Genomic DNA, 128,801 nt, shown 5'->3' with positions numbered 1-128,801 from the left:
CTTGGAACTCCGTCGCCTTCGACAAGACCTAAGTTTAACTCACAGAATCATCTATTGTAATGTCCTTCCTGTCAAAGACTACTTCAGCTTTAATTGCAATAATACAAGGGCAACCAATAGATTTAAACTTAATGTAAACCGCTTTAATCTAGATTGCAGAAAATATGACTTCTGCAACAGAATCATCAGTGCTTGGAATACTTTACCTGACTCTGTGGTCTCTTCCCATAATCCTAATAGCTTTAACCAAAAACTTTCTACTATTGACCTCACCCCATTCCTAAGAGGACCATAAGGGGCGTGCATAAGCGCACAAACGTGCCTACCGTTCCTGTCCTATTGTTCTTCTTTTCTTCTTCCTATATATGTTTATATGTGTATATACTATATAATCTTTTTGTATGATGTTGTGACAAAATAAATAAATAAATAAAAATAAATATATGGTATCAAAAAGAGCAGCAAAACAAAGTTTTCTGCTCTTACATCTGCCAATCACACCAGCAGAACTCTTTAAGTTGGGTCCATTTCTTGGTGGGGAAGGACAAGCACAGGATCATTTGTAGGGCTGCTGGAAAGAATATCCTAGGCTTCTGGAGGGTAAAGTTCCTTAGATTTTGCTCACAACTGGGCTAGGTTGGAAGCATGTCTCCGTCCCTCCTTCTTAAAAACATATCTTTTGTACAGACTTTTGATTAGCAAACAGATCCTAGCTGATTACATTGAGTGCTGCTTCCTATGTTGTCCTAAGATTCCATTTTTTCTGTCACAATCTGACAGAATTCAGATCCAAGATCCAAGGCCATTCAGGGTTACCAAAATGTAAAAAGACTCGAGTCTCGTGGCGTAATAAGAATAAAATGTTTTTCCCGCTGAGGAAGACCTAGCCTCAGTGGAAGGGATCATCTACTAAGCTGCCAAACAGATGCTGAAACATGCAGTTCAGTGGTTTACTGCCTGGGGCAGCTGCAAACAACTCCAGTTGGTGCATCTGTTGATCAGGCAGAAAGCAAGACTGGTTGCTAGCGTTTATACCAGCTTTTGGATAGATGAGGTTCTATCTTTTTCCTCATCTGTGCTTATTAGGGACTTGGAAATCTGAGCATAGCTCATCTCACCAAACTGAACACAATTTATTTATTTATTTATTTATAATTACATTTCTATACCGCACCATCTCCCGGAGGACTCAGGGCGGTTTACAGCCAATGTTAAAATACCCACACCAACACAATATAAATATAATAAATAACAATATTTAAAACAATTTAAAAACAAATATCTACTGGCCGAATCACTAAAACGGTCAAAGACCGATTAAAACCCATTAAAATTTCGCTAAAATATGTCTTAGGCTAGTCCCGCTCGATGAAATAATAAAGTCTTCAGTTCACGTTTGAAGGCCCGGAGGTCGGGGAGTTGGCGTAAACCCGGAGGTAGCTCGTTCCATAGGGCTGGTGCCACCACAGAGAAGGGCCTCCCCCTGGGGGCCGCCAACCTACATTGTTTGGTCGACGGCACCCTGAGGAGGCCCGCTCTGTGGGAGCGCACAGTTCGTTGGGAGGCAATCGGTGGCAGAAGGCGGTCTCACAATCTCAGAACTCATGCCCAGTTAAGAAATAATAGCAGAGATTCCATTATAGGGGGGGGGGGGGAGAAACATTCTCTTCCCTTCCAGACAGAGAGACAGTGGTTCAATGGTACCATGAATGGAGCTATCTGATCTTCTGTCTGGATAAGAGGGTGCCGGTTAGAGCACCACTCCATGCTGCATTTGCAGTGGAGTGTGCAGCATGCACTCAAAGAATGAGAACATCAGAACCTCTCAGGCAATGGATGTGTATCTCAATCTCTGAAGGATACATATACCCCTCCCCACAGTGATGTAAAATTTGTTACTACAGGTTCTGTGGGCGTGGCTTGGTGGGGGGGATAATGTGACTGGATGGGCATGGCCAACTTTTTTTTTTTTACTTGTAAAAGCATTCGGCCGAAGAGGTTGTAAAAAAATGCTTTTAAAAGGCTCCGATGATCCCAGCTGAGCTGCGCGATCATCAGAGGCTTTTTTTTACTTTTAAAAGCACTTTTTCGGCTGAAGAAAAAATGCTTTTAACGGTTAAAATAAACATGGGGCATGGGGGCGGGGGGCAGGGATTTTTGCTACCGGTTCTCCAAACCACTGCCACCATCACTACCGGATCAGGTGATCCGATCCGAACCAGGTGCATTTCACCCCTATTCCCACACTATCCTCATAGTTTCCCCAATACATGCTAAGCTCTGTGCCATTCCCATTCCCACCCCTTATCCTCTTACAGGATATTTCACAGCTATGTTATCGAATAGCAGAATAACAGAGTTGGAAGGGACCTTGGAGGTCTTCTAGTCCAACCCTCTGCTCGAGCAGGAAATCCTTTACCATTTCAGACAAATGGTTGTCCAGTCTCTTTTTAAAAACCTCCACTGTTGGAGCAACCACAACTTCTGGAGGCAATTCATTCCACTGATTAATCATTTTAACTGTCAGGAGCTTTCTCCTTAGTCCTAGATTGGTTTTCTCCTTGATTAGTTGTGGACTCAGCTAACTGATCTCACCCACAAACACACATTGGGGTATTGCTTGGGAGTTGGAGGTTATTTTGTGACCTTTTGGAGAAAGCAGGGAACCTAAGTCATTGTCAGAATGGTTGCAATTCACCAATTTTTCCTGTGTGTGGAAAAGAATGCAGCTTAGAAGTTGGGCTGGTTGGCATCGCAATGCCTCTGGCATTTTTAGCTGCCCCAGAGGCATGGGAAATACAAGCACCTGATTCTTCCATTGGGAGAAGGGCCAGCTTTCTTGTCTGCTTCCAAAGTGCCAGGAACAAATGGATGACATCATCTAAATGTGCAGGTAGAAAGTGGTAGTAAGATTGGGTACTTAGGCTAAGTAAAATGTTAGGTATCTAACTGTTGTCAAAAATAATAATAATAATAGAGAAGACATTGTCCATTAACCCTTGCTACAAAGTATACTTTTAGAGTGGCTTTATGTCGGGTGAAATGCTCCCGGCTCTTATCGGATCTCGTGATCTGGTAGCGATCATGACCGGTGGTTTGGCAATCCGGTAGCGATCGCCGAACCACCGGCGACACTCATCGCCCGGGTGTCATTACTTCCTGATTTTAACCAGGAAATAATGTGTTTTTTACCTTCTGCGCATGTGCAGAAAGTCTGCACGTGGGGCGTGTGGACTTCCAAGCTGCTAAGGAAGGTAAGTAGATTTCACCCATGCTTTGTGTGATAATCCCAATATCTGATCATTTTGGAAGGCAATCCAATGCACAACATGTAGCAGTAATCCAAGCTAGAGGTTATGAAGCATGGACAACTGCACCTAGAGATCTGCATATAGAGTTCTACATACCTGTAACAATAAAGAAAGTACTCCAAGATCATGAAGCCTTCTGGGACTTCAACTAAATGCCTGGGCAGATGAGTGAAGATGCAGGAATAGATAACAAAGCCAAGTATCTAGCCCTGTATTTTCCTTGATTTCCAGACATTCTCTAAAGATTTGAAGGGGAGGCCTAATGGGTTGGAGCACTTACTGTACATTCAAGCAAACGAGAGATCAGTCCCTGCAGAGACGTATTTGAGAATTGTCAAAAGTGTTAAGCCAGCACCTTCTTTTTTACCAGTCCATTTGAATTTCCAGCACAGCTGCCAACCTATTGTAGGAAGTTAGCACCCACCCCCCTCCTAGAAGAATGAAATATTTTAGAAAATATTTAAAAAGGCAGAATATATTTCCCTGGATGAGAAATGGAGAAACATGTTTTAAAGACAAAGCAGCTTCCTGACTCCCCCCACCCTTGTCAATGGGTCAGAGACAGAAACTCATTCTCCCCACCTTTGCCAATGGGCCATCATCTGCAATGCAATAGGACCCATCTAGCAACTGAAACTCACCACATGACACCTGGGAAGATTACATCAGCCAGCAAGGCTAGCTAAGACCCCCACCCCCTGGGAATCTGACAACCAATCAGGATACTCTTCCTGTGCCCCACAAAGTTCAAAGCTCAGAGAAAGCATAAAGCCAGGGAGCGCACAGGATCTTATCCCTTTTCTGTTCAGGAACTCAAGCTATGTGATCCTGGCCACCATTAAACCATCTTTCCAAGCAGCCTCCATGTTTCCAGTGTCTTTGTCCCCACTTGGAACTGAACCCAGATGGACATTTCTTCCAACACTATGATCCAGGTTATAGTCAACTTCATTGACTGCTGAAGGAGCTCTGGCCAGATTTTGCAACCACAAATTTCTGAGGATGGAAGGATAGAGCTCTCCTGGAAGAGAATGGAGAAGGATCTAAACATGGGACTTACCGACCTCCAGGACAATCTTCATCAGCATCTCCTGCCGTATGTTGCAAAATCCAAGGGCTGGAATTCATGACGTTGCTTCTGAGAATTTTCAGTTCCCAAAAATGGGATTCTCTGCCATACAGAGGAATGACTGCCATCAACCTGGCCTTGGAATACGCCATCTTGTCTGAGTCAGCGTGTGATTAAACTGAACTGGTGTCTTTGAAATTCTTTTCTGTCCTGTCTCATCAGAATCTTGCTTTGCTGATCTTCATCAAACTGACTTTTTGTATCTGGAATAAGCTGTTATGTAAAGCTTGAATGCCTGTAGATTTTAATGTAACCCTGGGGCTTCATTCCCTTTCCGCTCCTTACTGAGCTTGTGTTAATAATTTATTTTGCCTTTTTATTATGCATATGGGCACAGAAACCTTTGGCTATTGTGTCTTTTTCTTTGTTGAATTATGCGCTGAAGTTTAAGTGGCTATTCTTTCTTAATAGCCAATCATGAAAAAAATTAAGTTTTCCCCTGGCAAAGTATTAAGGTTTTTTGGTTCCCGTGGTGTGCTAAACTGGAATGCTTCAATGGAGAAAAAAATTCAGTTAACTGCTCTTGAGAAACAAAATTTTCAACATCTTGTGGCAAAAATATGGCAAGTATTGTCTCACCATGGATATCGGCTATTTCCATGGTACAATTTCCTTGCCTACAAATACTTCTTTCCATGATTATTTACCCTGCTTTTCGGCAAAAAAAGGGAGGGAGAGTTTGATTTCACATATATTGAGTCAGAAAGAATGTGTTTATATCAGTAAAAGCTTTATTTCTCATCTATTTGTCAAGTTGTTACAATTTATTTTGACAAAACTGGATAAATGAGTTTTATCACCCTCCTTCGGTTACAAGGCAACATCAAGATTTATCTGCACTAAATAACAAAAAATCTCTACATTGAGAATCAATATCATATTAAATGTGACATAACTTCGGAACTGGTTCCAATAACAGCGGTAAACATTTAGAAACCATTGTGCTCACAAATAAGAACAGACTTGTGAGGTTTTGATTGTTTGGAGTGCTTCTTACTCTTACATAATTTCAAAAGGTACTATAAAAATCTGAGTGTTTATCCTTTAAAAATGAAATGTTGTGGGGAGCGGGGCGGGGGTGGGGAAGGAGAACACTGTTAAAAGGGAAAAATGAAAAACGGGAAGTAATAGGTCACCCTCAATGAACACAGAGAGAAAGATAATAAAATGATAAAGCTGGATGCTGAAATACGAGCATAAAATATATTAAAGTCAAATATCAATATAGGAAGACTGTCTATCTCTCTAATGCTGGAAACTGGGAATCAGTTAAATAGAGCATGGATTATGCTATCTTAAGTTCTTGATTTTCAGGATCTTCCCACATTTGTGTGTCTGCCAAATAAATTAATTGCTCAGTATACCTTAAAAAAGTTATCATTGGCTTTGTAGTCTTTGAAACCAACAGAATAGAATAGAATAGAATAGAATTTTATTGGCCAAGTGTGATTGGACACACAAGGAATTTGTCTTGGTGCATATGCTCTCAGTGTACATAAAAGAAAAGATACGTTCATCAAGGTACAACATTTACAACACAATTGATGGTCAATATATCAATATAAATCATAAGGATTGCCAGCAACAAGTTATAGTCATACAATCATAAGTGGAAAGAGATTGGTGATGGGAACTATGAAACGATTAATAGTAGTGCAGATTCAGTAAATAGTCTGACAGTGTTGAGGGAATTATTTGTTTAGCAGAGTGATGGCCTTTGGGAAAAAACTGTTCTTGTGTCTAGTTGTTCTGGTGTGCAGTGCTCTATAGCGTCGTTTTGAGGGTAGGAGTTGAAGCTAAGCTTCAACTATTTATACGCCATATATCATGGAAATTAGGTGGGTGTGGGAATGCCTTATTCTTTTCGACTTGTGAACCTCTTTGGCCACAAGATCATGGTAAGAGAGATATGAGGGCAGGATCTTCACAGGCTGTTCTTGCATCTGTATGTCATGTAGCCCATTAGTTAAATGAATCTCCAAGTTGTCTGTTGGATGTGATCAACAACATCAAGATGATGGCCATGAAAGTGTGATTGAAGCCCTACCTGTTTATGTGCTTCAACCAGGGGTGCTATTCAGAAGATTCTGACAGGTTCTGGAGAACCGGTAGCGGAAATTTTGAGTAGTTCGGAGAACTGGCAAATACCACTGCTGGCTGGCCCCAGAGTGGGGTGGGAATGGAGATTTTGCAGTATCCTTCTCCTGCCACGCCCACCAAGCCACAAACCATGCCCACCAAGCCACGCCCACAGAACCAGGAGTAAAAAAAATTGAATTCCACCACGGGCTTTTCAACCACACTGTCGGCCACCATCTGGATTTTTTTTCACTACACCTAGAAGGCATGCCTGGGAGTCTCTTGTTTAAATGAGAAGCTATCCTTCTTTCTCTTTCTTCCCCATGTTTCAAGCTTCATCACGACATTCCCTTTCTTCAGGACGTAGTTTAGACAGGCTTCTCTAACTTCATGTATTTCTTAATAAATTTAGTCATTCCCTCAAGTACAAAATGAAGTAGTCTGCTAGCAATCATAAATATCTGACCTCTGAACCCCAGACAGCTGTATTCTTTTGGTTATATGCATTTTTCCCAATGCAATATTCTGGTGGTTAATTACTTAATATTCTTCCAGCACTCCAGAGTTCATCACTTCTACCTAGGACTCCTGCTGAATTCTAATCTACTGTAGCATGTATATGCTGTAGACTAGTGATTCTCAACTTTTTCTTCATCCTTTAAATCAGAGGTGAAATGTAACATTTGTTACTACCGGTTCTGTGGGCATGGCTTGGTGGTGGTGGGGTTAATGGGACTGGGTGGGTGTGGCCAACTTTTTTTTTTAACTTTTAAAAGCATTTTTTCAACAACCTCTTCAGCTGAAAAATGCTTTTAAAAGGCTCTGACGATCCCAGCTGAGTTGTCTGATCGTCAAAGGCTTTTCTTTTCTTTTAAAAGTATTTTTTTTTGCCTTTAAAAGAAAAGCCTCTGACGATCAGGCAACTCAGCTGGGATTGACAGAGCCTTTTAAAAGCATTTTTTTCTACAACCTCTTCAGTCGAAGAGGTTGTAGAAAAATTGGTTTTAAAAGGCTCTGATGATCCCAGTTGAGCCGCACGATCATCAGAGGTTTTTTTTTACTTTTAAAAGCATTTTTCAACAACCTCTTCAGCTGAAAATGCTTTTAAAAACTCTAACGATCCCAGCTGAGTTGTCTGATCGTCAAAGGCTTTTCTTTTCTTTTAAAAGTATTTTTTTTTGCCTTTAAAAGAAAAGCCTCTGACGATCAGGCAACTCAGCTGGGATTGACAGAGCCTTTTAAAAGCATTTTTTTCTACAACCTCTTCAGTCGAAGAGGTTGTAGAAAAATTGGTTTTAAAAGGCTCTGATGATCCCAGTTGAGCCGCACGATCATCAGAGGTTTTTTTTTACTTTTAAAAGCATTTTTTCGGCTGAATAAAAAATGCTTTTAAAAGTAAAAAAAAAACCTCTGATGATCGCGCGGCTCAGCTGGGCATGGGGGGGGGGGAGCAGGGATTTTTGCTACCGGTTCTCCAAACCACCCGCCGCCATCACTACCAGATCGGGCGATCCTGTCCAAACCGGGAGCATTTCACCCCTGCTTTAAATACCTTTTGTGGCCACAAACCACCAAGGCTTAACTCAAGTTTTAAATCATTAACATTTCTTCAAGCCCTATGGATCCCGTGATGACTTGGCAGCCTCCAAGGCGTCTGCAGACTACAGGTTGCGAACCACTGCTGAAGATCGAGGGTGCTGTAGTATGCTTGCATTAGGGATGGGTAACCTATTGCATATAGAATCTATAAACCTTCAGATGTTGCTGAACTGCAATGCCCCATTGTCTCAATTATTTGGCCACTGGTAAGGGCCATCTGGACAATTGCTGATTTAACACATGTTAAATATACTGAATTAGCCATTTTGAACTTCATTGTTATCCCTCATACACTGGAGTGCTTCACAGAATATATCTGATTATCAGGAGCATGACTACAGCAGAAAAGGAACATTGGTAGGTAAATTAAACTTTCTTTTAGACTTTACGAAATTGCAAATTATCTATTAAACTGTGATATTACTGATCTATTTATTGGGTAGTCATAATGAGGTGGGTGCATATGAAGTATAAACCTGGATCATTTAAAGTCCCCATAGACCTTCAAAGTGTGCATTCCAGCATTGGGATAATCAGCAAGGAGAAATGCTTACACAGTCTGTATAAAAGCCATAAACAAAATCTGTCTCGTAATTTCTCAGTAGTTTTCTTCTGTAAAAAGAAAGAAAGGAAAACTAAAGGAAAGAAAACAAAAAACTCACTTTCACAATGCTTGAGAATTTATTCTGAATTTCTCTTGGTGGTTTTGTGGGTTACTTGATAGTTGGAACAGGAAGGACCTGTGGTTGATCATTATATCTTCTGTTACACATCTTCCTATCATTTTGAAATATTGCCTGGCTGTTTATATTTCACTATCTAAAAGAATCCAGAGAAAGGGTTTCCCATTATGTGTTGTGGTCTACCAGCAGCCTGCAGAGCTGGCAATGGATTTGAACAGCGATGAGGCTGAGGAAGAGTGTGGGCCAGTCCTGGAAGCTGGTGAAGGCCCGGATGAGGTCTCTGTGTTGGAGGCTGAGGTGGGACCAAGGCCATCGGGAGTGAGGTGTGGACCCCAGAGCCTCCAGAGACTGATAGTAGTGTGGCAGAGGAACAGGAGGAGCCTGTTCCTAATGCACACATGAGAAGAGCTGCCAGAAGGCAAGAGCAGCTCAAGCAAAGAGGATGACTTGGGAGTAGGGCCAAGATATGATTGGCCCCTCCCATAAGGCTTAAAACAGACCAGCAACGGCGTTTGGGCTTTTCCGGAAAACAACATTGGTAGTTTCGTCTTCTTGCATTTATTTTTTTATCTGTGACTTCTGAACATTTGCCAAGAAAGGCCTTTGGCTGTTTGCCTAATTGGACCAAGGTTTGTGATAGGACTGAGGAATTTGTGTTGGGAGGAATGTGCTTTAATTTAGTTGAACTACGCTAGGAATGAAGTAATTCTCAGCTGTTCAAAGTTTGTCTTTTCACTGACTGAGTTTCCTACTACCTACTTGGGCCTGGGTCACAACATTATGCTTCCCTCGAGATTTAATGGAAGTCAAGGAGGCTACAGATTGAGGAAGAGGTACCATGAAAGATGCAACATTCATGCATCCACTGGCCACCTTATAATCATGTTATTGCAAGAACTCCACATCCCATCCTTGAGAATTTCATCAAAGTTTTTCCTCTCCTTTGATGCTAATTTTGAAAGCAAATTATTATTCGTTAAGTTGAATGAGAACTGAAAGCGGGGGAAAAAACAACCCGGCAGGATAATTTTTGTACATGGCAGTAGTCTCTATAATCAACTTTGTAATTGGAAATGGGGGAACTATTGTATCTCATTCTCAGTACTCCCCTGCCAGTCAGTTTTGCAGTCTGGCCAAGTTTTCTGCTTTGTGTGGAATTTAAAAACTAGCAAAGCAAAACTCTGTTCTGCTGATTTTTTTTTAAAAATCTAGAACAAATAACATTGAACTGGGAATTGAGAAAAAAATACTTCAAATTAATAGATGGAAGGAAGTTGGTTTTGTACTTAATGCCAAAAACAACATAAAGTGGGGGGGGAAGTTAAATTTGTTCATAGTTTTACTGAAAACCATTGTCTGAATTACAAAGATTTAGGGTGGCCCTCTAAAACTATAAGAAAGCAGGCAGTGATGGGTTGCCCCCGGTTCGGACCGGTTCTATAGAACCAGTAGTAAAACCGCTGGGAGGCTGGCACGATGTGAACCAGTAGTAAAGGTAACTAGAACCCACCCCTGAAAGCAGGTTGAAACAAGGCACCAGCAGTATCTTTCTGACTATATGAGCTCCCAGCCTTTGGGACAGGCTGCTACTGAATTCTGTGCTAGAAATCTTTAAGCAGCAGCTGAATGTTCATCTGTCAAAGATTCTCTAATGGAACTTGTGCTGAGCATGGAGTTGGAGTAATGGAATAGATGTCTTCTAAGCCAGGGGTCTCCAACCTTGGCAACTTTAAGACTTGTGGACTTCAACTCCCAGAACTCCTCAGCCGACAAAGCTGGCTGAGGAATTCTGAGTGTTGAAGTCCACAAGCCAAGATTGGAGACCCCTGTTCTTCTGTGATTCTCTTCGGCCTGGTGCCCTTGGCTTCCTTCAGCTTGCGAAACCCCATCTCAACCTCTAGTTGTGGTAATTTGAAATACAAACAGCTGAATTCTTCCCCTTGTATGGAATTCATTGAAATTATACTTCGCGGTTACAAATCCTTCAACTACAATCTTACGTTCGGATAACTCCTTAAACACAGTGGCAGGGAACCTCAATTCATTCCGACTTGCGAAGAGTGAAAAAGCTTACATCTATAGAAAGAGGGAGACAGTTTCTATTGGTTGATCCCTACCTGTATTTTCTAAAATACCAAGACATTTCTAGAACGAGAGGGAGAGGGAAAGGAGAGAAAAATCATCAGTATTTCCTCCATCTCTTGCAACAGCAACGTCCTCTGTTCAACTATCATCTTGCTCATGTCAAAAGGTTTTCTAACTGAGGAAGCCTACTTAGCAGCCAAGAAACTACAATTCAATTCAATTCCAAGTATACATTGAATAGAGTTGTTGTTTTACAAGCCTTCCTTTTTTTTCCTTCTGTTTCAAGTTTTTTTTCCATTAGTTTATCAAAATATAAAATACAAAGGAAAATAAAAATAACGGGAAACTAGGGAAAGAAAAAAGGGAAGGAACCAGTGGTGGGTTGCCTCTGGTTCGGACTGGTTCTTGCAAACCAGTAGTAAAACTGGCAGGGGGCTCCATCCATTGACCTGGACGTTATCAAGAAGCTTCTGCGCATGTGCACGCACGGTCCCGTTGTGAACCGGTAGTAAAGGTAAGTAGAACCCACCCTTGGAAGGGACAAGAAAATGTAAGGTAAAAGGGGAAAAAGAAAAAAAAAGGAATTGATCTTCGATTCTTTTTTAGCCATGTAGAAAATAACATTACAGCCTCTACTTTTACACATTAATCTATACCAGCCATTTCTATGACGACAAATCTATCTAATCAGCAAAACCAAAAACATTTTTTCCCAAGCACAGAATCCAGAAACGATTTCCAAATAAAAAACCTAATTAAATATATTCTTTTCTTTGAATAAAACAATAAATTTAACCATCTCTGCTTTTTCTTCCTTGCTGTGGAGATAATACATATTTCTGTTTGCACTTAATAGCTTTTATAAACTATCACCATTTATATTAACAACATTCGCTATATTCTTTAAACGTACTGGGAAAAAGACTTCTTTTCATCCACTTCAAAACACTAAACTTTTCTTTTAAAAAACTGTAAAATCAGTAAGTTCTTTTACAAGAGTTCTAATGAATTCGTTTTGTACAAGGTCAATTCAGTCATACATATTTTGGTACCATACCATCTCAATTCTAATCTGCCAAGGGTTCATCTGGAAACACTTCAAACCAGAGGAGGGTTTCAGCAGGTTCTGACCAGTTCTGGAGAACTGGTAGTGGAAATTTTGAATTGTTTAGAGAACCGGTAGTAAAAATTCTGACTGTCTCCCTCCCCCATCTATTCTCTGCCTCCCAAGTCCCAGCTGATTGTGTGGAAATGGGGATTTTGCAGTATCCTTCCCCTGGATTGAGGAGGGAATGGAGATTTTACAATATCCTTCTCCTGCTGTGTCCACCAAACCACACCCACCAAGCCATGCCACGCCTACCAAGCCACGCCCACAGAACCAGCGGTAAATTTTTTTTTAAATCCACCACTGCTTCAAACTTAAATAAATTTAACCTTAAATTGATAGAATTGAAAAATTCAGATATTTGAGTATTGTTTTATTCTTTGGTTTAATTATTCATTATCCCTTCCATTTCCAAAGAGACATCGTCCAGATAAGGAGGACATGTCTCTTTCCATTTTCTCTGCCACATTCGGTTGCTTGTAGAGATAATTTCTGCTGCTTCATGAGAACTGCCTCGGTGAAGATAAAAAAAGAAACATATAGTAAGTCCAAGCTTACTCCCAAGCACTTAATTCCAGTCTGTCTATAGTGATTATGCTTTGTAGAAAGTATGTGGGAAAGAACAGGAGATGGTAGATATTTTCACTCCTGGGAGCTACATTTGGCACGAGAAAGAGATTAGCACATTAGACTGTGAAGGATAATCTCTTCTCCAGCATTGTAAAGTGCAGTTAGTTGTGTTTATATGCTAAGAGCCATCATTTGAGAAGCATTTAATAAACTTGTAATATTAATTAACAAATTATTGTTTTTAAAGCCTTGCAAAACTTGAAGCTTGCCATGCTAGGGTTACACATTTTTGAAAACACAGTGGGAAGGGGGATTAATTGTTAAGAAGGTAGCGAAGGGGATTTAAAAAAATAAATTGTGGGTATTTAACTTTTACATGGCATCTTCAAGACAAGGCCAAGAAATCACTATCTGGAGATGCTCTCTAGTTCTGAATATTTTCCATCAATCAGGAAGTTGGATTAGATAGCCCATAAGACTCTGCTTCTTTTGTGCCCGGGACACCTAGTGTGGTAACTATATATGCTTAATCATGTTAATTTAATGAGGCATAATTGTTGGGTTCATACAACATACTAAACCAGGAATTAGCAATGTTGTATCTGTGGTTATAATAGTACCCAAAAACACTGAGTAAATACTTAGGTAGATCCAACCCTAGCTTATTTTTTAAATGACCAAAATCTGATGAATACTAAAATCCCATAAGATTTCAGCGATTTACTTGATAGTAGTGATAATGGTGATGATGCCTACAGGATAGTAGAAAACTATGCAACAGAATCATCTTGAAAAGTGTGCCAAGCCCTGTGTCAAACCATTAACTATGCCGTGCAAATCACAATGGATGGGTTCATACAATATATCCAATACCAACAAGCCATAGTCTGATATATTTCAACTCAGCATCTGTAACTGTATGGTTTATGGAAAGTTATTAAGTTTTCCTTTGTGCAAAAATGACTCATGGTCTCTGAATGCCAGCTTTGGGGGAATAAAGGTGTAGCTTAAGCATTTTCAAAGAGAGAGACGAAGTTTTTGGTCTGGCTAGAAAACATACAGAAAGCCTCCAGCTTAAATGTTCTGGGTTTCGAGTTAGTGACTAATGAATGCTCTTTTGTACCAAAGGATGCCTGCCTCCATCTTCCTTCCTTCCTCATCTGTGCCACCTATATAGTTCTATAGAAACAGAAAAGCATGACTTTTAGAAAATTGGTTCAGCCTTATATTACAAGCCTTATATTACAAGCAAGGGGCTCAGGGGCTAGGACGTTGAGCTTGTCGATCGAAAGGTCAGCAGCTCAGCGGTTCGAATCCCTAGTGCTGCCATGTAACGGGGTGAGCTCCCGTTACTTCTCCCAGCTTCTGCCAACCTAGCAGTTTCGAAAGCACGTAAAAATGCAAGTAGAAAAAATAGGGACCACCTTGGTGGGAAGGTAACAGTGTTCCGTGTGCCTTTGGTGTTGAGTCATGCCGGCCACATGACCACAGAGACGTCTTCGGACAGCGCTGGCTCTTCGGCTTTGAAACGGAGATGAGCACTGCCCCCTAGAGTCGGCAACGACTAGCACGTATGTGCGAGGGGAACCTTTACCGTTACCTTTTATATTACAAGGAGTCAAGCTGTGGATGGCCAAAATCAGATTAGTTATTTCTTGTATTATTGTTCCATTTTGATTCCTGGAATCAGGATCCAAATCAAAGCACCAGTCCAAAGAAGAGAGATCACTGCTGCCCCTTGTTATAGAATTTTGGATTTCAGATACTAATTTGACTAGCTTTGGGAACTGTACACTTGTTTAATGGGAGAAAATTTATATTAAATTAGGAAACACAGACTCCTACTTTGTATACATGTTTTGGAACAGTAACTCCCAGAATTAGTCATGCATCCGTAAAGCACCTGAAAGGAGCCAAACTGAGGAGAAAAAGCACGTTAGCCAGAATGTATATATTCCTCTTTTTATTTGGGCATTTGACTTAATGCTCCATCCCTAAGCTCTCCTGATTATATTGAGATTGTCAGCCTGAGGGTCTGGCTCACGGCACGGCAGAGGAACTAGCTGCAGCCTGGGAACGGGCTGCGGCTGGGGCTTTAGACCGTGTCGTGCCTTTGCGGCCTCTGACCCGGCGCAGATCCCAACCGGCTCCTTGGTTCTCCGAGGAGCTGAGGGGATGAAGCGCGGAGAAGGCGCCTAGAGAGTTCCTGGAGGTCCAGCCGTTCAGAGGCTGATCGGACACTAGTTAGATCCTATACCAGGACCTACCTAGTGGCACTGAGGCGGCGTTCTCGCCTCCTCCCTCATTGCGTCGACAGATAACCGCCCAGCTGCCCTGTTTGGTGACCCGCTCCCTCCTTCACCAGGGGGCGGGATGACCCGATGCGAGGCGTGCTGAGAGTTTAACGGTTATCTATCGATAAAATCGTTCAGCTTAGGGACGGTCTGCACCAAATGACATGTTGATCTTTGGTTTGGTTATTTTCGGCCACTGATGGATATTTGGAATGGGTTATTTTATATCAACCAACACTTTTTGCTTCGGACACAAATAGAAGGGAAAGAAACTAATGGGATGCATAAATCAACTCTTTAGGACAACCCATGCAGAATAAATGAAGCATGCAGCCTTCAACAGTAAGTCAAACCCATTAGCCAACACTGTTAATAAGAGGATAAGAAATCTGCAGGGCTTATCTGCATTCCAACCTAGTGCAGCTCACTAGGATGGAAAGCAATCTCTGTATGATGTAGTGGTGGGAGAGTTAAGGGCTATTTTGTCATTTCCTGTCTTTCTTCCAGGACTTTAGACCAGGGGTCTCCAACCTTGGCAACCTTGGCAACTTTAAGACTTGTGGACTTAAACTCCCAGAGTTCCTCAGCCAGCTTTGCTGGGAGTTAAAGTCTACAAGTCTTAAAGTTGCCAAGGTTGGAGACCCGTGCTTTAGACAATGGAGAATTTTTTGAAAGGCCCAGAAAAAAATGAAGGTGGATTTGAGAAGGAAGCCCTTTCCTTCAAATTCAAACTAAATGTAATTATTATTATTATTATTAATAATAATAATAATATCAGAGTTGGAAGGGACCTTGGAGGTCTCCTACTCCAACCCCCTGCCCAGGCAGGAAACCCTACACCATTTCAGACAAATGGCTATCCAACATTTTCTTATAAATTTCCAGTGTTGGAGCATTTACAACTTCTGCAGGCAAGTTGTTCCACTGATTAATTGTTCTGTCAGGAAATTTCTCCTTAGTTCTAGGTTGCTTCTCTCCTTGATTAGTTTCCACCCATTGCTTCTTGTTCTATCCTCAGGTGCTTTGGAGAATAGTTTGACTCCCTCTTCTTTGTGGCAACCCCTGAGATATTGGAACACTGCTATCATGTCTCCACTAGTCCTTCTTGTCATTAAACTAGGCATACCGAGTTCCTGCAACCGTTCTTCATATGTTTTAGCCTCCAGTCCCCTAATCATCTTTTTTGCTCTTCTCTGCACTCTTTCTAGAGTCTCAACATCTTTTTTACATCGACCAATACTGAATGCAATATTCCAAGTGTGGCCTTACCAAGGCATTATAAAGTGGTATTAACACTTCACGTGATCTTGATTCTATGCCTGTGTTTATGCAGCCCAGAACTGTGTTGGCTTTTTTGGCAGCTGCTGCACACTGCTGGCTCATATCTAAATGGTTGTCCACAAGGACTCCAAGATCCCTCTCACAGGTACTACTATTGAGCAAGGTACCACATATCCGGTACCTGTGCATTTTGTGTTTTTGGCCTAAATGTAGAACCTTACTTTTTTCACTGTTGAATTTCATTTTGTTAGATAGTGCCCAATGTTCAAGTCTGTCAAGATCTTTCTGTATCTTGAGCCTATCTTCTGGAGTGTTGGCTATTCCTGCCAGCTTGGTGTCATCTGCAAATTTGATGAGTTCCCCATCTATCCCCTCGTCCAAGTCATTGATGAAGATGTTGAAGAGTACTGGGCCTAAAACAGAGCCTTGGGGTACTCCACTGCATACTTCCCTCCATGTGGATGTAGTTCCATTGAGGACTACACGTTGAGTGCGGTTGGTCAGCCAGTTATGAATCCATCTGGTGGTGGTGCTGTCTAACCCACATTTTTCTACTTTATCTAGTAGTAGGTTATGGTCTACTTTATCAAATGCTTTACTGAAGTCCAAGTAAATTATATCGACAGCATTCCTCTGGTCCACTAATTTTGTCACTTTGTCAAAGAATGCAATAAGATTAGTCTGGCATGATCTGTTTTTGACAAACCCATGTTGGCTTTTGGTTATTATTTTGTTTGCTTCTAGGTGTTCGGTGATTCGTTGCTTGATTATCTTTTCCAGAATCTTCTCCGGTATTGAGGTCAGGCTGATAGGTCTGTAGTTTCCTGGATCTGTTTTTTTTCTTTTTTGAAGATGGGAACTACATCATCTCTTTTCCAGTCCTCTGGCAGTTCCCCTGTGCTCCAGGATCTTTGAAAGATATAGTTCAGTGGTTCTGAGATTTCGTCTGCCAGTTCCTTCAGAACCTTGGGGTATAATCCATCCGGTCCTGGTGATTTGAATTCGTCTAGGGTAGACAGATGTTCACTTACCATTTCCCCCCCTATTTTAACTTGTGTTCCTAATCTGATTTTTGTGGTGCTGTTTTTGATAGGTTGGATTGTTTTTTCCTTTTGTGTAAAAACAGATGCAAAAAATGAGTTAAGTAGATCTGCTTTCTCCCTGTTGCTTGTCACCTTCTTGCCACTTTCTCCCAGCAATGGGGCAATCGTTTCCTTGACTTTTTGTTATTTTTTTTACTTTTGTTGCTAACCTTTGTTCATTGTGAGCCTTAGTTTTCCTCACTTCATCTTTACAGACTCGGTGTTCTGTTTCCCCCTCCCACCATCCCAACAAAAAGTCAGTCAAAGGCCTTTTCCAAGTTTATTTACACTTGGCTGGATTCCTTCTGGCACAGAGATGTTCTCCCCACACACCTGCCAAAATCCTTGGAGATAACCAGAAAATTATACATAAAGCACGATTCATTCACGAACATCTTCTTCTATCCATGAAACAGTTTGCCCGCGCAAATTCATTGCTTTGTTCAAGACAAAAAGCCAGGAAGCTCCGCCTCCTGCTTTATATCCTCTGTGGGTGTTGCTCCGTGACTCATCATTCTCTGACCCTGTCCCAACGCTTCCTCTGCTGCGCACACCGGTCACGTCTGCGCAGTCTCGCATCAAGCCAAGATTGTTCTTGGGGTGTTGCCAAATCAGAAGAAGGTCTGGGAGAATCAGGCCTTGCCAGCCCCTCCTCCTCCTCCTGGGTCGGTGCCAGGGAGAGAGAGGGCCCAGGGGAAGCAGGCCTTGCCAGCTTCTCCTCCTCACTCTCTGAATCATCCTCCTCCAGGAGTCCGAGGTCCAGGAACCTGGGTCACAACACTCGAGCTATTTGCTGATATTTGGCCTTAGTTATTTGCCCCTCTTTCCACTTTTTATATGTGTCCTTTTTGTCTTTCAATTTGTCAGATAGTTCTTTATGCATCCATGCTGGTTTCTTTTGAGATGTATTATTTTTCTTCCTCATTGGTATTGTGCTAGACTGGGTTTTTATAATCTCACTTTTCAAAATTTCCCAAGCTTCTTGAGTTGTTTTCCCCTTGAAGATTCTCATCCATGGAATCCTTCTCAAGCTGTCTCTGAGTTTATTGAAATTAGCTCTCTTGAAGTCCAAGACTCTAGTTTGACTTTGTTCTACTACTTGTGTTTGCATAATGTTGAATTCCAATATTGCGTGATCACTTGCCCCCAAGATTCCTATAGCTTCAACACCTTCTATCATTTCATCTCTGTTAGTGAAAATTAAGTCCAATATGGCTGATCCCCTTATTCCCTTTTCTACTTTTTGGGAAACAAAGTTGTCTGCTAGGTTTGTTAGGAACCTGTTGGATTTTCCACTTGGTGCAGAGTTTGTCTCCCAGTTGATGTCAGGGTAGTTAAAATCCCCCATTACTACTGTAATGTGCTTCCTACATACCTTAGTTAGCTGACTAGAAAAAGGTTCATAATATGGTCAATGACCACCAAAGTGAAAAAGAAAAAGAAACAGTGACCAAATCCTCTGTGGAACAGTCATATAAAATCTAAAAAACACACCCACCCTAAAAATACTCACTTCTAGCTCGGCTAAAAGGAAATATGGAAAGATGTTTTGTGTCTAAAAATGCTCTTCCAGACCATCCAGAAGAATTTTTCTTACAATGGACTTGCCCCATCTCCAGAATGCCCCCCCCCCTTTATGGCCTCAAATCACCAGTTTTTGGTCTTTTTCCTCCAGTTAGTACTGTCGTAGCATTTTTTAAAATTCTTCACTCTATAGATTCTGATGTTGACACATATCAGTAAATCACATTCTGATGTAAAAGAGGTGCAATAATATTGTCACAATTTCTTGTCACTTCATTTTATGACAATACGTTAAGATAATTAAGTCCTGGTCACCTCCGTGCTCCAAGGCACTTGGTACGGTGAAGAATATACCATCTAACCAGTGGTGGGATTCAGCCAGTTCGCACCACTTCGGGAGAACCGGTTGTTAACTTTCTGAGCAGTTTGGCAAACTGGTTGTTGGAAGAAATCATTAGGGCAGAGAACCGGTTGTTAAATTACTTGAATCCCACCACTGCATCTAACCTACCAACCTTTAAAGAGCTGAATTACACATGACACTTTATCTACACCAGTGAGTTTAAGACAGGGGGACTTCAACTCCAGAAGTCTGGGGAATTCCGGGAACTGCATCCTAAAGTTGTTGGGGCTGAGAAACACTGAACTACACTCAATGAAGTATCTATATTAGATGGTGCAACCATCTGATCCCACACGGGGCACCATTTGTTTAATAGAACTGGATTATGTTCTGATGAAACTGCTTGGTTTTCAAGAAGCACAGATCCTGGTTAAAGAATTTGATGGGATTAGGTAAGGGTATGATGGTGGCATAAGCATTTCCATTAACCATTCAGAATGGCTTGACAAAACCCATCTACAAAAGCAGGGGTGTCTGTAAGGGGCAGTCAAAACAGGCAAGATGGCTGCTACAACCCTGCAATTGGCCCATTTTAAAGTGCATCGCATATGCTCAAAAGGGTGGACTTCAATCACACGGTGTTCGCCATCTTAACTTTTTAGTCCCCCTCCCCCTCAGACACTACTACAGGCAACTATTAAGAACTTAAAATAAGGGCTGCTCTTGAGGCAATTTGAAAATATATTCCAGAAACCTTCTGTGCATCTGATGGAATATCTTTTAACAAAGCTTTAACACAGCTAATCTTAAATTGTGGACCTATGACTGAGAAAACCCCCAAATGTTAAAATGAAATGAAATGAAATGAAATCAGGCAGCCCTATTGCTAATCCAATTTTCTGGACCTAACAAGCAAATCCTGCAGGGAACATAGAAGTCACACATTCCAATTTCAATCTCTTTTGGCCTAATCTTTGGAACTCTTTCGTTAACTTCTCTTCCTGCTGATCTCTTGATTTAAACTCTGTAATCAGTAGATGGAAGTGAAGGTTTTTCTTCAGAGATTTGGAGTCCTCCCAGATCAGGCTTTTACTGTGTAATCACTGGCTTACTTTATTTTTCCATTAATTGTGTGTGGGGTTTTTTTTTTGTGATGAAATAGATAAAAACACTGCACAATGTCTTTCATGTGACAGCAGTTGGGTTCTCTTCCTATGAATAGTCACATCCATTGGATTTCTGCTTGCTATGGAACCGAAATCTGTGTGCAGTGTGTGTGCATGAATGGCAGGCTATATTGTGGTTAGCTACCACTGTGTCTATACACATCAGCATTATGGTGATATAGAGCTGTGGTGGTACAGTGGTTGGAATGCAGTATAGCAGGCTAACTGCATTCCCACTGCCAGGAGTTTGTCCTGAGCAGCTCAAGGTTGACCCATCCTTCTGAGTTCGGTAAAATGAGGACCCAAATTCTTGGTAAAATGCTGACTCTGTAAACGGCTTAGAGAAGGCTATAAAGCACTATGAAGCGGCATAAAAGTCAAAGTGCTCTTGCTATATGCAATGGCCAGAGAGATGACTGGACAATGCAATGCATTGGTTGTGTGAATTGACTCCACTGTTCTGAAGTAGGCTTGGTTTGATCTTTCACTCATTCTCCATTAGATGTTGCATTCAACAATCCTTGAAACCTGAGCTTGTAAGGTTGACTTGCTTTTCATGAGGAAGAAAAAAATTGTTTCAGAGCAAAATTGTTTCAGAGCAGAGAAGGGCTCTGAAACAGCCCTCTGAAACTGTGGCTCAGGCTGTAAGAAGCCTGTTATTAAAACACAGCTACCTGCAATTACTGCAGGTTCTAGTCCCACCAGGTCCAAGGTTGACTCAGCCTTCCATCCTTTATAAGGTAGGTAAAATGAGGACCCAGATTGTTAGGGGGGCAATAAGTTGACTTTGTAAATATACAAATAGAATGAGACTATTGCCTTACACACTGTAAGCTGCCCTGAGTCTTCGGAGAAGGGTGGGATATAAATGTAAATTAAAAAAAAGTATTATCTGTGCGCACCTCAAATCTTAACAGGCACTCAGGTCAGATAATTTCCACACTATCAAATTTATATTAGCACCTGACCATTTTTAGGCTGATGATCAGTAATGCATCAAACTTTCACAGTCCAGTAAAAGCTGTGTGAGGGGTACATCTTCATAATAGCACACAAGCACTTTGTTGACTGTTTTGGAGGGCCCAATCCCATTGCAAAGCCAACCCAAAATTGTTTTTAGTTGTTCTGTTCTGTTTAGTGTTTTCCTTCTTTTGACATAATTCCTACTATACAATCTATAAGGCCTCATAGGTGTTGTCACTGACCAAGCTCTCTTTGGCTGCTTCGGAATGCTGTGGGATCCATGCCCGATCTCTAGGCATACATCCATTTTGATAGATACCTACCATGAATAGAATGGGCCTGTCAACCAGGATTTTTCATTTTTCCTAAAAGTCTGTAGAGATTCTCAGTCATCCAAGTCATGGTTGTTCCAAAGGTGCTTTTCAGGAGGCAACTGGACTTTCTTGTTTTTTCTTTGAAGACGTTTCACTTCTCATCTAAGAAGCTTCTTCAACTCTGATAGGATAGTGAGGAATGGAAGGATTTATATTCTTCGCAGACAGCTGGTCATTTGCATCCTTTTAGAGGGTCCTTGAAGCACTTGGAGGTTTATCTGTGTCCTCAGGGTCACCTGAGTAGTGCTAATGGTTCCTGCAGTCTGCAATTTTTCTCTCTCTGGAAATCCATTCCTACTCCTACCCCATTCCAAGGGTGTTCATCCCAAATTGTATAGCTAAAATTGTATAGTTTCATTTCCCCTATTTTTTAAAATTTAGGACTCTCCATCTCCCATGGCAACCCCTCCCCCACCCTAATTTTATCTGGTAAGTGGAGCATGGGAAGGAGAGCTGGTTGAAACAGAACTGGGCAAAGCAGGAAATGTGCAACAGAACTCCATCTGGACTGTGTATTTTTCACGAATGAAGGTGAATGTGAATTTTTCTCCCACTACCCTAGTTTTTTTAAAAAAAACATGGGTCTAGCTATCTCCTGAAGTATCAAGGTAGGGGTGTTTAATTATTATTTTAACCTTGGTCTGTTTTCTCCTAAATCAGTGGTTTCCAACCTTGGCAATTTTAAGCCTGGAGGACTCCAACTCCCAGAATTCTTTGCTGGCTGGGGAATTCTGGGAGTTGGAATCCTCCAGCTTAAAATTGCCAAGGTTGGAGACCTTTGTCCTAAATGATCAACCTTTTCTTTTTTTTAAAAAAAAAAATTTCAACCAGACTGCTTTTTTCCATATACTTCTTTCGTTATAAACTTTCTTTAAACAAAAAAAGCCCAGCATCTCTGCACTGCAGTGGCAGCTCCAGGAATAAGGGGAGACCCGGAGGAAGGGACTGGAAATCCCCAGTAGATCCATCGCTATTTAAAGAAACATATCCCAGCGGCCGCATCGGAGGGGAACAGGATGGGCTGGGAGAAAGCGGCCAAAGACGGCCAAATCCCGCCCCGCCTAAACGTTACGAACCACGGAGGTCCTTTCCCCACCCGCAAGTGCGGCTGGATGGGAAGAGAAACGAAGCCAGAGGGAAGCCACAAATCGCCGGCTTGAACTCCCGCATTCAAACTGCGAGACCGCCCCGCTCTTCTGCCGCCTGTGACACCACCCGAAAGCCCAGCCGCGCGGGGCGCAGTTAAACCGATTCAAGGAAGCTAAAGAAAAACCGGTATAAATCATAGGAACACCGCCCCCACCCCCGGGTTCCCGTAGGAGGCTGCAGAAACCCGCCCGACTAGCGGAGAGCAGCGAAGAAAGGGCAGCTTTCCAGGTCTGTTTGCAAGCAACCTCTCTACGCGGTGCTCCAGACTTTTTGAAGCGCACGCTCGAGGCGCTCAGGAACAGAACCGTCTGGAGGGGAGACGCGCCTCGGAGTAGCCTCCATCCGTGAGCGTTGTTTTTTCCCCCCCCTCCCTCCCCACGGCCTGCGCCGACGGGCTCCCCGCCAGAAGCGCTCCTGCGCTCCGCAAACTTCCCGCTCTCTGGCAAGACTTGGGATTTTGGCCATCGCCGTCGAACTGAAGGCGAGCGAGCGCCGCGAGGTCCCTGCGCTAGGAAGCGAGCCCGGTCCTGGGGCCGAGCAGCTGGGCTGACGCTGAGCTCGCACTGCCCCCTGTGGAGGCGGATCTCTTCGCTCTGCGTCCGCCGCGCCGCCGCCCGCCGGAGGGAGCCCCGCAGACTATGCCAGAGCCCTCGGCGGCGGGGAAGTGGTGCTTGGCCTCTGCGCGCGGCTCCGGCTCCAGGTGAAGCGGCCGGAGCGAATCGCAGCTTTGGGCGGCCGGAGCAAGCGGCTGGCTGCGTGGGCGGGAGCAGCCCGGGCACGCCGGAGCGCTGGGAACCGCCGCCGCCGCGTGGAGACGCGGGCATGCGGGCTGGCGGCAGTGGGCTTCGTGGGTAGCCCTCCTCAATATGGTCTTCGTCTGCCACGGCGCCAGCAGCTGCCCCGTCTTGGCTAGCAGCAGCAGCAGCAGCACCCTGGACTCCTTGGCGCCGGAGCCTCCCCGGCCGTTGGGCGACACCGGCGGGGCGAGGATGATTTCTGGCTCGCTGAATCCGCCCCGTTTAGGGATAGGCGGGAAACTTCTTCAAGGGGTCACCGCCGGCCCCGGAGGGGGAGGCGAAGGCGTCGGCAGCGGCGTCGGAGGCGGCGTCGGCGGGAGCGGCACCACCGGCGGTCCCAGCGCGCTCAGCCCGGGCTTCGGCGACGCCGGCAACGACACGCAGTGCGGCGAGCAGATCCTGAACTACGGCAACGTGGAGAAAGTGGTGATCGGAGCCGCCCTGACGCTCATCACCTTGCTGACCATCGCGGGCAACTGCCTGGTGGTCATCTCGGTCTGCTTCGTCAAAAAGCTCCGCCAGCCCTCCAATTATCTCATCGTCTCGCTGGCTTTGGCCGACCTGTCGGTGGCCGTGGCCGTCATGCCCTTTGTCAGCGTGACCGACCTCATCGGCGGCGAGTGGATCTTCGGCAGCGTCTTCTGCAACGTCTTCATCGCCATGGACGTGATGTGCTGCACCGCCTCCATCATGACTCTCTGCGTGATCAGCATTGACAGGTGAGAAGAGGGCGCGCAAGCGAAACCCCCCGACGGCGGGGCGGCTCGGCCCGGCCGAGCCCGGGGCCACGTGGGAAGCCTGGCTTGAGGGAAGGGAGCGCCGTCTTAGCCGGCGCTCGAGCTTTGTTGAAGCGGGTTGAAACCGCATCGGGTTTTCCCGCGCTACTCCGGATGTCTCTCTTTTCTTTTTAGTATAATCCGCTTGAAGGTTTGGGTTTCTCGGTGGGAAAGAAAAAGATCAGGCGAAGGTCGGAGAAGTTGGGTTAAAAGGGGTAAAGGATCGAGTCCCGACCCTTGGTCGGGCTGAGTTCAATGCAAAGGATTGCCCATTTAGGATTCCTTAACTGGATTACCTATAATCATCCCAGTTTGTCTCACTCGATAATTATGGGTGTGTTTATTAACCATGCAATGCTAAGGTTTATTTTTAAAAATCCATACACAGATGTATACTGATTGTAAGTCAGCTGAGATAAATTATCTGGAATTGTAACAATAAGCCAAAACCTCCCCTTCCTTTATTGGAAGCCTGAGGCCACCTATAAAATAGGTTTGGAACCTCTTTTAGGCTGTGTGAAGTGTTCAGGGGTTATCCTAAGGAGCGAGTGAAAAGAGAATAATTGTTCTGAACTCACTATCGTGAAATGATACCCTGGTTTTGAACACCTGTAGACACAAAACAAGTTTGTTCAGAAAATGTCTGAGTTGATAGAAACAACTCAGGAAGGCTACTCTGTTTGATGAGCTTCAAATCTTTCTAGAGGTTCCACCCTAAGGAACCATTCTTGGTATTGCCATTCCCAGAAAACTAAAGGTATACTTAATATTAAGTTTTTCCTGCCATCAAATAGGGGTTTTGTTCGTCCCCTTCTGGATTTTGAGTTGGGTTTTTTTTGCCACTGAAAAAACAATTATGTTTCTTTATCTGCCTATCTTGGAGAACATGAACTATTGATGAGGTTGGAGACTTTATCTGCAAAAGGTGTGAAAAGTTCGCTTGGAAGTGTAAATTGTTTGACTGGAGTTGAGAATCGATTTTGTAAGGAATCCAGCAGGGGTCTCTTTTGAGTTGCTATAGAGTAGAATAAAAGAATAGACAACTACAGTAAACTGTAAAAGTCGGGCAAAAGAATGGATATTTGATGTGAAGAAAAGAGGATGCAGGGAAACCCTCCGTAATATCTCTGCTCCTTCAACATCCTAATTATCAACGACAACCTGAATTGTCTTTATTCCTTTAACCCAGTTATGGTTGTATATGTCACTCAGAGTCTACCAGATGACAAGATGAAATTGTTTGGCTAATTTTGGTTCAGTCTGTCCTATAGGCATAGCCATGGCCTGGTGTAAACTATTCATAAGTATCAAGTTGTATTGTTAGAAACAAGATATCTACCCAGGGATATGCAATATTGTAAAACTGAATCCTTCTTCTTGAGTTGATTGGTCCATCAGCTTGGATCTGCACAGAAATGGACACCTCCAAGTTCTGGATGATCAACAGGTTTTATTCTGCCTTATTATCCAGTAGAGTACAACTTACTACTTCTTTTGATGTTTCCTTATGCGTATACTGCACCAAAACATAAAACCCCATTAAAATAACATTAAAATCTTTTGAATGCTTTTGGCATCCAGGCTTATTCAGAAGTATTTTTTTTTTGATCTTGGAGATTCATGTCAATCGAGGGAAGGGTGTTGTTGTCGTAGTTTTGAGAACTATGTGAAATGAAATATGTCTTTCTTTTTTATGAATTATTTTATTGTCCCACAATATTGTAAAATAGGCTTGTAATTCTTGCAGAAACCCTGAGTTTTGATAGCATAGTAAAATAGGATGTCGTGTACTACATATCATTACAACGTATTACATATTATTAAATGTAATTTACAATTTGTAATGTGTGATTCGATATACCAGTCTTCCTTAACCTGTTATTTTCCAGGATTGGAAAAAGTCATTGTAGCTGAGAATTAAGTTAGCTGTATCCATTGTATCAGGCTAGGGAAAATTCCCAGCAGGATTGGGATAGGAGTGGGGAGCGATGCTTTATTATTTTTAACAAAGCTTTATAGCTTCTTGATCAAATCAAAAGCAAATTCAATCAAATTCTTTAAAAGGTTCTTTAAATTTTAATCTAAGTTTTGACAGTGAGGAAAAAAGTAGATTCCTAATACCTTAAAAAAAAATAAAGGTACAAATGCTTTCCTATGTCTGCACCAGAGGTTTTCTCCGGGTACGGTTAAAAAAAAAAAGTCAGGCATGGCCATGAGTCTGCACATTCCTTTTTTCCAATATTAAACTTCCCAACTGAAGTAGATTCAGCTAATTTATTGTTAAAGACAGAAGACTTTAAATTCCTCTTGTATTCCTTTAGAGCTTCTTGCAGTTTTTCTACTCTTGTGGAGGAATTCCCTACAATCTCTCTTTGCAATCTCTCTTTGCAAAGTTCTCTTTTACTTTGAAACTGAACACCTAGCTGGTAGGGCCATATCTACTGGGCATCCTGGGAAGGGAGACATATGGCTCCCTTTTGACTTCCAGTAGTTAGTGAAAGTTGTAGGTTATAAGCCAGCAATGTCCAGCTTTGGCTACTTTAAGTTTTGTGGATTTCATTCTCCATGCTGGCTGGGGAATTCAGGAAGTTGAAGTCCACAAGTCTTAAAACTTGCCAAGGTTGGATACCCCCTGTTATAAACCCTCAGACATGTTGCATAAAGCTCACAAAGTCAGTACAATTTATAGCCTGACCTTTACAGTCAGACTGCAGCAATTCAGAATCCCTCACAGTGGATGGAAGTATAGAATATCCCCCACAGGGCAGAACCTTATTATCTAGAAAGATTGCTCAAAGTGAGAGGCTTCACAGATGGAAGCTAAGCAGAGTCAGACTTGATTAGAAATTGGATGGGAGGCTGTCAAAGAATCCCAAGTGTATAGCATGGAAAGCTGAAAAATCATTCTGAGAGAGGGTAGTATACTTTGGTATGGTTACTGAGAAAATTCTATGGATGGGTTCATGAAATCATTAGGGGTTAAGCTCAGTTTGAAACAGACTTTATTAGTGGATCTAGAAAGAATGTTAATGAACAAAATGATTAAGTATTCTGAAATAGAGTTTTAATATTGTAACTAGCCTTTGTATATTTTGATTGCAATGGTGACCTTTCATAAAATCTTTTAATTAAATGGAAAAGAATTAAAGGCTTATATTAAAATGGGCATTTTCACTTAACTTTGAAGTTACTCCCATTTCTGTAAATAAGAAATGGTGAGTTTTCATTCTTAGATGATAATAGGGGTTGCTTTAAAAGGTCACTTTTGGTTTATAGATAGTCAGTTTTTCTTCTATTTCTCCATGGATGGAGAAAAAGCTCTTAGATCTCAGTTCCACAGCCTGGGCAAATTCTGTTCTGGGACATGAAGCCAGTCTTGGACATGTTTGCTGGCCTTGAAAAATGATGACCCAGGGTTTCTCTATGCAAAATAAAGACACTTTAGCACTCTAGAATCCAGGTCAGCAGAATTTTGGAGGGCAAGAAGGACGAGAATAAATAGGGAGTGAATCAGGCAGAGGTGAGCTAGGAGATTTGAAAGCACCTTACTGCAGAGGTAAGTTAATTTCTCATATTGCAGATGTTCCATAATAAATCAGGTTGTGATTACTTAACAAGGAGCAACTTCAGCAGGCATTAAAACACAGGCCTAGAAAAATTCAATCCAGCCAAGGAATGTGGCTCCTTCAAACTTGTCTATTTTCCCATAACAGTTATTTCTGTAATTCCTGATTCCTACACAAACCACTTACCGTATATACTCGAATATAAGCCGATCCGAGTATAAGCCGAGGTCCCCAATTTTACCCCAAAAACTGGGGTAAACTGGGGACTCGAGTATAAGCCGAGGGTGGGAAATGAGGCACCTACCGGTTGAAACCCTCCTCCCTCAGCTGAGAAGGCTGGCGGCTCCCCGCCCGCCTCTCACTGCACCGGCAGGGCTTCAGTCCGGTAAAATGTGAAAAAAGAAACCTCAGTATAAGCCGTATATACTCAGTATAAGCGAGGGCTTAAAAAAAAACTTGAGTATAAGCCGTATATACTCGAATATAAGCCGATCCAGTATAAGCAGGGGCGTTTTTCAACACAAAAATGTGCTGAAAAACTCGCTTCTTTCGATATATCTGATACATTGCTTCTCTTCTGTCTCCTGAAAATATTAAAAATAAGGTTGTATTATATTAAAGGCCCATCTGGTTCACTCTTCCAGGGATAGAGTCGCCAAGCCAATGTATGCTGAAACCTTTCAAGTAGGAGACAAGGCACAGAGTACTTTTCTTCTGTTATCTCACAGCTGCTGTGGATTTAAGATAAATTCTCTTTCAAGATGAGGTTCACTTTCCAAACCATCTGAATGGGTGACCTTTGTTGGCACCTGCTGGCAATCAGTTCCATTGTTGGATCAGGCAGAGAAATATTTATTTTTAGAATAGAATAGAATTCTTTATTGGCCAAGTGTGATTGGACCCACAAGGAATTTGTCTTTGGTTCATAGGCTCTCAGTGCACATAAAAGAAAAGATATATTCGTCAAGAATCATAAGGTACAACACTTAATGATAGTCACAGGGTGCAAATAAGCAAACAAATCATATTAGGAGACAGTCAATATAAATCGTAAAGATACCAGCAACAAGGTTACAATTATACAGTCATAAGTGGGAGGAGATGGGTGATAGGAACGATGAGAAGATTAATAGTACCGTTTCCTCCCAAATAAGACATTCTCTGATAATAAGCCCGATTTGGCTTTTGAGCGCATGGCAATAAGGCCACGCACTTATTTCAGGGTCTTATTTTTGGGGAAACATGTTAGTGCAGACTTAGTAAATAGTTTGACAGTGTTGAGGGAATTATTTGTTTATTGGTCCTAAATTTCCTGGGCATTGAGATTTATCGGGATCTCAAGTCCTTAATGCTGGGAAAGAAAGAGGATGAGGAAATGTATTTTTCCTTCATATTTTCCCACACTGAGATATCATGCATCCTATTGGTTTTTCTTTCCAAACCACATAGTCTCAAATGCTGTTTAATATTCATGTATATGCAAGTTGCTCTAGCCCCCAAATAATTTTAATTGCCTGTTCCAATGCCTTTTTGGGCTTTACAATATCTTTTGCAGTGCACCGATTAGAACTATACATAGCGTACCTTTCTAGGAACCCTCCCCACCTCCAAATTTTTAATCTTCAAAGAGTTCTGTACATTCAAATATAGTAGATCATTTTAATAGCAGCTTCATCAATACTGCCATATAGCCAAGTCAAGAAAATGGCAGATTTAAGATTGTTGTTCTTAACCTGCTGATTTGCTGAATGTCCTTTTAGAAATTTGCCCTGGAATTATGAGCACTTTTTAGCCACAAATTAACCACTTTCAATCTCAGTACCCCACAAAGACCACTTACCATAACCTTCCTAGCTTCTCATTCTCTTAATTTTATGTGCCTTAATATAGTCTCAGAATAATGAGCTTCACATTCTCTGCTGCTATCATGATTACAAATACTGAAACATGCCTACAATTGGAGAATTTTGAAGATGATCAAACTTCAATTTGATATTAGACCTCTCAGTGGCTTTTGATACCATCGACCATGGTATCCTGCTGCGCCGGTTGGAGGGGTTGGGAGTGGGAGGCACTGTTTATCGGTGGTTCTCCTCCTATCTCTCTGACCGGACGCAGATGGTGTTGACAGGGGGGCAGAGATCGACTCTGAGGTGCCTCATGTGTGGGGTGCCGCAAGGATCGATTCTCTCACCCCTCCTGTTCAACATCTATATGAAGCCGCTGGGTGAGATCATCAGTGGCTTTGGGGTGAGATACCAACTGTACGCTGATGACACTCAGCTGTACTTTTCCACCCCGGGCCACCCCAGCGAAGCTGTCGAAGTTCTGTCCTGGTGTTTGGAAGCCGTACGGGTCTGGATGGGGAGGAACAGGCTCAAACTTAATCCCTCCAAGACGGAGTGGCTATGGATGCCGGCACCTCGGTACAGTCAGCTGCAGATGCAGCTGTCTATCGGGGATGAGTCGTTGGCCCCAATGGAGAAGGTACGCAACTTGGGCGTGCTCCTGGATGGTCAGTTGTCCTTTGAAGATCATTTGACGACCGTCTCCAGGAGAGCTTTTTATCAGGTTCGCCTGATCCTCCAGTTGCGTCCCTTCTTGGACCGGGATGCCCTATGCACGGTCACTCATGCTCTCGTTACCTCTCGTCTGGACTACTGCAATGCTCTCTACATGGGGCTCCCCTTGAAGAGCACCTGGAGACTTCAGCTAGTCCAGAATGCGGCTGCGCGGGTTATTGAGGGAGCGGTTCGGAGCTCCCACGTAACACCTCTCCTGCGCAGACTGCACTGGCTACCTGTTGTTTTCCAGGTGCGCTTCAAGGTATTGGTTACCACCTTTAAAGCGCTCCACGGCTTAGGACCGGGCTACTTACGGGACCATCTACTGCCGGCCTCTATCTCCCAGCGTCCGGTGCGTTCCCACAGAGAGGGACTCCTCAGGGTGCCGTCAGCCAAACAATGTCGACTGGCGGCCCCCAGGGGGAGGGCCTTCTCTGTGGGGGTTCCTACCTGTGGAACGAGCTTCCCCTCGGGCTTCAACAGCTACCTGACCTTAGGATCTTTCGCCGCGAACTTAAAACCTATTTATTTCGTATGGCTGGACTGGCCTGATTTAATTTTAAATTTTAATGGGTTTTAAATGTATGGGGTGTAATGTTATTTTAAATTTTCTGGCAAATTTGAGTCAGTTTTTTAAGGGTTGTTTTAATTATGGTGTATGTTTCTGTTTGTATTTTATTTGCCTGTTCACCGCCCTGAGTCCTTCGGGAGAAGGGCGGTATACAAATTAAAACATCATTATTATTATTATTATTATTATTATTATTATTATTATTATTATTATTATTATTATTATTATTATTATTATTATTATTGTAATTTACAGCACTGTAAGTACAACAACAATCACCCTATTAGATGACCTGGACTGAGAGAGAATGACTGGCTCAAGTCACCAGGCTGGTGCCTAGAATTCTTGTTCAGCATCTTAACTACTACACAAGTAGTAGTTTTACTACACAAGATTGACCTGGACAGAATTTTTGTCAATTTAAATATTACCCTGTAGGACAATCCCTGTAAGACACTGGATTGTCCTACATCATTTCAGAATGTGAGATGTATGTTTGAGCAAATCTCATTCCAGGGGATCCATAAATATAAGAGCATGCTTCTTAGTTGACAGAGATTTTTCTAGTCTGTATTGGATTGGATCTGAAAAAAAAAATGCAGTGAAAGGAATAACCCATACTTTGTTTACAAAGTGAAAATTTGGGAGGAGGGAGTATTTTTCTTATCACAAAGGAGAGCATGGCACGTGTTTTATGCTGGGCTCTCAGATAATTCAGCAGAAAAAAGCTGGAACCCCGAGGAATATCATGTGTTGCTCAAATTAGAAAGCCTGTGAAGTATAATTGATGGCAAACATGATAGGGCTATCAGCAAAAGTAGTTGTTCTTGGAAGAATATCTGAAAACTACTGTCTTGATTTTTGTAGAAAGATGGGATTAGATTCTTAGATCCTGCCAATTTACCTCCAGATTGGAGGATAGACTGGTAGAGCAGGACTAATTTGGTGGGGGCTTTCTGGGGTTACTCAAACTATCTCATAGGAACTAACTTCCTTTTTAGAAATATTCCTGGACAATTATGTCATGCAATGTTTATTAGATTTATGCCATCCTACCTCTGTTTGTAAAGTCAAAAAGTATATGTAAAACTCCCACCTCTTTATTTTTTCCACAACAATCACCCTATTAGATGACCTGGACTGAGAGAGAGTGACTGGCCCAAAGTCACCAGCTGACTAAAATTCTTGTTCAGCATCTTAACCATTGCACAAAACTGGATTATTATTCAGAAATAGTTGATTATCTGAACCATAACCTTCAACATGTGATTGTTTTTCCTCCCCCCAACTTTGTCCAACATACAGACTATTCAGACGGCAAATCACGGAACTGATAATTGACTCCAGCTTTGCTCAGTGCAGAAATGCTAATTAAGATCTTCTTAAGAAAAGGATGTTCTACTTTTTTCGAATGTATCAAGCAATGTAGATCTCCTGCTTCCCTCAGAAATTGGTTTCACTGTTGAACAAATGTTAGGGTTTTTTTTTTTATTATTATTCATAGGATGTTCTTCCTGACCAAGGACAGTAGATACTGAGCCACACCTGTGTTTACGGAATAGCAATAGCAGTAGCTCTTAGACTTATATACCGCTTCACAGTGCTTTATAGACCTCTCTAAGCGGTTTACAGAGTCAGCCTATCACCCCCAACAATCTGGGTCCTCATTTTACCCATCTTGGAAGGATTGAAGGCTGAGTCAACCTTGAGCCTGGTGAAATTCGATCTGCCAAACTGCTGGCAGCCGGTGATCAGCAGAAATAGCCTGCAGTACTGCACTCTAACTTCTGCGCCACCGTGGCTCTTGTACATAGATATATACACAGAAACATCTGCAGATGTATGATAGAATAGATTTTTTTTTATTGGCCAAGTGTGATTGGACACACAAGGAATTTGTCTTGGTGCATATGCTCTCAGTGTACATAAAAGAAAAGATACCTTCATCAAGGTACAACTTTTACAACACATAATGATAGTCATAGGGTACAAATTTAACACTTAATGATACAACACTTAATGATAGTCATAGGCTACAAATAAGCAATCAGGAAACAATATCAGTATAAATCGTAAGGATACAAGCAGCAAAGTTACAGTCAGAAGTGGAAGGAGATGGGTGATGGGAATGATGAGAAGATTAATAGTAGGGCAGATTTAGTAAATAGTTTGACAGTGTTGAGGGAATTATTTGTTTAGCAGAGTGATGGCGTTCGGGGGAAAAATGTTCTTGTGTCTAGTTATTCTGGTGTGCAGTGCTCTATAGCATTGTTTTGAGGGAGATACACAAGCAATCAGAAAAAAATGCTGAATACTCTTATGCCTACTGCTGATGAAAGAGTTAGAAAGAATTAAGTCATGTCTCGCCTGATCTCTCCATGTTGTTGATCTTTCCAATCCAACAGAATGTTGAAAATAAATTATATAAAGAGGATTGGGTAACTTTCCAAAGACTGAACAGAATAGGGCCGAATTTAGTCCAGGGGGAGAAACTGTCAAATGAAAGATCAGGTTCAAAAGTAGGCCATATCCAGCTTGAAGCTGTGGATGGAAAAAAAATCCATAAATATTTTCCCGATACATTTTTGTGGCTTGGAATGTTGCCGACTTCTTCATTCTCAGTTCCCCTCCTGGTCAATAGATCTAGCAACGGACAAGTTTTAAGGAAGTTGGAAAAAAGAAGCCACATACTGCTCTTTTTCCTTTCTCGAAGAGTGTTCAAATCATCCTTGTCGATCACTTTGCTGATCTCTTTTGTTCTTTTTGTCTGAATTCTTTTTAAGTGTCATTATCTAGAACCAGACCTGGTACTCTGTCAGGGAGTTGTTTGGACAGCAAATGTCCAAATGAAGTCAGAGACATTGACACAAACTCATAGTTTTATATCAATAAATATAGTTTACATGTATGTTTACAGCGGACAAGATAGTCAGGAACATCGTGAGGTAAATCTAAACAGCACACAGACCACACAGAAAAAAGGCGGGAAAAAAGGAAACTCCCCCTTTACACCCACAGCAACCAATCACAGTGTAGATTTCCTCACGCAAGAGCCGGTGCTCTCCAACCAATCAACTACAACTGTGTGTTCTGGCCCATTGTACATTTTACTGTTCCAGCTACTAAATTTATTATTTTAACATACTCCAAGTGGGGACTGACCACTGTAGAATGGAATGGAGCCACTGCTTCTCATAATTTGGAAATTCTGGTTCTGTTGATGCATTTTAAAAATTAGGCTTGCCTTTTTTCAGCCATCTTATGCAGCTGATTCATTATGCAGTTGATTATTCATGTAGGAGGGTCCCAGTACTTTTCAGGCATTCACCTTAGCCATGAATTTCTTGTGTATGAATATATATTTTTTGCCTCTTACTTGAAAACATCGGTAAAGCACAGTTATCATCAAATTAGATGAACTTTTGGGAAAGGTTGACAGGAGGGAGCCATACCTAACCAGCCAACCATATATTTAGTTTCTTGCAATTATTCTTTCTAATTCAAGACTAAGCTACATCAAATAAAGATATTAATTCCACTAATTAGGTTTTTTAAAACTGTCTATGCTTGGATGGGTGAGGTGGGACTGAATTTGTTAAAAATGAAAAACCATCATGGAATTCATTCTAGTGTATAGAAAAAATCCCAAGGGCAGATGGATGCTCCCCCCTCAAAAGCTGCTTTCTTGAAAATTAGGAAAACGAAATACTCAGCTGTATGCAACACAAGAGTTTTAAACAGCTAGTTTCAATAGTTCCAATTTAGTTTCATTTTTGTATTTCAAACTAAGAGGTAAATAATGAAAAAAGGTAGCATATGTGAGAAATAGATTGCCCGGAATAAGTAAATACCAAGATATGATATGTGTGATGAAATTCTTAGTAAATTGCCACATAATTATACTGCTTAGAATTAGTTAAGGAATCCTAATATATGACTAGACATTTATTAGATTTGAGTGATGATTTCTGAACTGCAATACTGCTCTCCTCATAACAGAAATAGAAGCTGAAACTCCAGATCTTTCAAGATCTTTAAGAAGTCAGTTTGATCCAGTGGTTAAAACACCAGGCTAGAAAGCAAGGTGAGTTCAATTCCCGTCTTAGCCATGAAAGCCAACTGGCCAGTGACTCTCAGCCAAATCCATCTCACAGGGTGGTTGTTGTGGGGAAAATAAGAGGAAGAAGGAGCATTAGATATGTTCGCCGCCTTGAATTGTTTATAAAAATAACAAAAGGTGGGATATAAACAAACAAACACATGTAAAAAGCAAAAGGAGCTTTGATATGTTGGCAAGGTAGCTTTCCTTGGATTGGTGTTTAATCCCCTGAGTGTTGAGAGATTAGATGATGGCATGTTAGCATGGATTGGCACCATTTTTGTTTTTTGTTTTTAATGATTTATGTTTTAACTACAGGTAGTCCTTGATTTACGATCACAATCGAGCCCAAAATTTCTGTTGCTAAGTGAGACAGTTATTAAGTGAGATTTGTCCATTTTATGACCTTTCTTGCCACAGTTGTTAAGTGAATCGTTGTAGTTGTTAAATTAGTAACAGGGTCGTTAAGTGAATCTGGCTTCCCCATTGACTTTGCTTGTCAGAGTCACAAAAGGCGACCACATGACTCTGGGACACTGCAACTGTCATAAGTATGAGCCAAGTGTCTGAATTTTCATCACATGACTTTGGGGATGTTACAACAGTCATAGGTGTGAAAAGCGGTCGTAAGTCACTTCTTTCACTGCCGTTGTAACTTCGAATAGTCACTAAATGAACTGTTGTAAGTTGAGGACTATGTGTAGTTGATTTTATAGTTTTCAAAATGATTTTATATGCTTTTTAAAAATCTTCGTGTGGTACATACCCAGAATTGATTGAAAGATGGGCGGCAATATAAAAATGTTTTAAATAAATCAGTCAATCACTTTAAGCCCATCAGTATGGAGTTGTTTGAAATAAAATGAAACCCAAGCCAGTCTTTTGAAGTTTTTCATGTGTGAAAAAGAGATACTGGGTCTGCATTTCATTTCCAAGTACTGGAATTAGGGACAATTGAAGATAATGTATTAAAACATAGAATCTAAAAGGTTAACATGGGTCACACATCTCATTTGGTTTGAAGACTAGCACCACTGCAATTGTCAATTACAGCCGTTGCCAATTCTGCCTTTAAATCCACAGTCAGTAAAAAATAGCTTTTCTTTTGTTTGAAAGAAAATCCTATATCAAATATTATACTTCAATTCTCTATATGTTTCATTTAAGATTTTTTTTTTTTTAGAAAAGAAAGCCATCCATATTGTGACCCTTGAGAGCATTAGTTGTGTATATCTTTGGAGATTTGTGATTATAATCCCAATATTTAGGGTTGCAAACCTATTTCCTTGAATCTATATTCTTTAATGCATTACAAAGAATAAGTAAAGCTTAAAGTAAAAATAAAGTAAAATAATAATTTAAATATGTTTAATTTTAGGGCTTGTTAATTTTTATTTTACTTTTCATATTTTTAAATATTCAATTTAAGCAATTGCTGTAGGCCTCAGGGATTAAGATGTGTATTTTATTGATTGGGGATTACTACTCTTTTTCCTTGTTTTAGTATTTGATGGATTTGCTAATCAATTTCACAACCAGATTTCATGAATTGAGACTAGTCAATTTTTTAATCCTTTAGTCCATTTTACAGTGCAAATAGAAATAGACATTTAAAAGGAGACAAGTGACAAAGCAACGTTGCAATACAAATATCATAATGCACAGTCATTTTTGGGGTTCTTATGGCAAGCTGTAAATGTCCATGCTGAGTGTGTGTGTGTGTTTTTGTATCTCCATCCATCCAAGCATCCATCCATCCACCCACCCACCCATCCATCCATCTATATTTGGCTTTTTTTTCTTATGTAAATAGTGTGTCCTTTTCTATAGCAGGGATTCACAAGTGCTAAATATTGTATTTTGCACTACATTGGCACAGAACTGGCCAATTCAGGGCACAGATAGATTCCTGGGGGAAAGTAGCACAAGGAAGATAGGCTAGAACAGGGAAGTCAAAACTTGATTTCATTGAGGGCTGCATTGGGTCTCTGTTTGACCTTGGGGGGCCAGGGTTGGTGTGGCCAGGATGGGCGTGGCCAGCTTGACGTCTCTTGTATCAGGGGCGCCTGTGGAGGCCCAAGTGCTCTGCCAGTGAAAGAGGGCCACATGCAGCCCTCCCAATTTCCGTTTCACTGGCAGAGGCACCGCAAGCCAGTACTTTCCTGTTTCCAGGATGGCCCTGTGGGCCAGATCTAAGCACTCCACTGGACAGATCTGGCTTCTGGGCCTTGAGTTAGACAGCCCTAGGCTAGAATATGGGCTGACTAATCCACACATATGAGGCATGTTATTTCTAAAGATTCTTTGAAAATGATCTTCCAGTTAAATGTTTGATTTGAGTGAGGCTTACTTTTATAGCAGATATGCAAAGGATTACCAACGTGGTGTATTAATAGTGTAACCCTATTGCCTTCTCAGAAATACATCTGCAGGTGAACTGATATCTCCAGCGCTAAATCCTTACTGAATCTAGAACACTAGCCAAAATATAGATATATCAAGAAGAACACTCTAGAGACAATACAAACCGTGTTTCTATTGTTGTTATTTGCTGCATCACAGGGTACCCCAACACTGGAGCTGGTTTGAGTCTGGCATGCACAGATCTAAACACAGGACATGGAGACTATTGAGATCAGATTTTTTGCTTACGGAGTTGTTCCTGCTACACTGAGCTGATAATTACCTTTCACTCTGAACAAAGGCAGTAGAGCAAAAATTAAAAACAGCTGGAGTGCCTCTAAATTCCTTACAAACCTCGGACGATGCTCAGACGAAAAAGCTGGTTGAATAGCACTGAGTTATTCCAAACTCAATTCCCTCTTTTGAGCCCTAGCAGCACCCCAGGCTAGTATTTTCTTCTAGCTTGAGGAAGGATCTTTTTGGGGCTAGGAACAATTTCCTCCCATCTACATTATTATTTGTCACCTATGCCAACTTTCCTCTTTCAGCACTTTTATCTTAGCGATTCCAGGAAAATCAATCAATCTAACAAGTTCTGTTCTGTTGCAACTTTTATAAGGATCTTCGAAAAGACATCAGCTCTTCCCCTTGTATTAAATGCCCCCGACGATTTTTATATCCTCTTTTTACTTTCAGCTGAAATTATGAAGCCCACTATAGAATAGCCAAATTTATTGTGGCAGCAGCGGAGGCAAACAAACAAAACAACAAACAAAATCTTACCATTTTTTTTTAACGGCTTGATTTTATTTGACTGTTTTTATCTCTTGATTGTAAATGAAGAATAAGAAATAAGCTTCACTGAGGTCAATATAATTGCAGTTAGATAAATGAGTATTAAACAAATTTGCTCAGGAGAGACAAAATATGCACATTCTTTGTTTTTTAGATCAACATGGAATGCTTGCTATTTGCACGCTTACAACTACAATTATTAAAAAGTGTTTGATTTAAAATCTGATGCCCAGTTCTTCATCAAACATTTCAAAACAGCAAATCTGATTGAACATGCAGTTCTCTGCCTGCCTACACAGAAGCCAACTTCCTGAGGTCAGTGGAATTTACTCCAAGGATTTGGCCATAAGCAATTTAATTTAAATACAGTAGATGAATTTAAAATGCCTAGATTGCCTTTTATAGATTTCTGATTGTGTGCTGTGAAACCAAAAACAGTTTTGCATAAGCAATTCAAGGTGCTGGTCATCACCTATAAAGCCTCACATGGCATTGGGCCAAGCTTAATTAATGGACTGCTGATCTTCCATGCTTTCTGTGCCAGCAGAATAGGTATGTGTAGAGAGAAAGGAAGATGACCTTGATGGGGCTGTGCAAAAAGGATTGAAGCATTTTTAAAGTCCAGAATGTGCAGATACTATTCAGAAGAAGCTCAGACAGAAACCTCCTTCATTCACTGAATGATAAGGAGCGGGGAGGAGGTTCAGCAGAATCAAACTTGCAAAGATTCTGCTTTTAGAATCATTTACAATAAAAGCCATTTTAACCTTTCGGTGGACTTGATTTTCTACTTGGTTCTACCTAGAGGAGCTGACAATACACTCTGGGTCCCTTTGATTAAACAGTACCATCTATCAGGAAGCAGACTTCTATCTCCATGCCTTGGTCTCTGGAATCCCCTTGAAATCTATGTGGCTCCCATCTTGTTGGTGCTCCACAAGCCTTTGAAGACCTGGTTATTCTCCCAAACTGAGTTAGGATCAGAGGTGGGTTTCAGCAGGTTCTGACTAGTTCTAGAGAACTGGTAGCGGAAATTCTGAGTAGTTTGGAGAACCGGTAGTAAAAAGTCTGACTGGCCCCACCCCCATCTGTTCTCTGCCTCCTGAGTCCCAGCTGATCGGGAGAAAATAGGGATTTTGCAGTAACCTCCCCCTGGAGTGGGGTAGGAATGGAAATTTTACAGTCTCCTTCCCCTGGCATGCCCACCATGCCACGCCCACCAATCCATGCCATGCCCACCAAGCCACACCCTCAGAACCGGTAGTAAAATTTTTTGAAACCCACCACTGGCTAGGAGGGATGGAGTCCCTAGTTGAATGTGTTTTTGTCTTCCTTTTTATGCAGAGTGCCTGTATCCCATCATGTTTTGTATTTTTAATTGTCTATTATATTGTGAGCCACCCAGGTACATTTTGGTTGGTGCTTAAGTAAAATAAATTATAGTGAGTAGAAGTTATAGCAGTTATTCATTGAAGATTCTTGTCTGAGAAGAGATAAATATGTTCTTTCTTCTTTCCATGGAACTAGATCATTTCTTGTACAAATCTAATTCTCTCTTCCTATGTAATACAAGTTACTTGCATTACAAATACAAGAACAAGATATTTACATTATTCAGGAGTATTATAAGAAAGAGGCATATTTATTTATTTATTTATTTATTTATTTATTTATTTATTTATTTATTTATTTATTTATTTATTTATTTATTTATTTATTATTTTGATTTCTATACCGCCCTTCTCCCAAAGGACTCAGGGCGGTTTATAGCCAGATAAAACAACAAGCATAGGCGTCTTATTCCTTGTTATGTCTCATGGTATATCCAGTATATTCAGAAACACATTTAACACATTTAATAAGCTAAACATTGACTGTAATGTACTTCTGGAGCATTTAGTTTGTTTGAACTTGCTTTTAGGTAAACATGTATAAAATTAGTATATAATATATACAACCACAGAGAGATAAAATTACATAGTTATGGGTTCTTACTTTTCAAATTTTAGCTGTTCAGTTTTAAAATAAATATGTTACTGCTTATTTTATGCTGAATAATATGAAGGCGGGCTAACATATCTGGACAGCAGAAATGATTATTTACCTGTCTATCATCTTTAGATGTAAGGCTGAATTTGATTGCCACATGCATTATCTCATGGATCAGTAGGATTGATTCAACTGCTAGGTGGCACCAAAGAGTTTGTTGTATTTCTTAGCTTCCATCTAATTGTCATCTTCTGCTTTGCAGTTCAAATCCAGACATCCTTACAATAGTTTTGAGTATCATTAGTATCATTTAAGTGAATAACCAGACTCTAGCACTTGTTAGAACAAAAAAAAAACCCACCATCATATGCTTAGATCATTTAAACTTTGTGTGAGTACTTCATCTGCCAGACAGCAAGATACAACTTCAAGTAAGGCAGATGTAGGGTGATGAAGAACTTATGATGATAGTAATAAAAACTGACTATGAGCCATCAAGTTGTTTTAAACTCTAGTGACCATATAGAAAGATTTTCTTCATGACAATCTATCCCTAATTTGATCTTTTGAGTTTTCCAATGGTGCACCCCACCATCCATCTTGCTGCTGGCCATCCCTTTTTTCTTTTCTTCAACCCTTTCCAACATTAGAGCATTTTCTAGAAAGTAGATCTTCACATAAAATGACAGAAGTGGGATAATTTGAACTGATCATTTGTGCCTCGAGAGAATTTTGGCTGATGTGTTTAGTGATCCATTGGTTTGTTTTCTTGAGGGTCTATGGTATTCTTCTTTAACACAAAAGTTCAAAGGTGTCAATATTATTCATACCCTGCTTCTTCAAACTCCAGTTTTTGCTTTCATAGAGTGTTGCAGAGAACACAGCATTTTACTTAAATCTATTTTTGTTTGAAACTAGCTTAAAGTACAAAATACAGAACTCCCCTCCCCCCCCAAAAAAAAGAACTCAAAAGAAAAAAAAGGACAAAAGCCACAAAACAATCAAAACATTTAAAAAAGAAAAAAACTCCAACACATAATATCACCTCTGGCTGAATACTGAATAATAGATGACTCTGTTAGTTCCCATATATTACAAAGTTGCTCTCTCAAAATCTTTTAACTACTGAATCTATTTGCAAATTGTTGACCTATCTTCTGCAAGGTTTTTTTGTGACAAAGTAGTTAACAGGAAGAATAATAATACTAAAACAGAATTAAAATTTCAAAACTCTCCGTTAAGAAACTGTTATTGTAATCCCCTAGTAGAACGTTTACCACGGCGTCATATCTATCCTTTTTGTTGTTGTTAGTTGTAAAGTTGTGTCCGATCCATTGTGACCCCATGGACAACATTCCTCCAGGCCTTCCTATCCTCTACCATCCTCTGGAGTCCATTTAAGCTCATGCCTACTGCTTCAGTGACTCTATCCAGCCACCTCATTCTCTGTCGTCCCGTTCTTTTTTGCCCGCAATCTTTCCCAGCATTAGGCTCTTCTCCAGTGGGTCCTTCCTTCTCATTGGCCAAAGTATTTCAGTTTCATCTTCAGGATCTGATATCTATCCTCAGTTATCCCAAAAGTTATAAATAGTTCGTCCTGGGTCAAATGTCCATGTTTGTTTCTTAGTATCATCTCTTATCAATTGTTGTTTAATCAAATATAATAGATTCATTTTCCAGAATAAATTGATCAAAGTTCAAATAGAAATAGTTACCAGTTAACTGTAATAAATCCATCCAGTCTCCCTAATTCTTTATAGAAAAGAGGAATTTGTCATTTCCCTTTTTAGTCAAAGTGCTGATAATGTAGGAATAGGTAAAGGTTCCCCTCGCACATATGTGTTAATTGTTCCCGACTCTAGGGGATGGTGCTCATCTCTGTTTTAAAGCCGAAGAGCCAGCGCTGTCCGAAGACGTCTCCATGGTCATGTGGCCGGCATGACTAAATGCCAAAGGCTCATGGAACGCTGTTACCTTTCCCCCAAAGGTGGTTCCTATTTTTCTACTTGCATTTTTTACGTGCTTTCGAACTGCTAGGTTGGCAGAAGCTGGGACAAGTAACGGGAGCTCATCCCGTTACGCGGCTCTAGGGATTCGAACCGCTGAACTGCTGACCTTTCGATCGACAAGCTCAGCATCTTAGCCACTGAGCCACCACGTCCCTATACACAGAACAGCCGATGACGTACCCGCTGTTACTCCTCCAGCCGTGGGAGTATCTCTTTGATTTGGAACTAGGTCAGAGTCCTTTCGTATATCTTCATCCAGAGTTTCTTTTTCAAAATCAGTATCACTTCATCAAGTTTTTTAAAGGGAAAAGGTACATATTTCCACATCCTCCTTTCTTAGGTTTCAGACATTGTTCAGTCATTTTAATCCATGAAACTTAACGGGGGAACAAAGAACAAAGAAGAGATGTTTTCTTCTATTATATCAATCCAAAGTTATAGGGGGAAAAAAATCAATAGAAATAAAGTCCAAATATTTTGCAAATTCAAAAAGTACAGAAATTAAGTGGTAAGAATCTAGAAAAGCTCTTCACCCTCCACACCAGCTGTGCTTCCATGCGGAAAAGGCAGAGGTTACCCAGAACAACATATATCAAAAAGAAAAAAAAAAGTGGGGGGGAAGGTAATTAAAAATCTAGCAAGGGGTTGAAATAAATCAGCATTCAGCCATTAGTCAACTTTTAAAGCCAGAAGTAAAATGAAACAATACATTCAAAAGTAAAAGATAAAATTCAGGTGTGCTTAACATAACAAAACTTTGGACAGGAGGATTTATATGCCCAGTAACTGCGATATTTGGCTTTGAAACGGAGATGAGCACTGCCCCCTAGAGAGTCGGGAACATATGTTCGAGGGGAACCTTTACCTTATGGTCCATTTCTCTTTGCTTTCTTTTACCTTCTTTCCCTTCCCAAGGTAACAGAATGCAAATACTTCACTGTCCAATTTTAGATAAAAGTTGAAACAACAATAAAAAAAACTCAGTTATGAAATGGAAATTCCCAACTGGAAAGGAGAAATTAAATTATTTTCCTTAACCAGAGAGAGAGAGGGAGGAGTGGGGAGATTGGTTGTACTTTTCAGCAATATATAATAATATTTGTCCATAGCATGTGTTTGGCACAAAAAAGCAGAAATCCAGCTGTTGCCATAAAACTTACACGACACTGACTACTTGGTATTAATGCAGATTTTTATAGGTGATACTCTTGCGCCATTGATGATGAAGTTGTTGAAGTTGATGGGGCCACTTTCTATATAACAGTGAACAAGATCAAGCCACTTTTAGAGCCAAGACTTCATTGTCTGCAAAGCCATGTCATGTTTTTCCACTTCAAAGGCCTAGAATGCTCATGCAGCGATACAATTTGCAACCCATAAAATATTAGGAAGCATTTATGAGAGAGAGAAAGGAAAAATGGCTTGGAATATATTTGCATAATACACACTTGTAGTTTATTGAAGAAGAGTTTCAGACCATTTAGCAAATAAAAAGCTAATCCAAGGGGGGCCTGAAGGTGGCTGAAGTAAAAGGCAGACATGCAACGTGGCCATATATTTTATTAAAGCAATGATAGGGCTCTTTTTTGCTGTCTTTCTAGAGGCATACAAGTCATGTATCAATTGCAAGAGGCCTACAATTTGTCTTCTCCATCTCTGGGGTCTAATTGTCTCAGTTCAGACCTCTGAATAGATCTATGGCTGCTTGCTTAGATCCTTTGTGTATTTGGTTTATCATTTAGATGAGGAATATAACATTCCAGTATTTTGAATTCTATCACCTGGTGCCTACCAAAATTTTGAAAAGAAGCCCATTCTTTCATAAAATAGCTCACTTCCAGAGCCTGGGGAATGGTTTTAACCCTGGTACAGTTTGCCCTCCAGGTAGCTGGAGTGGAAGCATTAATCATAATACAGCTATTTAGATTATTTATTTATAGGCTAGCAGCGATATTCTTAAAGTGCTTCCTTCTTGTCTCAGGGCTAATTTATACACAGCTGAAATGTATCTGGCATGCTTGCTGTTGCTTGGAGATTTTCACTGCTTTCCAGAGGACCCATTTAATGTTTTCAGAGCACGTCAGCAGATACGGTTACTTTGTTTTGTAGTTTGGCAGCTTTTCTTTAAAGTTTCTTCAAAAGTAAAGGAAACTTTTACAAGTTAAAAAAAACGAGAAGGGCAGGTGGTTTGTTGGGCATTAAGGGTGGTGAATGCCAAGAGGTTTACCAGAGGTCCCCAGATGTTCCAGGATGTAGGAGAGAATTTTAAGTGTTGATAAAAAGGTAAAGGTAAAGGTTCCCCTCGCACATATGTGCTAGTTGTGCCCGACTCTAGGGGGCGATGCTCATCTCCATTTCAAAGCTAAAGAGCCAGCTCTGTCCGAAGACATCTCCGTGGTCATGTGGCCAGCATGACTAAACGCTAAAGGCTCACGGAACGCTGTTACCTTCCCACCAAAGATGGTCCTTATTTTTCTACTTGCGTTTTTTATGGTGCTTTTGAACTGCTAGGTTGATAGAAGTTGGGACAAGTAACAGGAGCTCACCCCGTTATGTGGCACTAGGGATTCGAACCACTGAACTGCCAACCTTTCGATTAATGAGCTCAGTGTCTTAGCCATTGAGCCACCGCGTCACCCCTAAAGTGTTGATGCATCCTCTTAAAAGCATATTGGTTGGCTTCATATAATCTAGTTGTATGTCGCAGTTGACAATACATATTACGCTTTAAATACAATTTTATAACCAGTTAAAGACGAGTTAAAGTGTCAGATTGGAACCAGGGTAATCTTATTTCATCCATTCTTAGTCATGGGAATTCCTCGAGTTACTAAACCACCCACTTTTTCTCAGCCCAATTTCTTTGCAGGTGATAAAAAAAAATAAGGATTTTGTTATGAAACATAGTAACAAAACATTTGTAATGGAAGAGATCTGCCGATTTTGCCTTTCTTCCATTACAAATGTTTTGTGCATAAGAGCACAAATGTGCCTACTGTTCCTGTCCTATTGTTTCCTTTCGTTATATCCAATTAATATAGTTATTACATACTCATATATATGCTTATATATTGTATAATTATTTCATGCTTATGCTTATATATACTCTGTGACAAAATAAATAAATAAATAAATAAATAAATAAATAAATAAATAAAGGATTTATAATCTGTTAGCTAACTTAACTTCACTAGGGTGGAGAGCGATTATATTACTATTTACACAAAAATAGCCCTGCTAATATGTTTTGGACTTTTTAAACAAGGAATGGACATTTCTTCTCCAACTAGGTTCACATCTTTAGTAGGCAAAAAGAGCTGATTCAATTACTTTTTGTCCTTCTCCTTGCCCTATTTACAAGTGAAATATAATATACAGAGTAGATATCTACTTCGTCCTGCTGGATAATAACCTAGGAATCTTCTCTTCCACTCGTGCAAATGAGGCTACTGTTCATGAAACAAAGTAGCTTCAACTTCTGCTTTGATGGAAGTTCTCACCTGGATTTATGGGTTGGGAGTCTTCTTCTACAGTCTTTACTCATGCAGTGAAATACAGGTAGTCCTTGACTTACAACAGTTCATTTAGTGACCATTCAAAGTTACAACAGCACTGGAAAAAGTGACTTACGACAGTTTTTCACACTTCCGACCCTTGCAGCATCCCATGATCAACACATGATCAAAATTCAGACACTTGGTAACTGACTCATATTTATCATGGCTGCTGTGTCCTCGGGTCATGTATTCACCTTTTGTGACCTTCTGACAAGCAAAGTCGATGGGAAAGCCAGATTCACTTAACAACCATGCTACTACCTTAACATCTGCAGTGATTCACTTAACGACTGTGGCAAGAAAGATGGTAAAACGGGGCAAAATTAACTTAACAGCTCTCTCACTTAGCAAGAGAAATTTTGGGCTCAATTGTGGTCATAAATCAAGGACTACATGTAGATAGCAGGGGCTTCTTCTTCTTCTTCTCTTCTGCATTATAGATGATCAATTCCCTACCCATGGAAGGCAAGATGATTCCCTTCCATATTCCATCTGTTTTTTTAAACTGTTTTTATATGCTGTTTTTGGACGGTGCATTGTTTTATCATGCATATGGTGGAGAATGGCAGAACGAAAATGTAGAAAATAAATAAAAAAGCACATTATTGCTACAATCCAGTGTTTGAATTTTCAGTCATCCCTGTACGTGGAGGTGTCTGATCTTTAAAGGATTGTTTCTAGTCCAAGTTTGGTTTTTCTCTAAAATAAAAAATACAATATTTGAAGTTGTCCTTCAGTTAGACAGTTAGCACTTGGACTACCAACTGAGCAGTTCTGCCAGGTTACCTAATCTTATTCTTCTTGAGTTCCAGATGTGTTACAAGACATGCATTGGCTTCTAAATGATTGTAATTATTTCTAGATGGACCATCAGTGTGTGGAAGGTTTATGCAAATCAGTATCCTTTTTTGGGGGAAAAATTGTTTTGGGTGATAGATTTCTTTTTCAGCCACAGACGTCTATCCAGCCCAATGGATTGCTAATGGTCTGTTGCTGTGTTTGAGGAACTTTGGTTGGGCTGGAGAATGTTTACCTGAGGGGGTTTGGTGAGTTCTGAACTTGTATTTTTGCTCCTGCTTACTCAGAGAAATGAGAGAAATAGCAGGAGGTAATCTGTGTGCTTTGGTGCCTGCATAAACTGGTACCTTTAAAAGGAAGAAGCTATCAGACTCTGGATTATGCAAATTACTCATCATAGCCTGTGCTCAGTTACCTGGGAATAATTCTAACTAATCTTCATTTGACTTAATTCTGAGCAAATATACACAGGACTGCTGCCTAAAGCTTTGGAAATGGTTTTAATGTAGGTGCATTAATAAAACATAGGCATCATTTATATTGAGGTTTTTTTTTTTGTATATACATCTGTTCATTGTTTACAGCAAGTCGCCTTAGGAAATGGTTGTTTTTTGAAAAAAAGGGTGATGTAAAGAATTTATACAGAGCTATAAGTTTAAAATGTGTATCTCTGAGTATGTACAGCAGCAGAAGGTACTATATGCCTAGCTTTATATTAATATATGCAGTACACAGATAAAATCTGTGGCTGAATTCAGGGTACATTTAGTTTAATACAGTTATGTTAAATATGATTAATGGTATTACCACAGCACTCATGTGTGAAATTGAAAATGGACCCAGTGCCTTTATGCATTTTTATATGTGATTTGGCTATTTGTTTTAAATGCCTAGCTCATTTGAAATTGAGATTGAAGCCCTATTTAAATGTTTGGCAAATGTGATTTTTTAAAACATGAAACCACCTATATTAATGGGGAACATCTGCATGGAATCTATCAATCCCAAAAATGCTTACAGGTTTTTTTGAAGACTTTCTCCATCAGCTCAGGACAAAAGAAATGAAATGCAACCCATTCTCCATGGCTCTGTTCATGGAGATTTGCTAAATGCTTAAATAATAACACTGTTTAAATAAGAGAGTTGTGTTTCTGCCCCAAAAAGTGGGAATACATCTAGATCAGGTCTTTCTTGTGTTGTTTGATTTTATTTAAAAATTAACTAATACCAGATAGATAAAATTAAGATTTTAGTTAGGACAGGGCAGTGGTGGGATTCAGCCAGTTCACACCACTTCGGGAGAACCGGTTGTTAACTTTCTGAGCAGTTTGGCAAACTGGTTGTTTGAAGAAATCATTAGGGCAGAGAACCTGTTGTTAAATTACTTGAATCCCACCACTGGGACAGGGTATACTGTAGAGAAATCTAACTCTCATCTTAGCAATGCAAGAGTTGTATCAGGTAATTGCAATATTTGTAAGGAAAAGTTAGAAGAGGAACTCAGAAGGTTTCATCCAGGAAGATGAATAAATAATGGATAAAGTTCATTAAAGAAGTAAGAAAAACCTTCAGGGAAACCATAGTGAATGGAAGCACATGATGAAGACTGAACAAAACCAACAGCTGGTGAACATATCATAAAAGATATGTGTGCTTGGACAGAAGAGGGATGAAAAACCCATGGACTATGGGCCAGATCCGTACCCACCATCTAAAGTAGACATCAGCCAGTTTTGACAATAATCGTATTAGATCTTCAAAATGAAAAAATAATCAAGGTAGTTAATAATCAAGACATACCAACATGCTATTTTAAAAAAGATTTTTTTAAAGGTTTTAGCTTTTAGCTTTTCAGCAACACTGCAGTGACTCTACCTTGCTCATCTCCTTGGTACTAGAAATTCAGGAAGCTGCTTTAAATAACACAATTTAAATCAGGTTTAATTGAATTGGTGAGAAATATACTAGGTTTGGAATATAAGACAATGTATTGCAGGTAAAGAATTTTTGCTGAGATGGGTGGCATTTCTTGATAATAAAAGTTTGGGAAACTTGGTCCCTAGAAAACCTGCAGGTTGCTTAACTGTAGAACTGAAGACCTACAAAGGCCGGATAGCTCAAGCTGGTAATAGCCTGTTATTAAGAACACCGAAGCCTGCAATTATTGCAGGTTCGAGCCCGGCCCAAGGTTGACTCAGCCTTCCATCCTTTATAAGGTAGGTAAAATGAGGACCCAGATTGTTGGGGGGGCAATAAGTTGACTTTGTAAAAATATACAAATAGAATGAGACTATTGCCTTACACACTGTAAGCCGCCCTGAGTCTTCGGAGAAGGGCGGGGTATAAATGTAAACAAAAAAAAAAAAAAAAGAAATAGTTTGGTATTTCTTGTGTGTTGGCATTGAAAGTATCTGTCCTTGCAGATATGTTTTTGTTTCTTTATTTAACTTATCTTCTCTCCCCCCCATCATTTTAACATTGGTGATATAAAAATACATGGTTAGATAATTAGAACAATTCTAAAGCTTTACACGTTCAGAGGCATCAACTGCAGCCCGAAATTCTCTTGCCACTTTAAACCTTGGTTGATAATATAATACATTTCTATGCCCCAGTGAACCAAATAGATATGGGGCCACATTAAAATTTGAGAGAGTTTTTCATCCATAAGCTATAATTATTCATATCAAGTTCTGTTAAAAAGGAATTCATACATTAAATGCTTTGGAACGCACTGAAGTGTCATATTTTCAGCAAATAATTAGAGCAAAGAGATATCACTTTCTTTCCTGTCCACCCAAAGCCTAATTCCAATCACTAAAATAGATGAACTTTGGCAGCAGAATGCAAATAAGACTGAGAGCCCCTTAGGAACCAATGTGCTTCCATCTCCATCTTTTAAGCTCACCTTTCCAAATCCCCACAAATCCCCATAATTGGTCCCAATGAGCTCCAGAAACCTCAAACTCCCAGTCTTGTTCTTTAACCCACCCATCCCCCCAAAACATGGAATTAAGGATTGAAAAACACCAAGCCCAGCAAATCAGCACCCTTTCAGTCCTTAGATGATAGTTCAAGGGACTTTATTGCACCTTGCAAAACCTTGTAAGTCCTCCTCCCCTCCTCCCTAAATATCACTACTGTAGTGAAAGCCTGGATGAACTGAAGCTCCCAGTAGACCCTTCTGTATCAAAAAAGAGGTCCTTAATTGCTATAGTGTCTCAGCTGTGCGGAGCAGAGATTCTTGCTTAGTGCAACATATTTCATAAGCTACCGTAAGCAAGAAGATCAGCAGTCACCCCTTAACAAATTGAAGTACCTCTCCTGTTTAGATCTGTTATCTGTTGCAGCTGCTTCTAATAAGGCAGTCAGCCATCCAGATGCAAGTTGGTTCAGATGCTGGAATTATCTCTCTCAGTCAAATATATTCAGCGTCATTTTTCAGGCCTGCTTAAGTCTATCTTCTTGCTCCTACTTGCTGATATCTGTTAGCTATGGTAATAGTGGCCATGTCTGATTCCCAATAATATTGACAGATTCAACATTGATTATTTCTGCTGCTCTTGTTCCCAGACAAAAAAACCTTCAGAATTTCAAAAGAAAAGGGACAAATAATTGTCCTCTTTCTGTAATTGGCCAGTCTGGCTGATCTTCTCTTGAATCCTGGAAATCCTGTCAGAACCCAGTCCAGTGTGTAATCTAATCAATTTGTTTTGAAGCTGAAAGGATGATAACTGAATCAAATTATGTAAACCCTTAAATTATGCTAGTTGGGTGGTTTGGTTTCTACCCATTCAGCTGGATGCAGACTGCTTGTTTGGCATACAGATGTTGCTTCTGTCCAGAACATTGTGTTTCTTTAGTCAAGACAAAAGATGAAAAACATTCTAGAATTTCTATAAAAGGCATTGCTTCATGGCCTTAATGCCTCATGTATTAAAATGGACATTAGCATGTCTGTTGTTTTTCAAGCCTTTCTGTGGCCAACTGGGGTTTGCATACTTGGCATTTGTAATTTGTGATTGGGTCCCCTATAGCAGAATCACCAACCTTTCGGACCTCAGGGACCATTAAATTCATAATTTTAAATCCCACGGACCACTAATATGATCTACCTAATGACCTGCTGGGTGGGCGTGGCTAGGTGGTCATGTGACTGGGCGGGTGTGGTCAACTTAATGTCACTCATGTCGAGGGGCACCTCACCGGCCTCTATTCGCCCCTCCCTTCCCAGGCATTCCTCACCTCCCCGCCCGGGCTCCTTAGGGCCCCAGCAGGAAGCTAAGCAGCCACCACAAGAAAGAGTTGGCAAAACAGCTCAGTTCAAATTGGATCTGACCGAGAAGGAGGCAGAAGCAACTCACTGAGGACTATGAGCATAGGCTTCCAAGCAGAGGGAAGACCTGCGGGAGTGCAAGGCCAGGTACCAACTTGGATGCTCAGTGGGCTGAGATGGTCAGTCAGTTTCAGGCCATGATGCAGTCCCACTGCAATGAGGCCCTCCGGCTCTTCACCACCAGCGATGCTTCCTCCAGCCTTCCCCCAAAGCCCCACACCAGGAGCCTGAAACAGACCCCAAGTTGGAATTTCTTCCCCCCTCTGACACACACAAGAAGACCCCAAAGGAAAAGACTCTGCAGCAACACAAACATTCATTGCATATATCCAGGCCAGGGGCCATAGTTTGAGGACCTATGATTTAGTGCAGTATTAACAAAATGAAAATAATTGTTCTGCGGACCACCAAAATTTTCTTGCGGACCACCAGTGGTCCACAGACCATCAGTTGGTGATCGCTGCCCTATAGTCTTTGCTTCTCTTCCCAACCCCTTTCAGGCTTTTAAAACTGGAGTCCACCTCAGATAAGCCCTGGGATCATTGATCAAATGAGGTGAGCTCCTGTAGATGTTCAACATGTACTTTGTATGTCACATGATGCAGAATCCTATGTTTTCAGGACCATTTGCTCTTTGGAAGCCAGCAATGCCATGCATTCTGAATCAGCTTCTATCTCACAAGACAACCTTGCTAGTATCTATAAAATAAACAAGAATGGCCCTTGACAATGTTACATGATTTATCAGTTTGGAATGAAATCCAAGGTTAACATTTTCTTTTCTTTTTCTATGAATTGAAACATTCATGACAGGTTTCCTTTTGTGGCAAGAGATCTTCAGGGCAAAAAGTGCATTGTGTAAATATGCAGCTATTGTATCACTAACAACTAAGCATGAGAAATGGAAGGCAGGAAATTTGTTCACAGGGAGGGAAATGCTGGGGGAAAAAAGAGTACAAGATTTAAATTGGAAGGAAATGTGACTTTTGAATCAAAATTTTGTCACTCGGTGGTTGTCAGCTAGTCAGAACATTTAAATTGCCAATTATATTATTTGAAGTCTCTGGGAATTTCACCAAGCCTGTTTTCGGGGCTCTCATCATCTTCTTTTAGTCTAGTCTGACTTGCACTGAGGAGAAAATACAGCTTTTTCTTGATTTGGGGTCTTTTTATTACCAAAATTTCATTGCTTTTTTAGTCTTATTTCTTCTGTTATCTTGCAGTAACTGTGATAAGATGACCTGGAAAGATTTGTATGCCCAACGCTTACAAAATAGTTGGGTTTATGCTTACTCATTTATTTCTTTATTTAGATTTTGTTGGAAGAAATGCCCATCTGGGTTCAATTCCAAGTGGGGAGAAAGACACTGGAAACATGGAGACTGCTTGGAAGGATGAAGAAAAAATGCTTTTAAAAGTAAAAAACAAAAACAAAAAAAAAACCCTCTGATGATCGCGCGGCTCAGCTAGGCATCGAGGGGCCCAGGGATTTTTGCTACCGGTTCTCCGAACCACCCACCGCCATCGCTACTGGATCGGGCGATCTGATCCAAACCGAGAGCATTTTACCCCTGTAGTGGAAGGATCCTTACTACATCTTTATTTATGAATTTACCCCTTTTTGGATATCTTCATTACTGTTACATCCCTCCCAGTGGTGGGATTCACTACCGGTTCTATGGGTGTGGCTTGGTGGGCGTGACAGGGGAAGGATACTGTAAAATCTCCATTCCGTCCCCACTCCAGGGGAAGGATACTCCAAAATCCCCATTTCCTCCTGATCAGTGGGACTCGGGAGAAAATAGATGGGGGCGGAGCCAGTCAGAGGTGGTATTTACCGGTTCTCCGAACTACTCAAAATTTTCACTACCGGTTCTCCAGAACTGGTCAGAACCTGCTGAATATCACTTCTGATCCCTCCTCAATTTGAAAAGAAAGACTCTTTTTTTTGAAGTAAGCCAATTCATATAGTAATTTGGAGTTTTAGCTGTAAGTTTTGTCTTTTCATTTCAATTGAGCCATAAATGGATTGCAGAGGAGACATAATATTGAGAAGTGAGCCAGCCTAGAATGATATTAGGGGTGATGCAAAGAAGTTAAGTAATCAGTTGGCCTTTGGGGAATGAGGAATGTCCTCAAAATGGCCTTGATGCAGGGCTGATTTTATAATCAGCTTGGCTAATGGGAAGTTGTCAAAGAAAATATGCATGAGCTTGTACAGTCCTTTTTGTTAGCCGCTAACTAAGCAGAAGCAGATTATTAAAAGGTTAATTGTATTTTCTTCTAATATCACAAGAGGTGTGAATATGTGAATGAGAGACAAAATGAAAATTGTTGCTCCAGGCATGCATATGCAAAATAAGTACCAGAGTTCAAAGACATGAGGATACATAGGTTTCAAAGCTTAACATTACTCTATGGTAGAACAAGACTCTGGTGTGTGACGTACAGGTAGTCCTCGAATTACAACGATTGAGCCCAACATTTCTGTTGCTAAGTGAGACAGTTGTTAAGTGAGTTGTGCCCTATTTTATGACCTTGCTTGCTACAGTTGTTTAAGTAAATTACTGCAGTTGTTAAGTTAGTAACACGGTTATGAAGTGAATCTGGCTTCCCCAATGACTTTGTTTGTCAGAAGGTGGCCAAAGGTGATCCCATGACCCTGGGACACTGCAATGGTCATAAATATAAGCCAATTGCCAAGCATCTGAACTTTGGTCATGTGACCATGGGGATGCTACAGTGGGTGTCAAAACCGGTCATAAGTCACTATTTTCAGTGCTGCTATAACTTTGAACTGTCACTAAATGAACTGTTGTATGTCAAGGACTAGCTGTGATCTTAACCTTACCCTAGCCCAGGGGTCTGCAAACTTGGCTCTTTTAAGACTTGTGGACTTCAACTCCCAGAGTTCCTTAGCTTTGCTGGCTGAGGAACTCTGGGAGTTGAAGTCCACAAGTCTTAAAAGAGCCAGGTTTGTAGACCCCTGCCCTAGCCTGCTTATTTTATCATAGTTTTTCTTTATCAAACTCAGTAGTAGAAATCAGGAAATAATTTCCATGCCTTGTCGTGGTTTCCATTTTAAATCATTATATGAATGGTTTTAGTGAACTTCATGTTGGCTAGAAAGAAAAATGCTGTATTGAATATTCTCTCCTAAAAAAGGGTAGAATTGACAAACAGCCAAGTGTGGCTGTTTGCAGTCATTCAGTTCAACTTTCCATATCATTCTTTCAGAAGTTGGCATTTCCCTCCACAGTTACCAACCTGTGTTAGGTGTCTTTCGGGTGTACTCAGTTCTCATTGAACTATCTCTAGATTCTCACCGACTTAAGAGTTCTTTTCTTCTGAACACTTTTTCATACATAACTCATTGGTAGCCTAACGTTGCAATGAACAACAACATTATACATTCAATTTCACAGCTACTAAGATTGTTGGCCGTGCAGGTACAAAGATATCCAGGGAAATGACTGAAGTGACCCTCCTACCCGCTGATTGGACACTATAAAAGTATAAAATTATTGTGTTATGTAATGTTAGGTTAGGTTACGTTATATATTTTATATTATATTTATTATATTATAGTATTAAGTACAAATATATTTTATAATATGTACAAATATAACTACAAATTAACATTATAAGTACAAATATATTTTACATCTCTCTCCAAACTTACGTCATATTCCTCTCCTTTCTATAATCTGTCTTGTCTATTCATCAAAGCCATAGATCACAAGTTCATTCCCCCCCCCCCATTTTTATACAAAAAGTCCATAAGAGGCTTCTACTCACCAATAAATGTAGATAATTTCTTCTCTCTGACCAAATATGTCAATTTCTCTATTTCAGCAAAATCTATCAGCTTCACCAATCACTCCTACTTAGTGGGTAGTGTTGAATCTTTCCATCTCAATGCATTTAATAATCTTGCCACAAAATAATCTTCCATGGCTTTTTTTCTAACTATTCATTAATCCTAAAAGGAAAATTCCCAACTTCAATTGAATATTGACCTTTAAAATCCTCTGTATCAAAGAATGTATCTGAGTCCATTTTTAAAGCTTTTTTTAATATGTCTACCAAACATGATAAAAATGTTCCTTCATAGTTTCACTTATCGCTCTGAAAGGTCGTGGTATTTTTCAATCTTTGTCCTTTGTGGTAACCTTTGCTACGAAGCTATCCCAGTGATTGAAATTTTAGAATAGGGTGGAATGGGCTATAGAATCAATGTAAGTGAGCAAAATTCCCCTCTTTCTTATAAATGTTGTTTGTCCTCTTCCAAAATACTTCTGAGAAGGAAATAAATAAATTAAAAATGTCTTTCAATTCCCAATAGCTGGAGAAGGTCCTCAAATGAAAAGATTGATCATGGTCAAGTTTCAGTTACACTGATTTCATGGCTGCATCCTTTACAGAATATTCTGGAAACGATGAGTTAATATTGTTCCTGAATTCCAGGACTCAGCAGTAAATCTCAGTTCTCTTGATGCTCAGTTCTCCTGATGCTTACACAAATGCTTATTTAGGAATAGATGAACTCTGTAGAACTGTAGACTCTCAAACATGACTTGGCTGGAGTAGAATCTTTATGGCAGGCAAAAATAAATTCAATATCTTAATCTATTTATTATCTGAAGTTTATATTATTACAGTTTTTTTTCTTCTACTTTACAAGTTAGCAGATATTTACTGGTTCTGCTTGGTGGTCTTGGATGGCTTAGGCATATTTATATAATGGTTTCTTCTATCCTCATTCACCCCTTACAAGAATGATCTTTTATTGCATTCCTTATATCTGGACAAATAGGAGCCATAATTCAACACAGTTAAGCATGGTTAAGTTTCCCGAAAACAGTGATAACATGCTAAACTCTGTGATGAATGGAAAACATGATCTATTTTAGAAAAATAAATACAATTAATTTTGGGTTCAGTATATTGTGGATTATGCAGATCAGGGGAGTAAAATTATCTCCAGCTTCCTTCTACCTGAGATGTATTTGGAGTTGTAAGTCCAAGAAACCAGACTTCGTCACTCCCTGGTATAAACGAAAGTATCTAAGAAAGAATTGAGGCCATACGTTTTCTGGATGGTTCTGTGTTTCAGTTGTCCAGAATAATTGTTTAACTTGTCCAATTTTTATTTGGTGGCCTTATAACTTTGTATAAAGTTTATAAAGTATAACGTATATATAAAGTATAAAACCATAAGAAAAAGAGGGATAATAAAACAACACAACTTATAAAATAACAACAGGTACTTTAATGTAAGCAGCATATAATAAATCAAAAGTAAAGTCTGGAGGAAAAATAAAATGAGATCAAGATTTAAAATAATTTTTTTTTACACTAGTTAAGAGAATGAAAAGAGTTTCTATATTTGCCTTGATAAAATAACCCCAAGCTACTCCTGGGTTGATAGTTGATAAAGTAGATACCATCACTGAAAGCCTTCTCAGGTATCCTTTACCTTTTCTGAATTGATGGAAGTATCTCAAGAGGCATGGGCAATACCCTTAGCCTTCACTTAGTTGAATATTCCTGTAGGTAAGCCAATCCCAAGCTCTTTGGGGCTTTAAAAATTAAAACTACCTGTAGTACTTGGAAATTGGTGGAATTCAAATTTTTTTCCTACCAGTTGTGTGGGCGTGGCTTGGTGGGCGTGTAAAATCTCCATTCTGGGGCCAGCCCAGGTATTTGCCCGTTCTCCGAACTACTCAGAATTTCTGCTACCAGTTCTCCAGAACATGCTGAATTTCACCCCTGAAACAGTCTGAGACAAAGTACTGGGCTCAGAAGATTACACTGGCTGGTCCCAGGAAAAGCTATCAGGGTAGCCTTGGCCAAAATAATTTGTGAGAAGTACTCCATGATTCCTTGGCTAATTATCCATTTTTTCTTTCTTTCCCTGCCTTTATCTTGATCACTCTTCCCTATCAAGCTAAAGCACTTGGAGTAGACTAAAAAAAATTTTATCACGGTTTTTGGATTCTCTAGGAAATAATACATCTTGGACAGACCCATTGAACTCTGTAAGACATTTGAAGAAAAGAAAGGAATAGCAACCCATTTGAGAGCTTTCTCTTCATTATTTTCCTCCCAACTATTTCCAATCCTACACCAGACAATAACACTGTGAGTTTAAATGGGACTGCCACCAGTAGCAATTGACTCGTATTGGAGCCCATCTTCAGAGAACTTCTCTTTAGCAGACACTACTAAAGAGAAGTTCCCTGAAGATGGGCTCCAGCATGAGTCCAAAAGTTCGGAAGAAAAAACTTCTGATCCCGGTGACTGACTCAGATTGGATCCTGCATAAGTGGCTTCCTTGCACTCAGGTTATAACCCCCGGCATCCCAAGATTGATTCATGGATTCATTGACTCCATGCTGTCATGTCTGTATCAACTTTTGAAATTTAACAATAAAGCCAAGGAAACAAATAATTAAATGAAATAAATCTAAAGGGCTGTCCTTTATAATACATAGTCACTGGAATCTAGCCAATAGCGACTCAAGGCCCCAAAACCCTAAGGAGAATTCTGTTTTGAGTTGCTTATGGAAGACAGGGTGGGAGCTATCTACATAGTCATTGGGTGACCATTCCAAAGGATCAGTGCTGCTAAAAAGTAACCCCATTAAATCTCACATCCCTTCCCTCCCCTTCCTAAAATGGGAAGCTAAAAATCAGAAAAGGATCCAAGATACTGTAGAACAGTGTTTCTCAACCTTTTTTTTCCACCACGAACCTCCTTTAAATACCATATTTTTCGGAATATAAGACGCACCGGAGTATAAGATGTAGCTTAGTTTTTGGGGAGGAAAATAGGGAAAAAAAATCTATCAGGTATTCATCTGGCTAGCGTCCTTAGTCTGGTCAGCTTTAGCACATTAGTTTGGTGGTTTTGAGCGCAAGCACGATTTTATCCCCTGCTTGGGGATAAAAAACAGCTTCTAAAGCACAGCTGATCTTTGGAGAGAGAAGCAATGAGAAAAGCAGGTGCCTCATTAGGGCTGAAAAACTGCTTCTAAAGCACAGCTAAGAGTCGGAGGGAGTAGGCAAAGCTCAGAAAATCGCTTCACTTGCTAGCACCATGTTAGGGCTGAAAAAAGCTTCGAAAAAGCTACATTCGGAGTATAAGACGCAACCAAATTTTCAGCCTCTTTTAAAGGGGGAAAAAGTGTGTCTTATACTCTGAAAAATACAGTACCTTATGTGGCCACGGACCATGGCCACAGACCCCCCCCCAAGGCTTAATTCAAGATTTAAATCATAACATCTTTGTGGACCTCCAGGGCCTGCAGACCACAGGGTGAGAATCACTGCTGTAGAAGATAGAATCCACACAATGGAATGGGTCTCTCTCTCTTTTTTTTAAATTTGCATTTATATCCCGCCCTTCTCCGAAGACTCAGGGCGGCTTACACTATGTAAGCTATGTCTATGAAGCAATAGTCTTCATCCATTTGTATATTATATACAAAGTCAACTTATTGCCCCCAACAATCTGGGTCCTCATTTTACCTACCTTATAAAGGATGGAAGGCTGAGTCAACCTTGGGCCTGGTGGGACTTGAACCTGCAGTAATTGCAAGCAGCTGTGTTAATAACAGACTGTCTTAGCAGTCTGAGCCATCAGAGGCTTGCACTGGTAAAACAAACAGCAGCCAGTTGTTTGGTGATTCCAGACAAATAAATGGTTTTCTTGAAATGGCTTTGCTGGCTAATTTCTTACAAAACATAGATTTATAATTTTCATTAATCTAATTTTTTGTAGCCTAACATTTAGGATGGAAGATGGATTCTTTGTTGTGGTTGATACCCCCTGGAGTTAGAGATAGATGCAGGGGTTCACTGCTGGCGGTTCACAGGGGTTTGGGAGAACCTCTAGCTAAGATTCTGTGCAGTTTGGAGAACCCTCAAATCCCACTCCTGCCCTGCCCCTCCCAGGAGTCCCCATGTGGCCTGTTTTGGATGCAGGTAAGTGCAGGGCATGCACGGAGGCTCAGGCGAAAAAGGGCCTATTGGAAGTTTGGGAAGGCTGGAAAATGCACCCTCCAGAGGGCCTCCAGACCCTGGGGAGGCCGTTTTCGCCCACCTGGTGGTTCAAGGAAAGCCTCTGGAGTCCGGAGAGGGCAAAAACGCCTCCCCCCACTATGGTTCAGGAGGCTGACTAAGCCACGCCCACCATGGCCACACCCACCCAGCAAGCGGGCAGAGAAATCCTTGCTAAAATTTTTGAATCCCACCCCTGGATAGATGTGGCTCCCACTCTCTTAAAACTTCTTGAAGTTCCTCAAGATCTGGCTGTCTTGTGGAGCCCCTGGTGCTTGTGGAGACCCTGTCAAATATTTGGGACTATTATTGACACAATTTTGTTTAAGCAAATCGTGTTTTTTTCCCCTCAATTATATATTTTAAATATTTTAAGCTACCCACAGTCTTTTTAGAGTTTGGCAGCCTCATCATAAATCCATTAAATTAAATTAGCTTGAATGAAATTGTTTTACAGAAAATAAATACTTGTTACCAACATGTGATCATCACAAAATCTTATTTCTAATTAATCATTTGTTGCTCCCAAAAATACTGTTTAGAGATTTAGTGGAATTTTATAGAGTGTTCTGTCTTTAGTGTACAATATTTGAACAATTTGCTTTAAAAAGTCTATCTTGTCAAATATGTATGAATACATCTTTTTTTTTACATCTTTAACATACATGGTTATATTTGGATATGTTTTAATCATTCTAACTGGAAATCCTCTGTGAGAGAAATGGGCGATTCAAAAATGTGATAAATAATTACAAATAGTACTTTGCCAACTTTTCTTGAGAGTTAGTGTCAGCTAGATTATTTATCTATTTATATAATATGTCTAATCTCTCTAGGACAGTCTGACAATAAATCTCTCCCAATTTTACTTCTCTATACAAGTCTATATTTGCCTTCTGAAAATATATACATGACAAGAATTATTTCTGTTTTTCCCAGATCATAATTCTTTTAAATAATATTTACATTACTTAATAACCCTTTGTATGTTATTTCTGATTTGTGGGAAAACATCCTGAAAGAAGGTAATGGTTAACCAGATAATGTATTGCTGCCAAAAAAAAAACTACACTGAAATCACTAGGACTTATGCTCAGCATGGAGTTTGTAACGTCGTAGCCGAGTGCTAAATTTTTATGTTTCTTTTGCTTCTTCAAAGTCATGCTCAAAAAATATAGGCAGAACCATTTCTAGCCATTCCAGATAAAGATGGGGAATGCTGTGCGGTCCAGGGTCTATAACTAGGCTTTCTCTGATCCTAAATTTTTTTAAAAAAAAATCTCTAGACATCAATTTCTCTTTGATAGACAAGAAGAGGGTCTTTGTTTGATGCAAAGAAGACAGAGCAGGTCAGTCTGGTAAGCCATAAATGTTCAGCCCCTGATGACAAAATATTCTCTTGTTGAAGGTCCGAGCTTTAATAGCTTTATTCATTCAATTTATTCATTCTGTTAGGGAATACATGATATGGATTTGTGGTATGGGGCTGACTTAGGTGTAAGCTTTCACAACTTCAAAAGGGCTACACAATTACTTTCTTTAGACTATGCACTGTGATATGAAGATAGGGCAGTTTCCAGTTGGCTTTCTTAGGATGAAATATATTCAGTGTGTGTGAGACTTTAAGGAGAGCAAGGTATAAGCCAAGAATCATCTCATGTTGTCATCTAACATGTTGGGTACAGAAGTTGTGATTTGGGGCAAAGCTTAAACCAGGAGAAGAGTGTAGCAACTCAATGTAATTTAAATCCATTGAATCTAGCAAGTTGGTCATTTAACCAACCCTGTCTCAATTCCCAATATTCCATGAAAATCCACCTCTGGTAAGTTGGGAGCTCTGCTGTGCTGCAAATCATAATGCTATAGTAACAGGCACCAACATGTACATGAGCGTGCAGGCACATACACACACCTTGCAAAGGAGAGGGAATTAAACATCTTTTAATGTTTGTTTTCATAAGATACTGGGGATGGAAGAAAGGATTTCTGGATACTATCATCTTAGCTTTTCTTCAGATGAGGGGAGGTGGAAAGGAACATATACATTTTGATATTTATCGTGAGTGATTCTGTGTGACTGGACTCATGATCAATTAATTTTTCCCCATCCTCCTTTTTATGCCTGCGTTTTGCATGTTTGCATAATGTTAAGAATATATGGACTTTCCTGCTGAATTGGACCCCTAGTTCATCCACTCCAGCAGCCTCTTCTCACAGCGTCCAACCAACTGCCAGATTTCCTTGGTACCTTGTTTCTAAATTATTATTTTCTTTTTCAATTTTTCATTTCACAACACCCACATTTCAGTCTTTTATTATTCTTTAAAAACCACAATTTCTCAATTGTACTATTTTTTTAAACTCCATCTAACCCTAACACTAACCCTAACCCTCTCGTTCATGTATCCCTCTTGCAAATTGGTAATTAGCTGTTTCTTTTCCTTCAGTTAGTAAAATAACGGTAAACAATAAAATTGTGTGTGTGTGTGTATGTGTGTGTGTGTGTGTGTGTTTATCTTTGCCTTTTGCCATTTTCAGCCAAATAACGGGGGAAAGAAGAAAGAAGCATACCACCTGATTTTATTATTTTCTTTAGGATGTGTTAGTTTCTGTTTTTTTCCAGTGTGAGGGTTAAGACAGGCCACTACATAAATATGTAACAGCTACTCAGCCATAAATATATAATAATTCTCCAAGTGATTTATTGGAGAAGTCATAATCTCTCAGTTTACATATCCTTATTTGTTTTTCTAAAGGTAAAGGGAAAAAAATAATAGACTGTTATGCATTCCAATGAACCTCCCACTCATATTTGCAATGAAAGAGAGTTGATGCACACAATGCATAATGCTTATTCCCTTATCAGAAGTAGCCCATTTTGACTCATTCCCCATTTAAAACTGTGACACGAGGAAGAAGGGTGTGTGTGTGTGTGTGTAAAAATTAGCATTGTTTTCCACAAAATCTCTCACAATTAGCAGTTGTGACATTTTTTAATTCAGAAGGATGAGAAGAAGATTTTCTGACTTTAATCCCTGAGATATTGTACTGCTAACTAAGGCATACAAAACCTTTGCTAGATCAATTAAATTAAAAAAATTAATTAAAAAATTTAATTTAATTAAAAAATGTAATCTTTGAGATATTGTACTGCTAATTTAGGCATACAAAACCTTTGTTAGACCAATTCTCGAATACAGCTCATCTGCCTGGAACCCGCACTGCATATCGGACATTAATACAATTGAGCAAGTCCAGAGGTATTTCATGAGAAGAATACTCCACTCCTCTGTTCACAACAGAATACCTTATGCCACCATGCTTGAAATTTTGGGATTAGACAATTTAGAACTACGCCGCCTTCGATCTATTGGCTACAACGGCCTACCTGTCAATCACTACTTCAGCTTCAACCGCAATAATACACGAGCACACAATAGATACAAACTCAAGGTAAACTGTCCCAAACTCGATTGCAAAAAATACGACTTCAGCAACAGAGTGGTTAATGCCTGGAATGCACTACCTGACTCTGTGGTTACTTCCCCAAACCCCCATAACTTTAACCTTAGAACTGTGTACTGTAGACCTCATCCCATTCCTAAGAGGTTTGTAAGGGGCGCATAAGCGCACCAACATGCCTACCATCCCTGTCCTACTGTCCCCATTTATTCGTATCCTTATCCTGTATTCATAATCATGTTTATACTTATATCTGTTATCTTATATGTGTTTGACAAATAAATAAATTAAATAAATAAATCATTTAAAAAAAAATGTTTTCATTTTTTCGCCTGCATTGGCCGCTCTGCTGTTTTTAATGGCTTTGGCTTCATTTATAAAAATTCTAATCTTGTGAAGCTGCGCCTCTGTCAGTCCCACGATGTAAACCACATTTTTTAAAAATCCCTTCACAAGAACGCTAAAACCACTTTATACGCCGTATTGACTATAGTAACAAAATCTGGCAAGCCTGACTACTTTATTCCCCAGCCTAATAACTGCAGATTAGAGAGGTGTCTGCCTGAATCACTTGTACATACCTTGTTTTTGTTTTGGACTTCTTGTTTTTCCACTTGACACTTTTGAGAACAGATCTGGACTATCTGTCAAGGATATTTTCCTTACTTTCTACGGTCTGTGAATATACTGCCAGGCGTAACCAAGAGGTTTAAGCCATGAAGGGTGAGGAGATTGACTGCTGATTGGGGAAACCTGATGGAGAGTTTCATGCAAGTAGATACAAATGCAGGTAAGAGCCGAGAGGACCAAGTTTCTCCTTGAGCTGATAGTTAAGGAATTAGCAGTTTGATTACAACAATTAATCCATTTAATTCAAGTGGATTTGGATGCCATATGTTTCTCTGTAAACATGCTTATCCAAATTCAATTTCACTTACAGATGCAATTATGAAAAAAAGTTAAACCTAGGGGAAATGGAGGGAATAAAAATATTCACGCATTGTGTTGTGCTCCCATATGGTTTGATAGATGATAGATAGATAGATAGATAGATAGATAGATAGATAGATAGATACACACACACACACACACACACACACACACACACACACACACACACACACACACGATAGTTTGTAAATGATAGTTTAGTGAACAAACCAGTTTAATGGTCTGTACAGTGTATACATCCCCAGGGTATATAAATACATTTAAATTTCCTTGTAATTCAACTATATTCACAAAACACCCAGGGGGACAACAAGAATGAAAGAAGGCTCAGGAGCCCATTTAGTTCATGTGCCTTCTGATAGTTAGCCTTTCTCCACTTCTTAAAAAAATGATAGCATCCTTCTAAAGAAATATTGGAAGATTGATGCTCTCCTGCAGGTTGAGAAAATGTTCAGCTCCCTTGCATTTTTTAGCCCTGGCTTATGTGCATGGTTTCACATGGTTTCCACACAGTTTCGGAGGTTAGCCTCAGCATGAGATACAAAGTAGGTTTCAGGTTCTTTGGATTTCACTCAATTATTTGGAATTGTAGGAGTCCCACATACTTCTTCCTCGTCTTCCTCTCTACTGAATGTATCCCAGAAAAACATTTTCTCTCTCTCTCTCTCTCTCTCTGTCTCTCTCTCTCTCTCTCTGTCTCTCTCTCTCCCTCTCTCCCTCCCTCCCTCTCTCTCTCACACATACATACACACACCATCCTCCCGAATAATCATTCCTATATTGTTTACTTATGATGGTGCTAGTATGCCATTGCGTTTTAATGAGAACGTATGGCAATAATTGGCACTTTGAAAATATTATGATTTAAAACTGCAGATATAGCAACGGGAAGCATCACTTCCAAAAATACCATTCCTCTCCTCCTCTTCTCTCTCTCTCTCTTTTTTATAAATGATTCCTTTTACATAAATTTCATCTCAAATGGTAATTCTGGCTGCTGTATATTCCTAATTAGTGAACAAGTACCTTTGAGTTAATTTTAGCTTTTAATTTATTAATGCTTGTTGTTGCTGCACCACTTTATATTAAGAATGTACTTTCACTTCCAATAAAAAAATCCTGCAAAATGTAATACAATACACAGGAAACAAGCTAATAAATCTGCACCTTACTCAGCTCTGAATTGCATTGTGATCAAGAAATAACCTATCCACCCTTCTCTTACATAGTTTCAGAAGAACTGATGCAACCCTGCTTTTAATTAATTGGAGAATAGTCAATTTATTCTCCAAAGCACCTGAAGGCAGAACAAGAAGCAATGGGTGGAAACTAACCAAGGAAAGATCCAACCTGCAACTAAGGAAAAATTTCCTGAGAAGCAATTGATCAGTGGAACAACTTGACTCCAGAAGTTGTGAACGCTCCAACATGAGATGTTTTTAAGAAGAGATTGTCTGAAATGGTATAGGGTTTCCTGGCTGAGCAGGGGGTTGGACTAGAAGACCTCCATGGTCCCTTCTAATTCTGTTGTTATGTATTCTGTTATTCTGTAATTGGCCCCCTAAGTCTTTCCCATGTATGATACAGAGCAAGAGCAAAGAGAAAATGAAACTTGAGTTTTGCTTGATTAGATGTTTCATGATTCCTGATCAGTTGCTGGATTGGCTGAAATTGAATGCCATAGCAATCATTTCTCTAGTTCGGTAGAGACTGCAAGGCAAACTAGACTCCATAGTCTTTTTCACTCTCCATATTTGGACTTAAAATAGTTGTAATTGCAATCTGAAAGACATTTATCCAGAAATAAATTCCACTGAACATAACAGGACATCTTAGTACACATGATTCTTGCTAACTATTCTTGTGAAGGTAATCTAAAGCTAGATTGCTCTGGGTAAAGTTTTATTCCTGGTCTGTTTTTTAACTTTTAAATAATGTGATTTTCTAATGCGTAATTTTGGAGAAGATGGTATATTCCATGATATGCTGGTAGCATCATTACTTCAAGAAAGGTACATGTATGGTGGTATTATTTCAAGGTAGGTGTATTACTACTTCAAAAATGGTGTACTTCAAAAGTGTGTGGAGAAGATGCTGTGCTCAAAAAAATTGTGGTATTACTTCAGGAAAGGTGCTTGTTGAACCAGTGGTGGGTTTCAAAATTGTTTACTACCGGTTCTGTGGGTGTGGCTTGGTAGGTACTACCGGTTCTGTGGGTGTGGCATGGCTTGGTGGGTGTGGCAGGGGAAGGATACTGTAAAATCTCCATTCCCTCCCCACTCCAGGGGAAGGTTATTTCAAAATCCCCATTTCCTCCTTGGTTGGGACTTGGGAGGCAGAGAATAGATGGGGATGGGGCCAGTCAGAATTTTTACTAGTTCTTTGAACTACTCAAAATTTCTGCTACCAGTTCTCCAGAACTGGTCAGAACCTGCTGAAACCCACCTCCGTTGCTTGAACATAAAAGGCTCTTGCAAGTTCAACCAATGTGGCTTGATCAGGGATCTATTACCTCAAGAAAGTTTTTCTACAAGTCAAGACATTGCAGATAATGTTCTTGCTTTCTATTTTGCTCAAAATAATTTCTGTCTTTTCACAATCAATAATCTGTACAATTAGATTGTAGTTGAGATACGACAATTTGAAATTAATTAAGCTTATATTGTTTGGATGTCATATAGCATTGAATTATGTATTTTAATATATATCTGGCAGTTGGTATATTATTTTTCTGTCAATATCAGTGCTGTTGGGATGGTAGTGGTTTATAAAGCTGATATCTCAGAATGCTTCTTGCTAAGTTTGTCAGAAAGGAAAAAACAGATAAGGAGTGTTCCTTTTCACTCAGGTTTTAACAGCTGGACTTTTCTGCTTTGAAAATAATTGATGCCATCATGTTTTGTATTTAGCTATAATTGCAAAGATGACAGTGGATTGGAATGTAGATTTTCCGTATCTTAAAACCAGCACTTAGTGGCAGAAGATGGATTCTCTATAAAATTATATGAACCGATTTTAGTGGAATGGATGCAACTGGAAATGCACACTCAGGCTTCATTTTTATCTATATACCATAGAGGCTGCTTTGATATCCTTGCTCCAGGTTGCCTTTTCATATTTGAAGGAAAGTGATAATAGAATAGAATAGAATAGAATAGAATAGAATAGAATGGAATAGAATAGAATAGAATAGAATAGAATAGAATAGAATAGAATTTTTTATTGGCCAAGTGTGATTGGACACACAAGGAATTTGTCTTGGTGCATATGCTTTCAGTGTACATAAAAGAAAAGATACCTTCATCAAGGTACAACATTTACAACACAATTGATGGTCAATATATCAGTATAAATCATAAGGATTGCCAGCAACAAAGTTACAGTCATACAGTCATAAGTGGAAAGAGATTGGTGATGGGAACTATGAAACGATTAATAGTAGTGCAGATTTAGTAAAGTTTGATAGTGTTGAAGGAATTATTTGTTTAGCAGAGTGATGGCCTTCGGGAAAAAACTGTTCTTGTGTCTAGTTGTTCTGGTGTGCAGTGCTCTATAGCGTCGTTTTGAGGGTAGGAGTTGAAACAGTTTATGTCCTGGATGTGAGGGATCTGTAAATATTTTCACAGCCCTCTTCTTGATTCATGCAGTATACAGGTCCTCAATGGAAGGCAGGTTGGTAGCAATTATTTTTTCTGCAGTTCTAATTATCCTCTGAAGTCTGTGTCTTTCTTGTTGGGTTGCAGAACTGAAACAGACAGTTATAGAGGTGCAAATGACAGACTCAATAATTCCTCTGTAGAACTGAATCAGCAGCTCCTTGGGTAGTTTGAGCTTACTGAGTTGGCGCAGAAAGAACATTCTTTGTTGTCCTTTTTTGATTATGTGGGCGTCCTGGCTGATATGGTTGTTTAACAAGCCAACTTTGCTAAAGAATACCCTAAAATGGTTTGCAAGAGTTGAACATTTTGGAAAAGTGTCGTAATACTATGAAAATTTGATATGGCCTAATTTCCACAGCCTCTATACTACCGTAGCCTTTTAGGGCTTAATGGATATTTATTAGAGATCAGGCTCCTGTAGAATCTTCTAAAACCATTTTTATTTTACTGGGCTTCTTTATTATTAAATTGCAGGCATGAGCCAGGATTTTATAATTTAATGTGCTTGCTCACTTAGCCAACACATAAACTAAATAAGATTGGATCTGATTAGCCACTGGATGGAAGATCACAAGAAAATTCTGCAAGCTAGATTAGGGATTTTTGAAAAAGATCCAGAAGAAGAAAATGTCAACTGACTTCTGTTGCTAGGAAAATTACATGAACATATTAAACTTGATTCAAATTAGACTTCCGAAGAAGAGAAATGCAATGACCCCATCACTGTTAAATTACAGGTAGTCCTCTAGGTCAGCCCTCGAGGCCATCTGTTCTTTGGAACTTCAGGGCTGCTACATTTAGTGTCTGGGAAAACAGGAGGGGGGATTTGCAAGGAGTTGGTGAAGATATATAGCCATAACAGCATTCTTTTCTCTGAGTCAAGGACGTTCAGCCTGCACCTGGGTAGGAATGACTGGGGGCTGTCTCCAGTTTGGACGGTGGATTGATTGGATCACATGACGAACATGTGGGTGCAGGGGATGGGTCTTTGATTTTCTTTTGGGTGGTGAAAACCCGGGAACTTTCAGATTCGGGTTTTCCCAAATATTCCCATATTTGCCAATATGACATCTCTACTAAAATGGATCTTTGAGGAATTGCTAGCCTCGCAGTCTTCTTTAGTTGGAGGTGTTACTTGGAACCCTGACACTCAAATTACGACCACAATTGAGCCCAAAATTTATGTTGCTAAGTGAGACATTTGTTAAGTGAGCTTTGCCCCATTCTATAACCTGTCCTGCTACAGTTGTTAAGTGAATCACTGCAGTGGTTAAGTTAGTAACTTAGTTGTTAAGTGAATCTGGCTTCCCCATTGACTTTGCTTGTCAGAAAGTCGTAAAAGGGGACCCTGGGACACTGCAACTGTTGTAAATGTGAACCAATTGACAAGCATCCGAATTTAAATCACGTGACTGTGCTGCAATGGTCATAAGTGTGAAAGTCGAAAGTCACTTTTTTCAGTGATGTTGTAACTTTGAAAGGTCACTAAATGAACTGCTGTAAGTCGAGAACTACCTGTACAGTTTTCTGAAAACGAAATAATTTTTGTTTTATCATCCAAGCAGTAAAGAAGACTTGTGAAATCTGAGAAGATTTCACTGGATTTCTTGTTCTTATTTAGCAGTAGGTTGTAGCAGTAGGTTGTAGCATATAGACAAGAGGTCGAACGACTAGCCTTGTGGTGCAACCAAAACAATCTGGAACTGAACACACTCAAAACCGTAGAAATGGTGGTAGACTTTAGGAGAAACCCTTCCATACTTCCACCTCTCACAATACTTGACAACACAGTATCAACAGTAGAAACCTTCAAATTTCTGGGTTCTATCATATCGCAAGATCTCAAATGGACAGCTAACATCAAAAACATCATTAAAAAAGGACAACAAGGAATGTTCTTTCTGCGCCAACTCAGTAAGCTCAAACTGCCCAAGGAGCTGCTGATCCAGTTCTACAGAGGAATTATTGAGTCTGTCATTTGCACCTCTATAACTGTCTGGTTCGGTTCTGCAACCCAACAAGAAAAACACAGACTTCAGAGGATAATTAGAACTGCAGAAAAAATAATTGCTACCAACCTGCCTTCCATTGAGGACCTACCTGTATACTGCACAAATCAAGAAGAGGGCCGTGAAAATATTTGCAGATCCCTTGCATCCTGGACATAAACTGTTTCAACTCCTACCCTCAAAACGACGCTATAGAGCACTGCACACCAGAACAACTAGACACAAGAACAGTTTTTCCCCGAAGGCCATCACTCTGCTAAACAAATAATTCCCTCAACACTGTCAGACTATTTACTATTAATCGTTTTATAGTTCCCATCACCAATCTCTTTCCACTTATGACTGTATGACTATAACTTGTTGCTGGCAATCCTTATGATTTATATTGATATATTGACCATCAATTGTGTTGTAAATGTTGTACCTTGATGAACGTATCTTTTCTTTTATGTACACTGAGAGCATATGCACCAAGACAAATTCCTTGTGTGTCCAATCACACTTGGCCAATAAAATTCTATTCTATTCTATTCAACCCATTTGCACCCCAGCTCAAAATTTCCTAAGTGAGGATCACCATGCAAGAAGCTTCTCCCTCTATTAGCTTGAAGAAATGGATTAATGTGAACCTATTTGAAGACTGAATGCTGTTTTGGGGCATTGCAGCCCAAATGCCAGGGGCAGGTTCCCAAAAAGGTGGTTACATGGGCAAATATCATTGTAAACTTTCCTTCCTACTATTAATTTCAGGAAAATTCATTCCTTGCGTTTAGGGTGGATTTGATTTAAATCAAGTCAATTTAATTCAAGATTTAAATCATGATTTAAATCCCTAGTAAAAAAGCTTTAAAAGAACAACTGTCATCTCTATCCCGCAGTGGCTCCTCCTCTGAACCGCTATTCGCTCACCGACAGTCCCAATATTGCAGAATATACAGCCTCATTCTAAACAACTAAGCTCCATTTCATGGTGAATAAACTACATTATTTATGTCTCTTAAATAGAAAACTATCTTTAGATAGTTTTTTTTTACTCCAAAAGCATTTTATTAAAATTTGATAAAATTAAAACAAAAATCCGATTTTTAAATTTTTATTTTTAAAAAATCATTAATTTTTATCCACTCTGCTTACGTTGCTTTCAAACTTCAGCAGTGCTGGCAGATGACAGCAGTCTAGGCTGGCTGACAGCTTCTTCATTAACTTTTTGGCAAAATATACGACACAGTCGTAATCCTGGTTAGCTGCTGTGGGGGAAAGTACACGTCTGTTTCACAATAGTACTGCACTGAGACAATCTCTTAATAAAAGCAGCTGTTCAAATAGCCGAATGTTCAAAGAATGTGTTTTGTAATGTTGGATGTTTTTCTTGGCAACAGCATGTTATCTCACTTGGGCTACCATCCATCCTGTTCGCCCGCTGATTGTCACATGGCAAAATCAGCAATTTTGTATTCCCTCTTGTGTTATCTAAAGGGAAGTGTTCTGTATAATCGGCAGTGAAGAGTAAAACGCAGGCAGATGTGTGCAGAGATACACACATTTTTTATTTTAGCAATCGCAGAGAAAGAAGCCAACAGGAGCATCGCAACTGGGGAGGTGGGAGTAGAGATGAAAATGCGGGAGGACTGCACACCACTCTTGGGAGTTAAAACTAAACATCATTTCACCCTCACTCCCCTGAGAGAAAAAGGGCAAAAAGGCAAGGCTACTGCACAAGCAATTCTATATCATCTGATGGAAATTATAACAAACTTTGAAATGAGAGCTAAAAGAAGAAGGTTCTTGAAAGGGATGAAATGACAGGAAAGAAGAGTCATGCAGAGATGAAAGGAGGGATATGTCTTTATAAGAAGACATACCAGTGACTCCACAAAAAGAGTGCCAGGCTTTGACTTACCATGCCAACAATGAACAACCCTGAATAGGATTTGCATCTCACATGCTGGGACTCGCTGTTTAAATAGGGCATAGTATCCTTCCCTCAGTGTGACTCTGGTGTCCCCTGTCAAATTGTAGATCACATCATGACCGATTGTAAGTTGAGGGCATATACCGAATCCAATCCAGTATCTGATTTTTTTTCCATGTAAAACAATGTTGTACTCAATGGTTAGATGGCCTAGACCAAGGGTGTCAAGCTTGATCCCATTGCAGGCCATATCAGGATTTTGTTTGCCCTTGCGGGACTGAGGCGGGTGTGGCTCAGTTATCACAGCCAACTGGGTGGGTGTGGCCAGGGTGTGCTGGGGCCAAGGTGGCACGAACTAGTCCCTCGTCATCTCTGGGACGGCCCCGTGGGACTACACTGGGCCTATCATGGGCCGGATTTGGCCCACGGGCCACGTGTTTGACACATTTGGCCTAGACATTGATATCTGAATATAGATCTTTAAAATATTTTATTGTTCGTTTTAATCTTGGAGAAATATTAATATACTGTATATTGCAAGTCCGTGTATGATATGCTATATGCTAAATGGAGGAAGGAAAGGAAGGAAGGAAGGAAGGAAGGAATCTGTAAGCATGACAAAAAAAAGGAGAAAAATATGAATGAGAGAGAAAGGAATAAAATAACCCACCCTGGGTCTTTAATGGAGGAAATGCATAAATGCCAAGAATGCTTTTAAAAACCCATTATCCATAGCATTAAAATGAATTCTAAACAATTACAGAAATAATTAAGGAGAAGAATCCAGGAAATTCCATACAAAGGCATAAATGTAAATGGCAGTAATTAAGGGGAGGAGATTTTAAGTACTGAAGCGATACTAAAAGTGAAATTTTGAGAAAACTGTGTGCCCATATGTAATATTTATAACAGCATTGAAAGGCTTTATAATTCAGGAATCTGGAGGAGTTCCATCCCATCTTTTACCGGCCATCTTCTGAATAAGCAGCAAAGAAAGATTCTAGCAAGATTTACATTTCTAGTGTGTATTCCAGAGAGTTTGATCCAACTTGCATTTTTACAGAACCATTAAGTAAATGCGCTGTTCAAAATCACTCGGTTGCAATGAGGATGGAGGTGGAAAACCTGTTGTGCCTTAAATCTATTCTTTGTGGCCGCATCTGGGTGGCATGGAGCAGGCAGCCTTGGATGGGATGAGCCAGGCCATTGGTCTTGCATGTAGGCAGACATATACAATTTAACATGTCCTCAGCCAACCAACGGCTCAGGCTCAAGCTCAGTCCCTCCAAGACAGAGTGGCTGTGGATGCCGGCATCCCGGTACAGTCAGCTGAGTCCACGGCTGACTGTCGGGGGCGAGTCACTGGCCCCGATGGAGAGGGTGCGCAACTTGGGCGTCCTCCTGGATGAACGGCTGTCTTTTGAAGATCATTTGACGGCCGTCTCCAGGAGAGCTTTTTACCAGGTTCGCCTGGTGCGCCAGTTGCGCCCCTTTCTAGACCGGGATGCCCTATGCACGGTCACTCACGCCCTCGTGACGTCTCGCCTGGATTATTGCAATGCTCTCTACATGGGGCTCCCCTTGAAGGGCATCCGGAGACTGCAGTTAGTTCAGAATGCGGCTGCGCGGGTTATAGAGGAGCCCTCGTGGCTCCGAATGACACCTATCCTGCCCAGACTGCACTGGCTACCTGTGGCCTTCCGGGTGCGCTTCAAGGTTTTGGTAACCACCTTTAAAGCGCTCCATGGCATAGGGCCGGGTTACTTACGGGACCGTCTACTGCTACCGAATACCTCTCACCGGCCCGTGCGCTCTCACAGAGAGGGACTCCTCAGGGTGCCGTCAGCTAGGCAGTGTCGTCTGGCGGCGCCCAGGGGAAGGGCCTTCTCTGTGGGGGCTCCCACCCTCTGGAACGAACTCCCCCCAGGACTCCGTCAACTTCCAGACCTCCGAACCTTCCGTCGCGAGCTTAAAACACACCTATTTATCTGCGCGGGACTGGACTAGTTTTTAAATTTTATAGGGGTTTTAATTGGTTTTAATATTTATACTATTTTTAATAATTTGGCTTTTTGAATAAGTTTCTTAATGGTTTTCTTAATTTGTATATATATGTTTTTTATTTGCCTGTGAACCGCCCTGAGTCCTTTGGGAGATAGGGCGGTATACAAATACGAACAATAAATAAATAAATAAATAAATAAAAACCAAGATTGCAAAGATTCACAGAGGTTCATCAGACTGTAATTTGTGCATTTCAGGAAATTAAATACTGTAGCATTGTAGCAAGAGAAAAACAACATAACATCAGTGTTCAAGTCTTCCCTTCAGCTGTGAGCTTGGGATCTTCCTCACTAGCCAAGGGTTCTATGGAACCCCATTTCTGGATATAGTATCCCCAAAATCTTGGCAGCTTGATAGAGGGAGCCGCTCGCGGCTCCCATGTGACACCACTCCTGCACAGGCTGCACTGGCTACCTGTGGTCTTTAGGGTGCACTTCAAGGTGCTGGTTACTACCTTTAAAGCGCTCCATGGCTTAGGGCCGGGTTATCTGCGGGACCGCCTACTGTTACCGATTGCCTCCCACCGACCCGTGCGGTCTCACAGAGAGGGACTCCTCAGGGTGCCGTCCGCCAAACAATGTCGGCTGGCGGCCCCCAGGGGAAGGGCCTTCTCTGTGGGGGCTCCTACCCTCTGGAATGAACTTCCCACAGGACTTCGCCAACTTCCTGACCTTCGAACCTTTCGCCGCGAGCTGAAAACATATTTGTTCATTCGTGCAGGACTGGCATAGGATTTTAGATTTTATAGTTTTAATTTTAAAGGGGTTTTATTGTTTTAAATTTATTTTAATTAGAGCCAAATTGAATAAGTTTTTTAAACAGTATTTTATCTTGTATTTATATTGCTGCTTGTTTTTATCTGGCTGTAAACCACCCTGAGTCCCTAGGGAGAAGGGCGGTATAAAAATCTAATTAAATAAAATAAAATAAATAAAATAATAAAGCTGAGGCATTGACCAAGATGGATATGTCATGGTCTTTATTTGATATATTTGGCTTTTTTGCTATATATGTCCCCTATCCCACTGGCATAATGAAGCATTATGCAGAAAATCAATCAATCAATCAATCAATCAATCAATCCAATAAAGTTGTAAAGAGGCCCTTCAGAAGCATTTTGGCTAAGTTGCTTATAATGCTAAATGCCTCTTTACATGTACCTGGATTTTTTTTTAAATGCAAATTTTTATCAGTTAGGAGAGAGGCTGGTAATGAATGGCACAGAACAGATGCTGGAGGAGTAACTGAACTACCTCTCCTGCTGGTGTATTGTAATAGTAGATGGGAATGACTTGAGAGACAAGGCAAAGAGAGGCAGGCTGCCAAGAGAAAGGTCAGATAAAAGTCAACTTAGTCTGCAACTTGAATGTGGATGGGGCAAGAGTTTCAGAAGACACCTTCCCTAGTTTCTTGAGCTGCAAAGGGGACAGGGGGAGAGATATACTTCCAGATTTGCAAGTTTGTGTTAACGTAACCCTACCATAAAGTAAATGATAAATCATCTATTGCAATGTCCTTCCTGTTGAAAACTACTTCAGCTTCAATCGCAACAATACAAGAACAAACAATAGATTTAAACTTAATGTTAACCGCTTCAAACTTAATTGCAGAAAATATGATTTTGGTAACAAAGTCATTAACACTTGGAACAAACTACCTGACTCTGTGGTCTCTTCTCAAAATCCCAAAATCTTTAACCAAAAACTATCTACTATTGACCTAAGAGCACAAAAGTGCCTACCGTTCCTGTCCTATTGTTTCTTTTCATTATATCCAATTAATATAGTTATTACATACTTAAGCTCATATATATGCTTATATATTGTATAGCTATTTCATTTCATGTTAATGCCTATATATACTGATATGACAAAATTTTAAAAAAAAGAATTAGCTTATTTACAGTGCATTCAGAAAATATTCAGCCGTCACTGGAGCCCTCCACCGATCAGGGCTTGGTGGCAGAGTGGCGGGTCAGTGCAAAACACACAAAAGCCCACTTGGAGTTTGCAAAAAAGCAACAGAAGGAATCTCAGATTGCGAGGAACAAGATTAAACTGTTTGGCCTCAATTCTAAATGTTACGTCTGAAGAAAATCAGGCACTGCTCATCATCTGCCCAATATCATCCCAACGTGAAGCATGGTGGCGGCAGTATTATGCTGTGGGGGTGTTTTCCAGCAACAGGGACTGGGAGATGGGTCAGGGTTGAGGGAAAGCTGAAAGGAGCAAAGTACAGGGATATCCTTAATGAAAACCTGTTCCACAGCTTTCAGGACCTCAGACTGGGCCAAAGGTTCACTTTCCAACCTGACAACAATCCTAAGCACACAGCCAAGGAGAAGAAGAAACACAGGAGTGGCTTAGGGACAACACTGTGAATGTCCTAGAGTGGCCCAACCTGAGCCCTGACTTGAACTCTATTTGAATATCTCTGAAAATGGCTATCCACCAATGGTTGCCATCCAACCTGACTGAGCTTGAGAGGATTTTCAAGGAAGAATGGCAGAAAATCCTCCCATCCAGGTGTGAGCAGCTTGTTGCGTCATACCCCAAAAGACTCAAGGCTGTAATTGCTGCCAAAGATGCTTCAACAAAGTACTGAGTGAATACTTATGCTGATGTGATATTTCAGTGTTTTCTTTTTCTTTTTAATAAATTTACAGACATTTCTAAAATTCTGCTTTCACTTTGTCATTATGGGATACTGAGTGAGGATTAATGAGGGAAAAAATGAATTTAAACAACTGTAGAATCGGGCTGCAGCATAACAAAATGGACAAAAATGAAAGGGGCCCGAATACTTTCTGAATGCACTGTAGCCGTGTTTCCATGTCTATCTTGCAAGGCTGACAAGCATTGAGGCAAATCCCTCTTCTGAAACTAGTGTTTACTTTGAAGGTAAATCCCTAGTGGTTTTGCTCAGGTTTTTGCATGTTTTGTTCTGCAGTGCAGAAGGTCCCGGTTGAACAAAAAATAAAGTCTCCAGGAGCAGAGGAACAATGTAAACAACCCAAAACATTTTGCAGTACAGTGAATAAAAGTTCCACCCTGGAGTCATGTTGTGTCATGTACTTAGAGCCAATTAAGGAATTTGTCATGGGAGACAGGAGATCCCACAAACCTTATTCTATCTCCCCTGGCAGTCAAAAGATGTAATGATGAATTTAATTAACAATTTGCTATTGTTACATAATAGCAAGGTAGTTGTCTCGGGACACCTCTACAAATACGGTAGTCTTTGTACCTTCAAAATTAAATCCATTCCTCGTTAATCTTAGACTGGGTCCAGCAGGTCAACTAACTAAGTATAAGAGAGACGGGCAGTTTCTAAATTAATTGGATAGATGGATGGATGGATTTATTTTCAGCTTCTCTGCAGCACCCTGTTGTATATGATAAATCACATTTCTGTTTTTTCCTTAGAAATACTGAAATGAGGACGAACTTGAGGGCAGGACATTTCCCCTTTGGCCAAACTTCTTACTTCAGCTGGTCTTCAGCTCTGAGCTCATGCCAACCTCTCTCCTTGCTTGGAGAGAGTTAACCTACCATCATGGGCAGATAAAGAAAGATGCTTTTGTGGCTTTGCAACTCCCTTTTGTAGCCACTACTCAGATTTTGGGGCAGAGGTGGAATCACAAATGAGCACAACAAAAACAAATATAGATGGAAATAGGTCACTGATTAAATACTATTCTCTACAGTTTTCTATGAGTCATTTGAAGGGTAGCTGGACAATAGTAATCAAATAAATAAAATAAAATAAATAAAAATAGTAGCTGGACACTGCACTAGTTAGCTTCAGTCTTTGCTAACTTTCAGAAAGTGGCAGTAGTGGTAGGCACTGTGCCTATCCATCCTTTTTTGCAGATGTTTTCCCCTACCTCCAGATGTTGCTGCTAGTCTTGGTGGGAATGAAATATAGAACATTACAGACTACAGATTAAAATAAACCATTGCTATCCTTTGCAAGGGAAATAATTCTGTTGAAAGACACAATTGATTTTATCCCATACATGACAAAATGGCTGATTAATATTTTTCTTCTTCTGTACACTTCCAGCAGAAGAAACCCAGGAAGTTTACATTAAGTTGAAGAAAAATCTTACATTTTAAGTTAAAAGAAATGAGTTTATGTATACCTATTGAAGGCAGTAGTTTGAAAACTGCTTCATAGATGTTTGTTTAGTTTTTAGAGATTGTCTGCAGCTGAAATAGACTTATTGGTGTGAAAAACACATTTTTATGCAGTTTACTGTACTTGAATTTTAGGTATTACATTTCATAAAACGACTGTAAATTTATATTGATATAACTTTAATCACGTCAGTAGTGTTGCATTTTTTTCAAATTTTATATGTGAATGCATTAACTTGCACTTCTAAGGACTGTAGAAATAACAAGCCTGACCTTAACTTTAGAATGTATTTAGCACCAAAGCTTTATTATTAGACTTAAAAGAATTTAAAAAAAACCCCATTGGGAATAAAGGTCTTGTTATAATTATTCATTAACATCAGGTCTTGGGGTAGAACTCTATATGACACTAAATCAGCCTTCCACAACTTGGTACTTTCCAGTGACTTTGATGTTGGTTGGTACCTAGGAGATCTAAAATTCAACCAACATTGGATTTGAGGAAGCAAGTGATAATTGCATCTCTGCAAAGCAAGGGACACCCGCCCCCCTCAGGTGAGGCTGTGCTGCTTGTGTGTATGTGTGTGAGTGAAGGATGAGCCATGAGGGCCAAGAAGATGTGCCAAGAAAATATACTCTCAGCATATTCACCCAAGTTGTAAAGATGATCTCAGTTGCCTGCCTATAGGCAGCAGGGAGTTAACCTCAGGCTGCAGAAGATATTATGGGTGAACAATCACTTTAATAACAATGGCAAAGGCCTCATTTCTCACTGCCCAGGAGAGGTCAACAGCAAACCATTCATGCATATTATCAAGAATACAACATGTATAGTCAATATAAAGCAATTGACAATATAGTGGCGAAGGAGGAACCCTTTAACATGCTGAGGAAGAGCTGAGGATCTTTCAAAATGCTCATGATGGTTATGACATGCTAAGACAGAATCACAACCAATGGGGAGGTGGTAAATAAGAAACACAAAGATGGGAAAGCCCAACACAGTAAAGGGTGAAATGAATGAATAAGATGAAAACGAATCGATGATGCATTGGTATCTTGGGCACCAAAAATTCAAATAGACTGGAACACTGGACGCTTTCCCTGAGAAGATCATGTGCTTACTGCTCAAGACAAAAAGGAAGAAATGATCTTCTGAGTGAAGGTGCCCAATTCCCGTCTATTGCTTTCATCATCGGAAAAGACAAAACAAAGACAGTACTTGGTACTATGCAGTCAGTGATCAAACAGTAAGTCAGTAGGCCATAGTGATTAAGACACGAAGCTTGAAAGCGGAAGACACTGAATTCTGGTTCCTCCTTAGCCATGAAAGCCAGCTGGGTGACCCTGGGCTATTTACTCTCTCTCAGCCCAACCAACCAGGTAGAGTTGTTGGGAAATTAGGAGGAGGAAGGAGTTGCCATTTAATATGGCAATTCCGAAATTTATGATCCAGCCACTAAGGCCAGAGAAGAGGAGGTTGATTATTTTTATGGTGAAGTTCAATCAGAGGTGAAAGCAGGGTGGAGAAGAAGTGCTGCTTATGGTTGGAGGATTAATGCCTAAATTGGAACTAGTAAGATGGAAAATGTAGTTAGACTGTATTGTGTAAGAAACCAGAATTAAGAACAACTTATCAGGTGCTGGCCCCCATTTTTTTATTCATTACTAACATTGTCTTCAAGAAACTATGTGAGCCGTGATGGTGCAGTGGTTAGAATACAGTACTGAACTCACTGCTCACTGCCAGCAGTTCGATCCTGATTGGCTCAAGGTTGACTCAGCCCTCCATCATTCTGCGGTCGGTAAAATGAGGACCCAGATTGTTGGAGGCAATATACTGACTCTGTAAATCACTTAGAGAGGAGTACAGTACCTCTGTAAAGGCTATGAAGCAGTATATAAGTGCTGTCATTAACTTATGCCTATATACATGGACATCACCAAATAGACTTACCAGGAAATGAGTGTTATGTTATTGGGAGAAGAATGTAGAAGAACTCGGTTATAACAGCAAAAATACTGACTGTAGAATAGACCACATACTGTCTTGAGCATATTGTTCTGACCTAGACTTCCTGAGAAAGCATAAATCACAATCTTAGTCCCAAAAAACCTCTTTTATTGAGACGGCTGTGAATTATGGTCATTCACAGCCCATAATGATTCACAAACAGTCTGTGCAGATTCCAACAGAGGTTTGCTTGAGTTGACACAGTCGTTCAGGGTAATGTTGATAAGCACCCACCTTTATCTCTCTCGAAACACTGCCAGAGACCTAATTGTCAATTAGTTTTGCAAGACCAAACGTAGCACAGAGTCAAACAGGACTTCTCAGAGCTTGAACTGACTATATGAACTAATCGCTTCCTGCAAAGGCTCACGTCCATTTGCTCCTCTTTTACATCTTACGGGAGGGGCCAATCAACTCCAAGCCTTACTCCTGAGTCACCTTTTTTCCCTTAATTGTTCTTGCCTTCTGGCAGCTCTGCACATGTGCACACTGGGAACAGGCTCACACTGTTCTTCTGCCTCACTAATGTCAGATTCCGGACGCTCTGGGAGCAGCACATAACTACCAGATGGCCCTGATCCCCTCTCTGCCTCTGACGCAGAACCCTTATCCGAGCCTTCCCCAGACTCCAGGACTGGCCCAAGGTCCTCCCCAACCTCTTCATTGTCCAACTCTGCTGCCAGCTCCGCACCATTTTTCTTACAAATAGTCTTTATTCACATTGGATAGACAAAACCAAAAATAATTAGTCACAAAAGAAAGTCTTTTTCCCTTAAGAAACAGGGCACAAACAGTCTCTGTTCACATGAGAACTCAAGATAAGAAAAGTCCTTCAATGATTAAGCCAAGCAGAAACAGTCCCTGTTCACACCGGCTGAGGCAAATGCACTACCTATTGTTTCCCAGCAGGGAGACTCAGTTGGCACCTCAAATACAGAGCAATTAGTCCCGAAAAACCTTATTCTGGCAAAGGAATCCAACTTGATTGATACTGGAAAGCAAACAATTGTCCATGACAACAGGCCACTCCCAAACCCCTACTATTTATTTCCCAGCCAGGGAGGGGCTGGCTAGCGTCTACGACTTCTTTTCACGGAGAGCCGGCTTATTGCTTTCTGTTCCTCTCCTCTCCATGCATACGCATAGCTGGGATGGGCCCCATCTGTTCCTCCCCCTCACTCAGCTCAGGCCCTGAAAACAGCTGCCTCTCCATCTGGGCCCGGATCTGCATCTGCATCTGCCTCTGATTCTGCTTCCTCATCAGAGCCTTCCAAAGGCTCCGAAGCTGGCCAAGGCTTCCCCTCCCCCTCCCCCTCCTCCTCATCTGACTCTGCTGCTAGCTCTGCTGGCAGCCAACAGGGTGGGGGATGGGGGGTGGGGGGGCGGGGGGGGCACAACAATATGTACCATCTTCAAGGCAAACCTAGGGCATCACTTTGAAGCTCTGAACTTCATTGATAGAAACAAAGAACTGTAGAATGAAATTGGGTAAGTTGTTAAGGATGAATGTGAAAAGAGAGACCAAGGAACAGAAGAAAGCAAATTGGATGTCAGAACAAATAACGGAAGACAAAAGGGTAAGAAAACACATCAAGAAACACAAGGATCTCTCAAAGAAGCAACAACAAAAAATCAGACAGCTGTTACAAGAGACAAGTAGCAATATTAAAATAACGTCTACAGAGACATCAAAGAAGACAACAGAGGGGCTGGCTCATACTTTGTACCTGGTGGCATTTATCATTTTTCATCTCTTAACCAACAGTGAGAATGAGAAAACATGATTACAAAGGAAAGTCTTGTTGGATGGGAGTTCTTCTAAAGCAATCAAAAAAGGGTCTGAGGGAATTGTGAGAATTGTAGCAATTAGAGGATATTGTTGTCATTGTGCAAGATTGAGGCAACAGCGCTAGAGGCAGAACAAAAAAATTGTTGGGAGTTTAAGGTGGTGGGATGGTTTTTGGCAGCAAGAAAAAACACAGCTACTTCTGTAGAAACCTTATGTGTAACTTTTTAATGATTGGAATGATCTTTAGAATAGTAGTATTTCCACAAAAGACTGGCTTTACTTCCGATGTAATAAAAAAAAGAGAGAGAGATAAGGATGCCCTTGAGTTGACTTTGATTGCTTTCATATAATTTTCTTGATATTAATTTTATTCCTAGACCATTATAAAAGATACTTGTTCCGAAGGAGAATAATAAAGAAACCAAACACAGAGTTCTGTTTTTTTCCCCTCTTATCCTTTTGATCCTGGCAAAATCCTAGGCCAATGTTGGCGAACCTTTTTGGCACCGAGTGCCAAAATGGGAGCGCACGTGCATGCACATGCGCGTGGCGGAAACAGGAACAGCAGATGATCTTTCGCTTTTCGGTGCATGCATCTCTCCGGGAATGCGAGCCATCTCTGGTGAGCTGCTGATTCAGTTCTACAGAGGAATTATTGAGTCTGTCATTTGCACCTCTATAACTGTCTGGTTCGGTTCTGCAACCCAACAAGAAAAACACAGACTTCAGAGGATAATTAGAACTGCAGAAAAAATAATTGCTACCAACCTGCCTTCCATTGAGGACCTGTATACTGCACGAATCAAGAAGAGGGCCGTGAAAATATTTGCAGATCCCTCGCATCCTGGACATAAACTGTTTCAACTCCTACCCTCAAAACGACGCTATAGAGCACTGCACACCAGAACAACTAGACACAAGAACAGTTTTTTCCTAAGGCCATCACTCTGCTAAACAAATAATTCCATCAACACTGTCAGACTATTTACTGAATCTGCACTACTATTAATCGTCTCATAGTTCCCATCACCAATCTCTTTCCACTTATGACTGTATGACTATAACTTGTTGCTGGCAATCCTTATGATTTATATTGATATACTGACCATCAATTGTGTTGTAAATGTTGTACCTTGATGAAGGTATCTTTTCTTTTATGTACACTGAGAGCATATGCACCAAGACAAATTCCTTGTGTGTCCAATCACACTTGGCCAATAAAATTCTATTCTATTCTATTCTCTTCCGGGTTATGGTGCGCCAGCCAGCTGGTCTTCACATGCATGGGAGCGCCAGAAACTGAAAGAGCAGCTGCATGCGCGCGCCAAGAAGATGATATTCCAGTTTCTGGTGGACACATGCGCACTGGCTAGCTTGTCTTTGCGCATGCACACGTGCCAGAAACTGGAAGAACAGGTGACTGGCGTGCATGCATTTGCCAAGAAGAGCAGCCGGCCAGTGTGCATGTGCGCACCAGGAAGATGATGTTCCGGTGCAGGCAGCTGGTTTTCGCTCACTCATGTGCACCAGAAACAAAAAAGTCAGGTGGCTGGAGCGCATGCATGTGCTGGAAACCGGAAGATCATCTTCCCCGCAGTTGCTTTTTTGATTTCTGGCGCTCCTGTGCGTGTGAAGACCAGCTGGCCGGTGTGCCATAACCCAGAAGAGCAACCAGCGATGGCTCGCGTGCCCAGAGAGCTGGCTCTGTGTGCCACTTGCAGCACACATGCCATAGGTTCGCCATCATAGTCCTAGGCTATTCCTCCTGATTTACAGATATAGATTAACAGAGTAGGAAGGGACCTTGTAGGTAATCTAGTCCAGGGGTCTCTAACCTTGGCAACTTTACGACTTGTGGATTCCAACTACCAGAACTCTGGGAATTGAAGTCCACTAAGACTTGTGGACTTGGCAAGGTTGAAGACCCCTGATCTAGTCCAACCCCCCTGCCCAAGCAAACCCTACACCATTTTTGACAGATGGCAGATTTAATATCAGAACTAATACTGGTGTTTTTCCTTTGGTAGGAGAACGATGATTTAAAGTATTTGTAGTGCATTTTATCTAACATATAAAAACCACATGTTAAGAGAGAGAAGCAAGTATTTTGATTATTATGTGTAATATTATTATTTCAACGTTTTAGAATTAATGTTAATGTAATGAATATTGTTGTAAATCTTGATTATCATTTTGCAAAGATATTTGTACCCGGATGACACACTGTTTAATTGAAGATGGAATTATTATATCAAAAAGTAAAAAAATAATTTAAAAAACCACACATGACTACTGCCTGTCCTTTTTTTTTTTTTTGACATGTGAACTAACCAAGCCATGAAAGAAATGCGGCTTGAAAATGCCAAAAAACCCATTATATTCATTTAAACAAAATGAAAATGTTTAACTGCATTTCAGATTGATATTTGAAATATCAACGGTGAATATTTTCAAAGATTAATCTATTTAGTTAAGCCAGTTTAGATAAGCCGGTTTGACAGTTGCAATAAACAGAATTGTGAGATATAAAATGATTAACCAATTAAATGCACAGAGCTGAAAGGAATGGCATCAAAAATGTTTTGGGTGAAATCTGAATTTCCTATGAAAGGACCTCAGCTCTCCTATTCTCATTTGAAAGCAATGGATGAAACTTTTTGAAGAAAAAGCTGAGAGATTCAAAAAATCAATATAAACAAAGGAGTTATTTCCCGAAGTGTATTGAGATTAACAAAACTAACAGTGATAATTCTAACTACTGAGTCAGAATTAAGTGGCTGTTGACTCTGCATTCTCAAGAACTCCAATCAGAAATAAATAATGTGCACATAGCAGCAAGTTTTTCATGCTTTTTGCACATTGCTATTTTTAAGAGTTAGGTAATATTTCCTGTTTTAACTTTATATTTCGATGTAGCTGAGTACCATAGTACATGGCATTCAATATCGAAAGAGTATTAATAGTATGCTGATCAGATAATTATTTTGATTATTAAGAATAAAATAAATGAGCTCTTCTCCCCTACTTTGGTTTTGGGAAAATGCTCTAATCAGAACTTAAGTTTATTCTGGAGAGGGAGGAAGGAATTCAGAAACAGATTAAATCTATGACTGACCAAGACCAATAAATCAAGTTTAATTTCTAAGGTCCAGGAAGAAAGTTGGGTGTGGGTTGAATCTAGATTAGTACTAGTTTTAGGATGACGCATTAGGCTTAATTACTAAAATCTTTGATTTAAATCTCTGCTGAATTGGGATCTTCTTTGCACCAGAATTGGATGAACCAAGGTGGCGCAGTGGTTACAATGCAATATTGCAGACTAACTCTGCCGACTGCCAGCAGTTCGATCCTGATTGGCTCAGTGTTGATTCAGCCTTCCATCCATCCGTGATCAGTAAAATGAGGGCACAAATTGTTGGGGGCAACATGCTGACTCTGTATACTGCTCAGAGGGGGTTGTAAAGCACTATGAAGCAGTATTTAAGTCTAAGTGTGATATAAGTCTAAGTGTTATCATATTGAGATAGATAGCAAAATGGAAAACAGTTAAAAGAAATCTATAGTGATATAAATCACAGAGCACTGAGTGCTATCTGATGAGAACCTGTTGTAATGAGAAGAAGGAATGACCTCGAGGGACAGGAGAAAGATCAAGACAACAACTAGATAAAAGAAATCTGTGTCTGAGGCAGAAATGTAATATCAGAAAATATCTCAGACAAAACCTTCTCTAGTTCTCACAAAGATAAATGGAAAGAAGAGGAAAGTCCATTCAGATTTGCAAGAATCTGTACCTGTTACTTTATAATAAACATAGTATTATTTCATTATGCAGTTGTAAATGTGGTCAACAGTATTAAGTATCTGGGGGTGCAGATAACTAACAATCTAAACTGGTCTCTCCGCATGTGATCCTTAGGGCAAACCAGCGTCTGCATGTCCTGCGTCGGAGAGCACATCTTTCTCCTTCTGTCCTGGCCACTTTTTACAGAGGCATGATTGAGAGCGTTTTTTAACAAACTGCATATGACTGTTTGGTTTGGTGGCTGCAGTGCCTAGGAAAGAAAGTCCATTCAGAGAGTGGTAGGGACAGCCGAGAGGATTATAGGAAGCTCACTTCCTTTTGTAAAAAGCTTTTTATTTTTTATTTTTCTTCTACACATATTATAAATGTACGTTTTCTTATTCATAGATAATCATACATATCCTCTCTAAAGAAAGCACAAAAATAAAACGTTTAAATTACCTTTGAAGTTGCTCTTCTACCCTTTCTTTCCCTTCGTTTTACAACAAACCTTCTTCTCTTTTCCCTCCCTCCTTCTCATTTCCTACCTTCTTCCTCCTCCTCTTCTTCCTCATACCTACTTCCCTTCCCTTTCCTCTCCCCCACTCCTCTTCTCTTTCCCTCCTTTCTCACCTTCTCTCCTACTCTTATCCCTAAGTTATCTTTCTCTCCTTCTCTCCTTCTCCTATCCCCCTCTCTCCTTCACCTCCTCTATCTTACCTTCTATTCCTCTCTTCTTTCTTTCTTCTTTGTTGTATGATATTTCCCTTGTTTGGTATCCGAGCAACTCCAATATTCTGATAATATATACTTTCTTTTTGATTTCTTTTCTATTTTACCCAATCCATCATTTCATGATTGTACATTTATATCTATAATCTTCTCTTCTTCACCCCCACCCCCTTTTCCATCTATTTTGGCAATATCTGGGTTTCTATTTCTTCATTTCCATTTTTCTCATTTATTTTCCATTTATTAACATTGGTTATCTATTTATTGTCTTTTATTTCTGTCTCTTTTCTAACCATACATAAAATCTTTCCCATGTCTTGAAATATACCGATTCCTCTTTATCTTTTATTCTTAAAATTAATCTATTCATTTCTGCACAATCTAAGATCTTCCTGTCATTCAGGATACTGCTTATAAGTGCTATGTGCTTAGTGCGCAAAGCATTGTTAGAGACCCAAAACACCCACTTTACGGTCTGTTTCTGTTGCTCCAGTCTGGGAGAAGGTTCTGAAGTATTTCTAGCAGGCTATCAGATTCTGTAACAGCTTTGTTCCCTATGCCATCCATCTGGTAAACTCACAAGATTCATTTTTCACGCCACGTACATGTATACATCTGAACTAGACTGTGTTATTTCTCTGTGTCACATAATATATGTGGGTATATGCATAAATTTGTATGTATGTATGTATGTATGTATGTATGTATTTATTTATTCTGTCATGGTTATGTAGTGTATATTGGAGATGGTCACCTTTTGAGAGCTGTATGCAACAAAATTTCACTTTAATGTATTCCAATTAGTGTACATTCAAAGCAGAGGTGGGTTTCAGCAGGTTCTGACTAGTTCTGGAGAACCGGTAGTGGAATTTTGAGTAGTTCAGAGAACTGGTAGTACAAATTCTGCCTGGCCCTGCCCCCATCTATTCTCTGCCTCTCAAGTCCCAGCTGATTGGGAGGAAATGGGGATTTTGCAGTAACCTTCCCCTCGATTGGGGAGGGAATGGACATTTTACAGTATCCTTCCCCTGGAGTGGGGGGGAAGGGCGATTTGACAATATCCTTCCTCTGCCATGCCCACCAAGCCATGCCACGCCCACCAAGCCACATCCACAGATCCGGTAGTAAAAAATTTTGAAACCCACCACTGATTCAAAGTGACAATAAAGTTATTATTCTATTCTATTCTATTCTATTCTATTCTATTCTATTCTATTCTATTCTATTCTATTCTATTCTATTCTACTCTACTCTACTCTACTCTACTCTACTCTACTCTACTCTACTCTACTCTACTCTACTCTCTACTTTATTAATGACTTTGGTTTCCAACCATGGACTCAACTCACTCTTGGCTCTGGATAGAGTGATAGTAGCCCTTGTTTCTACTTCCTGCTCTTCCTGCTGGATATCATTGACATCAGAATAGATGCTAATTTCAGTCCAGGATGGGATCATTTCACAATGGCTTGAGGACTTAAAGGTATCCTTTGATCAGCCTTGCGTATGTTCCAGAGTCATGAACTGTTAAGCAATCTATGTGCTGAAAACACTGTAGAAATGCTTCATTATGAAATATTATTATTAGTATTATGATCATTGCAAAAGACTAATAACTTATACCATGTTTGTCAAAGGATGGCACATAAATGTTTTGTATCGTGATTGCAAAATAGCCATGACAGTTTCTCTCCCTACAAACAACTCGGTGTAAGCAGCTCATAGCTATTTTAAGGAAATAGAGACAATGCCAGGATTCCCCAGTAATAGGACAGAATGCCATTTTATGACTGTCAATCTCTGTTCCATCCACCACAGCTTTGACAATGACTGGGAGTATCCAGGATCTCAGTAGGAATTTTCCAATTTATTAGGGAAGAAGAAAAAGAAACTTGGACTTGTTGCTTGCAGAACCAGTTTTCTACTACTGAAATACTTCCCATTGCTATGAAGGAAGCCAAAAGTCATTCATAAGTTGAAAGCAGATAGCACAATCAGATGCAGACTGGGGAGAAAAGTGGGTTTGTTAAGAGCAGGTTCTGGTCACCCTCATAAAATGCTTTCCATGATGGACATGAAAAAAGCACCAACCTTCATTTACCAGAAAGCAAATTGGGAGGGAGAGAGATTGCTGTTCTTCCTATGGCTCCTTTGAATGCTCACTACAATCTTTTCCTTTCCTTTCCTTTCCTTTCCTTTCCTTTCCTTTCCTTTCCTTTCCTTTTCCTTTTCCTTCATGGTAGGAGGGGGAAGAGATAGGCCCAGCACTGTGAAGTGATCTATAACTCTCAGTGCTATTGCTATTTTCAAACAAGGCACAGAGCTGCTGCCACTCCCCATTTTTAATTTCTAGAGATGTGTATGTGGCCGATGCGGGCATTCTAGTAAATAAAAAAATTATCAGCTTTGACTTTTTAAAAAACAGTCCTGCAAAGTAGGGTGTAATTTCTCACTCGAGAAATATTGATAGAGCTTTGAGTCCATGCATAATAGAGCACTCTCTGTGGAGCATTCGCTTCAGCGGTGAAATCCGGCCGGATCTATCCTGGTTCGTGCGAACTGGTAGCGCTGGTGGTGGGAGGCTCCGCCCACCCATCAGGATGTCATTATGTCCCATTTTTTACTCTCTGTGCATGCGCAGAAGGCTCTCGCTACAGTTGCGCATGCCTGAACCGGTAGCAAAGGTAAGTGCATTTCACCGCTGACTCGGTTCTTTCTACATTTGTAATTGGGGAACATCAGGCTGAAGGATAGAATTCCTATTAGGCAGTTTGTGCTCTGTGGTCTGAGAATTTAGAAATTGTGTGTTTAAAGAAGTGTGCTAATTTGGAACACGTGTGTGTGTACCCGCATGTGAGAAAGCTTTATCAGTTGATCAGATTATGATTTGTCCAGCTCACCATGTGGGGCATAAATGGTTCTAGACCACAAACCAACAATGAACATAGACTAATCCTTGGTGTTTGTTTTTATCTTTCCAGGTATCTTGGCATAACTAGGCCCCTCACCTATCCTGTAAGACAAAATGGAAAGTGTATGGCTAAAATGATTCTTTGCGTGTGGCTGCTGTCTGCTTCCATCACTTTGCCCCCGCTGTTTGGATGGGCTCAGAATATTAATGACAACAAAGTCTGTTTAATCAGCCAAGATTTTGGCTACACAATTTATTCTACCGCTGTTGCATTTTACATCCCCATGTCGGTGATGCTGTTCATGTACTATCAGATCTACAAAGCTGCCAAGAAAAGTGCAGCCAAACACAAATTTGCTGGTTTCCCAAGACCCAACGAACGTGAAGGGATGGTTTCGGCCAACGGCATCATAAAGCTGCACAAGGAATCTGAAGAGTGCACCAATTTTTCACGTCTGCTTAAGCATGAACGGAAGAACATTTCTATCTTCAAAAGGGAGCAAAAAGCAGCCACTACCCTTGGAATAATTGTAGGGGCCTTTACTGTATGCTGGCTGCCGTTTTTCATCCTTTCTACTGCTAGACCCTTCATCTGTGGGACCTCGTGCAGTTGCATCCCTTTGTGGGTTGAGAGGACATTTCTCTGGTTGGGTTATGCCAACTCTTTGATTAACCCATTTATATATGCCTTCTTCAATCGGGATCTGAGGACCACCTACCGCAATCTGCTGCAATGTAGATATAGGAACATCAACCGTAAACTCTCGGCTGCAGGCATGCATGAGGCCCTGAAGCTTGCTGAAAGACCAGAGTTTGTTCTGTAAGGTCATTTCCCTTTTATTACACTTACTTTCAGGTCCCCATATAGATTTTCTATTCCAAATAAAACCAAGTATAGATCAAACAATCTAAAAATAGATTGCTGGGCATTTCTTGATTTATGGGACCACTGAGTCGTGGAGACACCAATAAGGGTCTTAAGTTTGGAGAAAGCTGACAAAAAGTGAAGGACATGCTAATGGTCAAAACGAGTAAGAAAGTTAAAATCTAGGTTATTAGGCTACTGCATATCTATAAGATCCAGATTACTTTGTCTTCTCGGGAATAATATCAGAAGAGACAAATTAGGGTATGAAACACGAGCACAACGTGGCCTCAATGCAGAGAGCTATGGAGATGGCCTTGAGAGAAATAGAAGCCATTACAAAACTAAAAATGATAGAAGCACTGCTTGAATCCTGGGAGTGAAAACAGTGTTAGAAAAAGAGTGAGGCTGGCCCCTCCTTGACTCACTAGGACAATGATGGCTAACCTTTTCCGGACTGAGTGCCCAAAGTGTGCATGCACATGTGCCACCCCCCAAAATGCAATGCACATGCAGCCCCTGCATGCGCCCCACCCCATAGATGTGCATGCCTCCCTACACGGCCTCTGCGCATGCATGTGCCCCCTGTATGCCCCCCGCATATGCGCGTGGCCCCCGCACATGCCCTGCCCCCCGCATATGCACATGCGCCCCCTGCATGAACACACCCGCGAATGTGTGGCAGGACCCGACCAGCTGGCTGGTGGGAGGCATGCAGGCATGTGTGGCAGAGCTAAATTGGGGTGACGGCTTGCGTGCCCACAGAGTGGGCACCGCGTGCCACCTTTTGCATGCATGCCATAGGTTCGCCATCACGGCACTAGGATATCAGAAAGAGGGGAGAAAAAAAATCAGATTTGCAAGATTAAACCTTGCAGTAAAGCTTCATTCTAGCATTAATATGGAGTTAATTTCCTGTCTATAGTACCATGGGCTGGCCCTGAGGGGAACACAAATGCATTAGCAAATAGATATTTAGATTCCAAAATTACTGATATGGCTTTTATTTTATAAAGCTGATTGAAAGAGATTGCATGGATAGAGGTAGACCTGTTCACCTTTGAACACTTGTAGCACCAAAAAAAGGTGTAATGGCTGAATTATTGAATCAGATAATGATATTGTTGGACAGGAGCTCTTACAGGTGCCCTCTTCTGTCAGTAGAACTAACAATGAAAGCAGTGGGGTAATGACAGGGGAAACATTAATGAAAAATAGAATCAGACTGAATATGGTCTAGAACAGGGGTCAGCAACCCGCAGCTCTGGAGCCGCATGTGGCTCTTTCATCCTTCTGCTATGGCTCCCTGTTGCTGATTGGCTCCACAGTTGATAGGGCTTTCGGCTAGAACAGGCAGAGGAAAAGGGACACCTTGCTAGGAGGAAACTCTATGGTGGGGTAACCAGACTTCAGGTCAGCAGAGGAAAAAGGATGCCGTGCTAGGAGGAGACTATGATGGGGGAACTGGACTTCCGGTCGGCTCCAGAATTGAATGGGGGCTTCTGATTAGGACCTTTGTGGCTCTTTGAGTGTTTAAGGTTGCCGTCCCCTGGACTAGAACCTATTCTAAGGTCCAAGCTGTTGCACTGATTGTAGTGAATGTGTCATTTTTTTTACTAGGCACTACATTGTCTACACTAAGTTGTCCAACAATGTTCAAAAGCTGATTGAATTCTGGACACCCAGAGCAAGATATAAACTACTTAGCAGTCTGTTGTAAACAATTCGTACAACACTTAGTAGATCAATTTGCTTGAATTCAGGCAAAATTGGAATCTAAAGTTTATATGAGACAGTAGAAGCTTCATTCTTGCTCTTCCTGGCTTGTACAAATGGGTACAAGACTGGCTGAGTAGGAACAGATATTAGTAAATTCTTCTGGGTAATATCTTGTGATTTCCTTTATATTCAAAGAGATAGTGCCAAGATTTCATTACAAAGAAAGAACTCTCAAAGAAATTCCCTCTGATTTTTTCATAATTTCTGTCTAGTTTCCAATATTCCACTTTTGGCAGATCTGGCATGTTTCAAGCCCTGGAAATCTTTGATCTCTTGTGTTCTCATGTATGATGACTATTTTGGTAACTTGCATGTGTTTCTTTTATATCCCTTTGAAGGGAAAATGGTTCCAGTGATGCTGGGAAATTGTTGACCTGTGCTGTTCTTAGGGTTTCAACTTCTCCCTCATTCTATTTATCGTAAACATCACGTGTCTTATGAATGTTACAGGAAAATGGCTGATTGGGAGTAATCATAATGAATAAGGCTGCATCACTTTTGGGATTTGAAGGAGAAAAGTTGCTTTAGAGCAGGGGTGTCAAAGTCAAGGCCTGTGGACCAGATCCAGCCAATGGGGTGTTTAGATCTGATCCTTGGGGCCACCCTGGAAACAGTGAAGGACTGGTCCGCGGTGCCTCTGCCAGCAAAAATGCAGCTGGGGAGGGCCGTGTGCAGCCCTCCGAGCTCCGTTTTCACTGGCAATGAGTGCTAGCAAAAACTACTAGCAAAAGTGAATCCTCCCAGCCCTTCCCAGGTCATCAAGGTGCCCCTGACATGAGTGATGTCAAGCTGGTCATGCCCAACTGGCTCCCACCCAAGATCAAACACAACTTTGATGCTGCCCTCAATGAAATTGAGTTTGATATCCCTGCTTTAGAGAGTATTGGGCACTCACATAACTACTCCTAAAATCAATTGCGGTTTGTCAGAGGGTCGTGGATTTGCCATCCATAGTTGCTGCAACATCCAGGAAAAGAACCAAAGAGTTGCCATTAACTGGTATGGGTGCCCTTGCAAATGTTCTGGAGAACTTTTTCCCTTCATATCCAGAGCAGTGCTTCATGTAAAGCATAAGACTTTTTGATTAAAATAGCTTCACTGACTTGTGCTTTTTCCAGACACAATTCAAAGTGCGGATTGCTCTATATAAAACCCTTTCGACTTGGAAGATGTGAGAGTTTAAGGGAAGGGCCCTCTGTTAAGAGAAGGTCTTGTATGAATGGAGAATCGGCCTTCATGCTGGCAACTTTCAGTTCTTGTCGTCTTATACTCTCTTTCTGCTGACATGCCAAAAACTTTTCATTTATTCAATATATAGGCTGGTTGGCTGCTGAGTTGGATTGATGCTATCTGTTTAATAATATGTTTTAATCAGCTTCCTGTTTTGAAAACCCTTTCAAAAAATATTTGTGAGAAAGCTTGAGTAAAAATAAACAATAACCGAGTTACGCAATGTAAAACATTGTTTCACTGTATGTCATGGTTAATTAATTTTTTTACTGGTTTCCTATATTTCCCAGATTTTAAAAAGCCAGTGAATGATCTGTTAAAATAAGTGGGGTTTTTTTCCCTTTAATTCGTTTTCTAGGACTATTTTAACCTGCAGAAGTCAAGCCTGACATATATTCAGAAAACAGAAGCACTTCCAGACAAAAACAATGTTTTGTAAATTTCAACTTTCAATAAAGTCTCTCCATTCTTTACTTGGGACTGTTCTCAAAGATTTGGGCTAGAAGAATTAACAGCTGTAGGAATTCCCAGGGCTTCAGGCATAAATTCTGATTTAGTAGGAACCATGCCTGCTTCTCAGGTAGCAAATCAAGATGGCATTCACACATCACACAAAGCGTAACTTCTTGAACGTAACTTCACTTATAAAGTTTACAATCCCCAGAGGTTAGTTTCATATATTACACTGGAGCCCAAAGCACATTATGCCTTAGCACCAACCAATATATAAACAAAAAGAAGAGTGAAAAACAAGAGTAATGAGTCATGGTACTCTTTAATTTGGAATCACTGAAGGGATGGCGAAGTGATAAGATTAGCTTTGTGGTTTGAGATTCCAAAGAAGTCTTTTGACAAATGCAAAAACTATCCTGCTTTTCCTACTTTTTTTTAAATTTCTGGTCATCATTTTGTGTAGGATCAGAATTGACATATCCTCTGGCCCTGGGAGCTTTGTTTAGCAATTAATGGTGGATAGGGCTTGACTCTGGCCAATATTTAAGGAATGAATTCTTTTCCGCTATTGGTGCGGAAAAACAATTTTTGAGACCTAGTTTCAATATTTGTTTGATCTTTGGCTCTTTCTTGGATAATTTTGTGGGAAAATTGATCATGGAGCTTCTTTTGCACAATTATTTTTTTTTCTTAAAGAATGCTCTTCCTTCCTTCCTCACTGAGGCAGGAAAAAAAAATCAAGCAAAAGTAATATAAAAGGCAAAAAAGTAGTCAATATCAGGAATAAATGGAGGAGCTGAAAAGGATACATTTACATTTACTGAAGATGTTTGACCTCAGAATAATGACCCATCTCACCCCAATCTACTCCAACACCAAACCAGCAGTAAAAGGTGCAAAATCCTAAGAACTCAATTTCTTGGCTACTGTTTGAAAACATTAAAAAAAAAAAAACTTTCTTCCTGCTTCAGCCATGGTTGAATCTTGCATTCCCAGAAAGAAATCCAGTGTTTGTGAATGCTGTGTTTATTTTCTCCTTGGATAACCTGCCTCATCCTAAAACCTCAGTGTGGAGAAACATTTCCAAGATGGCAATTAATGGCATTTACTATACGTTCAGGATCTACTGCAATAAAATGCTTTATTGGGCTTGTTAGACAGCACCGCCACAAACTGAAGATTGTTTCTTCTTTGGGGTTTGGGGACCGGTGGTGTTCTATCCCCCTCGCCTCAGTCCGAGTGATGACTTAACTAGCCGACAACTATCAGCTTCTGGCAGCAAACTAGCGAGTGTCTGCCAAGTGTCTCTGTTATCTCTCTTGCTGCCGATGAGTCAGCCAGGAACAAACTGTACTTCAGCTCTAGTTAAGCAGTTGATTTGCTTGCCACGAAGGGGTATAGCAGCCCTTCCTGCTTTTATATGCTGTGGGGTGTGGCTCCCTGACTCAGCAGTTCCTAGGCCTGCCCCACCCTTGCTTCTGTTGTTCTCGCCTCTCCTGCCTACGAAACCTAGGGTCCAGCCAGGCCTGATTGCCAGCCGGGTCTGGAGGCATGGCCTGGGGGGGGGGGAAGAGTCAGGGAACGGAGGCCTCGTTATCTCCTCCACCTGGCCTGCCTCTGGCTCCTGGAGCTGAGCCAGGGAAGCCGATGCTCCTGAGGTAAGTCCTGATGGCCCTTCCCCCTCACTTTCCGAGTCACTTTCTGGCAGGGGCCCCGGCTCGGGGGGCACAGACACAACAGATGGGAATTTGGCAGGGAGAGGCAATTCAGCTGAACAACTGGCAGAGTAGAAATATTGGTCTTCTTCGTCCTCTAAAACATCAATTAGCTTGGGGTGTCAAACTCAATTTCATTGAGGGCCATATCAGGGTTGTGTTTGATCTCAGGGGGCCCAGGGGGATGGGGGCATAGCTGGGGTGGGTGTGGCCAATTCAACATCACTCACCAAGGCTCTGTTTTCGACTGTGACGGCCTCCTGCAGCCCTCAGCCGGGGAAAAGGAGCATGATGCATCCCCAGGCCTCCGTTTTCACTGGTAGAGCCTGCAGGTGGCCTTCGCTGCTGAAAACTGAGCCTGGGTGGGCCTTGCGCGGCCTCCCTGAGCTCCATTTTCACTGGTAGAGATACCTTTGCTGTTTTTAAGGTGGCCCCGCGGGCCAGATCTAAGCAGCCTTCAGGCCGAATCCAGCCCCGAGGCCTTGAGTTTGACACCTCTGGATTAGACAAAGTCATGATTGGCTAAAGGTGCTTCCCGGTGAGCTCCAGTTCAATGCTAAACGCGTTTGGGAATCTGTAGATGGTGAAGATGATGTGGGAAAATGCAGGTTGAAAAGGCATTGGGGAAGATGTGCAGGATAAATCTGTATTTTATTGGTGTGGAGGAACTCCTAATAACATCTGAAGCAGTTGAAAAACATCAAATTTTTGAAAAGCAGGTGTTTGCTGATCTTCACCACAATGTAAAAAAGATGTGGAGACTCTAGAAAGAGTGCAGAGAAGAGCAACAAAGATGATTAGGAGACTGGAGGCTAAAACATGAAGAACAGTTGCAGGAACTGGGTATGTCTAGTTTAATGAAAAGAAGGACTAGGGGAGATATGATAGCAATGTTCTGATATCTCAGGGATTTCCACAAAGAAGAGGGAGTCAAGCTATTCTCCAAAGCACCTGACGGCAGCACAAGAAGCGATGGGTGGAAACTAATCAAGGAGAGAAGCAACTTATAACTAAAGAGAAATTTCCTGACAGTTAGAACAATTAATCAGTGGAACAACTTGCCTCCAGAAGTTGTGAATGCTCCAACACTAGGAGTGTTTTTAAGAAGAGATTGGACAACCATTTGTCTGAAGTGGTGTAGGGTTTCCTGCCTAAGCGGGGGGTTGGACTAGAAGACCTCCAAGGTCCCTTCCAACTGTTATTCTGTTTTCGTATTTATTTAAAGTATCATTAAAATACCTAAAAGGTCAGTTTTATTAGTGTTCTAGTGAATGAAACTTTTTTTGTTGTTAAGAGAGAATGGAATGATTTTCCCTCTTGATTTATCAGTGTTATTCTTTATATTGACCACAAATATATATCATGTTCAACCATGCTTCCTATTGTGGATGCTTTCTAGTTTTGTAGACTTCCAGCTTTCATAATTCTCATCAACAGCTATGCTGGTTAGAGAATTTGGGTAACTGAAGTCTGCCTTTCTAAACAGCATCTTGATTGGAATGGCTGTGCTAAGTTATGTTAGTGAGCAAGTGTATGATTAGTGAGCAAGTGTATGATTAGTAACAGAGTTGGAAGGGACCTTGGAGGTCATCAAGTCCAACCCCCTGCTCACGCAGGAAACCTGTACTAGGGATTTGAACCACTGTACTGCTGACCGACAAGCTCAGTGTCTTAGCCACTTGAGCCACCTAGTCAGATCTCTTGTTGTGTCTGCGGGCCCCGAACCTGGCCTTCTGGCAGAGAGTGACTCAGAGAGAGAGGGGGAAGAGCCGACAGGGCTTCCCTCTGCAGGACCTTCCTCTCTGGCTCTGCTCCAGGTTCCAGAGGTAGGCCAGGTGGAGAAGGAGGAGCTGACATGGCCTCTTTCCCCCGACCCCTTCTTCTCCCTGGCAACGCCCCAAGAGCCAGCTGAGGAGGATCAATCTTGGCTAGATGTAAGGCAGCGATGCTGAGGGAAACGTGCGCAGCAAAGGAAAGGGAGGGGCTGGCCCAGGGAGTGCTGAATCACGGAGCCACACCCCACAGGGTATAAAAGTGCGTGGAGCTGCCATTGGGCTTCGTGACGGACAAAAACTGACTTTTGGAAACTTTGGCTGCTTTATTGCGAGACTAAGGAATTGGCTTCTGGATTTCTGTTTATTTCTGAACTCTGGATTGCTCCAGCAACGGATCGCAGTTGCACTGAAGAGATAGGAGGACTTGGCAGGCAATTGCAGATTCGTTGCCAGAACTGATATCTTTAGTAGGAATAAATTGCTGGCAAATATAGTCAGCTCGCGTGTCTTTTGGGTTGTGGTTGAGGGGGACAGAACATCTCTCCTCTATTCACACAACCATGGTTTGTATAAAAAATACTGCATACCATGGTTTAAGGAAACCATTTTAGTATTTCATATTAATCTTAATTTGTAGAAAAATGGGTTTTCCCCCCCTTCTGCTCAGTTGTGTCCAATTCTCGGAGGCAGCCTGAACAAATCTCTGCAGTTTCTTGGCAAAGTTTTTCAAAACTGGTTTGCCATTGCCTCCTTCCAAGACTGAGAGAAAGTGACTGGCTCAAGGTCATCTAGCTCAGGGGTCTCCAACCTTGGTCCCTTTAAGACTTGTGGACTTCAACTCCCAGAACCCCTCAGCCAGCAAAGCTGACTTTTTAAAATTTTATGTCTTTTTTTTTTAAATCAAACGGCAGGATTCTTGCAATTTCCTTAATTGAGAAGTGTCTAAGAATATCCTGGAATGTGGTGGCTCAGTGGCTAGGATGCTGAACTTGTCGATCAGAAGGTCGGCAATTCAATGGTTCAAATGCCTGGTGCCGCATAATGGAGTGAGCTCCCATTACTTGTCCCAGCTTCTGACAACCTAGCAGTTCAAAAGCACGTAAAAAATGCAAGTAGAAAAATAGGGACCACTTCAGTGGGAAGGTAACAGTGTTCCATCCGCCTTCGGCATTGAGTCACGCCAGCCACATGACCACGGAGACGTCTTTGGACAGCACTGTCTCCCCGGCTTTGAAACGGAGATGAGCACCGCCCCCTAGACTAATACACATGTGTGGGGGAACCTTTGCCGTTACCTTATCCTGTCTTTTATCCTGATCACGGATTAGCATCCATCAGCTTCCACCCCAAAGTACAGCATGGAAACCTACCGTATTTTTCAGAGTATAAGATGCACCGGAGTATAAGACGCACCTTAGTTTTTGGGGAGGAAAATAAGAAAAAAGCTGATTGGCAGGTGGGTTGGCCTCCCAGAATACCCCCATCAGCTGTTCCCAGAGGTGAATTTTAGCAACAGGTTCCTTGGTTGTGAGCTCTGTGCCTTGCTTTTTTTCTTTTGCCTCTGAAACTTCTGAAACTCTGTTTCAGAAAAAACTCTTTTTTGCCTCTGAAAGCCTCCGAAACAGAGCTTCAGAAAAAAAGCCTCTGAAGCTCTGTTTGGGGGCTTCTTTTCTGATGCTTTTTTTCAGCCTCTGAAACCTCCATTTGAGAAGCTGGGAGTATAAGACGCACCCAGATTTTCACCCTCATTTTTTGGAGAAAAAGGTGCGTCTTATACTCCAAAAAATACGGTACCTAATGGCTGATTATTTGATGGCACATCTAGCAGGCCATCTAAGAACATGGAGAAAGAAATGGCCACTATAAAAGAGACATCTCAACCTAGGGCAGGAAATTAGTGTGAGAAGAAGTCTCAGAGTAACTCTGTCTTAATTAAGCGAGGCATAAATTTATCTGGGGAACTGCTTTAGCAGACTTTCAAAATTCTATTACAATGCTCTACCACCAATAAAGATCTTTACAATAATCCAGTTATTCTTCCCTAAGTTTGCCCCTCTCACAGGCCTTGGCAGTAAAACACAGTTGCCCTCTGAATGGGGATATGATATCATGATCCACTTCTAGCTTCATCCAGAAGAAGTCAACATCTTGACCCTTGCATCATGATGTCATCATGCAGACGATGTAGTTATGCAATTATTTGCAATCGCATTATTTGAATCATTATGTTATTTCTTTTCTTCTGGCCCCCCTCTGTAGACACCCATGTCGCCAAACACACCTGACCTCATCTGGAATGGGGGGGGGGCGTCTTTGCTGGATATCCTGCAGGGTTTAGCCACCCCAAACTGAAAATACGTAAGGGAGAATCTGTTATTTTAGGAGATAGTCGAACAGTTAAAACTTATATAGAGTCTGAATGTTTGTGGTTTTTTGTTTTTTTTAACGAAACAGGAGGAACTCTGATTACTCAAGAAGGAAGAGCCACGACTTATGACTGAATGCTGATGGGGACGGTCATATATGGACAAGGGGCTGTGAATCAGTGAAAATTGCTGCAAATCCAGGCATTGAAGAAAACCTGTAGGGTGAATACAATGCTTCTAATGGACTTTGCGAGGGAATGTTGTAAAGGAAGTTTATGAACTTTGGTTTAACAGTATTAAATGTAATCCTGCCAATCCAGTGACATTTTTCTTTTCTTTTTTCTTTTCCCTATTTTGTTTCTCTTAGTAGAACAAATGCTAGCATAAATAAGCCCCTTTTTATTTGTTTCGTAAAGCAAATAACATTAGCAATAAGTAGTTTGGCTCATAGGAGGAATGGCAGACAATCAGCTCCTTTGACTTCCTCTGAGGAACGTCCAACTTTGTTCCATCAGTCTTTTGACTTTAACAAAGGTCCTTGTGTAAATTGTCCTCAGATCCAGCAGTGTCCACCGGGAAGGTGGGGCAAAGGGTTCGTTTTGATAAAGGCATCGTCCCAGTGTGATGCTTTTCTGCGTGTGTCAAAACAACATCAAATGAAAACCCCCAAAGAGCTCATGGAAATCACCAGTAGGATAATTTTATAATATTTCAGTAAACGATAGCAAAGTAACTTCTAACACTATCAAGATTTCCTTTATGGGAAGAGATGATTGAATTATATGCCAAGCAAATAGAATAAATTGTCATCAGTATAACCTATCCACATTTGTTTCTTTCAAGGAAGCCAGATGGACAAAGAATAATACAGTTTTAGTTCAGTTTCATAATTTTGGTCCACTTCTCCCCCCCACCTTCTATTGTTGACTTTCTTTCTAAATTTCTTTCTTTGGTTGAGGGGCTGAATGAGAATTGTAATCAGACGTTAGATTTATATTGCATAAATTTTCAAGGAACAGTTTCCAAATGTGAAATGGAAATAAACATTTAGCCCAGGGGTGAAATCCAGCAGGTTCTAACAGGTTCTGGAGAACCGGTAGCGGGAATTTTGAGTAGTTCGGAGAATCGGCAAATACCACCTCTGGCTGGCTCCAGAGTGGGGTGGGAATGAGGATTTTGCAATATCCTTCCCCCAGGAGTGAGGAGGGAATGGAGATTTTGCAATATCCTTTCCCTGCCACGCCCACAGAACCAGTAAGGAAAAATTTTGGATTTCACTCCTGATTTAGCTGTTTTGATAAGTACCAAAGGGGCCAAGTGACACAAGTATTTTAGAAAATTGTAAGGCTATGGTTAATTCGCAAAAGAAGATATTTTCAGCATGTTAACATGTGCATTTTAATGCAGTTAGTTATTCTAGTTTTGTTAAGTGTTCCAGGGATGTTCATGAGAAAGGAGTCAAAAAATCAAGATGAAAGCCATATTCCTAAGCCCCTCCCTTTTAAGATGGCTTGTAAGCTAAAAAATACAAACCCAAAAGGCAGGGCTTCAAGAAGTTGCAAGCCCCATTTTGGCTTCTTTAATCCCCCACGGATACTTCTAAAATTTTCTCATGGGAAAGTCGCTCAAGATTAAACATCAACAGATTGCTAAAAAAAACACACCTTCAGGCAGTAATTAGGAATGTTTAAAATATGACTGTTGTTTTATAAAGAAATTAGCAAATGAAGACTACTAATTAGCATAGGGTCAATAAATGCCCTATTTATGGGTTGAAAGTACAGGATTGGAAAATAAAATCTGGAAGTGTATCATCTGATCCTAATCTGATCATCTGATTTGTGCATGGTGGATTTTGTCCATCAAATGAGTCACAGGCCCAATCTGCGTATTTTGATTCCATGATGTAAGTGCTATGCCTCCATTCTTTCCCTCAGAGTCATCTACTCAAAGGTATGTATATTTATGCTCCTGGTTTTACAAGCAGTCCTCGACTTACAATCACAACTGAGCCCAGGATTTAAGTTGCTACGTGAGAGCGTGTTTTGTCCCATTTTACAACTTTTCTTGCCATGTTTATTAAGTGAATCACTGCAGTTCTTAGATTAGTAACATGGTTGTTTAGTGAATCCTCACTGACTTTTCTTGTCAGGAGTCGGAAAAGATGGTTACGGGACCCCGGGACACTGCGACCGTCATAAATACGAACCAGTTGCCAAGCATCTGAATGTAAATCATGTGAACGTGGGGATGCTGCAATGGTCATAAGTGTGAAAAATGGTCGTAAGTGTGAAAAATGGTCATAAGTCACTTTTTTCAGTGCTGTTGTAGCGTAGAACGGTCACTAAATGAACCGTGGCAAGTCGAGGACTACCTGTACAAGGTTTAACCATCATTGTTTGTTTAAATCCTAGGAAAAGATGTACATGAGAGTTTGAGACCGCTTAAATCTTCAGATTACCCACCTGATCATATGCTCAGGATGTTTTGTGGGAAGCTAAGAAAGTTAATCTAGTTTGTATGAAATAAAACATATAAAATAGTTTATATGAAATAAAACTTTAAGACAAATCTGCCTTAAAGGCCAGTCGATGCAATTATTATCCAATCACGGGTCCCTCTGCACCAATTTGTCTCTCCTGTAACTGTGGTTACAGAATGTGTTGATGTTGACCATTTTAAATAAAGTTCAGTGTTCCAACATAAAAGTTTACTGTATTTGTAAATGTCTTGAGAAATGAAAATTCACTGTTTGAAGAAGAGGCTTTAATAGATTTTTGCTGACATAACTGGAATTTTTTTTTTTTTCAGATTGGGGAAAAAGATCAAAAATGGCTTTGATCTGCTTTAGTTTGTGGGAGTGGAAAAATAGAGGAGAAAATATTGGTTGAGGTGCAGTCCAGGGGTGAAATGCTCCCGGTTTGGACTGGATCGCCCGATCCAGTAGCGATGGCAGCGGGTAGTTCGGAGAACCAGTAGCAAAATCCCTGTCCCCCTCCCCATGCCCAGCTGAGCTACGCGATCATCAGAGGTTTTTGTTTTTTACTTTTAAAAGCATTTTTTTCTTCGGTCAAAAAATGCTTTTAAAAGTAAAAAAAAAGCCTCTGATGATCGCGCAGCTCAGCTGGGATCATCAGAACCCTTTAAAAGCCTTTTTTTACAACCTCTTCGGCCGAAGAGGTTGCAGAAAAAATGCTTTTAAAAGTAAAAAAAAAAAGTTGGCCATGCCCACCCAGTCACATTACTGCCCCCACCAAGCCACACCCACAGAACCGGTAGTAACAAATTTTACATTTCACCCCTGGTGCAGTCTAAGTGTGCTTTATAGTTCTTGTGGGGTTTTTTGGGATGGGGTTGGGAAGAAGGGTCTTCTACATATTTACAATACTATTACGTTTTGTTTATCATTTCAGAAATTATCTTAAATAAGTTACACTTATTTACACCAGATCATTATAGTCCATGTTTGGGAGCTAGAAAAGTGGACACGAAGCAAAAAAACATTTAAACATTAGGAAGAGAGGTAACATGTACCATAAATTTTTAAAACTCTCTCCTGTTTCAGTTGAGCGATTGGTTATTTGGATTTCCAATGCTTCATATATTTTTAAAGGAACTTACTGTATATCACGTTTATATCCTTTATGGCTGCTATTTGGTTTGGAGACAATTCTAAGAATTGTAATATTGCCATATGGTTCATCAGTTGGTCCTTTATGCCATGGTTTCTCAACAGCCTCATTATGTCAGTCCCTCTACACATTAACTAGGAATTTTTTTTAAATTAAATAAAACAAAAGTACAACCCCAAAGAACAATAAAATAATAACGAATACATTATTCTACAATGAGGGAAAAAAACTAGCTACATTATAGAATAGAATAGAATAGAATAGAATAGAATAGAATAGAATAGAATAGAATAGAATAGAATAGAATAGAATAGAATAGAATTTTTTATTGTCCAGGTGTGATTGGACACACAAGGAATTTGTCTTGGTGCGTATGCTCTCAGTGTACATAAAAGTGTACATTATAATGATTAAATGAAAGAAATTCTGAAATGCCAACAAAGAGGGGGAACAGGCTAATGAAAATGACTTGTATAATATCTATAGGTGTTGATATAAAATTATTAATTAACATTATAGGTTTAATTTTCAGCCTGTCATTACTTCCAAATCATTTAGAAACAGATTCAATCCCCTTTTATTTTAATTTTTGGAGCACAAAGATTATTCAAAAACTTGTGACAAGTTCCTACTCAGAACCTTCCTTAACATCAGAAAGATAAATGTCTTTCCACTTACATTAAATTTATGTTGATTAATTTTGTTGATTAGATAGGTTTGTTATGAAAATGGCTAGTAATATACTATTGTATAAAAGTAAAAAAAAAAGAGGTTGTAATGTTATGTTCTGTGCCAAAGAGAGTTGGAAGTCAATGCCTTTTTTTTCTTTTTCCCTTCCTACTCCACATTTTCTCTTTTTTTCCTTCCCCTAGTTTTCCATTACTTTTTATTTTCCTTGGTGTCTTTTATTTTGATAAAAGTTAATAAAAATTATTAATAAAAAGGGGACGCGGTGGCTCAGGGGCTCAAACGTTGAGCTTGTCAATCAAAAGTTTGGCAGCTCGGCGGTTTGAATCCCTAGTGCTGCCGTGTAACGGGGTGAGCTCCCATTACTTTTCCCAGCTTCTGCCAACCTAGCAGTTTCAAAAGCACGTAAAAATGCAAGTAGAAAAAATAGGGACCACCTTTGGTGGGAAGGTAACAGCATTCCGTGCGCCTTTGGCATTAAGTCATGCCGGCCACATGACTACGGAGACGTCTTCGGACAGCGCTGGCTTTTTGGCTTTGAAACGGAGATGAGCACCGCTCCCTAGAGTCGGCAATGACTAGCACGTATGTGTGAGGGGAACCTTTACCTTTAATAAAAATTTGATTAAAAAATTAAATTTATGCCAATAGAGCCACAGCTTTTCGTGAGGTGACAGTATCCACATTTTAGGTATATCATTCAACATCACACTGAGGTTTACAATATTTTTTCCAGAATTGTAATAACATATGTAACAATCAGAATGCAAAATGAAGCCGTAACTGGACCATATTTAATTAGTACAGTTGAAAATACTGCCAAGAGAATGTTTAGGTAAATCACGTTCAAAACACAATCTCTTAAAGTCTTTGAAGGAACTATTAGAAATCAACTGATTTAAGGGTTTGCTTTGCTTTTCCAAAACATTCCAACACTCCCCTTGAAGTGCACTCGGAGGCTTCAGTTAGTCCAGAATACAGCTGCGCGAGTGATAGAGGGAGCTTCGCGTAGCTCCCACGTAACACCGCTCCTGCGCAGACTGCACTGGCTACCTGTGGCCTTTCGGGTGCACTTTAAGGTGTTGGTTACGACCTTTAAAGCACTCCATGGCTTAGGGCCTGGGTACTTACGGGACCGCCTGCTGTTACCGTATGCCTCCCACCGACCCGTACGCTCTCACAGAGAGGGACTCCTCAGGGTGTCGTCCGCCAAGCAATGTCGGCTGGCGGCCCCCAGGGGAAGGTCCTTCTCTGTGGGGGCTCCCACACTTTGGAACGAACTTCCCCCGGGCTTACGCCAAATACCTGACCTTCGGACCTTCCGCCACGAACTGAAGACACATCTTTTCATTCGCGCGGGGCTGGCTTAAATTTTAAATTTTAAATTTTAAATTACATAAATTTTATCGATTTTAAATTTTTACTAATTTTAAATGGGGTTTTGGTTTTTATAAATTTTTAAAGTTCTAGGCTAATTATAATAAGTTTTTTAACTTGCATTTTAAATTGTATACTGTAGTGTCTGTATTTTATTGTTGCCTGTACACCGCCCTGAGTCCTTCGGGAGAAGGGCGGTATAAAAATCAAATAAATAAATAAATAAATAAATAAAAATGTTTCCTCTATTTTCAAATTAGGGTTATTGCATAGTATCAATGTTTTCATGTGATATGGGATCAAAACGCAGCCATGTACCTATTATTAACTAAATATACCTGGCAGCTTCCCAAAGTTGAAGCAAAGACCCTGTTCAATCTACATGGATCCTAAAAATGACCCATCAGAGATGCTATACACTTATTCTCCAAGTAGGTCCAGAGAGGGGAATATTCATAATTCCAAAAGAATATCAATATTAAAATAAAAGCCCAATATTATAGTTAAAATTCTGGAAGGATAAAACTGCTTCATCGTAAAATAATCTCAAACTGATCAAAAATATTCAAAGAGTTTAATCAGCCAAGTAATTTTTCTTATATGCTTACCGTTCTCGGTAAAATAGCCAACGGGGATGAACATTGGAATTCATCCTATAATAGGCATTAATTTTGAATTAATATTCATGATAATAACATTTATCTTACCCCACTAATTTACAGGAAGTTTTAACTATAGGGTTATATCTATTTAAATTGCATCTATAGCTTTAGACATTTTAAATCCAACATATTGTATTACAGGTATATTTCAAGAAATCCATAAGCCGAAATAATTTATAGAGTCTGTACAAGTTGTAAATCCTAATTTCATGCAGCAGTCTATAAATATCTAGACAGCAAATTAGATTTATTCCAACTAATTATATAATCAGAGTATAAACCAAATTGCTGTACAACCAAATTGCTCTGGTAATAACATGGCATATTTGTATTGAATTGCCATAACATTGTCAGTGTGTAAGGGCAATTTATATTCAGTATCAAGTACCACCATATCTTTAACTACCCGAGACTGCTTAGAATAAAAGTAGCCAAAGTTCAGAATAAAATAACTGCTTAGAATAAAAGTAGCCAAAGTTCAGACAGACAGAACCAGAACCAGACAGAAAATTAAAAGACTTGGAGCAAAGGACTTGATAGATTGAGAAACATGGGATTTCAAGTTCCAAAGCTGCTTTTTCAAAAGACAACTGGACTTGCTTTGTTTTTCCTTGAAGTTATTTCACTTGTCATCCCAGAAGCTTCTTCAGTTCTGAGAGAAGAGCTGAAGAAGCTTCTTGGATGAAAAGGGAAACATCTTCAAGGAAAAACAAAGAAAGTCCAGTTGCCTTTTGAAAAAGCACCTTTGGAACAACCATGACCTGCATGACTGAGAATCTCCATAAACCTGGGGCTTCAAGAATAATCCTCTTGGTCATAATCTATAGACATCCATTTTCTCAATTTTAAAAACAAACGGCAATGAGGTTTCCTGATTCCATGTAAATTAACAAAGGCTTCAGCTGTTCAGCATCCAAAGGTAAGTTCACATCAAGCCCAAGAATCCAAGAATGACGTGAAGAGTTACGTCAGAATAGTTTCTTTACTGTTGCTTATCTATAGACAGAAATCTTGCCAGTCTAAAGGTCTTATTTATATAACTTTATTTATATAAAGGGCCGTGGTGGCTCAAGGCTATAAGAAGCCTGTTATTAAAACCAGCTGCCTGCAATTACTGCAGGTTCAAGCCCCACCAGGTCCAAGGTTGACTCAGCCTTCCATCCTTTATAAGGTAGGTAAAATGAGGACCCAGATTGTTGGGGGGGCAATAAGTTGACTTTGTAAATATACAAATAGAATGAGACTATTGCCTTACACACTGTAAGCCGCCCTGAGTCTTCGGAGAAGGGCGGAATATAAATGTAAACAAAAAAAACAACTACTGTATATGAGATGTGCTAGAGGAGTCTGTCTTTGCCCTTTTTCTGCATATCAAAGATTCCAAGCTATGTGGTCTCTTTGCTGCTTGGGAACTAGCTGACTCCGAAGTACATTCCACCACAATTAAGGATTTGGTGAAAAGTATTAAATAGTTCAGTTTGTAAATTTTGCCATGAGTTTATCATGAGCTGGTTCCTTTTTTTCTAAGGCCATAATTCTGGTTTTGTGAGAAATAATTAATACTTTTTTTTTCAGTGCTTCCATATTTCAAACCGGAGAGCTTGAATTTTAATAACCATAATGTTTTCATGGACACGAGAGAAACTACTTTCCAAGCTTGTGAATTTACTGCCCATTTACTGCCCTGTTTAGAAAGAAACTCAAGTTTTATGATGTATTCCAAGCACATTGTTTTTTTTTTACTGGATACAGTAAAAATCAGTTTTTACTACAGTTCTATCTAATCCAGCAGAACTTGGGGAAAAAGCTACTGTCCCATTCTCAGTATCCAGGATAGTTTGTCCAGATTTCTCTCCTTCAATTATCTGGAGTGGAGCTTTTGATTTGAGATGGCAGATGGGGAAATGATTTTTTTCTTTCCATGAGGCATAGTGTTAAAATAATGTCATTGCCAAGTTATTTAAGGCAAACTGTGCTTGGACATAAATCACCATACACTATAGCTGTATGAGTAATTCCATCTACAAAGTCAAGGGGTGATAAAGAAAGGCAAGCCACAGAGATTCAAAAATGCCAGCCAAAGCTGGAAAGTTGGCAGTCATTTTCTACATTTTTCTCTTCTAATGCTGGTGCAAGAGCTGCTTTGAAAAGTTATTTAAGAGAAAGCATTTTCACAAACATCAACATTTCACAGCAAATCCAATACATTACGTAGTGGTTAATGTTCCCTGACAATGAGATTTTTTTCCATTTTAATGTAAGTTACCACTTTGGTCAAAATAATTGATATTGTGGATGTTGTTGTTGTTAGTTGTGAAGTTGTGTCCTACCCATCCCGACCCCATGGACAACGTTCTTCCAGGCCTTCCTGTACCTCTACCATCCTCTGTAGTCCATTTAAGCTCAAGCCTACTGCTTCAGTGACTACATACAGCCACCTTGTTCTCTGTTGTCCCCTTCTTCTTTTGCCCTCAATCTTTCCCAGCATTAGGCTCTTCTCCAGTGAGTCCTTCCTTCTCATTAGGTAGCCAAAGTATGTGAGTTTCATCTTCAGGATCTGGCCTTCTAAAGAGCAGTCAGGGTTGATCTCTTCTAGGACTGAATGGTTTGATCGCCTTATTGTGGATTATTGATCATGATATTGTGGATATTGTCCTATTAGATCCTGAATGCCCCATCGCTCATTAAATTGTATATTCTTTCTCTTCTCACATAGACTATTCTTTAGGTCTAATTCTCACTATACAAAGATTTCTTTAGGGAAAATAAGAATTAATTAGACTTTGTAGAAATTATATCATTTACAGAATTTGTGTACAGCAGGGATATTAGCCCTGCATTCCTGGTTTTATCCCTGATGTCACATAACTACCCTAGCTCCATCCAAGCTGAGTGCAAAAGTCTAAATCACAAGTTGGACTGTAGAGTAGCTTATACTGTACATTCAGCAGAGCTCTGTGTAATGCAAGTATGTCAAGTATTGCTTTCTAGATAAGGTGGAGCACCAACAGGTGGAGAAGATGTCAAGAAATAGAAGAAATTCTTATTTGGCATTTATAGTAGGACGAGTGGAGCTAGTCAAGAAGAAGACATCAGGCAGAGGGATTAGAATTTGAAACCCAGCCAGGTAAATCCTTCAGATGCATTAATTAAAATAATCGGTCCATCAGAGTCCCTGTTCAGAGCATTTTGATTACATGACTGAAAGCAAACGAATTCATGCATATATATCTATATCTGTCGTGTCCCACTCCTCTGCTGACGGCCGGGTCAGGGGAATCCGAATCAGGCTTGCCTCTGCAGCTCTGCCCAAAGTCCTAGCAAAGTCCTCAGAGCAGGCAGGAGACCAGAAAGTGACTTCAGCAAGATAAGTTCGACTTTGCCTGACTCAGAGACTGCCAGAAAGCAGATCCTTTATATAGGCCATGGGGTGTGGCTCCATGACTCAGCACTCATTAAGGCCTGCCCCTCCCTTCCTTCTGTTGCCTCCGCCTATCCAGTCTTCTGATGCGAGGGTCACTCCAATCAGCAGCTGTTGGAAATAAACCCTCCTCAGGCTCACATGCTGTGGAGGAGGGGGAGGGGTCTAGCTGCTCCGTTTGCCTGGGCATGGAGCCAGGGCTGGGGCCGGGAGGACATTCTTCAGCGTTCGGAAGCAGATAAGCAGACCCCGGCTGCGGTGAGAGCGGGCAAGACACAACAATATCTATATCTATATCTATATATTTAGGTCTTTGGTTGTTTGGGTTTTCTTCCGTGTAAAATTGGAAGTGTCTTGGCGATGTTTCGACGAAGTCTCATTCGTCATCTTCAGGCTTCAGCTTCGTGCTTCTGGGAGCAATGTGTGATCGCAGAAGCACGAAGCACGAAGTCTGAAGATGATGAATGAGACTTCATCGAAACGTCACCAAGACACTTCCAATTTTACATGGGAGAAAACCTGAACAATATATATATATATTTGTTTTCTGAGGTTTTCACGGGTGTTTGTATATAGGTCTTTGGTTGTTCGGGTTTTCTCCCGTGTAAAATTGGAAGTGTCTTGGCGACGTTTCGACGAAGTCTCATTCGTCATCTTCAGGCTTCAGCTTCGTGCTTCTGGGAGCAATGTGTGATCGCAGCTGTTTCTTCCTTTTAACTGCTAGTGGGAGTTTGAACTGATTGGGTGGGAGCTTGGCTGTGCTCTGATTGGATGGGGGTTTTTCTGTGCTCTGATTGGCTGGGGGTGTGTCCTGTGTTGGTGGGGGCTTGGTTGTGCTCAGTCTAGTCTGTGCTGCAGGGGGATTTGAGCTGGTGAGCTGCATAGCTGTTGTTTGGCTTTGTGGTCGTGCTACATCTTCATAGTGGGTGTCAGTCTGCTGCATGAATGGATTGGAGGGGTTTGAAATGGCTAATGTTGCAGCTGCGGTCTGGCTTCTGGTCCTTGGTCGTGCTTCATGATCAGTGTGGGTTTGGGTCTGCTTTCTGGGTGGATGTGCGGTGGTGACATCCTGTGTGGACCTTGTGAGTGTGGGTCTGGTGTCATTCCTCGTGTTAGGGACTCGTTTGTCAGTAAGGGCGGGTTTCCAAATGGCTGGTAGGCGGGGGGTGTCATCTCGTTTGTTCATGCTATGTGGGCGTTTTTCTATCTCAATGGCTTCTCTGATTATTCTGTTGTTAAAGTGTTCAGTTTTGGCGATAGTTCTGGTCTTTTTAAAGTCAATATCATGTCCTGTGACTTTAAAGTGTTGGACCAGGGAAGAAGTTGGTTCCTCTTTTTTGAATGAGTTCTTGTGTTCTTCAATGCGTGCACTTATTCTTCTGTTGGTTTGTCCAATATATGTGGTGGGGCAGGCGGTGCATGGGATTTCATATACTCCTTGATTTTATAACTCAATTTTGTCTTTGGGGTTTCTTAGGATGGTGGATATTTTTCTGTTTGTGCAGAATGCTGTCTTGATGTTGTGTTTGTGGAGGATCTTGCTGATTCTGTCTGTGGTGCCTTTTATATATGGGAGGAGGGCTGTGCCGTTTTCTTGTTCTCTGTCTTGGATTTTAGTGGGGGGTTCTTTTTGGATTAGCTTGGTAATCTTATTTGTTTGGAATCCAGCATGAACAAATGAGATGACACCTCCCGCCTACCAGCCATTTGGAAACCCGCCCTTACTGACAAACGAGTCCCTAACACGAGGAATGACACCAGACCCACACTCACAAGGTCCACACAGGATGTCACCACCGCACATCCACCCAGAAAGCAGACCCAAACCCACACTGATCATGAAGCACGACCAAGGACCAGAAGCCAAACCGCAGCTGCAACATTAGCCATTTCAAACCCCTCCAATCCATTCATGCAGCAGACTGACACCCACTATGAAGATGTAGCACGACCACAAAGCCAAACAACAGCTATGCAGCTCACCAGCTCAAATCCCCCTGCAGCACAGACTAGACTGAGCACAACCAAGCCCCCACCAACACAGGACACACCCCCAGCCAATCAGAGCACAGAAAAACCCCCATCCAATCAGAGCATAGCCAAGCTCCCACCCAATCAGTTCAAACCCCCACTAGCAGTTAAAAGGAAGAAACAGCTGCGATCACACATTGCTCCCAGAAGCACGAAGCTGAAGCCTGAAGATGACGAATGAGACTTTGTCGAAACGTCGCCAAGACACTTCCAATTTTACACGGGAGAAAACCCGAACAACCAAAGACCTATATATATATATATAGAAAACCCGAACAACCAAAGACCTATATATATATATATAACAAGCTGTTTCTAAAAAGATCTATCAGTCGAATCGGTAAAACCCAAAGTCAGAGTTTCATTCTTCTCCACATCAAGCACGAAGTTCAGAAGTGGTCTCCATGTGGAAACAAAAGTACTTATATTCTTTTCTTTAATCAAAGTAGTCAGTTTGACCATTTCAGCCAACTCCATCAACTTCAGGAATCATTCATCCATAGTAGGAATCAAAGTGTCCTTCCATTTTTGTGCATACAATAGTCTTACTGCTTTCAACAAAGTTCCAATTTTTTTCTCCAGGTCTTTTTCCATTAAGCCCAAAAGAAAAAAGTTCCGGTTTCATTTTTATCTCCATTTTCAAAATTTTCTGTATTAAAATATGAATCATACTCCAATTTATTTATTTTTTTGCTTTATCAAATGAATTCTTAAGGCAATGAAAATACTTACCTTCCTGTCATTCACCCCATTAATGGTCTCATATTTGGGGGACAATCCTGGAAAACTAAAAAAAAAAAAAGGATCCTCAAAGAGATTCACAAAATCTCTGGATTGAGATTTCCAGATTGAGTTTAATCCCTGCTATTATAATTTGTAGTAGAAGGGAAAGATTAATTTAACAAATGGTTCAGTTTATTTCTTTATTTTGCAGTGTATTTAATAGGAAAAATTTTAATCATTTCTAGTAAAGGTCATGCCATAGGCAAGATGCCATGCACATTTTTGTACTTGCATGCCTGTAAAGGAGCCGTACTCTTGTTTGGTATAAACTATATAATTTTCAAACTCAGAGGAGAGAGGCCATTTTTTAGAAACTACCCTTATGAGAAGCAAAGGACAAATAATAAAACATGTATTGTTTACTCTCATGCAATGTTGCAATGCAAGTGGATAAGCGTTGTGATGCATGATTGCATGATTGGTCATGGTCTATTTCTTTAAAAAAATAATTTTTATTATACAGTTTTGTCTTTAAAAACAACACAAAAAACAACCACAAATACATAAAAACAAAACACAACACAACAAACAATGTGTACCATCTAAGGTCATTTTACATTTCTCTGTATCGGCATACGTATTTTGCTTTTGTAGTTCTCTAGTCTGTCATATCTATTTACTTCTCAATAGTAGTATAATAACGTTACATCAATGTATATATTAACACATATAGTAGTATTCATTATTCTTGTCTACTAATTTATATTCATTTATATTTACATCTCTTTGTTTAATGTTATTCAATTACTCCAGTTTAGGTTTCATCAGTAAAGTTAAACATTTCCTGTTTTGGGTTCTATTTTCGAACCAACTCTACATTTTATTCCATACTTCATGATCGTTCGAATCATCCCTCTCTTTTAGCTCCATAGTCATTTTATCAATTTCTGCGCATTCAAGAATGCATGGTCATGGTCTATTTCTATTTCTGTTTGTCCAATGAGATCAAGCAGAGATGGATGCTTCGGGTGCCTTCCATAAAAGAGGTCAAATATCAAGACCTAGGAAGGCCCTCTTCGTTGTCACAGCCCCTGCCTTCTGGAATTGCATTTGACCCCAAGATCTACATCGCTGCTCCCCAGTAATGTTCAGAAAATCTCCAGAGACTTGGGGTAGTGTGGTAGTTCAGTCCCTGTAGGACATTTTGTTCTTATACAAAGTTTGTCTTCTGGGTGCTTATGAACTATGCTTTTTTATTGTTCTTATTTTTTTAAGGCAAGTCACCAAGAGTTATCTGGAGTCAGCAGCTTCTAAATTAAAACAAATATACAAATAAACAAGTTATTGTGATTCGGAATGAATGGGTGCCTCGAAAGTAATCATTTAGTCAGGTTTTTTTTCTCAGATCTATGTTCATTGAACAAATGGAGATGTTAAGATCACGCAAGGAGTTTTACAGCAATAAATGATTAGGAGTTGCACTAGCTTCAAGTAATTTTTGCTATGGAGTTCAACCACCATCTTCTTTTTATATTTTTCATTCCAGTTGCTTTCTTTTTTTAAAAAAAAAACTTATTTAAAAAGAAGTAGATATATTTTTAAATTATTTATAAGTGATAGTTGATAACAACAGCAGCAACAATAATAATAATACTTGGAACATCATACATCTTAAGAAAGTACTTGGTTTATACCTAGGACGCTGGCAGCAACCTGTATCAACCATTACCACCAGTCAATGGTATTTGTGATGCATTTTTGAATGTTCAGTTGACTGAGTTTCATGTTTAATGAATAAAGTAAATAATAACAACAACAACAACAACAATAATAATAATAATACACCTTCAAACAGCATCTGCTTATTCCAGGTCCTTTGGAAGACTTAATAAATGGATAAAAATGTCAAATCCAGTCTAAACAACTGGTTGACTAAGTGACAAACCATAATAATGACCTTTTCAACCTTTGAAATTTATTTTTATAAAATACTTGCAAAATTCCATACCTAATCTTCTTAAATTTGTAAAATAAATAACCACATCTCTCGGTAAACACTTCTGCCTTGCCAACCAAGAATTAACACGATAATTTTTTTCAATATTAACTTCAAAATCTTCTGGTTCCACTCCCTCTATCTGAGCAAAGGCCTGAATAAAAATCTCTTTCAAATTTTCCTCTTTGCATTCTCTTAATCCCCTCACCCTTATAGCATATTCCATTAATTTATATTGTAATATAACCCTTTCTTCATCTGCCCTATCTACCTTAACCTGAATATCATCTATTTTATTTTCTAAATTCAAATTAATTTGAACTTCGTCCATTTTCCTTTGCAAATCTAAATTAATTTGGTTAAGTTCATCCAGTCTTTCTTCTGTCTGAATACTAGATAACAATAATGGGGTAATTGATACCTTTAATTTTTTCATCTCCCTCCTCTGCTCTTCCACCGTATCCTTAAAATCCAGTATTTCTTTCTCCATTTCATTAAATTTTTGATCTATTTCTGAAAGATGAGCCTCCATAAGCTCCTGTAAAAAATTCCTTAGACTTTCTTTAATATCTTCTTTTAATTTCCGTATCTGAACTGAAGAAATTTCCAATATTTTAGAAGTGGTTAAATCTCTTTGCTTGAAGGCCATTTTTAAACTAAGTAATACCAAGAAGCAGAAAAAAAGAAAAAAAATTCAGTAAGCTTTTCTTCTTTAACACTGTAAGAAAAAGATAAAAAAAAAGAAATTAAAAAAAAATTCCATTTTTAAAAAAAATATGATGAAGGAAATTCCTCCTAAAATGTTAAGAAAGAGAAAAGAATTTGCCTTTTTAGTGAATGAGCTTAAGAAATATCAGATATATTTTAGACGGGAGGTTCCAGCTGGTTTAACAGTGAATTATAAAGGAAGAAAGTATTTTCTCAATACAGTTTTTAAAGCACAAGATTTCTACACTAATGTATTAAAGATTGGGAACCCTTTATCAATAGATGTTAAGTTGAATGGTGAATAGATGGTGGAAAATGTGTAAGACAGAAGAAGGGGAGGGAGAATGTTTAATTCTATTATATATATATATATATATATATGATTATGGTTAATTTTTGTAAATGATTTATTTTGGATATAAATGTATAATTTTAGGGGTACTATTTGATATATTTGAGGTATAAAGGAATAGAAAGATGGAATATTGTTTAACTTTGGAGGATAGATAGTAAAATTTAGGAATTTGGATTAAATATTATATTTAAGAGATGGATGTAATGTTGTTATATGGCTAACTAGAATTTAATTGTTATAACAGATATATTTTGGATAAGTTATAGGTGTAATTTTAATAATGTTATTTGATATAAGCAAGGTAAAGTGAAGATTTTAATTATTACAATTGATATATTGGGGAGATAATATAGGATTAATATTAATATTTGTAATATTATTTGATGTATATAAATGATATCAAAGATATGAAAAGATGGATTATTGTTTACCCTTGAAGGTTGGACAGAAAAATTTAAGAAATTAAGTTGGAAATATGAACTATTCTTGAGAGACTGCTTAAGGAAGAAAGACATTTTAGAAGAACCTTGGTGAATATTGGAAGATGGAACGTTGTTTTGGTATTGATTGATGAAGGTTGGATATTAAAAACTATGTACTTTATTGAAGAACAAACACTAACTCAATCGGAAATTTCTGAGAACTCTAGGAGTGGAATGGTCTGATATATAATGGATTGGAAGAAATGTATTTTCTTTGTTTCTGGAAGGGGAGTTGAGGTTTTAAGGAATGACTATGGATTATGATTTGTGTTATATTTTAATTTTTGCTGTTAGTTTTATACCCTGTATTCGGTTCTGGGAAGTCCCGGGGGGTGGGGGTAGGAAGGGGAAGGGAGGGGGAGGGGGGATGAGAGTAGAAAATGGATTGATAGTTAATGTACAAAGATGATTGAAGATGTATAATTAATGTAAGATCGGAGCTGCCTGGCTACCATTTCAGAATGGTGGGAAAGAAGGAAGTAGAAGAGAGAAGGAGGTAGGAAAGAGAAGAGGAGGAAGAGGAAAGGAAGGAAGAGGGATAGAAGAGGGAGAAGAAAGGAGTAGGGAGGAAGGAGGAGAGGATGTAGATAAGAGAAGGGGAGGATGGTCGTGGAAAGTAGAAGAAGGTAGAGAAGGGAAGAGAGTTAAAGGAAGGGGGTGGTGACCGGGCAGGTCCGATTAATTGTATATGATGGTACACTAAATATGTTATTGGATATGAATGTTAAAATAAAACTTTTTTAATAAAAAAATAATAATGACCTTTTCAACCTGAGTAAACTCCAAATATCCATCACTGGAAGAGTAATAAACTTGTCTTCATCTGTATCTTCCTGCAAGTTACCAAATTGTTCCTCAGTTTTGAATGAATTATTCCAAAGAAAGTAATACTGTTTCTGTACCAACATTTATTTATTTATTTATTATTTATTTATTATTTAAATTTATATACCGCCCTATCTCCCAAAGGACTCAGGGCGGTTCACAGGCATATAAAACATCAATATACAAAATTAAAATAATCTTTAAAAAAGTAACATAAAAGTTACTTCTGTTAAATGTTGGATTATGGCTTTAGTAATCTGCAAACACAAATGATTAAGTGATTCCAACAAACACTCCTACACTTCATCCCCAAATATATATTTCTCAATTCAATTACGTTTTGCTCTGACTTTCATTATAATTGGCATTATGGAGAGATAAATCATTTGATGCTGATGATATAGCATAATGTAGTCCTTCAGCAATTGATTCTTATCCAGAGAGTATTAGCAAGCAAATGAGTTGGACACAGTACTTATACTTTAGTTATACCTAGTTCCTTTCAAACCAGCCACTTCAGAAATAAAAATTATTATTCTGCACTTTGTTCAGGTCCACAGAAAAGATTTATGGTGGGTACCAAACTTTCTTTGTTTTCTTCAGTTCCGTAATGAGGATTTTGGTGTTGATTTTTCCATTGTTTTCTTCCCAATTTGATTCACAGATTGCCACTAGAATAAGCCAGCTGTTCATTGCACTTTGCAAACAGTCCAAAGAGCACCCCACTCAGAGGTGGTATTCAGCAGGTTCTGACCAGTTCTGGAGATCTGGTAGGGAAAATTTTGAGTAGTTCGGAGAACCCGTAAACACCACTTCTGACTGGCCCCAGCCCCATCTATTCTCTGCCTCCTGAGTCCCAGCTGATCAGGAGGAAATGGGGATTTTGCAGTAACCTTCCCCTGGAATGGGGAGGGAATAGAGATTTTTCAGTATCCTTCCCCTGCCATGCCTACCAAGCCATGCCATGCCCACCGAGCCACGCCCATAGAACCGGTAGTAAAATTTTTTGAATCCCACCATTGATCCCACTGGATAATTTTTGGAAAAAAATAGGGTTAGTGTTTTCTTTTGAATAATTGCTACAAATTGAGATTAGGGTGGTATAAAGTGACAGCATTCATTTTTTGTTTCTGGAGCACTTCAATCTTGTTTTGCTGCCACCCTACTCTCACCTTGTAGCAATTGTTCAAAAGAAAACCCTAACCCTAACTTTTTTCAAAAAATTACATGCAGCTTGTAATTGAATACGGTTAATATGAATTTGTCCTCAAACTCTTATTAGTTCTGCTGTACCTAAGAAAGAAATGTCTTACTCCATCAACCAGCTCATTGTCTTGATGCCAAGGACACATTTGAACTTACAGTGTTTCCCTATTACTTTGTGGGAGAAAGCAAAGACTCCAATGACTGATTAAAAGCCTGCTTTTTTTGATGCAAATTCTATGTGAAAATAATTTAGTTGAAAGTTAGATGCAGCTCACAGTGATGATTACCAACTACTTAAGCTGGGTTGCACTCAGGCTGTCTTCTTATTCAAACTTCTGTATTGATTTGATTAACTATTAAAATCCTTTGGACTTCCATCCTGCTAAGATAAAGAAAAGATTCATTAATATTTAGTATATGCAGATGGTGAGGACATTTTTTTTTCCTGGAAGCCCTGTTGTTTCTAAAAGAACCTCTGCAAGAATTTGGATGTTAATGACCAGAAAACTGTAAAAATTATGAATTTCACCAGGAGAACAAAACATATATGTGGAATATAAGTGGACACACACATTAAATATCTAGAGAGGCATTCCATTCTTCTAGATTTAAAAAGAGATATACCTTATATTTTGCCCCAAATACCTTGAAAACTGAAACTGCAACAGTTATATTTCCAAGATCTAAAGGTACTACACCAGATGTCAGCTGCTGTCAAGCTATGTCAAGCCAATGTGTTGGCACAGATGCTGGGGTTAGTGCAAATGCTGGCATAGGTTCTTTGGCTCCATACCTCTAGAGCAGGGGTGTCAAACTCAATTTCATTGAGGGCCTCATCAGGGTTGTCTCTGACCTCAGGGGCCGGGGTAGGCATGGCCAGCTCAATGTCACTCATGTCAGGGGTGCCAATGGTGGCCCGAGCACTCTGCCAGAGAAAACGGGCTCCCAAGCTCGTTTTCGGCTGCGACGGCCTCCTGAAATCCTTTGCCAGTGAAAACGGAGCTCGCAAGGGCCACCCGCAGCCCTCCTGAGCTCTGGTTTCACTGGCAGAGGCATCACAGGCCTCTGCCTTCTCTGTTTCCAGAGCGGCACCGCAGGCCAGAGTACCTCATGGGCCAGATCCGGCCCCTGGCCTTGAGTTTGACACCCCTGCTCTAGAGCAACTTTAGGTTACACTTTTAAAATCAACACTCCACATCCCAAAATAATGTGGGCCTATTTCTTTGGTCAAGTTCAGTGAGACAAGAAGAGGGTTTTTGTTTTGTTTTGACCTGATTTCCAGTGAAGGCCTGGACAAGACTTTGCAGCTTTCTTGGCAAGATTTTCAGAAGTCGTCTTTCTTCTTAGGGTTAAGAGAAAGCCACCCAACTGGCCTTGTCTCTAACAAAGGACTAGAACTCACAGTCGCCTGGTTTCTAGTCTGTTGTCTTAACCAATACCCCAACTGCTCTTGGAGGATAGAGTAATGAGAGTTAAAAGATGCCCTTTTCTCCTATGGGAGGTACCCAAATCCTTGATGCTTTTCCAATCTACCAAATCCAATCTATATTTTTGCTGAAATTGGCACATTTAGTGCTGTCCTTGTTTAATTATTACTCTTGCAGATACAAAAAAGATTTGCATCCAGCATAGCCTTCAATTTATGAATGTCATTGAGCCCATACAGTCATAAGATATATTGGCGGTTAAATCATGAGACTAACCCAATTCTATGACATATTTTTCTGGGTTGTCATTAAGTGAATCACTATGGTCCATAAGCAAATCATTATTATACAATGGTCTTTAAGTGAACCCATTATCTGCAATGGGCACTTTTCTTCTGAAAACCTGAAGCAAACAGTAAAACGGTGTAAATTGCAGTCACATGACCGCAGCATCCTACAAATGGCCGCCAATGCAGGCTAGTTACTAATTACCCAAAATACGATCATGCGACTGTAAGGGATGTGTGAGCAGCCGATATAATTTTAAATCTGGGTCCTAAGTACCTTTTTTTTAGATCTGTTGTAACTTCAAGCGACTGGTTGTAAGTCGCTTACAATCCTTACAACTGGAGGTACTAGGCAGTCATGTGGTACACCTCATGCAATCAGAAGACCCTAAATTCAGAACAGTTTTTACATTAATGCATTTGAATGCTTTCCCTTCTGCATTCCCAGAGAACAACTGTAAGAAGATCCCTCATATGTTGTGCCTGTGTCCTTCTGAGACTGGACAAAAACGAGTTTATGGAGCAGTTTCCTTTGATCTTTACAAAATCGCTTGGGCTGTTTTGTAAATACCACTGATCCGGTATCGTTGCAAATGCCACTGATGGATTATAATCATAAAACTATATGGAAAGCAGTTTCTTTTTCTGTTGCAGCTCATAAAGCTCACCAGGAATTAGTTGAGAACAAAATAGGCAAATTTTGTAAATTCTGAGATAACATTATATGAACATTTACATTTTATAACTTTGAGCCAAATTAATACTGAAATAAACATACCGTTTATACTTTTTATATTGTATCTTACTGCTATTTTATTTCTTTGCTTGGCATTAGCACTACAACTTACAGATGTAAAATGTTAACAGTATTATGTTAGTAATAACCAAGTTTCAATTGCCGCGGAGATGGTTATAGTGCTGTTTGTACTGTCATATGCCATTTTATGCTGGTGTACGACTGAAATAATGATTTTTATATGCATTCTCATCTTGGTTGCAGAACTGTGTGTTAGACATTTGGAATTACTTCAACAATTTATTTTAGCTGTTTTTTGTAAATTTGGCAACTTTAGGATATGTGGGCTTTAATGCTAAAAATTCCCCAACCAGCATGCAGGAGAATTCTGGTAATTGAAGTCTACATGTCTCAAAGTTGTCAAGTCTAAGAAATACTGTATGTATATATGTATATGCATAGTATGTATGTATGTATTAAATTTATATGCTGACCATCTCACCTAGAGATGACTCTAGGTGGCTTACAAAAATGTAAACAAACTAAAACCTTAGAATTTTAATACAATAAATAACACTAAAATCGGTTTAAGCTAACAAGATGGGAAGGAAGGGAGCAAGATGGGGAGGAGCTTGGAGGTTATCTTAATCCATTGACAACCTCCAGAGTGACCTGTTGGGTCATTTGGTAGAGTCACTCAGGTCTTCAGGCCATTTTAGGAGGGTGGGTACAGATCTCACCTTAGAAGGCATGATGTTCCAAAGGACTGGAGCCACAGCAAACAAAGTCCTTAACCCTAACACCGCCATCTGGAAACCCTTGGCTGACAGGGTCTGCAGGCCAATCCCATTGAGGTGAGATGGTTCCTCAGATAGCCTGTACTGATGCTATGAAGGTTTTTAAAGGTGATACCCAATTGGACCTGGAAGCATGAGCAGTTGGAAAAAAAGTGGTGTAACATGGTTCATCATCCTAGGGACCCTAGCAACTGCCCACATAGCTGCATTCTGCATCATCTGTAGCTTTTGAATACTTTTCAAGGGTAGCCCATGTAAAACATGTTGCAATTGTCCAAATGTGAGATGATCAGGGCTTATGTGACTGAGTGCAGGGACTCCTGATCCAGGATAGGGGGCAACCGGTGCACAACCCTTAGTTGCACAATAGCTCTCCTACAGTGGTGGGTTTCAATTTTTTTTACTGCCGGTTCTGTAGGTGTGGCTTGGTGGGCGTGGCAGGGGAAGGATACTGTAAAATCTCCATTCCCACCCCACTCCAGGGGAAGGTTACTGCAAAATCCCCTTTTCCTCCCAATCAGCTGGGACTTGGGAAGCAGAGAATAGATGCGGGCGGAGCCAGTCAGAATTTTTACTACCAGTTCTCCGAACTACTCAAAATTTCTGCTACCGGTTCTCCAGAACTAGTCAGAACCTGCTGAAACCCATCTCTGCTCTCCTAGTCTCAATGGTTACCTCCTCTCTGAGCAGAAGTCGCAGGTCCAGGAGAAACCCCCAAGTTGTACACTGGGTCTGTCTGGGGCAGCGCAACCCCATCTAAAGAACTTCATGTCCTGGAAGCTCCACACACCCTAAATCACTCAGTCTTACCAGGGTATTATTGCTTTCACCATTTCATCAACATTTACAAAATGCTTAAAGAACATAATTGTATAGGTTACTTCAGTATTTTCGATGAAACAATTTTTTTCAGTCCGAAAGACATTCCATTCTTCTGTTGACATCCAAGCACTTAGAATAAAAGCATTGTGAATATTGGTCCACTTGTTAAAACTCAAGAAACATAATTTTCTTTGTAGATTGTTTTTCCCCCCCAGCTTCTTTCTTGTAATTTCCCTGCAATATCTGGTTTGCTGACAGAATCCTGGTTGAAAGAATTGAACCCAACTGAAGGAATGTGTGTTCTTAACTATTCTGAAAAGAGAGTTGTTGTTTTTTTCCTGTTCTTCGTTGTGATGCATTTGGTTTTATTATAAAGTTACTTATGCCTGTTTTTTCTTGATGGAAGAGTTTGTTTGTTTTTTTAGTTTGCAGTTATGGATAATGTAATAAGTTTTACTAACATACATGATGGGAGCACTGCTGTTCAATAAATCCAATTGAAGGGAAAAACCATTAGAATTTGGAATTTTGATGAATTCACCTGAAAATCAACAGCAACAAAAATCAGTGTAGTCAGTTAATCTGCTTCTTGTTTAATGTTTTAGGGGAAATGGAACAATGAACATGGGTTAAAGTACCGTAAAACAGCAACTATTGCCTTCTTATTCAATCATGAGAATTCCATTACTAACTTGAGAAGTCTGTTCAGAAGATAGTGTCTTAAGAAAGAAAAAGAGTAAGATTATATAAGAATATTTACTAACCAAAAGAATGTATGTCATCTTCAAAGAAAGAACAATTTCGTATAATAGTGTATGTGAGCAATCAGGCATTAGATTTCTGTCCTGTGCCATAGGCATTTTGCATGGTGAACTGTCATAGCCATGGAGCAAAACCTAGATTTAATGTGTCTTGTTCAATGAAAGGAAGTGACATGATAGCAGTGTTCCAATATTTGAGGGGCTGCCACAAAGAAGGGGGGGGGGGTCAAACTATTCTCCAAAGCACCTGAGGATAGAACAAGAAGCAATGGGTGGAAACTAATCAAGGAGAGAAGCAACCTAGAACTAAGGAGAAATTTCCTGACAGTGAGAACACTTAATCAATGGAACGACTTGCCTTGAGAAGTTGTGGGTGCTCCAACACTGGACGTTTTTAGGAAGAGACCTAAGCTTAACTCACAGAATCATCTATTGTAATGTCCTTCCTGTTAATGACTACTTCAGTTTTAATTGCAATAATACTAGAACAACTAATAGATTTAAACTTAATGTCAACCGCTTTAATCTAGATTGCAGAAAATATGACTTCTGTAACAGAATCATCAGTGCTTGGAATACTTTACCTGACTCTGTGGTCTCTTCCCATAATCCTAAAAGTCTTATCCAAAAACTTTCTACTATTGACCTCACCCCATTCCTAAGAGGACCATAAGGGGCGTGCATAAGCGCACAAACGTGCCTACCGTTCCTGTCCTATTGTTTTTTTCTTTTCTCCTTCCTATATATGCTTATACCTCCTTATATTTACCCATTTATTTACTATATAATCTTTTTGTATGATACCTACATATATTGTTGTGACAAAAATAAATAAATAAATAAATAAATAGATTGGATAACTATTTGTCTGAAATTGTATAGTTTCCTGCTTGGGCAGAGGATTGGATTAAAAGACCTCCAAGGGTCCTTCCAGCTCTGTTATTCTGTTATTCTGCATCTGCTGCTCCTGGTTGTTGATTAAATTAAAGCATCTCAAGGTACTAATTGCACAAATGAAATAAATAACTGAGAATAAAAGAAATTAAGTGGGCTGTGGTTCATTCACTTAAAGGACTTCATCCAGACCTGATAGAAATGTTATCCATTAAAAGAAAGCCCACTGAATCAAAGTTTGGCTGTTGTTCCAAAATGTTGTCCTCAACAAAAGTAGCTCTTGTTTATTTTTATTTTTTTTATTATTTTTCTTTTGGCTTGAATTTCAATATGCATGGATGCATAGGGTCAACGTTTTTGTCACTCTGTTCTTTAAATATGAATAATATATAATGGCTCTCTTCTTTACAACATGGAATATTAATAAACTGAGATCTTCAACTTTGAAGAGACAAGTGTTAAATTGTCCCCAAAATGTCAAGATTACGCTTACTCAGCGGGATTTTGGAACATCAACTGATGTGTCCTATTTACTTTTATTTTTCTTTCCCGTTCTTCCTTGCCCAAATTCTCTATTTCTTGGCCTTCTTTGCAGGTTTTGGGACAAATCATATGCCAGTCTTTAAAATTATCTCTCCACTCCATTTTAGGAGGTAGAATACAGTGAAATTAGAACTATCAAAAGAAATTTTCCGGAAGATGGCGACCAGGAAGGTTGCACCGGAGAAATGCTCTCTGTAAAAGGGCTCTTTTGAGCTCTTAGGAGAGCAGTTTCCCTGAAGATTCCTTGCTGGCGATACTCCAGAGCCGAAGGTTTTTCCAGGCTGCCGTGGATTGAGGCTGCCGAGGTTCTTCCAGGCTGCTGAGGACTCAGGCGGTGGGCGAAGAGTCGGAGACCGCCGGAGCCTGGACTGCCGCAGCCGTGAGGCCGTCGACTGAAAGAGGCTGGAGGCGCCCGCTACCGCCGGGGCCGCCGCCAGCCCTGGGACTGCCGCTGCCGCCAGCCCGTGGCGCCACGGGCCGCCGCCAGCCCTGAGACTGCCGCTGCCGCTGCCGCTTGTGCCGCCAGAGCCGCCGCCAGAGCCGCCGCCAGCCCGTGGCGCCACGGGCCGCCGCCAGAGCTGCCGCCAGCCCCGGGATTGCCGCTACCGCTTGTGCCGCCAGAGCCGCCGCCAGACCCGAGACCACCGCTACCGCATTAAAGGCGGCTGGAGACACCCAAAAACCCTAAAGCCACCCCCCAAGACCGGGGACTGCCGCTGCCGATACCGTGAGTCGCACCGCTGCCATCACCGCCCTCCATCATCGCCCTCCCACATTGCTACAAACTTTAAATTTCCCACCAAGGAGATAAAAGCCCAGCAACATTTACAACAACCCTAATCAACCTATCCCCCAATCGGCAGGACTGCTGCAGGACTACTGGTGAGTTCCTAGGAGACTCCAGTCTCCCGGCCTCTACTGACTTTTGAATCTCCGCCATTACAGCCACCTGTAAAGAAGCTTCTCCAACCACCCTATCTCACCATTTTAAATTTCCGCCAAATCTCACTGTTACCATAGTAACTCCCTATTACCATAGCAACTGCCAAATTGACTACCATTTAAAGTTAAAGAGACAGATATAAAATCAAGATAATTGATTAAGTGACAGACACTTAATCATTACTAAAATAAAATAATAATAAATAAATAAATAAATAAATAAATAAATAAAACAAAGGAATAAGAAAGATCATCATTATGCCAGCCAGAAAATCAAACGCTGATAAAATCTTAGAATCAAGATTAACAACTATTGAACAAAACATAGATAAAAGATTACAAGCTATTGAACAAAACCTAGAAAAAAGAATTCAAAATATTAAACAAAACCTAGAAAAAAGAATACAAAATATTGAACAAAACTTAGAAAAAAATTCTATCAGTTATTGAACAAAGTTTCACAGATTTGATAAAACAAATTTCAACACTAAAAAATGAAAACTCTAATGATCTAAATCTCTTCCAAACTCATCTATCACCACAAAATATACAACTTACAACTCAACCTAGACATCAAATTAATACAACACAACCCAATCAACAAACAACTACTAATCAACTAATCAGAGATGCAATGGAGAGAGGACAAAAAATAAATAATGCAATATTATTTGGACTTGAAAACACAAATGAACCAGATATCAATAAGATTCACAACATCATTGGAAATTATAATTCATCAACCATCTCCCCAAATGAAATAATTGCTGTCTCCAGAGATGGACCAGAATATAAAAACAGCGATGGGACAACAGCACCAAGATTTTGTAGAGTTATATGCACTAATGAGGACAGCAAACGCAAATTCATAAAGACTATAAACTCAATTGCTAAATCCAACCCTACCTACAGTAAACTTAGATCACGCCCTGACCTATCCTTTCTACAAAGGATACGCTCTCGTGAACTTCGCACAGAACTTAAAAGAAGACAAGACAATGGTGAATCCAACCTATACATCGACTACCATGCTGATTGCATAAAAAATAAAACCTGCAATCAAAAAATCACCTCAAACCCCCATCACCCATAACAATCAACCAGCCATCCCAGTATTCAACCAAGTACCCATCCCCCTACCTCCCATTCAACCAACCATCTTACCAACTATCCAACCAACAGCCATCCAATCAACAATCCAACCAGCCATCCAACCAACCATCCAACCAACCATCCAAACAGCCATCCAAGCAGCCATCCAAGCAGCCATCCAAACAGCCATCCAACCAGCCATCCAAACAGCCACCCAACAATCCACCCAACCAGCCATCCAAACAACCATCCATCCAAACACCCAAACTACCATCCAACCATCTATACAACCATCTATTGTCCACAACCCCCAACCTACTAACACCCAAAACTAGGTATGCACGCCTTACCTCTTCAACACCAATCATATCAGATCTCAAATGCAAATTGATAAATGCAAGAAGCATAGTCAACAAATTACCTGAATTTATCCTCTTATTAAACAGTGGCACATTTGATATCATTTTTGTTTGTGAAACATGGCTGAATTCATCCCTTCCTGACTCCATTATCTCAAACAAAGAATATCAAGTCTATCGATCAGATCGGGAAAACCAAGAGGTGGTGGAGTGGCTATCTTTTACAAAAAGACACTGAATCTAAAAAATATCCAAGTAGCACATAAACTCTCTCTTCCTGAAACCATAGTATGCGACCTATCCCTTGACACTACTCTTCGATTCTTACTATGCTACAGAGCCCCCGACTATGACATTACCCACGCAAATATGCTAACCTCAATGCTAACATGGACTACCTCTTGCCCATACCCTCTTATCTTCCTTGGTGACTTAAATCTACCTCTCATTAACTGGACAACCAATGAATGTTCAACTGACCCAATCCATACTACACTATACAACGCTGTTACAAACCTAGGTCTTGAACAACTTGTAACTAACAATACAAGACTCAACAACTGCCTTGACCTCATCTTCTGCAACAATCCAAACTCAATTTACGGTATACAAATTAAAGAACCTTTTTCAAACAGTGACCACTGCATGATTGATTTTCGTCTCAATATACGTCCATACTTAATTCGTCATAACACCAGAACTCCCAACTACAACTTCAAGAAAGCCAATTACGACCTTATAAACAACGATCTTTCACTTCTGAACTGGCAAAATCTGTTTGCAACCTGCATAACCGCTGATGACCTCTATAGAATCTTCCTACTTGAAATCAATAGAGTCATTAAATTATATGTACCACGAATGACTACCATGTCCAAGAAAACAAACTACCCATATCAATAAAAAGCTTCAATCAAAAAAATCCTCTGAAAAGAAACAAAAAAGGCTATGTTACAAACTTCAGAAACCGTTACAGAAACATATGCAACCAAATTAAAACTGAATGCACAAATTACCACACCAAGCAAGAAGAAAACCTTCTACGCACAAATTCCAATCGTGCCTTTTATAATTTTGTCAACAGTAAACTTAAAGATTCAAGATCCATCCCACCACTAAAAGATTCTAACAACAAAGAATGCAATGACGAAACAGTCAAAGCAAACCTCTTCAACATTTTCTTTGGCTCAGTTTTTGTTAACTCCGATAACACATATCCAACATTCCACAAACGAACCAGCAATGACTATGATGATCTAACTCATATAGATTTCACAGAAGACAACGTTGGTAAAGCTCTTCACAACTTAAAACCATCGCTTTCTATTGGACCTGATGGTCTATGTGCATATTTCTTAAAAAAACTTTCCATTAATATAGCTGAACCCCTAAGTATTATCTTTGATAAAGCTTTCACTACCAGTTCTCTTCCCAAACTTTGGTCACTAGCCACAGTCATCCCCATCTTCAAAAAAGGAGACCCCAGCTTAGTCGAAAACTACAGACCGATCTCCCTTTGCTGCGTCACCTGCAAAGTCATGGAATCTATCATCAATCAATCCATTACCTCACACTTAGAAACTAACAACCTACTCTCCAACAAACAATTTGGTTTCAGGAAAAAGTTATCATGTAACTTACAACTTCTCTACTGCAAAAACATATGGACTTCAAATCTAGATCAAGGCAAATCAATAGATGCAATCTACATAGACTTCTGCAAAGCTTTTGACTCAGTAGTACACGATAAACTTCTCCTTAAACTAACATCCTATGGCATCTCAGGACCCTTCCACAAATGGATATCTGCTTTTCTGTCTAACAGACAACAAGTGGTCAAAATTGGCAATGCTTTATCAAATCCTGTTCCTGTCAAGAGTGGCGTTCCTCAAGGCAGCGTCCTTGGACCAACACTCTTTATTCTATACATTAATGATCTTTGTGACCATATCTCAAGTAATTGTGTTCTCTTTGCTGACGATGTCAAACTATTTAACACCACAGACAACACTTCTATCATTCAAAACGACCTTGACCATCTAACCGCTTGGTCTAAAAATTGGCAGCTCCAAATTTCAACCAGCAAATGCTCAGTCTTACATATAGGAAAAAGAACTCTAAAACTAAGTACATACTAGATGGACATTACCTTACAGACGACCCCCATCCCGTTAAAGACCTTGGAGTTTTCATGTCAAATGATCTAAGTGCCAAAGCCCACTGCAACTACATAGCAAAAAAAGCTCTAAGAGTTGTAAACCTAATTTTGCGTAGCTTCTTTTCCAAAAACAGTACACTACTAACCAGAGCATATAAAACATTTGCTAGACCAATTCTAGAATACAGCTCACCTGTTTGGAACCCTCACCACATCTCTGACATCAATACAATTGAACGTGTCCAGAAATATTTTACAAGAAGAGTTCTCCATTCCTCTGAAAACAACAAAATACCTTATCCCACCAGACTTGAAATCCTAGGCTTAGAAAACTTGGAACTCCGTCGCCTTCGACAAGACCTAAGTTTAACTCACAGAATCATCTATTGTAATGTCCTTCCTGTCAAAGACTACTTCAGCTTTAATTGCAATAATACAAGGGCAACCAATAGATTTAAACTTAATGTAAACCGCTTTAATCTAGATTGCAGAAAATACGACTTCTGCAACAGAATCATCAGTGCTTGGAATACTTTACCTGACTCTGTGGTCTCTTCCCATAATCCTAACAGCTTTAACCAAAAACTTTCTACTATTGACCTCACCCCATTCCTAAGAGGACCATAAGGGGCGTGCATAAGCGCACAAACGTGCCTACCGTTCCTGTCCTATTGTTTTTCTTTTCTTCTTCCTATATATGTTTATATGTGTATATACTATATAATCTTTTTGTATGATGTTGTGACAAAATAAATAAAAAAAAAAAAAAAATTAAATATAAATATAAATATAATATTCTCCATATTATACAATATGTTTACTTTTAATGAAACAACTTCAAAAACAAAGTTTAAAATCTGACTTAAATGTTAAAAATCCAAATTAAAATTGTATGGTCTGTTTTAAATTTTGGAAGCCTACCTTACATTTTTTTTAAAAGGATTTTTTTTAAAAAAAAATATTTTTATTTGCCTTTGTTCTCCAGTGAAAACACAAGATGCAGTATTGTGACCTTAGGAACTGATGACACATATTAGAGGAGATCCTTAAGAAGATTGATTCACTGTCTTCTACAGTCATTTGACTTTGAGCAGGTTCAGATTATTACAGCTAATCCTCAATTTACAGCAGTTCATTTAGTGACAGTTCAAAGTTACAACAGCACTGCAAAAAGTGACTTATGACCTTTTTAATGCTTAATGACC

General features: G+C 40.1%; 1 protein-coding gene across 1 annotated transcript; it reads left to right on the top strand.

The window, feature by feature from the left end:
* The first annotated feature begins 22,768 nt into the window (after window positions 1-22,768).
* Window positions 22,769-101,655, top strand: HTR7 (5-hydroxytryptamine receptor 7). Its single transcript, XM_058189269.1, has 3 exons — window positions 22,769-24,256; window positions 88,561-89,310; window positions 98,762-101,655. Exons 1-3 carry the CDS (start codon window positions 23,607-23,609, stop codon window positions 98,802-98,804), a joined length of 1,443 nt encoding a protein of 480 aa, XP_058045252.1. The 5' UTR covers window positions 22,769-23,606; the 3' UTR covers window positions 98,805-101,655.
* The last annotated feature ends 27,146 nt before the right edge of the window (window positions 101,656-128,801 follow it).

Source organism: Ahaetulla prasina, chromosome 6 (assembly GCF_028640845.1).
Source record: "Ahaetulla prasina isolate Xishuangbanna chromosome 6, ASM2864084v1, whole genome shotgun sequence".
NCBI classification, from domain to species: Eukaryota; Metazoa; Chordata; class Lepidosauria; order Squamata; family Colubridae; genus Ahaetulla; species Ahaetulla prasina.
Note: the sequence above shows the minus strand (reverse complement) of the source record. Positions and strands in the feature narration are given on the sequence as shown.

Excerpts from the sequence above, each read along its gene's own strand:
- HTR7 (XM_058189269.1), top strand. The coding sequence starts at position 23,607 with ATGGTCTTCGTCTGCCACGGCGCCAGCAGCTGCCCCGTCTTGGCTAGC. Across the intron at positions 24,257-88,560 it reads TGCGTGATCAGCATTGACAG|GTATCTTGGCATAACTAGGC; the intron begins GTGAGAAGAGGG and ends TTATCTTTCCAG. Across the intron at positions 89,311-98,761 it reads GAAAGACCAGAGTTTGTTCT|GAGGAACTCTGATTACTCAA; the intron begins GTAAGGTCATTT and ends TTAACGAAACAG.